The following is a 131,893-nucleotide window of genomic DNA, read 5'->3' on the forward strand; positions in this document are numbered from 1 at the left end:
CCATCTCTTGATCTGACTATGGACCCAGCTCCAGCTGCAAGGAGCATCAAGACCTTAACCATGAGTGACTCCCTACTGCCCAGTTAGGATTATTCCAAACCTGCATGCATGCCCCAAACAACCCAGTGGGATCAATATGTGGCCCTCCTGGGGCAGTAATAGTAAACCACCACACCATTTTGTATTGTGTTCAATCTGTTTTTTATTTTTGGTTATCCTGAATAACTTCAACAACTAAAAAAATCAAACAATAAAACTCCATTTTGAGGTGGTAGGAAAGCAGCTCAAAGAAGTTAATTGACTGGTCTGAACCTATGTACACTATGTAACAAAAGCAAAAAGAGACTCCCTGATTCACAACTTGGTGATGTGAAGACTTACAGAATAACAAAGCATTCTATTGAGTAACAAGGTACAAAGATAAAAAAGACTTGAGTTTATGGTATTTTTGACTACTGGGAAATGATAACGTAATACTGAAAATTTTCAATTCCAACGCTGTTCAACTGCTGTTTTCTTATCTCTCTCCTTTTTGTGGTAGCCTTGCCCTCACCCTACAGGGAAACACAAGCCAGCTTGGGTGTCAGTCAAACTGGAATTTAAATCCTGGGCTTTGCTGTGCACCAGTTGAATAAGTTGCATGGTCTCTCAGCCTCCATTTTCATATATACACATGTACATTTTTTAAAAGATTTATTTATTTTTATTGGAAAGGAGGAGAGACGGAGAGGAAGATCTTCCGTCCGATGATTCACCGGCCACAATGACTGGTACTGTGCCAATCCGAAGCCAGGAGTCAGGAACTTCTTTCTGGGTCTTCCATGCAGGTGTAGGGTCCCAAAGCTCTGGGCTGTCCTCGACTGATTTCCCAGGCCACAAGCAGGGAGCTGGATGGGAAGTGGAGCTGCCGGGATTAGACCCAGTGCCCATATGGGATCCCAGCGCATTCTTGGTGAGGACCTTAACCACTACATTATCGCTCCAGGCCCTTCATGTGTGAATTTTACATGGTATTATTGAACTTGGCAAGAGATTAACAGGGTAACATCCAGTCATTCTACCATTGTTTCATTTTCATTTTTCAGAGCAATGACCACTATTTATGATCATCACACTTGTGCAGGAGTATACTGACTATTTCTTCATGTATTCCTCTTTTGTCTTTAATCTGTAGCTGCTCTCCAAGTACCTACAATTACACAGTCTGGTACAGCAACCACCAGCCAGTTAAAGACCCGGAAATATATCTAATTCTGACCGAAATGTGCCAGGAGGCTTGCTCCAACATCTCAGACTCAGCATTAAGAATACATGAAATCTCTCACTGATAATTTTTATATTGTTCACATATCAGTCTGACATTTCAGTATATTGGCTAAATAAAACAATTCTTTAATTTCCCTCTTTTTAACTTTTAGATGTGGTTATTAGTAAATTTTGAATTTCTTTCATTGTTTTTATCATTCTTTTTATTGGACATTGCTTACGAAATGCACTGGTACACACCAGGTGCTCAATAAGTAGTTAAATGAATACATGCATTTTGTTGAGTGAATGGATATATGCCGCACAAGGTTAAGCAGCTGAATAATAGTTTGTCTCAGCTAGGTTAACAAACTAATTTTGAGGTGTTAATAGCTGATAAGAGCTTAAACTGTTGTGATATTCCTGTTGAGACTGACATTTTACTTGCAGCTTTCTGCACGTCAGACAAAAGTAGACTTATTTCACTGATTTTTTAAAAAAATACGTTTTTACTTATTTGAAAGGCAGAGAGACAGAGGTCTCCCACCTGCTGGTTCACTCCCTGAAGGCTGCAACAGCCGGGAACTCCATGCCGTCTCCCCAGGTGGGTGACCAGAACTCAGCGCACATTAGCTAGACTGTGGGATGTGGAGCTGAGCCAGTATTCATGTCAGGCATTCTTTCCCAGCTGCTGGAGTCTCTCAGGTGGAGAGTCTTCACCACTTCACCAAATAGCCTGCTCGCAAAGAGGCTTTTAAACTCTCAGTGGCACTTTCGGCGGGTGGGCGATGGTGGTGGTGGTGCACCAAGACTCCAGAGAAAATAAAGTGGGATGCGGAGGGGTGCAACAACAGACAGGAGAAAAGGCGTGTAGGAGGGCGGAGGGTGGAGGGCGGAGGGCGGAGGGGCAGAGGGTGTGAGCCAGCGGCAGGTACCTTGGCTTCTTTTCCCACGGGTCCCGCCTAAAATCTTTCTAAGCACAAGGCAGAGCTTGGTAAGCAATTGTAGAAAGATGGAATGAGAATGAAAAAGGAAAGAGATGAGGAGAAGGAAATAAAAGAACAGAGGCAGAGAAGAGAGAAAATCAGAGACAGTAGCTAACGTTCAGACACGGAGAAGAGTCCAGCCAGAGGCTGGGGAGGACACCAGGCAGGAATGCTGAAGCCAGAGGACCATGAGGCTCAGGCAGCAGAGCGGATCTGCCTACCTGGACAGCCCGCATGGTTCTCCGCCAGCCAGACCGGCTGCAGTGGGGCGTGCCAGGCAGAAGATCACAGCGCCCCGGAGACTTTCCTGGGATGGGGGTGGTAGCACTTGAGAGTCCTGCCCCTTCCGACTTCCCTGGTCCGTCAAGTCAAGCTTGAACTGGGACTGCCCCTGGTGGCTTTGACTCAGGGAACTAACCCGCCCTCGCCCTTGCCCTTGCGGGGACCAATCCACCCCCATGACCTTTTTAGTAGACCCTTGCCTGCAAAGGGCTAACAAAGTCTCTCCACCCTTGCACCTCACTGGCTTTTAAGCAGCAGCGATCTGGCTCATCCAGAGGCGTTGTTGTAATTGGGGCTAGCTCTGTCCTTGGGCTCTTGGGAATAGGTTGAGGTCTGAATTAAAGTACGCATAATGAGTTCCAGGTGAGGTCGGTATGTCTGAGCCAGGGACCATCCCTTGAGAGCCATGACCATGTAGGTAGTAATTTTTGCCATCACTCTCCTCCTTAACGCAGTAAGTACCTTGCTTAGCCTCCCACTGAGCCCGGACAGCTGGGAAAACAGGTGGAACTCAAGACCTGCATAGCAGCAAAACTAGGAGGGCACATGGCAACCCCCGCTCCAAGCTTGAGGGGATCTGCTGCTTCATAATGACCTTGGGAGGCCTTTGGGTGCGATCCGGAAGAATGAGAAAAACCTCAGCAGTTAGTGACGTCCAGCTGAGGTTACAGGGAAGAAAAGATCTTTTTGTCAGGAGGGGAGAAGGTGCCAAGGAGGCCTGCCCATCAACCACATCTACCCTGAGCACAGCTTGCATTTTTCTTTTATTCCCCCCAAAATGGTTAATTAAGCAGTATGTTGGATGCTGGGGACAATGCAGGGAGATATAACTGGGAATCTTGTTCTTGAAGAACAGGCTTTCTGGTAGAGACTAGCAATGAGCAAGCGAAACAACTTAAGGCAGGTGGCCATATGAGAGCTGGGGAAGAGTATTTCAGAAGGAATAGCCAGTGCAACGGTCCTGGGGCAGGAGCATGTCTGATGTGTGAGACACAACTAAGAAGCCAGTTTCACTGGAGTGGCCAGGGTGTGGAGGAAGAAGCTGATAGGGGATGAGGCCAGAAGTGCAGGGGAAAGGAAGGAAGAGGTCTGGGTCAGACATGACTCTAAGGTATTTCTCTTCCTCTCTTCCTCTCCTTTGCCTTCCCCTCTTCTGCTTTCTTGCTTTCATTTTTTTTCCTTGTCCTGGTAGTTATTGCATTTCCTATCTATAAAGCCTGAATCAGGTTTAGCTTCCCCTCATCTTCTGTCTTACTGCAAAAGCTTGTTATCTATGTAGCTACCTATCTGTCCATCTATCTATCTATATTTGAAAGGCAGAGTAACCCAGAAAGAGGGAGAGCCAGAGATAGAGATCTCTTATCTACCAGTTCCTTCCCACAATGTGTGCAACAGCCAGATCTGGGATAGGATTCTAGGTTCATCCTGGTTTCTGACGTGGACGGCAGTGGCAAAACTACTTTGGCTATCTTCTGCTGCTCCCTCAGGTGCATTAACAGGAAGCTTGATTGGAAACAGAGCAGCTGAGAGTTGAAACAGCCATGGGACCGCAGCATTGCAAGCAGCAGCTAAACCCAGCCCCTGGTTTGAGGAAGAGATGTGTTTTATTAAGTCAGTGCACCACAGAATGTCAGGTTTGGTGCTTCCAAAGTTTACAAACAGCCTTTCTAAACTGCACAATGGAAGGCCGGCAACTACAAGTTACCTTCAGCATCCTTGTCTCTTTTCCCTTCAGTCTCCAGCACTTTGGAGATCTAGTTCTCTTGATGTACTTGTTACTGGGGATTCTATTTTCTACCAGAAGAGCACTAGCTGGTCAAACTATGTTAAAATGTCCTAGTGCCACACAAATAATCAGGATTTCAACAATATATTTGATTTTACCCAATATATCCAAAACGTCACCATCTCCATATATAATCAATGCAACATCTTAATCAGATGTTTTATATCACTTCTTTTTTTCAGGACTAGCTCCTTGAAACTCAGTATTTTGCATTTCTAGCACACCTTAATCTAGATTCTACACATTCCAAAACTCAGTAGCTTCCTGTTTCTGGGGGCTGCTGAAACAGGACAGTCCTCAACTATACTTCTTGCCCATCCCCTCTTTAACATGCCCAAATCCTGTTTTCAGGATGAGCTGACACTTCCTTCAGGAAGCCCCCATTGATTCCACTACTTCCCTTTTAAGCTTGTGAAAATTAAATGAGTTAATTTATGTGGAGTACCTAGAATAACTCCTGGCACATATTAAACTCAACTGAAGTGTTAGCTATCATTTTAATACCACTTACTGCAATTATCATAAACAAATTGGCTGCATGACTAGCATCTCATGTTTTCCTCTTCCTGTTACACTTGGGAGTCGAGGGCTGCTCCTCCCTGCCTGTCTGCCTTTCTCAATGCTGTGTTCTCAGGAACTGTGCCTGGCGCAGAGCGATGGGCATGAAATATAAATGAATTGAAGAGCAAATAAACGGATAGAAAGTGTGCTTAGGGTTATGATTAAACATTTTCATTCTAAATTTGAAGTGGATTAAAATCATAATCTTGGAATTAAGAGGTTTAATTCATCTTGGTGCAGAGTTTGAAATTTATGCACAGTTTGCTTGTGATATGCATTTTCCACAGACTTTTTGAAAACTCCTTGACGATCATAAAGGAGACTGAAATCTCAAGCTACAAAACAAACAACACTACCACCAGCAACAGAACACCAGGCTGGTGAGATGGGAAGCATGCAGACTAGAATCCAAACAAACATGGTTTTTAAGTCCTATTACCTCACTTACCTTTTGTCTGACTTTGGAGAGAATTTTTGACTCATCTATAAAATGGAATGTGAACATCCTGTCACATTAGGTATCTCTATGCATAGTTCGCATGTAAATTATAATAAAAGGCTCTAACCTCAGCTCAGCCATGCTTTGGCTGGCTACTTAACTCTGTGTGTGTGTGTGTGTGTGTGTGTGTGTGTGTAGATGCATATGTGTTCTTTGTTGTTTAGTGGGATATGATATCATGCATGTAAATTTTTTAAAAATTTCATCCAGTGGCATGTGCTCTTAATTTTCTCTGTCTTTTCCTTCTCATATGAAGGAAAAAAGTGCTTTACTGTTTTGGAGAAATCAAGTCATCCTGCCCGACAGAGTGTAACAGGTTCAAATTTAAAAAAAACCCATCAATCAAGCTGTAAAACTCACCACCTTGGTCTCCTTGCCCCTTTGCCTCTATTAGCCTTCCCATCTTCTCCCTGAAGATCTGAGTGGTGCTATGTTAGTTGCTAGCATTTTCTTCTCCATCTACTTCTTATAGTGTAAAGCAGTTCTCATCTACTCTTTCTGAATTTTTCTGCTTGTTAAAGAATGCTTGGAAGAGTTGCCACTTGCTACTCAGCACTCTCAAAACTATTGTTCTGCTACAGCACTTTTCCCATTACTTCCTCAATGTCTGTTCATGAATTTTCCCCTGCCAGAGCCTTGAATGGTGTAGGCAGACATAGGCCCCATCTTTCTGGATCAGAGCTCTTAGGTATCAGCCAAGCACTCAGTGTGCACTGGATAAACAAACACGTGTGTGCTGAATGTGTCAGCGAATGCATGATATGTGATTCTGACTGCTTCCCCTCCAAAGCATGTACCAGACTGACAACAGACGTTTGCAACTAGGAGCTGTAAGGGGAGGAGTTTGACTGCTTGTTTAGAAATAAAACAGGATGCTCCAGAGAAGCTTACTGCCATGTCTGTTTCACTCCAGTGTCCTCTGGGAAGTGGAGGGAGGGGCCTGATCTAGGAGCCCAGGAGGGTTGACAAGGTGCCCTTATCAGCACTGAGTCAGCAACAGTGTACCCTGCGGACCCAGGAAGATCCTAGTTTCAGGGGCTGAATCACATGAATAACTGGAATAGTTGTTTAGATCATAATGACATCCCAGAACCTTTCCAAGCCAACTAGCAGGCACAGACTCTCTCGATGCTAATTGCTTTCCAAGCTTTGTGACTTAGCAAAAAAGAGGAGGCCAGGCTTGGGCTCCCAGAGGGATGATGTGCCCAGGAATCCTCCATCATTCCCGTCATTACCATTGTGGGTTTATCTTGATCCTTTCATATTTCCAGGAAGATGTGGAGAGATGCTAGATCCAGACTACGCAGCTTTTGCGTCAACTGAGAGAGGCGTACCAGGGGCTTTGGCACCTCATAGTGGATGGCTAAGTTGTCGGTGTATCCTAAGGGCCTTGCAAGCCCAGACATGTAATCCTCTGCTGAAATGTCATTAGAGGCCAGTATACCTTGGACAACACATGATATCTGAACTGCATCATCAGAAGAAATTGTACAGAAGAGGGAAGACTGACCTCTGAGTCACTGTGGGATTGCTGCTCAAGTCTGCAGCTTGTATGTTCTGAGCTGTAAAATCAGAGCTCAATATCTCACAACACCAATTCTGAGCTCCACAGGTACCCTCAGTGAACGCCTTTTCCAAAACATCAACACAGTTCCCAGAATTTCTTGAGAGTTTCCTGCCTTAGAATATCCAAAGATTCCAGTCTTCTCAGACTTTGTGGTCCTCTCCTTGATGTCACATCCCAGTGAATGTCAGGCCAGCAACAAATACTGATCTATCATTTATGCTTATGCATGGTTCTCAGGCTTGAATATAGATCAGAGTCATTTGAAAAGGCCTATTCATACAGATTTCTGAGCCCCGACTCCTAGAAGACCCAATTTCCTGGATCTGGAATGGGGCATGGAAGTATGTATTTCTAACAAGTACAAGGAAGAAAACTAGTTTAGGGGTCACACTTTGAGACCCACTGCTCTGGGGCAATGTTCTCTATGTTTTAGATAAAAATTTCATTTGAAAATGTCCAAAGGCTTTGCCACTATTTCTTAGGCAAGCAACACACACACACACACACACACACACACACACACACACACCAGAAGAAAAAGAAAGAAGCAGAAAAGTTTGTTTACAATTCTAGCATTTACAACAGAAACATACATGAATTCTGGGTTTCACAAAATTCTGTTGCCACTCCAAACTTAAATTTGTACATGGAATGAAGACTCATAAGAAAGATTCTATCACTAAAAGCAGACGAATTTCATAGAGAAGTGATTGCTTTCTAAAACTAGATGCTTGGTTTCAAATCTTGGCTCTGTGCTTCAGTTTTCGGCAACGAAAACTACTCACAAATTTTTGTAAAAGCCAAATACCTGGGACATAATATATACACAACATTTTTTCCAATTACTTTAGCTCAATTGTGTTCTAATTATTCAATTTCCTGATGTACTTCAAATGCTTTTCTCCCCATCCCAACATTCGTATTTCTAGTTTAGGTTTTAAGAATGCCTTACCTACTATATTTTGATATCCTTTCAATAGTTTTCTTTATTTTTATTTCTTCCCCTCCCAGTACATCTATAGACAGCATCCAGAGAAACCTTTTCAAACCCATCCCACTTGGTAACATCTCAGCAAAAACCTCCCCCTAACAGTACTTCAGTCACTTAGGAGAAAATCTGAAATTTTGATGGTAAAATATGAGGTCTGCCTTGATCAAGGACTTGTCCTATATTTTCTCACTGTATTCCTCTTTCTCCCTTCTTTGACAGAGAAAGTGTAAGCTGACTCTAAGTGCTCTATTCTTTTTTTCACACACCCTTGCATTAACACAAAGCTTAACTTCCCTCAACGCTCTCAGCTCCCTTTAGGCAGACCCAGTAAGAGTGCCTTCTCTGCACTTTTCCTAACCCTCCAGGTAGAACTGATCTCTCCTTCTTCATGCACTGCCATGTCCTGCACAGTGTTTCCTCTCACTTCTGACATGTGAGTGCGTGAAATGCATCCTCATGAGTCTGAGGCACACACTGCTCATCATCCCCCAGTAACCAGTCTCATCTGATCCATTTTCCAGGCTTCCTGCAGGTAAGTTTGGGGATGCGAATTAAGTTCCATCGATAGTTGCACATGACAGAATTTGAAAAAGCAGAATTAAAGCATAGGATGGCTTTTCGCTGTTTCCATTATTTTCTATTGGCAAACACAATTGTAGAGACAGGAAGTTTTTATACATCATATTCCAGGAACCAACCAGTCAATAGTTTTATGTTTGTCAGGAGTCTGTTTTAGCATCAGCAGAACAGCATCTTAATTTGGGGTTTTTGATTCCTAGATTTCAAATAAGTGGTATGTTAGAGAGTCTCAAATCAAAAACTCAACACTTCAGTACTTTTGGGGCTTTCGGATTTCCTGATGGGGCAGTAGTATTAGCAGTATTTCTCCCTCCCTCCCTCTTTCACTCCATCTCTTGTCTCTCTTGAAGTCATTGCTATAGAATACAGTCCACTCTTCCAATGCTTGGAATTATTTCACAAATATCTAATCCTAGTAAAAGTTTTCCTGCTTGAGGAAGTGTCTATCACACCTGTTTTTTAAACAGTAATTTACAATGCGCATCTCACTCACCCTGCTGTGAGTGAATAGCAAGTTCAGATCACAACTCACTCATCTTGGTATCCTAAGTGTCCAAAATTGTTCAATTGACATTCCTGGAGAATGAATCCCTTAATACACTGGATAGTCACTAACCTAGTTGGAGAAGGACTGACTGGAGTCAAGTCATTTGTCTTTATTCTCTGAATGAACTTTGAGTGCACAGTTACTCTCAGACAGCCAACAGAACAGACAGACATCATCAGCAAAACAACACGAAACAGGAAATGAATAAATGACCAGAGGGTTGGGCCCAGGTTGGAAACAATAACACAGACCTTGCTCCTGACAGTGGAAGCTTAGGTAAGATAGTGATCTTCTCCACAAAGACCATTGAACTTGGGAGACTGATTAAGAGTCCAGGAGAGAATGAGAGGGAAAACCATACTTGCTCCAAGCGTAGTTCCAGTCTCAGGGTCAAGGCACAATGTATCTGGAGATCAGAGGGATTGTTTATGTGTAGTAGAGGCAAATTGAATACAGACTATGGTTCATGTACAAAACAGAAGAGCATAGTGAGAAATCCATGAGCTTTGGAAATCAGACAGACTCAATGCTAAATCCAGGTCTATTAACAATAGTTGAGTGGTTATGGGCTAAGACACTCTTCCAGAATCTCAAACTTCTAACCCTTCACTCATGAACTGGGGGTTGTCATCCTGATTCCAAAGGGCTGTTGTGAGGGTGGAGGAGGAGGCTGTGTGAGCTGAAGCTACCCAGCATGGGGTAGACTTAGAGCATGGTCGACTATCTGCAAACTTTCTTTCCTCTCCTCACTCTCTGGATGAGGCGTGAACCCTGCCTGGCATTCTTTCTAGTGTTGATATTTTGCTCTGTAAAATAGTTGGTGTTTTGATTTGTTTTTCTATGGTTGTGCATGAAAGTAAGAGTGTGGATTCTGTAAAAGGGCAATTTCTCGATGCACATTTGTCTGAAAAGCTTATGTCAGGAAGGAAGATTCCCGGAAGTTTTTGAAGTGCCAAGAGAATGGACAGGAGGAGGAGGGAAGGAGCCATTCCAGGAAGGTTGCTCCTGCCAACTAGGATGGACAGAAAACTTGGCTTGCTGTCTCTCTATAATCAAGTTGTCCATGCTCATCAACAGGGCTATTAGCATCTGAGTCCAAGCCAGTCTTTCTGTGGCTTCCCACAGAATTCTGGGCTTGAAGCAATTTCTCCTTCAACAAGCCCGTTGTCATCTCGTGCAGGTTTATTGTTATGATTTTCTCCATGAAAGGGGCTAGGAAGTTTTCTATTTACAGAAGTATGTACATGACTGCCTCAGAGATCTCACCAGCGTTTTCAATAAGATGTTATCATCTTTCCTCAGGATAGTGAATTCTCAGGCTTTTTGAGAAAGTTCTGAGCGCCCAGATGCTGGAATTACAGTGTATCCTCCCCATCCTGTATTACAAGGCAGCTAATGTATTCAACCAGAACAGAGATGGACTAAGATAGAACTTCACATGGGTTGAAGACATGAAGAAATATTCCCCCAGAGAATGATAGTAATGGCGTCCACATTCAATTCCAGTGTCATCAGCCACATGGGGGCTTCAGTGGAAGAGGGACAGAAAGCTACCATGGATGGGCAGCCATAATGTGCTTGGATGGCTGAAGGAGCTTTGAAGCTCCTGTAACCTGGGCTGCAAACAGTTAAGCTGTCAAGGCGCAGACTTCTGCAACCAGCAGGGTTATTCAATGTAACTACACAGGAAGCATATCCTAGAGTGAATAATTCCTGCACAGCAGGGGAGCCTTTTTCCAGGTTGAACCCTGTCTGGAAGCTTCTCTTTTCTTGTCAAAAAGCCAGAGCAAAAGCTTTCCCCTTCCTCTCCCTATCCTCATCTGCCTCCCTTCCCCTCACCACAGCAAGAACAGATCATGGACAGCTCAACCTCATGAAAACTCAGAGCTCAGAGCAAAGATCCGAAGAGTTACTGCTGTGCTGTTCTCTTAATTGGCTGTCAGAGACTTTCCATATCACGAAGTCCCTGTAGACTTGGCATTCATTACCATTACTTCAAAATATAATGCATCTGGAAGTGATGATTGTTTTGTCCACCTGAGCAAGATGTAAGTTAGAAGGAACTCAGAAAGTAATAAGGGCATTGTAGAAACAGGATGACCAAGGAAAAGGACCTCTAATTAAGAGGTTTCCTTAATTCCCAGTGAGAGAGATAGGTAGTACAGCAGATGACATTGGGATGTGGTATTTTGTGTCAAATGTGCTTTTGTGTAAAAATTTTATTTTCAAACTGTGGACATTATGTGTACAGAAATAAGGAGTGAGAAATACAGAAGTAATAAGCAAGGTGCCATACCTGGCATTATTTTACATGAATATTGGGCATTGAGAACATTCTGATGATTCTTACAGTAAGGATGATCAAAATTAGCCACTTATTAAAACACAAACTTAGCATGATTTATTCTCATTGTCTCGTGACACTTATATCTTTATTTCTTCATAGAAACCTTATCACTAGGTCCATTTTACAGAAAAATGAAACAACACTTAGAGACGTTAACTGAGTTGCCCACAATGACACATTTATCAAACAGCACAGCTAGAGTTCAAATCCATCAGGATTTACAAAAGACTTCAGAAAATCAACAAAAACACTGTTTTGAAATGTGTGAGAAGAATGAGCAGGCATTTTTCCAAAGAACACATTCAAATGGATAATAGACATAAAAAATGCTCAGGATCCCTCGCTCTTAGGGAAATACAAATAAAAACCACATGGAATTTCCACCGAACTCTGTGAGACTGGTGTGCATTCAGAAATCTAATGACATCTGCTGACATGGATGTGGTGGAAAAATGTACCCTACTCTGATGTTGGTGACAGTGTGAGCTGTGCAGCCATTATGGAAGTCAGCACGAAGAGTGCAAGGCAACTGAGAATGGGCCTACCACATGACCCCACTATCCTACTCATGGGAATACAGCCAAAGGAAGTAAAATCTGTATATGGGAAAGTGACCTGCAAACCTATATTCACAGCAGCACAATCGACAATCGTAAAGACATGTAAACAGCACGGATGTCTGTTGAAAGTGGAATGGATAAAGAAATTGCTACATCTGCTCCACGGAATACTACTCAGCCATTAAACTGAGTGAAATTCTACCATTTGCAACAAAATGATCCCACCTGGAGACTATTTTGTTCAGAGAAATAAGCCATTTCCCAAAGCATAAATAACATATGTTCTCTCTGGTACAAGGCAACATTCATGTAAAATGCAAAATAAATAAATATATAGATAGGCATGTATAATATATTCTCATAGATGAATTGTATAATTGAGACTAGCATACCAGGAAATGAAAATATATTACAGTATGCATCTCTTCTTATGAATAAAAAGATGACTCCCAATGAAACTGTTAAATATACCTTGACAATATATTGCCAAGTTTTCTGTCTTTGCCTACACTTAACTGCAATAACATATTTAAATAACAAAATGTTGGGATTGTTACTGTTGCTGAAGGATTGTACTGTTATAATAATATAAGGAAAAACACTGGGGTCTGGGAGAATGGGGAAGGAGTGGTGGATGGGGGAATGCCTATACCTACAAAACGGTTGTCATGGAAAATACTAATAAAATTCTAAAATATATCTATATTGGCAGGCATTTCAGCTAAAATGATATGCAGATGACAAATAAGCACATAAAAACATGACCTACATCATAATTCTTTACAAATATGTAATACTCTGCTTAAAGACTTTTGTATCCCCAATAGAATGTCTAACATTAAAAATGCTAATCATCTAGGCCCAGTGCGGTAGCCTAACAGCTAAAATCCTCAACTTGCATGTGCTGGGATTCCATATAGGATCCAGGTCCCAGCTTGTAGCCTGGGGAAGCAGTCAAGGATGGCCCAAAACCTTGGAACCCTGCACCCACATGGGAGACTCAGAAGAGACTATGGGCTGCTGGCTTTGGATTGGCTCAGCTCCAGGCTTTGTGGCCGCTTGGGGAGTAAATCAATGGACAGAAAATCTTCCTCCCTGTCTCCCCTCCTCTCTGAATATCTGACTTTCCACTAAAAATGAATAAATTATTTTAAAAAAATACTACTCATCTACAGCACCCACTGGAAAAGCTCGAGGTGCGGTGGGCCATACCGGGTTAGGATGCAGCATCCAACTAGCACACGTGAGACCCAGGGGAGAGTGGGCGAACCCGGTAGGGAGGCTGCAGGGAGCTCCCCTGTTGAGACACTATTCCCACTAGTGAATGTGATTGCTGGGTTTGGAGGCCAACCAGGCTGAGCAGGGCTAAAACACCTGTTGGCCTGCATATAAGTTGGATTGGGGAAAAGCCAAGCTGGGTGGATTGTACCTACCGGTACATGCATAAACCAGAGGGGGTAAGGATTGGTTGGGCTTTGCCACAGCATCAGCTCGCAGATGCTGGCATGGAGGGAAAATTCTGTCAAGTTAAGCGGCAGAACCACCTGGAGAGTGCATGATCCGAGAGGGGGAGTGGGCCCTGTAGGAAAATAGTGGGCACTTTCTTCTTGTGTTGCCACTCTGATTGGTAAGAATGAGAACCAGGACTGGGACAGGCATGGCTAGACAGAGAGTGGCACCTACCAGCATATGTGTGGGCTGGATAGTGGGGCTGCTTGGGTTGAAGTAGGCTTCAATGCCCATTGACACATATGAAAGCTAAATGGGATATATGATAGACTTGCCCAGCCTGCTGTACATAATGGCAGACACAGGAACCAGAGCAGGGAGTGGGCCTAGTGAGGGTTATTGCAAGTTGCTCCAACTAGGCTACAACTCCCACTGGTTTGCTTGGGGGCCGAGTGTGCAGTGGGCAGGATCAGGCTGGACTCCAACACCCATTAGTTTGTGTAGAAGACAGGGCTGGAGGTAGAACTAACCCAGCAATTGTAACAAACTGTGAGCATAGGCTGATTGGGTGACGGACTGTGCCAGAGCCTATACTGGCATGCACACACAACAATAAAGTCAGGCATCACCTCAGATGAAGTTTCTTTAGTTGCAGGTTTCATGGTCTGACCGTGGATTGCATGTGTCAGGGCTGAGCCTCCTCAGTGGCTCTGATGGAGTAGTAGACAGTATATCCAGATGCACAGAGAGGATATGGCAGTGCTCTGGAGCCTGCAGAGATACCATAACAGAGGACGGAGGACAGAACAGTTTCATCAACTACCCCAGAAAAGAATTGGGAGTGAATACCTGGGCAAACAGAGACTCTAAGGTGAGCTATGTCAGCCAGTGGAGTTTGGAGAGATTTCATGATGATTTGAGTGGCAAGATCGGTAGCAATTCAGAACTGTCGAACTATCAACCCTCAGAGCATGTCCCATATCAGAGACCCTGGGTTGATTGGGAGACTGGGTGTGACTTCTCCCCTTATCCCTCTCCTCTCCCCACTTACAGGATGGAAAAAAAAGAGAATGTCAAAGGGTCTGAGGCAGTAGCCTAGTAGCTAAAAGTCCTTGCTTTGCAAGCACAGTGATCCCATATGGTTGCCAGTTCTAATCCCAGCTGCTCCATTTCCCATCCAGGTCCCTGCTTTGGCCTGGGAGAGCAGTCGAGGATGGCCCAAAGCTTTGAGATCCTGTATCCATGTGAGAGACCGGGAAGAGGCTCCTATCTCCTGGCTCCTGGCTTCGGATTGGCACAGCTCCACCTGTTGTGGTCACATGGGGAGTGAATCATCAGACAGAAGATCTTCCTTTCTGTCTCTCCTCCTCTCTGTATATCTGAGTTTGTAATAAAAGTCAATAAATTTTAAAAAGTGTATGCTCACGTATTAGCCTTACTTGCACTGGTGTGTCTACTTCTTACATAGGAGTACACATGAAAAAAATTAGTAGATGCAAAGGGGGCAAATAATTGATACTGTTAACACTGTGGTAGAATCTAAAAATAACTATGCTGAATAAAGGTACATAAAAGCATATACAACAAAAGCATAAATTGATTCAGAATATTACAATGAGATAATAAGAATCAGAGGGAAAAGGAATGGATTACAAAGAGAATTGAGGTGGGTTTCATTGTGGAGAACTATAGTAAGTTTTAGAAGCTCATTTCCATGTGTTTCATAAATGTGGACTAAGCATTAATTGAAGAGGTTAACAAATGCAGGTCTCCTCTGACCAGACTTGAGTCTTTCTTGCAGTACAGCTCATCTAAGTTCTTTGCTACAATTGCATGGGGTAAGCAGGGAGTATACATGTAGAAATAGTCTGTAGCTAACATAAGAAATCTTGTTGGGATTCCATTTTCCAATTTGGGCCTTTGTAACACCAAACTTAGGGACTCCATGTCACCCTAAACCTTGGCTTACTGCTCTCCATCTATGATTTTGGAGAGTGAAAGGTTGAAGAAATGAGGAAAGGCTTGTCTTTCCTGCAGTGTGGCTCCGCTGATTTCATGACTTCTCCAATGTGTATTTCCCACTTCTCTAGACAGGATTGCAACAGTGAAGTGGTTTGGAAGCTGTCAAGCATCCTGTTTCCCTGGTTCTTTTGAATACTCCAGGATATCCAGTAGCCTAGTAGACACTTGATTATCTAATTTAACAGATTCCAGCTTGCTATACCTCTTGGATGTATATTCTAGTTGATATATTTGTTTAATAAGAATAGTAATGCATTGCATTCTAATGATGCTTTAAGAATTAAATGGAATGATTCATGAAGATATTGATTAATAATTGATGTCTGATAATTGCCAATTCTCTTTCAGAAGCACAACGAAATGCTGGAAAAAGTGTTGAGGGTGGTGTAAGAAGCCTGCTCTTACCTGGCTTTGTGAACTCAGCTAAATACTTTAACCTATCCGGATGTTAATCTCATCCTTTATAAAACAAAAAATTTACACGATGCTTTTTGTTCAGATGAAATTCTGTACTCCTCAGAATTAGTCATTGGTCTTGATACAATGTGCAGAAGCAGAAGTGTTAGCCATGGTATGATTTAAATTTATGGTTAACATTCATCAATGTCTTAGCAGATGTAACTCTGTGTTAAGTCTCAAGGTTTTTTACATTAATCACACAACAGCTCTAGGAGACAGGTATGATTAGTTTCATTTTCTACATGGAAACTGACACTCAGAGAAGTTAATCTGGCCCCAGTCATCAAAGTAGTCAGAGATGAAAGTTGTATTGACATGCATGTCTGGCTCCAAACGCCACTCTCTTGGCCCTCCATTGCCATTGAGTAGATGCTCAGATTTTGTCCTGAGGCCAATTGAGCATACTTAGTTACTTCATAAATTAATCAGCACACTAAGTTAATACCTACTGCCTGGTTCATCTGATGGAAGACACAGACCATCAGCCTGACCCCTTCTGCTCCCTAGTTCTTATTCCCGGCCTTATCACAGTCGCCTCTGCCTGCCCGCATTTCTATGGATGGTTTCATGTGAGTGATGAGAAACCAAACATTATTGTTCAAAAATGATTTTTTTTTTCAAATTGGACATCTGCTACTTATTTGGCTGAGAGTTTGGCAAGTGTTTCAATTCGTCTTGGTGATCAGAGCTAGAGGAAATAATTAGGTGGTCATGGCAACCAGCATGTTAAGCACCCCACAGTGACACTAAGGAAGAAACATTGAATGGAGAACCCCAACATTTTGCTGTGAGCATCCTAGCCTCTGGCTCCACAGCACAGTCTCTGCTCCTTTAGGTGTAAAATTCTCTGAATTCCTATTGAAAATTAAAGAATGCAATCTTTAATACCCAACAGAAGCATGTATATCCTAAGATCCAAAAAGTATCTGAAAAGGTGTTAGACTGAGCAATACTTATAACCAACACTGAAGTGAAGAAGGGGAGCAAAAATTCAGGAGTAAAATGGTTTAAAGCCACGTGCTGTAAACCGTTGCCATCAGTTAATCTTTGGCATCTTCCTATGGGCAGGAAAAAAGCCGAGGCTTGGAAAGGTGAAGTGACTTGCCTAGGATTATATAGCCAGGGTAGAGGAGTTGGGTCAACCTGACCATGAGACTTTGTTTCAATACCTGGACTAAGCTGCCATCAGAACCGTCCCCAGACTAGGAAACTTTTTGCTGGAAGTAGAGGATGGGGCTAAGTGAAAGAGAGACACTAGTTTGAAGGGTGATGCCAATTGTTGGTGGTCCTTTGCCTATGACGCACACTGTGGGGGAAATCTACCTTCTGGTGGAGTTCCCATACAGTTTCAGCACAAGCTACACTTCTCTATCTTGTCTGTTACTTGAAACCCCTGTTTTTCTCTACAGTAGGCTTGGTGTGTCCTAGCTAGTACATTGCATTCAGATATGAGCCCAACTTTTTCTTTACATTGTTGAAAAGATGACAGATGCATGATGATCTCCAATTCCTGGGTTGTACAGTTTGCCTCTGACTCAGAAGCTAGATCGATTGTTACCTTAGAGATCTTTTGAAAATTACTGTTCCTTCATGTCAGGTTCAGAAAAAATCTTAATCTTCAGTGATTTTATTTTCCTCCTTCCAACATTCCATTTATTCATTTAAACTCTCATGAAATTATTATGTATCCTAAGCTTGGTGAAGGTGGGTTTTGGTACTTGATACCCTTCATAGCAGTTGACTATGGAAACCAAAAATTATAACGTTGCCTAAAACAGGAACCAGCAGACTTGCCATTGGTTCTCCTTTCTGCTGCTAATTAGCCCTGTTACTTTTGGAAAGTAACTCTGTGTGTGTGTGTGTGTGTGTGTGTGTGTGTGTGTGAGAGAGAGAGAGAGAGAGAGAGAGAGAGAGAGAGAGAGAGAGAGAGAGAGAGAGGAGAGAGAGAGAGAGAGAGAGAGGAGAGAGGAGAGAGAGGAGAGAGAGAGAGAAAGAGATTACCTACTAATGAAGGTACTTTCAATTCAAGACTTGGTTATTTAAGTTTTCCTTCAAATTCTATTTAAAAAGTAGGATTGTTCAACATGCTGCTCACTTTAGAATGGAAAATGTCATTTCTTGATTGATGTAAATTCAGACTCTGCCCCAGATGCTATTGGTTTGTTTTTTTTTTTTTTTTTGGTTTGTTTGTTTCTTTAATTTTTCTACTTTTCATTTTCTATGAGTTCTGAAATGCTATCTTATGTTTTTTAGACAGCTGTCTTTCTCTCTCCTGGTGAGCAGAATCCTGGATGAAGGACAAAGAGAGACAGTAATTATACCAGTGCAGAAGGTAAACAAGTGAAATGATACCTTTAAGAAATTGATGGCAAGTGCTGGCTGAGTCATGCTGCCTTGCAGTGACTGTACTTCGTTGCACTTTGGCTACAATGGAAAAGTGGATCAGGAAGGACACAGCCTTTGAACTTGGTCCTGTCACTTAAGTTCCTGTATGATCCTGGGCCAGTCACCAACCCAGCTTCTCCCCCACCCCTATGCTTCAGTATGTACTGAGACTTTTTACTGTTGTGAGTATCACTGCTGAGATACTTAAAACACCAGTGCATTGACTCTGTGTGTGTGTGTGTGTGTGTGTGTAAGCACATTGAAATGTCTATGGTTGGTTTCAACATAAGCTAGTAGGGATGGCCAATTATTTTCAGTGAGAGGGTCACACATTTCAATCATTTTTGGATATCTTTTTTAATAATTCATGTTGAGTCAACTAGAAGTTGCAAACTGAAGAATGAGATGGGATCCCCACCTCACATCACAGGCAAAATTTTATTCAAAATGCATCCAACATGTAAGGGCTAAAACTAAAAATCTTGGAATAAATTATAGGCATAAATAGTTATGATTTTGAATTAGATAACTCCTATTTAAACATGACTTCACAAATACAAGAAGTAAAAGAAAAACAGATGACTTGGACTTCATCAGAATTAAAAGCTTTTGTGGCTGAGAGACACCATGAAAAAAGGTGAAACAACCCACAGAATGAGAAATGATGACTCTGGTCACAGCTCAGTCCCAATTATTACAAACATGCAGAAAGTGGCTCAATGTATGAGACCTCTGTGTGTTTCTGTGCCTCTGAAATTATTTTTTTAGTGAGTAAATGATCTGAACAGATGTTTCTTCCAAAATTATTTGTAAATGGTTAATAAACGTGAAAAAATGATCAACATCCATAGCCATCATAGAAATACAAACACATACCACAAAAATATTTCCTTTTTTATTCACTATGATACTTATAATAAAATGAAATAAGATAAAAATAGGTACAGACATTTGGTTCAACAGTTATGATGCCACATTGGAGGCCCACATCATGCATCCTGGCTCTGTTCCTGATTCTACCTTCTTGTTAGTGTGCATCCTGGGAGGCAATAGGAGATGGTTCGTGTACTTGGGTTCACACCACTCATGTGGATAACTGAATTCCTGGCTCCTGTTCTAGTCGAAGCTGTGGAGGGATATTAGGGAGAGTGAGCTACTGGACGGAAAATCTCTGCTTGTCTGTCTTTCCCCTCTCTGTTTCTGTTTCTTTGCCTCTCAGAGGAAATGAAAATAACTAAGGATAAGTGAATATTTTTGAAAAGATGAATAACATCAAACAACAGGGAGAAATTGAACCATTGTAGACTGCTGATGGACATACAGAATAATACAATCACTATGAAAACCATTCTGGTTGGTGCTAAAAATTATCACATGATCAAGTAATTCTACTTCTAAGTATACACCCAAGAGAAATAAAAACAGAATCCTATTGTGCAGCAATGCTTTGATGCATTAATGCTCATGTCAGCCTCATGTTACAGACAATATTGGTAGCAACCTTAATATCTAACAAATGAACCAATATAAATTATGTTTACCCATACAATGCAATATTATTTGGCAATAAAAAGGAACGAAAGACTAGTATACAAAAACTTTTGGAAAGTTCATGATAGAACTTTGGTGAATTTCAAAATTTCTTTGCATTACAATAAACTAACCTTTAAAATTTCATTTTCCATGAATGTTTTGAAGTCTACCTCCAGGCTGTAATATGGATACAATTTGAAAGATATTATGATAAGTGAAGAGAAGCCAGTTTTAAAGGAGCACATAACATAGAATTTATTTTATACCAAATATTCACAATGGGCAAGCTGACCTGAACTCAGATTAGTGATTGCTTTGGACTGAAGGAGGGCACTGTCACAAGAATGGGGACTAGGGGCACAAGGTTTCTTTGGGGGGATGATTAAGTGTTCAAAGAACAATTTTTATGGTTGTACAGCTTTGTGATGTGCTAAAAATCACTGAGTTGTATATTTAAAATAGGCAAATTGCCTGTGGTATATGAATTATGTCTCTGGAGGAAACAAGATGGACTCACTGGGAATTAACAGTTCTGAACCTGGTTATTAGGTTCCTATGGGTTTCATGGCACTTGTCTCTACAATTTAGTATATGTTTGAAATTTACTGTAGTAAAAATAATGCTAAAGAAAACCATCATAATCATAAAAATAGGCTGTCAATAAGTAGCATTCTTATTACTGCTGTATCATGGAAATAAGCACCAAATTGAAAATTTTAAGCACACACCCCCATACAATCCACATAGCTCAGATGGTGTTGCTTTTTCTTGCTAAATGATTTCTGCTAGAACTGGTGCTTTTCTCTCCATCCTGGCACAGAGAGGCAGGAGAACAATTAGGTGTAAACATGAAGATGGCTCCTAATCCTTGGCTCACCTGCTTCTTTCTCATGGCCTATCAGTCACCCACTCTTGCCAATTTTCCAAGCAACAGCTTTTATCTTTATTCATACTTTATTTACTTAAACTAAGCCCTGGGCAACCATTCAAGGCAATAGCAACCACTGATACACTTCAGCTTCCTCAGGTCATGCAGGCCCTCTCTTCTTCACTGTGAGTGCTCAAAAGCATTCTCTTCCCTGCTGTGAAATTTACAACTCTGGTATTATTTATGGCAAACTCTTAATGTTTCAGTTCAGATCCCCACATCTTACGTCATCCAATGAACCCAAACATCTTTTACTATGTTATAATTTGTGCCTTTACCCTGACCAGTACTTCCATCCAAGGCATCATGTGCTGAACATCCCTGAATACCATCCCCATAAATTCTTATTTGGTAGTTACTGTAGTTTGAATGTGAGTTGGATGACTCCCCTAAAGGCTGGGTGTCAGAGGATTGGGCTCAAAGTCTTATGCTAATGGTTGATGGGTTAAAATTTGTGGTTAATAGTTGAAGAGTTGAGACAGTTCAGTTGCGGGCCTTTGGGAAGTGACTGATTGGATGAAGTTGCTGAGGTACAGTTCCTGATCAAATATGATTTTGTAGATGGAGAGGCCATGTGGACATGAGAATTGATTTGCTCCCTGTCTCTCTGCTTCCTAATTGACTATGTATGTTTTTGCATCGTACTCATTCTATCCTCCACTGCTTCCATTAGTCACCAAACCAATGGGTTATTGATTTTGGACTGCAAACTCCAAAATGGTGAGCAGAAATAAACTTCCTGCTTCATAAGTAGTTTTTTTCAGATATTTGTTATAATGATAAACTCAGTAGATCTGTGGAGAACCCAGAAAATTTACATTTTTAACAGATTTCCAGGCACTGTTGTTGGTTGGAGAACAATGCTTTGAGTAACATTGTCTAATGTTGCCCTCTGCCTGAATTTCTCCATCCACAAAATAGACATGGGAGTTTACTTTATGAGACTTAAACATGAAAACACAGAGTTAATACTTAGAACAATTTCTGTCACAGATTTATGGCTCGGAGTTGGTACCTATGATTATTATTATCCCAGAAGAATGTGAATTTTGCAGTTAAGGCCATATTTTGTGCAAATTCAAGGAATAGACTAATTCTTCATGAGTTCCGGCACTTATGTAGTAACCCATTCGAAGCAAAAGTATCCAAAACATCCAGTGACTAAGAATATATTGACTAGGTGGCTGTGGGATACAGTGACATGAATGATTTGCTGGATGATTGAAAATCATCAGAAATAGTGCTAGATTGGGCAGAAGAGCAGAGGAAATGCGGCCTTCACTTATCAGCCCTCCATTAAAACAGTTTGCAGTGTGTCTCAGCATTATCAAAATGATTAAGGAGGTGAGAGACCTTGAAAGAGGTGGGGGTTGGAAGGACACTAGCCAGCTTTAGAAGAGGGAAGGCAATCTTACATTAGTTATTAAATAAATGAAGTTCAGGAAATGGTCCAATCCCTTGGGAGTACTCAGTCACAACACATGGGAGCCTGCCAAACCTTGTGGAGTCAAAGAAAATTCAGAGAAGCATGTCAGACAGGGACAAATTTCTCCAGGCAGGAAGAAATTTAAAAGACAGAGAAATAGGGGCCTTAAAAATCTCTCACAAATTCTTTTCCAAAATTCCTTCTTGTATCTTATGTTTTAACCTCTCAACTGTGATGTTCCTATTGCAATTATTATCTCTCCTAAGCACAATCATTTATTGAGTCCTTATGTGTGCCAGAGGCTATGCTATGCAGGTACCTATGTTACTTCATTGAATCCCTTTAACAATTTTATGACATGGGTCCTATTTTATTACTTTTGCAAAGGAAGAAACAAGTTCAGCAATGGAAAGTGGTTTGGGTCATATAACTAGTACAACTGATTATGAACCCAAATTGTTTCATAGCTTTTTAAAACAATGAGTCTCTCTTTCTCTCTCTCTCTCTTTTCACTTTATTCTGTCCAGGGAATCAGGAAAATGTACATTGTTTTGCTGTACAAATAGAGAGCTAGAGATTCAGAGCATAGAGATACAAAGTTTATAACTCAGGATTCTCTTTCTACTTTATCATATTGCCTTCAGAAATCATGGAAAATTAGTGTTAAAGATTTGAATTATTACTTGGCAAATGTGAATTAACTTTTCATGCCACTTTCAGCATCTTTTTGAAATACCCTCACATTTAAAAGTCCTTTCACATCAGCAAATGAACACAAATGTGTTTCTAAAGTATCTTTTCCAAAACAGTTCTCACGTGCAAAATCCACCTCCTTTGTTTTCTTCCCTCATTTCCATGGCCATTTCCTCCCATTCCCATTCACTTTGCCTCACAGCTCATCTTCTGACTTCCCCACATATTTCCATACAACCCCAGAGTTCCTGAATGACTAAGTCATAGATCTTTCTTTTTTCTTGCTCTCATTTCCTTTCAATTAATCTTCACTGCCTGTGACTTGCAAAAGGTCAGGTATTATTATCTCCATATTAAAATGAGGAAATTGAGTCTGCAGAAAGGTCAGGAAATATGTACAAGTCCCTACAATTGGTCCCTGACTTTGTGATGTTAAAGCTTGCACGCTCCCTAAAGCTTTATGTTGGGTTGTCCAAAGTTCTGAGTTTGAGAATGGTTACATTGTGTCCAAGATCACAAAAATTTCTTATTTTCTCTGGTCACAGTTTCCTCTTGTGTACAATGAAATTTGTGCAAAGGTTAAATGAGTAACATGTATGAAGATAGTAGAAGACATCCACAGAAGTAGATGATATGTATATATTACATATGCAATTATGTGTAGAGTTGCATGTATTTGCATATGTACCTACACTGATACATCTATATTTTTGTTTATTTATAGAATCATTACACCTCTGTGTTTTATAAATGTCATTTGGCTTAGATTCAAAATTGAAGTATAATATACGTAAAGGTACGGCTTAATAAATTTTTATAAGTATGGCAAACCTTAGTAATGAGCACTCACAGGGAGAAGCAGACATTACTAGCTCTCCGGGAACCACACTGTGCTTTCTTATGTCCAATGCTTACCCTCAACAAAGCATTGTCTCACTTTTTAGCAGCACTGGCCAATTGTATCAACTCTTGTACTTTGTGTGTGGTCATGTAGTGTTATGCTCTTTAGTGTCTGGTTTGTTTCATCAACTTTATGCTTGTGAAATGTATCTACCGAATCACATGTAATTGTAGTCTATTGGTTCACATTGCTATATAGCAGTATAAATATACTTGAATTTATTCTACTACTTGTGATTTTCAAAATACCCAGTGAGCTATAAAGCAAGTACTATTTTTTTTTAAAGATTTATTTATCTTATTACAAAGTCAGATATACAGAGAGGAGAGACAGAGAGGAAGATCTTCCATCCGATGATTCACTCCCCAAGTGAGCCGCAACGGCCAGTGCTGCGCCAATCCGAAGCCGGGAACCTGGAACCTCTTCCGGGTCTCCCACGCGGGTGTAGGGTCCCAAAGGTTTGGGCCATCCTCAACTGCTTTCCCAGGCCACAAACAGGGAGCTGGATGGGAAGTGGAGCTGCCGGGATTAGAACCAGCTCCCATATGGGATCCCGGGGAGATCAAGGAGAGGACTTCAGCCGCTAGGCCACGCTGCCAGGCCCTAAAGCAAGTACTGTTGCATTCACTTGCTAAATTAAAAAAAAAAAAATCTTGAAGTTTGGACAGGCAACTTTATTCAACAAGGTTCTAGTTGAAAGTACATGGCCATACCCTGTGTCAAGGAGAAGGCAATGGGAAAGAGAAATTCACCTTTGGGGCCCTTATCCTTTTCTGGAATGAGGACAGCCAGGGTAAGTTAGCCATATTCCTGTGTTCAATGAGTTCAGCCTTAGCCCTTCAACGGAGACCCTTGCAATACATTGTGGTAACTGCTCTGGTGTCCTGCAGATGCCATGAGTGTGAGTGCTGAAGCCTGCCTCATGCATGATATCTGGAAAGATTTTTGTGTGGAAGAGATATCTGAGCTGATTTTTAAAGAACACACAAATTAGTTAAAGAGGCTCTGACAAGTACGGAATTATGGTGTAGAAGAGTAGATGCCCTGAGCACAACCAGCAATAGCAAAGACGTGGAAATAACCCATATGACTGCAGAAATAGGAATGGACAAAGAAACTGTGGTACATCTACTCCATTGAATACTACATGATCATTAAACAGAATGAAATTCTACCATTTGCAACAAAATGGTCCCAACTCTCCACTATACTCAGTGAAATAGACTAGTCCGAAAAGGACAATATCATATATTCTCTCTGATATGAAGCAACATTCATGCAAGACACAAAACTAGTAGATATTTAGGTGAACAAGTATAAACATATCTTCTCTTAAATGAATTTTATAATGGAGACTAGCATACCAGGCAGTGGAGATATGTTGCAGTACACATCACTATTCCCTTACAAAAGGAAGACTCCCAATGAAGCTGTTAAATATACCTTGACACTGTAATATTAGATTTTCTGCCATTGCCTATAACTGCAATGCCAGGAGGTACTTAACTAGCAGAATGTTAAACAAACTTATAATTGTTACTAAAGTTCTATACTACTGTAATAATATTGGGAAAAATGGTGGGAGGGAGAAATGGGAAGGGAAATGGGGAATCCCCATAGCTACAAAACTGTGTCATGGAAAATAATAACAATAAAGAACATTTTTTAAAAAATAGTGGCTGCCCACTGAAATATTCTGTTGAGTTTAAAATGTTTGTGGTTGGGCCCACCTCTGAAGAGATGTCTCATTTTAGTTAATTTTGAGGACTACCAAGGTACTAGTATTTCTTCCAGTTCCCAGTTGATTTTAAATCACAATTAAGGATGAGAACTCCAGAGGCAGGCAGAGGAAACGGTATATTCAGCTGGTTGAATTGCCTTCTTTTTTTTTGGAAACTGTAAGGATTTTTTTAGTATTGAAAGAAGACAGTTGTAAAACAGAAAAAGAGATGAAAAGGGGATATAGATACAATTTTAAAAGAGGACATCTATTTGTGAGCTAGAGAGGATAAGCTTTACTCCAAAGGCGATGGGACCATATTTAAGGGACTTCAGTAAGAGAATATCTCTAAATTTACTATTTATTTTATGGTAAAATATATTTAACAGTCCTCAAGAACATTTACATTACTATGCAACTGTCACCACCATCCACATCCAGAAATGTTCTTACATTATTTCCATTAGAAACCCTCTAGCTAGTACATGTTAATTTATCATCCTCTCCTTCATCCTGGCCCTGGCATGCACCATTACACTCCGTCTCCAGGAATTCATTTATTCCACATACTTCATGTAAGTGGCAGCAAATAGTACTTTTCCTTTTGTGATTGATTTATTTCCCTGAGTATAACATCCTTTTTACTAATCCAACTTGTAGTACATGTCAGAATTTCCTTGCTTGAGCTTGAGAAAGCTCCCTTTGTGTGTGTACCACAGTTGTACATACAGCACATTTTGCTTATCCGGTCATCCTTCTTTAGATACTGAAGCTGACCCCTCCTTTTTTTTTTCCACTATGATAATAGTGCTATAAACATTAGTGTGCAAAACGTATTTTTTGTAAAATTTGTTCAAGTATTGCTTCTGATTCACTTAACTATACAAACATGCTTTCAAAGTTTATTTTGGTTCATGAAATTTTTGAACTCATGCATTATTTTTTGAAATTCCAGAATATACAATTTTCATGAAAATTTTTGAAACCCTTTGTATAAACTTGCTGTATTATATGATAATTTTGTTTGGAAAAATCACTGTTTTCCATAGCTCCTTTTACTTTCCATTTTACTTTCTCATCAGGAATGCACAAGTATTCTGACTTTTTCACATTCTCACAAAACTTTGATGTTTGTGGGGCTTTTGTCTGCTTAGTTGATTGGTTGGTTAGTTTTTCTTATGGCTATGATAATTGGTATAAGTCATATCTCATTGTGTTTTTCACTTGCCTGTCCCTAAAACTTAATGATATTGAGTATCTTCATTTTATATCTCTGCTGAAGAAGAATGCATTTAAGTCTTTTGCTCTTTTTAAAACTAGCTTGTTTTGTATTATTTTCTGTTGAGCTGTGTAAGTTCTTAATGTTTTTTGAATATTAATCTCCTAAAATATGTATGTTTGGTATTTTCCCTATCCTGTATGTTTCTTTTCATTATTTTTATAGTGTCCTTTGATACACAACAGTTTCTCAATTTGATGAAATTCAACTGATTTATTTTCTATTTTGTTCCCTATATTCTCGATGTTACATGAAGAAACCTTTGTCAAATCTACTTTCATTAACATTTTCATTTATATTTATATCTAAAATTTTTATAGCTTTAGTTCTGATTAATGATAAATGTTGAGCTAATTTTGATCAAGTTTTAAGCTAGAGCCCAAATTTATTTTCCCTCATTTGAATACCCATTTGTCCCTGTATCATTGCTTGAATAGATTGAATAGACTGTCCTCTTGTCTACTGTCTTTTGTTAAAATTATTTGATTGTATTTGTAGTGATGCATTTCTGGGTTCTCTATTCTATGCCTTTTTCTTTCTTTCTTTTATTTTCATTGGAAAGTAGATGTACAGAGAAGGAGACAGAGAAGATGATCTTTTGTCTGTTGATTCACTCCCCAAGTGGCCACAATGGGTGAAGCTGAGCAGATCCAAAGCCAAGAGCCAGGACCTTTTTACAAGTCTCCTATTTGGGTACAGGGTCCCAAAATCTTGGGCCACCCTCAACTGCTTTCCCAGGCCACAAGCAGAGTGTTGGATGGGAGGTGGAGCAACCGGGACATTAACTAATGCCCATGTGTGATCTTGGGTGTGCAAGGCGAGGATTTAGTCACTAAGTTATCACACAGGTCCCAAAGAGTTTTCTATGTGTAAGGTCATGCCATCCACAAATAGATGAAATGTTACTTAATTTTATTTAGTTAATTTTTCTTTTTCAATCATTTTAGTCAGGAATGCCACTGCTGTTTTGAATAGAAGTGGTGAAAATAGACATTGTTTTCCTCTTGAACTTACAATGTACTATTAGTTGTGTTTTTCATGTGTTGCTTTATCATGTCTGGATAGTTTCATTCCAGATGCAAATTTACATTTTTAAAACAATATTTTGTCAAGTTAAATACAGAAAAGATTGGATTGAGACAACTGATAGCCTTCACGGTGATTAAAGTAAAAGACAGTATCAAAAGTTCTGAATTAGGGAAGTGTCTGAAAGAAGGGAGAGTAATGAACAGTGAAAAGAATTTTAGGAAGTCATATTAGTAGCTGTTCTGACTAATTAGATGTGCTAGAGGACAAAGTGTCAAGGATGACTTTCTGCCTTTTGACTGGGGAAACTGGATAAAGAAAATTCTGGAGAAGAATAGCTTTATGAGGAATTAGTAGTGTTAAGTTAGTTGAGGATGCAGCACTCATGGCCAACAATTAGAAGAATCATGTTTCAATGAAGGGCATGTACTGGAGCTGGAAACCCTGAAGTATTTCCACCCAGGTAGTGTTCAAAATCATATATACATCATTGAGCTGAGGAAAGGTTGCAAAACACAAGCATAGAAGGGCCAAGTAGTAAATATCAACAGTCAATGGGGCCTAATCCAACAGCCGGAGCCGTGGCCTGGAGACTGGAGCAATTGAGCAAGTGTGTGCTTCACCACTTTTGATTTCCCATTTGAATTTAAAGGAATAGATTCCATCATCATAATGGAATTTTAGGGAGTGTGTCAAACCAATAGGAAAGGAATTGGCATCAAAAAAGGCTCCCTAGCTCCAGTCCTATTGATATCATTTCACCAGGAATATGTGGCTCTGATTGCAATTGGCTCTATTCTTTGCTTGTGTTCCTTAGCAGCATTACGCAGAGCAGTGAACCTTGAAGTCTGGGGGCTCTAATATGGGAGAGCCAAGTAATTCCAAGACCAAGAAATGGCTGCTGTTTCAGGGTCAGGAAACACCGACCTTAAAATATCAACATATAAATGACTTGTTAATGTCTTGGCTTCTCATGCAAAAGTCATTTGGAAAGAAGAAGTTATATTTGTTTTTGTTTTTAATAATAAATAAGATTAACTGATTTTTTTTTTAGCACTCTAGATATGTCTAGGAAGCTAGATTAGGAAGACCCCACAGCAGGGTGAATTTCTCAAGCCAGTTCTTGCATAAGCCTGAAATTCCAGAGGGACGTAAGCCTAAGCAGCCAGAAGTCAGCATTTCTGTTGCTGTTTTTCCTAGCAAGGGCGGCCCAACGGAGGCAGGGAATTGCATCAACTGGTCTGGCTGGTTGGGGCTGCCATTTGACCTGTAGGATTGTGTAAATCCTCATTTTTCCCCCTTGATGGCTATGTGAATCAAGTAGAGGTTTCTTAGAAGCTGTTTCCAATAACATAAATAACCAGCTGCTTAAAGCAATAGGCATGCTAACACATCCATCACTCAAAACCTGGCCCAGATTTCACCTTTTGCATCCAAACTTTCATTTCTCACTTCTTTGGGACCTGATGATGTTCGCTTGTGGTATGTACCTGATTGGACCACACTTTGAGCTCTCAAAGGCAGGACAGGTCTGATGTACCAGCTCAAGCGTCAGATGGGATGCTCTGTACATTTGTATTTTGACAGGTTAATGCATACCTTCATTATTTCACTAATATAATGTTCCTTCTTCTCCACGGCCTATTTCCTTTGGCTCCTGAATAATATGTCTTTCCTACAGGCTCTGTATCTGTCAAAACAAAGCATCAAAAATGAAGCGGTTTCACCAGAAAGAATGTATTATCTGGCAGTCCTGTAAGACTAAGATCAAGATGCCCAAGGATTGGGTCCCTCCATATACATGAGGAAGAATGCAGCCCGGGACTGCCCCGTAGTTTCCAGTGGTTGGCCTGTCACCTTTTGTCTTCACTGGTTTATAGACGTATATCTTTCATCTCTGCCTTCAGATCTATGTGACATCCTCCTATAGCATATGTAAATTATTCCTTTTATTAGGTACTCTAGTTTTACAACCCAACGTTAAAATGTTTGTGGGAGGGCTTGGTACAGTAGCCTAGTGGCTGAACTCCTCCCCTTGCATGCACTGGATCCCATATGAGCACTAGTTTGTGTCCCAGCTGCTCCACTTCCCATCCAGCTCCCTGTGTGTGGCCTGGAAAAGCAGTCGAGGAGGATAGCCCAAGACCTTGGGACCCTGCACCCGTTTGGGAGACCCAGAAGAAGCTCCTGGCTCCTGACTTCGGATCTGCTGAGCTCCAGTCATTGTGGCCACTCAGGAGTGAATCAGCAGACAGAAAAGCTCAGTCTCTCTTTCTCTCTGACTTTCCAATAAAAATAAATATATATTTTTGTATAAGTTTGGCAGGGGCGGCGCGATGGCCTAATGGCTAAAGTCCTCTCCTTGAATGTGCCAGGATCCCATATGGTCACCAGTTCTAATCCCGGCAGCTCCACTTCCCATCCAGCTCCCTGCTTCTGGCCTGGGAAAGCAGTGGAGGATGGCGCAAAGTCTTGGGACCCTGCACCCGTGTGGGAAACCTGGAGGAGGTTCCTGGTTCCTGGCTTCGGATTGGCTCAGCACTGGCCGTTGCAGTCACTTGGGGAGTGAATCATCAGACGGATGATCTTCCTCTCTGTTTCTCCTCCTCTCTGTATATCTGACTTTGCAATGAAAATAAATAAATTGGTGAACTATTAAAATCACTTGAGCAAGTATCTCAGAGCATGCCCCACATCCAGGACTTGGGGTGGGTGGGAAACTGGGTGGGGATTCTCCTTCAATATCCCCCTTTACCTCAGATACATGAAGGAAACAATATGGATATCATAGTCTTACCCACTTCCCTGTACCCATGAACCTTTTTACCGTAATTAACTATGTAAAGATTGTCAAAATATAATTTAAAAAAGAAAGTAAATAAATCTTAAAAAAAGTTTGTGGAAATAGAATACAAAAAAGTTTATTTTAATGCAAAAATATTTGTATGAATTTGTAGTTGTTTTCTTTTTTTTTTCTAATTAAATTTATTCATTGATTACATTGTGTTGTAATTACATAGAATCTGGGATTCTCCCCCCACCCTCCCCCCATGGTGGGTTCCTCCGCCTTGTTGTAGTTGTTTTCATGATGCACATTTTTCAAAACATTTTTTTTACAAGCTCTCCAGGTGGATTTGGGGCTCACCCTATTCAAGCATGACCTCATATTAACTCACTATATCTGTACTGACTGTTTTCCCAAGCATATTAGAAGTTCAAACTATGGCTTTGGACAGGCACATGCCAACTGAACGTATCAGAAAGGTCTTCACCTGGTGATTTTCACAAGACTCTATATCCTCAGTCTCCTAGAGGTTAAGAATCGAGCCCTTTTCATTTGACAAAGATGAGGTGTAATCAGAGGAGCACCACTCCAGATGAAAAGAAGCCAATCCCTTCTGATTTCACTTTCGTTAGTAAAATTTCAGTTCAGAAATTAGAATAAATGATTTTAAAATTATAGTTAAATTACAACAAAATTAGAGTAAATGATTCTGCAAGACATAGCTAACTCTGAGACCCTTGAGTTACTCCTAGGACTCAGTAACCCCAAACCTTGCTGTCATTTCCAGGATCTATTTTACAGTGATGATAATGGTAATGATGATTCTCCCTTTTAAGGCCTGTTTTCTTTATCTTAAACCAGGGGGCAGAGGGCAGAGTGAGAGAGCGAGAGAGGAGAATGAAAAAAAAATATCCCATCTGTTGCTTCACTCCCCAAATAGTTACAACATTTGGACCTAGGCCAGGCCAAAGCCAGAAGCCTGGAACTCTGCCCAGGTGTCCCACCCTGGAGACAAATTACATGCCCCATCTTCGTAAGCACAGTAGCAGGGAGAGACACTGGAAGTAGAGGGGCTAGACTCGATCTGGTGTTCATATGGAATACCGGTGTTGCTAGCAACTTAACTTGCTATGCCACAATGCTAATCCCTACTCTTCTCCCTAGATCACCTAGTAACAAATCTGACCATTTGGCTCTGCCATCTCTTACTAAACTGTCTTATGCCTGACACTGTGGTCCCTCCCCTTTCTTGGCAGCCCTACTCTGGGGAACCCGTTGCTCAGAATACATTGACAGATATTGCCATTACTACCAGTACATAAAATATCTGATTTTTATTCTACAATTTGGATAATGTTATACAGCTCGTCAATTTACATTTTTTGATGTATGTGAAGATAAACTTGCAGTTCAATTTTGAATGATTTGAAGGTGTTATCCAAACAGACTGAAAGGAGTTTGCACTCAGTTGTAAAAGGACGATCTAGCTTTCTCCAACTCTGTTTCTTTAAAGAACTAAGTCTGGTATTGCCTGCTATTGATGTGACCAAGCACATTAGTCTGCCTCTATAAACTGTGTCTTTCCTTTAGGCACGTTTCTCTACTCCTGAGTATATTCCTGAGTGTCTCTGTGCATGCCATTATTCATCTGCCTTCTCCCCTTCTGATATGGCCGGTTCCTGCAATCTCTCACACATCTGCCAAGACTCAGCTGAAATACTTTGCTCCCCATAAATCCTGTTTGTGTTTCCCCAAGCAAAATTTTGTTTGTCTTCTGAACTACCATTGTCCTAGTGGGTACTTTGGTCTGTTGTTTAGTCACTCTTTATGATGCAACAGAGTACTCGTTTCATCGTTTTTCAAATCCAGTTGAGTAAGTTAAATTCTTAAGTTTCAGTGTATTCATCTTTACTGTAAGAATCAAAATACCAACATCTTCAGAAATGTAACAATAAATGTGAATGCACTAGAATACACTACATGCATAATAATCATTGTTTCTAGTTCTCTATTTCCCATCTCAGAATTTGTGTATTTATTGATTTATGCTCTACCATTATCCTATAGGACAGCACCTGGCACTTAGCTGGATGTAAATGCATGGATGGATGGTGAATTCATGACTTACAAGAAAAACAGAATACTCAGGTTATTGCTTGTGTCCAAACAATAACAGAAATGATGCTTTGTTGACCAAAAAAACACAACCCAATTAATTAACACTCTGGTAGTTTGGTTGCTATCATAACTGCAACGGTAATGATTAGCATGGGTTATAAATGTTGATTAATAATCACAGGGAAAGAAGAAAGAATATGAAGAACCTTAAAGGTAGATTCCCTCAACCCCAGTCATGCCCTTAAATGACGTAGTACATGCCAACATTTGATACAATCTCCTTGGCAACTTTAAGTTTGATTCACTAGCCAGGTCACTCCTAAATCTCTGGTATACAAAAGTTGTTACAATAATACATAGACGTTTTGGGGTTAGGCTACACTGTGAGGAAGAAATTTGTTGCAAAGCCATGGATGACTAATGTATTAGGTTACTTGGGAGCTACTGATTTCAACAAGAAGGATTCCAAGAAGCATACGTCCAATAAGAAATGTCAGGGATAGATGAAATCAGCTAAGTCTCTCACATTTCTGCCAATTAAAATTATGAAATTCTTCCTGCCATCTTGTAAAACTGCATGGCTGTATCTAAAAGAAATAAATATGTGTGAATGCTGACACCAATGCAAATAAATTTACCAAAGACACAAGCAGTAATGTTTGCAACAACATCATTATGATATCCAAAACCAGGAACAACCCAGATGCCCATCAATGGTAGAGAAGGTAAACAAATGTAAGTATATTACTAAGATCCTTTACAGCAGTGAGAAGGCATAAACAAGCTACAACTACAAACAGTAAGGATTAACATAGTGTTTTAAAAGAGCCAGACATAGGAACACCTTTTTGTGATTCTGCTGCATGAAATCTAAGAAAAGGCAAAGTCAGCCTGTACTATAAGTTAGTGATTCCTTTTAGAGGGAGGAATGAGAGGATCTTGTAGATGTTGGTCATGCTTTAGTTCTTCATTTGAGTGTTGATAACATGGTTAAGTTCCCCTTGGAGTTATTAGTAAACTGTACACTTAGGACTTGTGCACTTTTCTGTATGTTTGTTATGTTATAACATACAGTTTATCTTAAAATGTCTTGCAGATTTTTAAAGAGGTGTACCTTGGATCTTGTTTTATATTAAAGAGGAAGGAAGAATGGGAAAAAATTCTACTTTGTTATTTTTCTTGGGCTTAAAACCGGAAAATAACTGTTAATACATATTATGTTACCACCTGCACCTAACAAATTACTTAAGACACATAAGTATGATTTTGGTATATATTCTTTCCTTACCCTCCTGGACGTCATTATAATTGAGTCAGCTTGGTAAGCTACCCATCCTGTGTAGCCTTCCCAAACACATTACCAAGGAGCTTGATCAGAAGTGAAACAGCTGGGACATGAACCCATGCCCATATGGGATGCTGGCACTGCAGGCAACAGCCCAGTGTGCTATTCACACATACACACACACACACACACACACACACACACCCTTTATTAACTTACTTCTTTGACTTCTAAACAAAGATGAACTGGAGCACAATAGTAGAATCAGATAGGCTTGATAGAGTCATTGGAATTAAAGGGAGTACGCATCACAGGGGTCGGGTAGTGGTTCAGCAGAAGTGTCAGAAAGAACTTACAGGATATAATCTTAGAGAAAATTCAACAAAGGAAGGCTTTATTCCATATTGAATGCCATCAGGAATAGGGAATAATTTTTTTTAAAGATTTTATTGTTATTGGAAAGCCGGGTATACAGAGAGGAGGAGAGACAGAAAGGAAGATCTTCCATCCGATGTTTCACTCCCCAAGTGAGCCGCAACGGGCCGGTGCGCGCCAATCCGATACTGGGAACCAGGAACCTCTTCCAGGTCTCCCACGCAGGTGCAGGGTCCCAAAGCTTTGGGCTGTCCTCGACTGCTTTCCCAGGCCACAAAAAGGGAGCTGGATGGGATGTGGAGCTGCCGGGACTAGAACCAGCCCCCATATGAGATCCCGAGGCTTTCAAGGAAAGGACTTTAGCCGCTAGGCCATCGCGCCGCCGGGCCCGAATAGGGAATAATTTTATGATTTAATATCAGAATGAATCCTTTCTGGAAGGAGGGAAGAAGAGGCAGATGAAGACATAATGAGGAAAGCAGCAGCGATCATTCCTAGCACATGGGGGAGGGAAATACTGGTATTTTTGTGGTTTGCATGGTGACCCTATTTTTTGTCTGTGCTTAGAAAAAATATAAAAATTATGAAAAATTCTGTGGTTTGTTTTTATCATCTTTATGAGGTTACTTATGTCCAATGGGAGAGCACCACACCCCAACTGGTAGCATTATCATCTCACATCAGCAAGCCCTAACTTACAGCACTGGCCTAGTTCATAGAGCTAGACATTAGCAATCATTGGCTACTTGTTTCTTTTTTCCTCCCTGATTTTATGATTCAAAACAAAATTATAGGTTACATTATATTAATATCCCTGTGAATAGATGACAGACATAAGAAATAGATGATTAAAGCAACTTGCAAAGATCACACAGCTAACAGACAAGTTAAAGCCCAGGCATGTGTTCTCAGAAATGTTCCCTGCTAACCAATATAGCACTTCACCTTTCCAGTCATTTTGAGAGGAATCCTTGCTTGATTCTCCTGGAGCCTAGTCTACCTTGAAATCCATGTGGGACACATCTCCCCATTTCTGGGCTATACACTATTGATGGTCCAGTGTGTTTGGATACATACTTGTAGATACCACAAACTTACAAGTAACCAGACTTGCTCTCTTGGAAAGAGCATAAAGTTTTGACTCTGATTGCCTGCCCAGCTGTACCATAGTCTCATTCCATCCCAGTCTCTGGAACCTGCTCCACCTTCTTTGCTGGACACCACTATCGTCACCCCCACCCCCAAGTCTCCCCAGTGACCTCCCCACCCTGGTGGATAAGCTTGTTTCTGGAGTGGCTGGGCCTATGGTCTGCCCAGTCTCAAGTGCCTATTGTGACATCCTCAAAGAATTTGATGCAGGCCCCCTGGGGTATTTGATGAACCTTGCTTGCCTGCCAGCTTGGAGGCAATGCAGTCTAGAGAAACAAGCTAGCCAAGTCTCTAATTCATACCTAAATGTTCTTTTAGCAAGTTATTGAGACGCCCGAGGCTTACAAGCTACAAAACCTGGGGAAATAGGGCCCCTCTCATGGAATTTCTGGTAGGGTTGGTGACATCATATATATTACATGTAAGATGCACACAAAAGTGGGTTCATTTGGGAAAACACACACAAAGACTCTGTGTGTGATGTGCTTTGTTATTGCTGTTGTTGAGAAATGAGGGAGGAATTAAGCCTCACATCTGGGTTGATAAGGAGCAGTCAGAGTGAGCAAAAGATACAGAAACAAGCTATAAAATGTTCCATTAAGGTGCAGCTACCTGTTACTAATCATCTCCCCCTTCTCTTACAAGATTCAAGTAAGCACCTGACTGTGGTTGTGAGCACTAGACAGTGGTTGTGAGCATTGAAACTGCAGTCAGATTTCCATGGTTCAAATAACTGTTTCACTCAGTGCTAGTTGTGTGACCTCAGGAAGGAGCTCAGCCTCTCTGTTCTTTTTTCATATGTGGCAAAGAATAGCTCTATGCTTTGCATAGATGTTGCAAGCTTGCAGAGAGTTGGCATTTATAGAGGGGTTGGATCATGACACACTTTTAGCCAATTTTGATTCCCTTTTATTACCCTGCCTCCAAGCTAGGGTGTTTGCAATTTAAAAGAGATGCAAGGAAAAGGGGCAGTGGTATGAAGTGTTAGCCTAGCGATCTCAGGCTTCAGGCAACAAGAAAGAGGGAATGAGGGAGGATAAAGAGTGAATACCTCCTGTGAACAATGAGGTGTGGGGCCAGAGCCTGCCAGGATGCAGGTCACTGGGCACTTTTAGTCTCTGTAATATGTTGAATGCAACCAAAAGAGTATTGGATTTAGCACCAGAATATCTGAGTTCTAGGTTTGGTGCCACAAATTTTTGACTTTGAACAAGTCACTTCACAGCCATCTTTTTCTTCTCTTCCTCCACAATAACAAGGAGAGAAGCATCTTTAAACCAAAGGTTAAGCATTTTGATTTACTTTAGTTTGATCTCACAACAACCCTCTCCAGTACACAATGCCATTATTCTCACTTTACAGATAAAGCAACCCAGCCTTAGAGGGGATAGATGGTTTGTCCAAGACATGCAGATAACGAGTATCTGGGCTTTGAAGCCAGGTGTTCAGACTGTTAGAGCCAGGGATCTTCCCAATGCCATGTCAATTGGTGCCATAATGTTGTAAATGGTTGTAAATGTTATGTTGGGTTTTTTGCCTGATTGGGATGGTACTCTGCTGGTTCTGCCTTCGGACCAGAAATGGTCTCACCAAGAAGCCATTGAACTTGCCGGGACGGTAAGATGCTGGACTTTATGATTGGTCAAAACCTCTGGTGGGGGGATCTCAACTGAATTTGAACTGTGGGGATGTGGCGGGGTGGGGCAATCCACCGTGGTGGGGGGAGGGTTTGGGGAGGGGCGGGGGAAATCCCAGTGCATAGAAAAATGTGTCACATAATGCAATGAAATTAATAATAAAAAAAAAAGAAGCATGTTAATGATTGCATTTCATTGTCAGGAACCTTACAGAATGATTGTCCTTGGCCTTCTTCCAAGCAGTTCTCACCTCAGATAGGCCAATAGGTGTGGCCAGTGATGTACTATGTTACCTGTGAAATGTGTCGCAGTGAGCGGTGTGATATCTTGTTTACTGTGCCTTTACAGGGTACCGTATTAGCCCAAAACCCCTTAGTCTGGATGAAAGACAGATTTCAACTCTAGGTGAGAACAGCTCTTCCACACTGAATGGTTTTGAGAGTTAGGTTGGTCACCAGCAAAAGAAAGCAGATAGGAAGTGCAGCTGGTAGCACCTGGAGTGCCTGGCACAGTGCTGGAGGCAGGATGGGTACTCCAGTTTTTTAAAGATTTATTTATTTTTACTGAAAGGCAAATATACAGGAAGGAGAGACAGAGAGGAAGATCTTCCATCAGATGGTTCACTCCCCAAATGACCGCAGTGGCTGGAGCTGAGCCAATCAGAACCCAGGAACCAGGAGCTCTTCCGGGTCTCCCAAACAGGTGCAGGGTCCCAAGGCTTTGGGCTATCCTCAACTGTTTTCCCAGGCCACAAGCAGGGAGCTGGATGGGAAGCAAGGCTGCCAGGATTAGAACTGGTGACCATATGGGATCCTGGCATGTGCAAGGCGAGGACTTTAACCACTATGCTATCGCACCAAGCCCCTGGGTACTCCGTTCTTTAGAGCTCACTTCCTTTTCCTTTCTTCTCACAGTAGATGCTCTGATGTTTCCACTTCAGATTCACTGGATTCTAAGGTTTCGGTGAGGTTACCAGAGCCCAACTTGACTTGCCTGTCATTAAGCCAACTTGATCACAGCCTCTGGGGGTGGGGTGGATATGTAGGGAAAACATTTTTCTTGAACTCTGGCTCAGACTCATTCAACATCTGTTGAAAACAAGGGAGTTTACCACAAGCCATCTCACAATCAAGTAGTCAATTAATGTTTGGCTCCCCCAGAATGACCTTTCTAAAGAAAAATACCATTTAAAAACATTTCTCTGTTTCTATCTATCATCCTAAGAGAGGGAATTCTGAGGCCAACCATGGGGAAAATGTCTCTGGTTCCACCCCCCCACCACCCACCACAGATTGTTGCTCTAATACCCTGGGCCAAAGCATGCAGAATGGACCACTCAGTGTACTCCGGGGTGACCTCCACGCTGCCTGGGTGGGGATAGAGAGGAATTAAAGCAAAGAATGAAGAAGAACGCAAAGGCTTCTAGGGTGTTCTTTGCCAAGCCTCCCTCTGCGAGGATAGGAGAGCCCTGTTTTCTCAGGAACACTATGTGAGTTTTGGGCAGGGTGGTAGGAGCAGGAGGTGATATGATGCCAATGGGAATTTTCCACCACTTCAAGGTCTAGAGCCCCACAGTCAAAGCATGCCCTTCAGGTCAACACCATCACCATCACCTGTGAGATAGTAATTGCTGGAAATGCAGAATCCCTGGCCAGATAACCAAGTCAAGATCTGCTGCCAGTTAAGATCATCAGGCAGTTCTTTGGCACGGATCTTGATAAATCAATTCTAAGTATCATAGAAATCCAGATTCCTGCCCAGAGTGTGTTTGAACTCGCAGAACTCATGGTCACCTCAGGCAAGCAGAAAACAAGTTTTTAGGGTTTTTACTTTCCTTGGTCAATCATTCCGTTCTACATGAAACTCACAGGGATACTTAACCCCTTATTCAGTTTCCAACACCAAAAACCAAACACAGGGCATTTGAATGTAGATCTTTCCTGTATGTGCTGAGTGGGAGATATGCAGTGAAACAATCACTTTATCCACTTTAAGTTCAACACCAGTTCTGTGACTGTATTTTGGCCACAATACAGTATGGTCCTGGCTGCCCTGCTTCTGATCCTCCTTCACAATGATGCACAACCTGAGTAGTAGCAGATGTTGACTTAAGTAGTTGGGCCCTGAGAAGATATGGGAAACAAGATGGAGTTCAAAGCACCTAGGTTCAAAGCCATTGCAGGCACTGGGGAGTTACCCAGCATAGGGAAGATCTCTCTTTCTTCTCCCTTTCTGTCTGCCTTTCAAGTAGAAAGTGCATTGTTTTGTTTTCTCTCCATCCATCCCCAAGGATGCCTGGTGACTATCAGGGAGGAAGCATCATCTTAATAAGGTGAATAGAAGCTATGAACTTTGAGTCTGGCATAGAGGGTGGGTAGGGAATGGGATTTTAACTTAGGCCTGTGAAGCACTGCTCTTCTTTCACTCCATTATGGTGCCAGAATTCTATGTGCTAAGTTGGAGTACCAGCAGACTTCTGTTGAGCACACAGCTGGCTCTGGGTATTCCTCAGTTCTCTCAATTGACAAAAGAGGCCTATGGGACTGAGAGTGAATCCCTTCTCCCTATGACTATAGGAGATCTGCACACTATGACTATAGGAATTCTGTTACTGTACAATACAGCATAGAATGTTTCTGGGTCTCTGGGCAATCCTTGCATCTGGCTCCAAAAGCTGTATTCCCTACCTGCCTGGGATGGGTTATCCTAGAGGGTCTCATGCTCACACTGATAAGAGCGTGAATCTTTTTTTATGGTTCATGTGCCTACATGAGTGGGTGTGTGGTCACTATGGGCTTACCTTGAGCAGTGGGTTCACCTTGACAGAGAGGGCTTCAGGCTGAGATCACAGCAGCCAATATGATTATAACATCCACCTGCTAACAAGGAGGAGATCTACGTCACTCTGGACTTTTGCCCCACCCTCAAGCACTGGCCTGAGTTCCCTGGCTCCACTCAGCACATACATCTAGATAACCGACAGAGAAGCAGACACTCCATGGAGCCATTAAGGCATATTTCAAAGATAAAAGCCATCAGAGGAGAAAACCAACCAGTGTTTCCACAAATACCTGAAAACAGAAGTAAAAATGTGAGAAACATGAACAAGAAAAGCAATGTGAGATAAAACAAATTGATATATTGAATGCATTTGATAATATGATAAAGCAGAATATCATTTCAGGATAATATGTTAAGAAAATCGTGTATAAGGAGAGCATACATTGATGCAATCAAGGCATTATTTGACAAACCCCCTTCAGCCATGTTAAATAGGGAAAAGTGGACTAAGATCTTTAACCAGACAAGGATGCTCACTCTCACTAACACCATTCAATATAATTGTGGAAATTTTAATTAGAAACATTAGGCAAGAAAAAAATAAATAAAAAAGATGAAGATAGAAGAGCATGAAGTTAAATGAGCCCTATTTGCAGATGACATGATCCTATACATAAGGGAACCGTAAAACTCAAGTAATAGATTATTGGAACTAATAAGAGAATTTGGAAAAAGTTGAATTCTAACTCACTGCTGCATCTTGTAGCAAATTTCTGTGTTTTCCTTAAACCAGTTTTAGCTGCTTGCCACGAAAGGAACGTTGAACAATATTCACCTTTCTGAGCCTCAGTTTGTTTAGCTGAAAACTCAAGATACTGATGTTGAATCATAAAACTGTTTAAAGGATGAAATGTATGTAAAAAATGCTAAAAACAAAAGGGAAGGAATACTACTGCTGCAGAAAAATACCATGGATGGAGAAAATATGCTTAGAGAAGAGTTTTGTTCTGAATTTTGATACATTGGTTACATTTTTTAAATGTCCAAACTAACCAGTAATATATCAAATTATGTCAGACACTGTTTTAAGTATTTCATAAATGTTAATTTCTTGAATCCTTCTAGTAGCCTTATGAGGTATAAGTTTTGTTCTCATCTGTCATTCTGTAGTCTGGGAAATCACGATATATGAGGGAGTTAGTAACTGACATCTCAGAGGGGTGAAGAGCCAAGGTCACATGCTACTGGGTGGTAAACTGATATTCTTGGCATTTATATTTGTTTTCTCATCTTCAAAATGACAAATGACAAATACCCCAGGATGATGTTTTGAGAATTAACTGAACTAATCTCTTTATGGTACAGAGTAGAAGCTAGTTGAAAATTTCCTTCACAAAATGCTCATAAATCTATTTTCTTGTTATATTGCAAATGAAAAAATAATATATGAAATTATATAGAGATACATTTTAAATAATAAAACACAATTAGGTTTACACAATAGGGGGTGGGCTCATAAGGCTCATTAGCCCAAGTGAAAAGTTAGCTTGAAAACCTGGTGTATATATAATGAGCCTTGGCCAAAAGCATCCTGGGATACACAGCATTCCAGTCTTCTCTAGGCAATCTGTATGGCTCCACTCTGTAGACAGTGCTGTCTCTACAACCAGGTTTTCCCTTTGGCCTGGAAAATGGCCTGCTGCAGTAGAGCATGGTATAGGGGATGGCAAAGAAACCAGTGGTTACTGTGGACTCCACCTTGGGGCTTCGGGAAGCACAATCTGATCTTATAGGTAGAAGCTCAAAGAGACCAAGAAACTTGCCCTCAGATCAGCACTGGGTTTCAAACCCAAGTCTTACCATCCCCAAAGACCCTGCTTTCCTTCCTCTGTTCCCTATGATGTCTCTTATAAGCTTTGGTAGAATTTGGAGCTTGACCTCAGTTACCTAGCCTCTGCTTTAAATGACTCTGAGGCTGCTAGTATTTTCCAAGTTAAAGGTCAAAACCAGCAGCATTGCCAACAAGGAGAGAAATAAGCATGCTTCACAACCGGTTTGCCTCCAACCTGAAACTAAGTCTTTCCTCATCTTGTATCACACTCTGGAACTGCTCTTATTGCCTTTACAATGCCCTGTAGGTCTCAGTGGCAATGTTCCAAGGGTACCCTGATGTCCTCCTCTAAACTCCACTTGCAGGGTTAACCTTTGTCCATCCTCATATCTGATACAGACATCAGCTTGTCATCAAACTTCACCTAACCACATAGGCTAGATCAGATCATGCCAGGAGATTTTATAAATCCTTGGGTTTCTTTTTCAAAATTTATGTATTTTATTATTTTATGATATAGTTATATAGACTCTGGGATTTCCCTTTCCCCCTCACCAAGTCCCCTCCCCTCCTACTGATTTCCCCATCTTCATTTGAAGATCTGTACGGGTGTGTTCATAGGAGTAGTTTGCAAAATACTGAGCACATAATGTGTACTCATTCAGCTAAAAGCAAGTTGAATTAATACCCAGATAGTGGTCTTCCCCAAGCTGGAGATGTAGACGCAGGTGGAACCACCTCTTTATAAACGTGTTTCAGGGTGGATTCAATTCACCAGATCAGAGCTGACTTCATGGTTTTGGGGCCCCTGTATTTTGGAGAATCTTTGAGTTTCTGGTCTCCATTCATAGGAAACTTGGGTGACTTGCCTGTACTCCCTTCTGGGCTTCCTAGGACTTGCCTTCTGTGGATGGGAGGAGGAGGAATGGGCACCTTATCTTTGACTAACCAGCCTCTTGATACTGCTGTGGAGCACAGGCAAAGGCTGTGAGGGAACCTCTGGGAACAGCTGCCTTGAGCTCTAAAGGAGCCCTGTGGTTGGGCCTTCTGTGGCTCCTTTAAGAAGCTTTACAAGGTTAAAGTTTGCTCTGAAAATAAGCCAACTATACTTTTTTCAAAGCTCCTAAAACCATATGTCCACAACGGCCATTTTTGAAGGGCCAATGAGCCTTTAAAAGCTTCAAAAACCACTACTTGGCAGGCCTCCCATAGTGGAGAAAGTTCAATATGTGGTGTGTTTAAAAACAGACCTGCTTTTAAGTTTTCTAGAATCTGCACCTGAAAAACCCCACTTCTGTCAGAGGGATTCAAGATGGAGATCAGAACACATGCGGTTGGATATCCCAAAGGCCCCATTCTTCCCACAGTGAACAACAGCCTCCAGAGAGAGCGGGAGGGCCGCAATGAGTTAGTTGTTTACAAGATTAGTCCAAGGTTTGCTTGTCTGTTCACTCTCCCGTAAATCTCTTCACACCATATTTTGTTGTGGATTATTCTGTTTTGTGATATGTGCGCACACACACATACACAGGAAAAGTACACATCTATGGAAAACATTCAACAAGGCAGACTCCTTATCAGATGGCAAGCAGCAATGAGGTGGAGCATTCATGAATTAAATTGATCTCTCCCTTCCTGCGTTTTTTCTTCCTTTTGCATTCCTTCTTTCTTTCTGCTTTATTCGCTTTTTCTTTACATTTCATTTTTTTTTTACCAAATACTAGGAAAATCAAAAAGTTTATGGAAAATGAAATTAAAAGATAAATTTCTCTGGTACAAAATTTCTTTGTAATTCCTTTGTAGTTTTTTCATCATATGCATCTTCTACAAATATTTTTTGAGTATGTACGGATTTTACAAATGGCAATACTGTAGCAAGCTACTCACTGTCAAGCCACAGTCTGTTCTCCTGTATAGTATAGCATGCATTTAGCGTAATCCCATTATTATGGTAGTGCCATTATGCATAGAAACACCTACACAAGTTGCTGATGCTTCTCTTCATTAAGTCAAACACCCCTCATTCTTCACCTTAGTATAGACAGATGTATGACAAGGTGGAAATGCACTGATTCTAGACAGAGGCTAATGAGATTTGAATTCTGGCTTCACCATTGAGGGGCTGTAGGTCTTTGGACAAGTTGCCTCATCTCATTGAGCTCCTGTTTTTCTACCTGCAGCACAAAGGAAGCAATCCATAGCTATTCTAGAAATGCATTGCAATCGTCCATGCGATGTTAATAGAGAGCCTGGGTCATAGTAGGCGTTTAGAAACTTACCTAGTGTAAGAGGGAGATCCTGAGTAACAAAATCTTTCTGCTTTATCTGCGTGTAGAGAGAAATTTTCTGAGAGCTCATTTTGAAGCTCGTAGTACTAAAAAAGTTCCTAGGATCCTTGATACAATTGTATACCAACTGAACTGTCTCCAGGGCAATCTGAATGACAACCTAAAACAGAATTCTCAAACTTTGCCTTTCACCAAAATTCTGTAAAGTATGTTATTTTTTAAAATCAAAATGTGCTGCCCCAGCCCAAGTTTCTGATTCTGTAGGCCTGGAGTGGGACTTAAAATTTGTATTTGGGGATGGTGCTGTGGTGTAGTGGGTAGAACTGTTACCCGAGACACCAGGATGCCAAATGGGCACTGGCTGGTGTCCACTTCTGATTCAACTTCCTGTTATTGTCCTGGAAGGGGCAGTGGAAGATTGCTCAAGTGTTGGGATCCTACCATGTACATGGGCTCCTGACTTTGACCTGGCACCAGCTTTGGTCATTACTGCCATCTGGAAGGTGAGCCAGTGGATGAAAGCTATCTCTTACTCTCTCACTCTCAATCTAACTGTCTTTCAAATATATAAAACATAGAGATTTTGAATTTCCTAGAAGTGCCTGGGTGAGGTTGATACTGCTGGGAACTGTCCCAGAGATTGAGTAGCAACATGTAATAAGTTTATAACAACCTTTCCCACATGCACAAGCATTTCATAGCTTGTTTCAACCTGTCCTCTGTTAACTCTTCCAAGGTAACCATGTAATCAGGCTAGCCTTAGAGATGAGGAAACTGGCATGGGAGGTTCATTAACTCTCCTTTTTTTGACACTGTATCAGAGTAAGTGTTGAAAATCAAGTCTGATTGCCCCAAAGTCTTTGTTCTTAATCTCCATTTATCAAAACAGTAAACTTAAGCACAAAGAGGCCCAATTGTACTTTGGTCACATATATAATCTTCATGGGGAGTTGAATTAGCTTGCAAGTTAACCTCTTTTTAACCCCAAACTCACGTCCTTAACTACAGTTTCCATACTATACTGAGTATATTTAAGGCCATATCCATTGCATCTTGGAGGATGGGACCTTATCCCCTCTTCTCCTGCCTCAGTGCATCATTTCCATTCTGTCCATGCCTGCCTTTTCTAATTGCCTCCTTTCTTCAGGCAGTTGATGGAGCAGACCAGGTCTTCCTGGGGATCAAATGAGCACAGAAGGAGAATAATTTAGAACAGGCTGTTCTAAGTTCTTCCTCCTCAGCTGGTGTTTTTCCTTCTGAGCCTGGAAAGAAATGTGGCCTACACACACTTTAAATTGGACCATCAATTACATGTGTCTTGAATATGCAGAGCTCATTAGGGCTCTGCTGGCTACAGTAGAGCACCTGGGCTGGGAAAAGTAAACTTGCCCTGGATTTTTTAATCCACATGGCCAATCCAGAGGGTAGCCCAGACTGGTGTTGCCAGGTACTAATGCAACCAATTATTTCTGTCCTCAGTTACTAGGTCATAAATCCTGCCTTAGCACAGACTCCATGGTTTCTTATGGAATAAAATTTGGTTTTAGAAGGAACTCTGCCTTCCTGCTGTTGGGTTGGTGTGAGGCTGTGGTTAGGATTCCTGGACTTCAAATCAGAGTGTTGCTGGGACCTCATTTAGTCCCTGTCAGTGATCAGCTGTGTGTGACCACCGTATTACTACTAAGCTGTAAAAGTGAACTGGTACTTCTGAAGGCTTGCTCAAGTGACACTGTGGTTGAACAAAGAGGTTAGGCATCGCCAAGAGAATCTCTGGATTTCTCTGAAGTCTCTGGTTTGATTTGTTAAAGTGCATAGTGTGTGTAGTCAACTTGTTCACAATTTCTTCCCTTAGCTCTTCACGTACCTGGAGCATTATGTATTCTTCAGTTAATCGTTCAAATATCGCTTCTTCAAAGAGACCTTCAAGAGCTTATCTAAGGCTTGCTTCTCTTTGCTGTCTATGTCCTAGAACCTCTCTGAAACATCAGTATCTCTCTATCCTCTTCAGCATAAAGCACAACCCATCCTTAGCGTGTTTATTCCTTCAATTGAAGGATTGTTGTTCAATGACTTTATGCGCTGATAGATTAGGCTGTCTGTGCAGTCTCCCAAGGGAGCATTGGGCTGCATTCCACTGAGATTGTAAGTCTCAGTCATGAATAGATTGTCTTCAAAGGGGTTGACGTGGCACCATGGGATAAGCTGCAACCAAATGAGCACTGATTCACATTCCAGATGCTCCACTTTCGATCCAGTTCCCTGCTAATGCATCTAGGAGAGCAGTGAAAAATGACCCAAACACTTGGACCCTACAACCAAGCTGAGGTGACAGATGGAGTTTCAGACTTTTGAATTCTGTTTAACCTGTCTTTAAGCACTGTAGCCATCTGAGAATTGAACTGGTGAATAGAAGATATCTCTCTCATTCTGTGTGCATGGATATGGGGGTGTGTGTGTGTGTGTGTGTGTGTGTGTGTGTGTGTGTGTGTTTCTGCTTCTGTAAGTCCACCTCTCAAATAGATAAATAATTAAATAAATGTTAAAAATGATGTCTTCAGGATGATTGTTTTGTCTAGTAGGTAAGACACTCATATGACACATCAGAGTACCTAAATTTAACACCCAGCTTTGACTCCTGATGCCAACTTCCTGCCAGTTCAGATCCTGGAAAGCAGCAGTGATTGGCTCAAACAATTGGGCTCCTGCCACTCATCCCACAGCTATTGTGGGGATTTGGGGATTGACCCAGCATATGGGGCCTTTTTCTCTTCCTCTCTATCACTTCCAATATCTATCAAATAAATGATGCTATGCCTTGGCATGATACGATACGCCCTTACAAGTACTTATCTTGGGAATTGAGGTTTGTCAAACTCAATGGCAAAATACAGTATAGAAACACATTGAGGGCTGAGGATGATACCTTATCAATGTATTTGTATTCATTATCTTAGCTTTATTCTTTTTATTGATGGTCACTGTATGTTATAATTTTTTTCTAAAAACTAGGAAAAATGGAACAAATAAAATAATTCCTATTTTGAGGCAAGTCAGTCTGAAGGGAGAGATACACATAGTAGCTGGTAATTACCCAGCAGTTTCATAGGTTTGCTGATAGAGATAATAACACTTGCAGAAGTTTGTAAGATGAAGATGCAGAGAACGTAAAGGCACCATCAAACGCACAGGTAAAACAACAAAAGGCCTGCATATTGGGAAACATGCAAGTAGCTGCTGGGTGCAGGCTGAGGGTAGTGGAGGAGAAAATAGAGGAGCATTTCTCAACAGACTGTTAGGAGCCAATTCAAAAATACCTATCATGCCTCCTCATCTCCAACTTGGCTCTTTGTACAAATGCTCGCTTGACTATCTGATTATTTGTGATCTGGATTACACTTTCTGAGTCCTAATACCAAACGTAATGCCTGCCAAGAATCTATACTTGGTTATCATTAAGGACTAATTTATAGGGTTCAGGGCACAGGACCAATTGAGGTGGTAGCTACAAAACTGGAAACAAACACAACTAACTAGGGAGAGACTAGGGGAGCCTGGGTATTACTCAATCATCGTATGTATGTTTCAGAGGATGATGATGACTGAGCAAATTGGCCAAATAACATTAAAACGTACCATGCCATACCCAAATATCATTGAAGTTTGGTAGCTAATACCCAGTAAAGTTAGATTTATGATTATTATTAGATCATTTTACCCAATTTATTTTTTAATTTTTAAAGATGTATTTATTTGAAATGCAGAGTTACAGAGAGAGAAGGAGAAACAGGGTGAGATTTTCTACCTGCTGGTTCACTCCCCAAAAAGCTGCAATGGTCAGAGCTGGCCTGATCCCTAGCTGGGAGTAAGGAGCTTCTGGGCATCTCATGTTGGGTCAGGGGCCCAGGCACTTGCATCATCCACTGCTGGCTTCCCAAGTACATTATCAAGGAGATTAATTGGAAGTATAGCAGGCAGGTCTTGTACCAGTGCCCATAAATTTTTATTTTTATATACTCAAGTAGCACTCTCTAGGTTCAGTTACCTACCTCACCTTAGCGGTTTTGCCATTAAATATAACAGATTAAAATGCAGAATTCGAAATCAAATAGATTCAGGTTCTGAATATAACTTTGTCACTTTCTGTGTGACTTCAATTAAGTTAACATCTATTAGATTTATGTATCTTTTGCATATTATGCAATTAAAAAGGCAAGTATTATTTTAGTCATTGTTTTGTTATTATTTTATTATTGCCTTATCTACCTACTGATGTCTATGTAACCAATTCTATATTTACTAACTGAAAAAAAAACACTTAACAATTACCACACTTACAGTTCTGTGGGTTTCTTGGGCTCAGCCAGGCAATGCCTGCTTAGAGTGCCTTGTGTAGTTGCTGTCAACATTGGCAGACCCTGGCATCATCCAAAGGTTTCACATGAATATTCAAGATGGTTCACTCTTGTGGCTACCAACTGATGGGAGTTCACCGGTGAGCTCAGCTCAGCATGTTGATAGGAGTGATTACACATGGTCTTTCCTTGTGATGTGGACCTTTCATAGCACTATGGCTAGGTTTTAAAAAGAATATCTCCATAGAATCATCCCTTGGTGCTCGCAAAGGATCAGTTTAAGGAGCCCTCATGGATATCAAAATCTACATACACTCAAGTCCCTTATATAAAATGGCGTAGTATTCATGTACAACCTACCTACACCCTACATACACAATAAAGCCTCTGCAGACTACTTATACTACCTGATACAATGTAGATGCCATGTGAATAGTTATTATAATCTGTTGTCTAGGGAGTAATGTTCTTCAAGTATGTCCAGCCAGCAGATAAGGAAGATTGGTTATATTACAAAAGACTCAGAAATGAACTGAAAAGCTTCTTGTGACCTTGCCCTGCCAGCTGCGTATCATTTCTACTCTGTCTGTAGGTCAAGTAAGTCACTGAACTGAATCAAGTGGAAAGTCAAATGAACTTGAACTCTTGATGAGAGGACCCGTATAGACACATAGCGGGAGAAGGAACTGGGGGAAGTCATCCGTGAAGACTATGAGCTACAAAGTACACAGTATATCACAGGTATGCACATAATGACTGTTAGCTCACTCTTCCTCAGGTTCACCTTAACTCATGGCTTTACAAAACCATGCAGTCAGAATTGTACAAAATGGGATTTTAAAGTGATCTAAGAGAGTCTTCTCACTGCTGAGAAAACTGAGACCAAATCCATGATTACTGTCTTTACACTTCATCCCAGGGTCTCAGTGTCAAGAGTCCTTAGTGTTTGTTCATTCGTGAAACAAACAGTTCTCCATGTCTCCTTGCTGGTTAGAGTATTTCCACATACACAATTGAAAAGCAAAGTGAGGCAGTGGAAAGTTCCCACAGGTTGGAATGAATAGATCTATGTTAGAATTCCAGCTCTTCTACTTTATGAGTTCAGGCAAGTTGGTTAACTTCTCTGAGGCTTGATTCCCTGAACTCTAAAAAAAGGTGTAATAAAGCACAGGTTTCCAGGACAGAGTAAGTTCTAAGGTCATTAACATTGAGTAGCTGACCCAAACCAGATGCTCAGCATTTAGCTGCTAGTTTTATGTCTTAGGAAGTTTCATAAAAGTCCTGTGAGGTAAGTACTGGCGTTCCACTTTGCAGACTGGGCAACTGAGGCTCAGAAACAATGAGTGATTTGCTTGCGAGAGCACAGCTGGAAAATGCTAACTCTGCAGCTGACACATAAGATTTGGTCTGACAAAGGAAGCTCCTTCTGACCTAGCACACTCACACTGCACTGCCTCCACTTCCATCCTTCAATATCTGCTCTCCAAAGCAGGGTGGGGGCGCTGGGTAGCAACAATGTTGTAAACAAATGACTGTTGTGGATTTGTTTTTCCATGGGTGGAGGGAAATCTCCTAATGTCATAGTCTTCCCCATAGTCCAACCCTTATTCTGGTACTTCAGATTTTGTTTAGGCTTTCTGTATTTCTTTGATTTCAATAGAATTGCAATATGAAAGGCAAAAATACTCATAACTAGATGAGAATTTCAAGGCAAAATAACCATGCCTTCCACTCATACTCTAAGGAGAGTCTACTGATTGTACTGCTTGACATTAGATAAATAGAAAAGGAATAACTGGATGGAGTCCAGGAGCTTCTGAGCATAGTCCTTTAGTTCTCATTAAACTCGCGTCATAACCACCTTCATAAAGCCAATCACAAACCTTGTCATCCTGGAAGGGCATAATAAGCAGCAGATAATTAGAACAAGAATGAGCCAGACAGCAAGGAGAAGCACAGCTTTGGATAGACAGACTGCTGATCACACTGCAGATGACGATGGAGAGGCAGGAGAATGGATTGCATCCAGCCTCCTGCCCACCTGCTCAGTCACTGTTTCTCTTGGTGATCCCATTCTCCAGAAAGATGCTGTCAAGCATTAGAAGAGCTCTCTCCCACCTGTTCATGGCCCAGGTTTCAGAAAGGTTATTTGGAGAATATATTTTTTGTTGTTTTTGGCTTTTGGGTGGGTCTTTTCCCTAAAATATCACTTGATTCCCAACAACTGAGAAGATGTAATTGGGAGTCTTCGTTCCCATTTTCCTTTCCTCAAAACAAGGTCGTGATTATCAGATATTTTCCAACAGGTAAAAATGCTGAACCAAGTTGACCAGGCAGGTGACTCTAGCTTTTTTCCTGTCACCTGGCAGTCAGGAAACTTGGATTCAAGCGCCGTTTCCCAGAAGTGTTCCTGGACCAGATTATTGATTGGGAACTCCACATAGCTGAAAATGAAGATACTCCCCTGTGGTTGTGAAGTGAAAATATGCCATTGTCACAATTTTAAAAAGAAAAAGAAACAAGGAGGGAGGAAAAAGTATTACTGTATACTGTGAAGTACATGAATTTTTTTCACTTCATATTAATAAAAACCATGAAAAATATTTCAAGCTTGAGTATGTCACCCCACCAAAAAATGGAAAGGCATCATGAGATGATTCCGCTAGACAGCATTCATAGAGTGTTCCCATAGAATTATTCCAAGGATTGTGGGAAGCACACTCAATTTGGGGCTTTATCTTTTCTGTATCATCTTACACCTACATATATCCATGAATGAGGTATAATTGTCCCCAGAACAATGTTTCTAAAGCAGGGTTCAACAGGATGAACTAAGGAGAGAACAGACCTCTAAAGTTATAGCAACAGGGCAACATTGTTTTCTTTCTAAATCCCAGATGACATTGAGAGAGAACATTGTCCTGGAATTCTGGAAACCTGCCAAGAACTGACATCGGTGCAAACTCTGACACTCACTTTTTTAGGGGATTGGGCCAGGAGTTCCTAAAGAAGAGTGTTGTGAAAGAAAATGCTCTCGACCCAGGCAGATCTGGTTTCATAGCTCATTTCTTGTGGCTTACTAGCGCTGGAATGGTCTCTAAGTCTCAGTTTCCTAAACTTTGAGCAGGATTCATTAAAACTTCTATCTAAAGGTTGTACTGAGAATTAAGTGAAACTAACTACATGTGAGAATTATTACTCTACTTAGCTTCCAGAAAGAATTTAATAACCGTAAGTTGCTATAATATTAAGGCTATCATCATCATTGCTGTTATTATCCCATTAAAACTGTTTGAATCTTGAGAAGGAAAGCTGTGTCCTGGAGCTCTTCACACACTTTTAAGTTGAGGTCACTCGCAGTGGCAAGGTGTTTTGCAGGGGTCACGCAGTACTCCGGAGACAGGGTGCCCATCCCCTCTGGTTCACAAGTTGGGAGTAGAAACCATGCCCTGCTATTCTCTTTCTTGAGAGCCTGGTTTTCCTCCTTGCCTGCGCCAGGTCTGAGAGTCTGCCTGCGCTCCAGGCTCACCCGGGCCAGGCAGCCAGTAGGGAGAGGAAACCAGAATAAACATGTTTTGCAAGAACAGCACTGATTCAAGTGAGAGCAACTCTAAATAAGGACAATGCAGTCTTCGGGAGCCAGCGCCTTGGCTGGCTGCCTGTCGGCAGCTTCATCCACAAAGGGGTTTACCATGGAAAACCAAAGGTCAAACTGATAAGCTGGGAGTGCCTGCAGCCAGACTGGCAGGAAGCTCACCACAGGGCCTCTTCGTACACAATTTCACACCACATAAACCATCAGTTCAGCCTTACGGGAATAGAGAATCTGGTGACTAAAAGCATCAGCTTATCTATCTATCAAAACCAGCAAAATATGAGAAAGACTTTTCTGGATGCCATGAAAATAAAAATGACATACATCAGGGTGGTTATGAACTATTCAGTGATCTACAAATGTCAAGAATTAGAGCCAGATTTCAACTTCAGCTCCACTCCATGATAATTCTCTCTACATGGGCAATTCTATTTAGTTTCTTGAAATTCAATTTTTCTAATTTGTGAAATTTGTACTTGTATTGGATTCAAATGATACCAGGGACCTAAAAGCTTGGCATTAGCTTGCTATGCCCATCCTAATAAATGACCAAAAAGTAGAAGAGCTCTAAACAATAGAAAGATTTTTCCTTTAAATTCTGGAGGCAAGATCTCTAATATTCATTTTCAGGGTCCGAAGTCTTGAGTCTTTCCAGAGACCTTCATGGACAATTTACTTATTTCCTCATCCGTCCCAGTTTCTGGAGGCTGTTACCTCCCAGGTCCACTTTCATCACCATACTCTTCTCACATCTGTGTTGTGTAGCCAAATTTCCCCTGTATCCTTATAATAAAGATACTTGTACATACGTTTAGAGATGCTGTGGGTAATCCAAATCTCCTCATATCAAGATACTGATTTCAATTGCATCTTAACTCTTATTTCTAAGGTAACTTTGAAAGGTGCTGCAATTAGGACTTTGCAACTTGGATTGCCATTACTCAGCCTACCGCACTCAATATCTTCTTCTTGGTTATTAAAAAGATAAAGAACCTCATAAGAATCTCACCGTTAAGCATATTTTGTGTTGAAACTAAGAATTAAGACAAAGTGTGGCATGCCAGAAACAACAGTGGTGAAATACTTTACATTATTATAGCAGTCTTTATGGAACCCCATCTTATTTATCTTTTTAATCCAAACAAGTGGTCCAAAAGAAACACTCAATATAAATTTTCTAAGTGGCTGAATGAGTATATGGAAATACTTTTATAAATTTGTACCTCATTTTGAATATAATAGTGTGGTAATGTGTGCAATCAGATGATCACATGGAAATCCTCACTAGCTATAAAACTTTGGTGATGCCTATTTGAGATACTTCAGTTTTTTTCATTTATAAAATGGGAATAATTATACGATCTTCTACATAGGGCTCAGCAAGTAGTAAATGACACAATCCACGTAAAGGAATTTACATAGTGTCTGGCATATGAGGAGTACTTACATTACATATGCATTAGCTATTAACTTTAGAATTTTCAAGTTTAATTCGTTCAGCATACCTTTTGTGTGCACCAAGAGCTGACTACGTTGCTGTGGGGAAAGCTGTAGATTGCCAGTTTAGGGGAAATTAGGAGGACTAGAAACATATCTCCAGACTTACAGTAAAAAATGTTCTCTCCATCTTCAACCCAAATTCCCATCAGGAACAAATTTGGTCTCTTAAATTGTATTATCTGGCAAACAAAATAAAACAAACAAATGTTAATGAACTGAGGTCTTTCTTTTATTTATTTATTCTTTTTTTTTTTAAAGATTCATTTATTTTTATTACAAAGTCAGATATACAGAGAGAGGAGGAGAGACAGAGAGGAAGATCTTTCATCCAATGAATCACTCCCCAAGTGAGCCGCAACGGGCCGGTGCGCACCAATCCGATGCCGGGAACCTGGAACCTCTTCCGGTCTCCCACGCGGGTGCAGGGTCCCAATGCATTGGGCCGTCCTCGACTGCTCTCCCAGGCCACAAGCAGGGAGCTGGATGGGAAGTGGAGCTGCCGGGACTAGAACTTGCACCCATATGGGATTCCGGTGCGTTCAAGGCGAGGACTTTAGCCGCTAGGCCATGCCACCGTGCCCATTTATTTCTTTATTTTTAAAGATTTATTTATTTTTATTAGAAAGGCAGATGTACAGAGAGGAGGAGAGATGGAGAGGAAGATCTTCCATCCGATGATTCACTCCCCAAGTGAACGCAGTGGTTGGAGCTGTGCGATCCAGAGCCAGGAGCCAGGAACTTCCTCCAGGTCTCCCACACAGGTGTATGATCCCAAAGCTTTGGGCCATCCTCAACTGCTTTCCCAGGCCACAAACAGGGAGCTGGATGGGAAGTGGAGCTGCCGGAATTAGAACCGGCACCCATATGGAATCTCTGTGCGTTCAAGGCAAGGACTTTAGCTACTAGGCCACACCACTGGGCCCGAGGTCTTTCTTTTATAAAGGAATTCCAACCTTTCTGCACTCCCTTTCTCTGTTAGTGTGAGAGTGAGGCAGGACTGGACGAGCTATTTAGTTTCTGGGTCAAAGGCATGGGCATAGCTGTAGCTCAAGAAATTGGATGGGGTTAGAGATAGACAAGACTGGTGATTAAAAAAAAAAAAGTAATATCTGCATCAAGGAGAAATAAAACAAATACCAAAACCTGGACACCAAAGCCCTAGGGATCAGAAGACCTTGGGAATGAACACGAATCAGATGAGAGAAAACATCTGGAACCTATGCTGTTGTTATGATTGCTTTATGTGCTTAAATTGAGAGCGGGCTACATTTAAAGGGCTTATTTTCAAGGATGTATGCTGTATCAAGAATACAGATATGTGCATAATAAATTAAAAGGGATGATGAAAAACACAATCTTAGAGATGCTGCAGGGCAGAGAGAAAGCAAAACGATCCATTTCAACAAAGGAAGTGGCTGAGTTCCGGAAAGTATCTAAAGAAAAATGACATATTTCAATAAGATTCACATTTTTCTTGCAGTCCCTCACTATTTCAAAACACACTTTGAAGAATTAAATGTAAGAGACCTCAAGGGTTTATCTGGCTTAGACTTCTGCATTCAGGGTCCTGGTTATCCCCATTTCATTGATAAGATTTCAAAGGCCCAAAGAAGCAGTAAGCAGTCCTGGACGAAGAACGATAAAGCAGCTTTTTAGTACTCTGTACTTACAGACAAAATAGATAAGGGGAAAATACAAATTTTGATTTGTAATTACTAGATCCCTTCTACTAAGTAAACCTATAGTCATTTGAGAGAAACGAAGTCCAGATAACAATGATAAAATATATATCCCTATGTTATATAGAAATAACCTTAGATATCCTTGCACACAATGTTGAAAATAAATCTATTCACAATAGCTAAAATGTGGAAACAACCAAAATGTCCATGAACAGCTGAATGGAAAAATAGAATGTGGTATAATTATACCCTAAAATTTTATTCAGCTACAGATAAAACAGAGTGCTTACACATAATGCAATGTAGCAGAACTTTAAAATGTACTAAGCAAAACAAATGAAGCAAAAATGGTCCCATATGATGAGATTCCATTTATGTTATGTCCATAATGGTCAGATCCATAGTGAGAGAAAGGGGACTGGTTTTTCCCAGACTGAAGGAGGAGGAAGAAGGGTGATCCATGATAGGTATGGCGCTTGTTTTGGGACAACGAAGATGTCACAGAATTGCATGAAGCTGATGACTACACAAGCTGTGCATGCACTAAATGGCTCTAAACTGTACAGTTCAAAATGGTTCATGCTTTATTTCATGTAATATGGATTTTCCCCCATTTCAAAGAAATGAGGAAAGCAGAAGTACAAATTTGGAGCTGATAGGCAACTGTGTGAAAATTGTGGACACCCTGTTGCTTGTATGTTCTGCTTCTGCCCTGTACCAATTTCAGTATCTACCTCATGATCCAAAACAGTGGCTCATGCTCCAGTGACAACAGCTGCATTCTGACCATCAGGAAGCAGAAAAGAACAGGGGATGAAGGGCAGACCCAGGAGAGCGACGTGCAAATGGAGATATGAAGAATGTGCCAAAATCAGACAGGGAAGCCGGACTGGGAACAGTGCTCCAGAAGGAGATGCAGAAGGGGCAGGTCTTGGGTCTGAGAGTTGGGAGCCATCCAAGCTGTCTGGTGCCTGGCCAGTTAAAGAAGCTCAGGGGAGAGGTGAGCAGCAATTAAATCACCAAGGACACCTGAGGACCTGCCTGGCTATGCTATCTTTTCTTTCATCAACCTATTCTTACTCATTTTACCACATTACACTCCTGAGCTTTGAAGAAATCAATTCAGCAGGATAACCCAGTGAGAGAAGAGACCAGAGATGGCCTTTGCTACACATAAAAGCACACATTTCATCTTCTAGGCGAGGACTTTTTGAAGTTATTTACTTCTCAGAGACAGCTGCCAAGGACCCCATGACTTAAGGGTCCTCTCCTGCCTCCTGACAGCGTATTTTACTGCTGCCCTTCCAAGGGTCTCCTCTACTGTCTCCCTCCTTCAATGACCTCATTCTCAGTGTCAGTGAGAGCCAAGGTAAATTGTGCAGACTTATGGCCAAAGCCAGCTGCTGAGATATGAACTGATTATTTGTCTCTGCAGGCCTCAGGAAACAGCTTTTGGGAGAATGAAGAAGAGGCTGCTGCCTTGGGTCACCCATGCTCACTTTTTTGTTCTTGACAGGGACTGGAGTTTTATGTATCAAGGAGCACGTCGGGCCAATGTGCCCGGGCTGTGCCTCACATGCCTGAAGAGAGAATGCATTGCTGAGCTTAGGGAGAACTCTAAGCCACTTTGGCCATGCTCTGAAGGTATCTCAGTTGCTGTGACGGCCCAGAATGGCAGATCTGGGGTCCTACATAGGTAAAATGCCTGACGCAAGCTCTGACATAGAAGTGTGAGGTGCCTAAGGTTACAGGTGACACCAGCAAATGTCTTCTGACACAAGAACTGAGAGCAGCCTCCAAGCTGATGGATTTTGATCAGAAAATCTGGACATAGAAGATTAGAGAGGACACTAGCATACGAAGACCAATAGAAAATGAAGATGTAGACCTTGCTGTGCATGTAAACGGGTTCCCTGTAGGCCTGCATCTGGACATAAAACTGTTGCCAATTACTCACCATGAGCTCAACACTGAATGCATTTTTTGTTTAAACTCACTCCAGTTGTCATTGCCCCCATGCTTTAAGGTCACAGCATCATCTACTTTCTTGCTCAAACTGGCCGTGCTGTGAAGAGACAGAGGCAATGAGAAAACCTATTTGTATACACAGTCTTCATTACATTCTAAATCAATGTCCCTTACTGTTTCCCTTTAAACTCTACTAAGCCTCAATCCCCTGTCCCAGCAGATGTGGGATCATTTTTCACAGTGCTGGAAGAGATTTGAAGACTTCCCAAGCTTTCATTTGATTACAAACAGAAACCGGTTAGCTGGAGAAATGAAATGCCAGTATGAAGGCTGGTGATTGACAGAGGGTGAGGGGGAAGCAGGGCCTTGAAGTGAGCTGCACAGCTCCTAATAGAAGCTGGGTAGTTTCCATTCACCCCTGGAAGTGCATCCCTTCCTTGCAGTTTCTCTCTGGAAAGCCCAACTTAGAGAGCCCATTGCTTGTCTGACTTCAGGCAAGTTTGACCAATGGGAAGCATCCTCAGGAAATCTGATGGCAAGGAGAGAACCAGCGTGTATATTCACTGGTTCTCTCCCATGGGATCACAGGCTGGCAGTGGCTGTGGTCCGCTGTTCAAGTCCTTGGCACCTATCATGTAGCCCCCTTCTGAGGCCATAGTACAATTCTGCAGACTCTATAGGGTCTGTTACCAGCCACAGTACTTCAATATCCAGTATTTACTTTCCTTAAAGACACTCACATTCTTGCTTCACTGAAGTCTTTTCAATAACTAATCTGAGTGCCTTCTGTTTCCTGATAGGACCCAGGGCAACTCAGACAGAACTTTAGAGCTGGAAGGGATGTCAGTTTTCTCCTGTGCTTTTCTAACATTTTTATTATACCTGAAAAAAATGTAGTAAGAACTCCAATTATAAAACCTATACAGTTCTGAAAGGCTGTGGAACCTCACCTGCTTAGCATCACACGCCAAAACATGCCTTTTTCCTGAACCCTTTTTCCCCCTCCTCCATGCAATCCAAGGATCTCAGGGCACATATTCTCAAGCCAGCTGACCTCATCCAAAACCCTCCATCCCACTACAGGCAATGGGAGAAGGCAGTTGGCAAAAGCTCTAAAGTGTCTTTTGTTGGCCTGAGTGGGTCCAATTTATGCCCTTGGCCTTCATCAACAGTTTGCCTCAATATCTTTCAAAGTGTAAAGTCCCGTAAATCTTTCCTGGGAGCAAGGACTCGACCGCCAGGCTGTGTTAGACAAACATTGAGAAATGTCATTAAGGCAACAAACAGCCTCACTGGCCCGACATAGGCCTTTTCTGCCAGGCTCAAGTTACCTAAAATCAATATTTGAACAAGGACAAAACCACATGTTTTGGAAACCAAACTAGAGGGGTCTAATACCAGGCCTGGAATTGTGGTTAAAACAGGCATGTTCCAGCCAGCTCCAGTGCTCTGCTATTGGTCATGATGAGCTGCCCAGGCTCCCACTCTCTCCTGCCCCCCAGTCACTAGACTTGCTTGTCCTGAGTGACCTCACCCAGGCAGGTGACACTAAGAGACAGGATAAGCAAGAAACAGGACTTCTGCTGAGCCAAGAATGGAACCTGAGCTTACAAAGCAAAGGAAGTTGGAGAGGATCCTTCATGCTACCTCTAGCATTTGCTCAAGAACTATACCAGTCTTCACTAAGATCTGACAGTTCAAAAGTGAGCAAAACATACGATTCTGTGCCCAGGGAACTCACAGCATGGTCAGGAAGGCAGAGGGGACACCACACCACGTCAGCATATTAGGACAATTTACTGGTATGTCAAGGGGCTCTGGACACATATGGCAGGCAGTTATCCCAGGGAGTGATTTAGGGTTAATCAGAGAAGGTTTCCAACATCAGATCCGTAGAACAACACTCTCCATTCCTGTTTTTAACCTCAGTGTGGGTCAGGCTTTATGAAGGGAAGGGTTAGAAGGGAGAAATGAAAGTGTATGGGACAGAGTTCCAACTTCACTTGGGAAGTCCACTTGATCTTGTTGGTGACTAGGAAGGTAAAGATGAATTGTGCCCAGTTGAGCATTGGTGGACCCTCTCTTCTCAGAACTAGCCTGGCTATGGAACCCATACAACCCACCTTCTGACTATTGGTGGTCATGTCACTAACAACAGTCCATTCTCAAATGATAATCTCATTAAGCACGTCAGCTCCCCAGTGTTCTTTGCTCTGTGGGCACCAGGACCATCATCTTCCATAGAATGATATTTGCAGTCCTCCATAGGTCTATAACCTGTCTGTTCAGTGTTGTTATTTCTTGTGTGACATATCCCTTAAATTCCTTGAACTCCTGTATGGAAGATTTGTAACAGGTTTTTAAAGTCTCTGTTCCTCCTATCCACAGTGTCTTTCTCAGTTAACTCAGAGGTTTACAAAGGCTTTGTTCATTTGCAAGGTAGGCATCAATAATATTCACTGTCTCTGTATCTTCATTGTACTTCTGGTTAGCAGATTCCTATCCTTAGGACAGGTGTTTAAGCTATGTTACCCACAAGTCTACAGGTTGATTTTACTTACTGCATTCGGCACCCGGTTCTTTATTTGCAGTCACTTGTGACACACCCTCCAGCGAGTTTCATCCCCAGTCTCTTTGGCTAGGTTTCCACCACGGTCTCCACAGCCCAAGCTCCTGGATCAGCATTTTCCATCCTCTGTGATCCTGTGCTGTGGATACACCATTGGCTGGACAGCTTTTCTCCCACTCTCGACTCAAGCAATGCCTGGTATTAAGCAGATGCCAGCTTTCCTAAATTACTGATCACTGGGTTGTCAATGGTGCTGATCTTGCCAGACCTGCTGGCTGTTAGGTCTGAAGGCCACCTGGATCTTTTTTGATTTGAGCCTGTAGGATGCCAAGTAGTTGGTAATATTTTCTCTGTGAGACCAGTGTAATGCATTGAACCAGAAGTGAATTCTCTCCTATCTCAGTGCCCGTGCAGCTTCCTATTGTTCCTTCATCCCCACAGCTTTCTGCTCAGCATGCAAAATGGCACCTAATGTGGCACTAATGAAGGTCCTAAGGGTCAGCAGGCCACTCAGACATATTTTGAGTTGAACCTTTAGAATGCCAAATTGGTGCTCTCTTCCCTATGGGAGCAGTGCAACACTTCGAGTTGGAAATGAGCTGCTCCTGGCTTAGCACTTACACAGCTCACTGTTGTCCCTCCAGCCCCACAGCCTTTTCCTCAGTACACAAAATGGCACCCAATGTAGCACTGGTGTGGTTCTGAGCCATGAAATTCACCCTGTTCCTGCTTCTGCCCGCTTAGACTCTGCCACTCTAGTTCCGTTCATGATCAAACCAAGCGCATCAGCAGGATGGGCAGTTCTATGCCTGGGTTCACCTCCTAAGATCCTGGTGAACTCTGCTTCCCACATAGCTCCTGATGGAACTCTGATCACTGACCACTGACCTTTCCTGGGGTATCTGGTCACTCAAAACCACTCTGCTGTCACCAATGCTTGCTGTGTCCACGGGTCTCCAGGTGTCTCTCTGCCATCATCCTGTTCTCTTCTGTTTCCTGGTGTTGCAGCCTCTCTGCTTCATCCTGGCCAATGAATCTCCATCTGTTTAAACATGTCCTTTTCCTATTCTTCCATTTTGTTTCATCAATAGTGTCTTAGTTTGTATTGTGTTGCTGTAACAAAATACCTGAGGTTGAAAAAATTATAAAAGATATTTATTTTTTTCTCTGGTTTGAAGATCCAGCAATATAGTTTCAGTACTGCTTCTGGTAGAGGCATTATACAGACAGCATCACCTAGCAGGGTTATGTGTAAGAGCTAATGTGCATGTGGTAAGAGAGGAAGAAAGAGACTGAGATGGATCTGACTCATTATTTTATACAACTATTTTCATAGGAGTAAATCCCATCCCTAGAGACTCAATCCATTCCCACGAGCCAAACCATACTCCATTCTTACAGCAGTGTCCCAAGACTTGATTATCATCATCAACATGAGTTATGGAAAAGAGAAACTACATTCAGGCTATAGTAAATAGTTGAAATACAGCTTCGCCTTTTTGAATTTCTATTATTATAGGCAAGCAGAAAAGCTTGCCTTTCTTATCACTATCGCCTGCACATGAAACTCACTTCTGCCAGAATTACCTAAGCGTTCTCCCATGAATTTTTCAACCTGGCCAATCCAGATATAATATACAATATTCTTAGGACAATGCAACAGGCTAGGGAGACAAAGAATAAGTTTTTAGGTAGACTCTTTCTGGACATACAGGTGTAAGGAATATGGCACTTAAAAGCACTGCATGAAGGTGGGGACGATGTGATAGCCTAGTGACTAAATCCTCACCTTGCAACCTCTGGGATCCCATATGGTTGTCACTTCATGTCCCAGCTATTCCACGTTTCATCCAGCTCCCTGCTTGTGGCCTGGGAAGGCAGTAGATGATGGCTCAAAACCTTAGGACATTGTACCCATGTGGTTCTTGGCTTCAAATCAGCTCAGCTCAGTTCAGGTCATTGCAACCATTTGGGAAGTGAACCAGCAGATGAAAGATCTTTCTCTCTGTTACTCTGCCCTCCCAATAGAAATAAATAAATATCTAAAACAATTTTAAGTACTAGGAGGAGGTTCAATCTGTTGCAGAGGCATATTGGACTATGAGGAAAGCAGGGTATAGTCTATAAAAGGCTCATAAGGAAGGCCTGGCACATAGGAGATAATTAGTAATTAGTTATCAATGAAATTATTTTGTGAATTTTTTATTATAGGTGATAGTACTGGCAGAAAATGATCAATAATATATTAAATCTTAAAATGTTTAGCACAGGTTCATGGAGCTCAAACGAGATTGTGCCTAGGGAATATATAGAAGCTTGATTAATATTGATTAGAACTACAATATTAGTATCAATGGTAACGTTAGACCCCGATAATTATCATATATTTATTATTGCACACATTGTGCCAGTTATATTTTTATTTACCCAACCACCCATTCATTCTTTTGAACATTAAAAAATGTGTCTAAACAATAGCGTTTTCCATGTTCCAAATGTTTATGTATCTCTGAAATGCTCTCAATTTCCAGGATGATTGTGTCTGAACTTGATTGAACATTAGGTCAAAAGCATAGAGCTCCCATGAATGGGATTAGTGCCTTTACGAAAGAGGCGTAGGAGAAACCCTCATTCCTTCTATCATGTGATGATACAAGATGTCAGCTGCTTATAACGTAAGAGACAACTGTCACCGTGTACTGAATCTATGGCACCTTAGCCTTGGACTCCATAGCTTCCACAACAACAGAAAAACACCTGTATTATGTGGAAACTAGCCAGGATTTTTTTTTTGACATTTTGGCACAGTAGTCCAAACAGAACAAGGTGGTGGTTTTATTTTCTTCCATCTTTTTCTTTCAGTACACATCCTTTACATGGAAGAGATTACTAGAAAAAAAAAAGTTTAAAAAAGTTTAAAAGTTAAAAAAAGTTTAAAAAAGATTTTCAGTAACTTAAAAGTACACTGAAAGCTTAAAAAGACAGTTGGTCAGTATTGGAAGGAGAAGCACTAAGCACTCGTTTGTTTGCTGATTCTTCATTTATTATTTTTTTTTAAATTTTCATGATATAGTTTCATAGGCTCAGAAATTTCCCCTTCCACCCTCCCACCCTTCCCCCCACCATGACCATTTTTCCCTATATTGCAACAAAAGTATAGTCCTCCAATAATAAACACAATTCCATCATTCTGTGATTTGTGTATGATAACATCATAGTAGACCATGGTAGAACGTTCAACATTCTATTGTCAAGATATATTAGCAGTTTCATTAGGAGTGCATCTTTTATTCAGAGTAGAGATACATACTGCAATGTGTCTTCACTTCGTGTTATACTACAGTTCTTCTAGATAAATATATGGATATATATGTTTACCTATATATCTATTGGGCTTGTATTTTACATGAATGTTGCCTTCTATCAGAGAGAACATATGATATTTGTCCCTTTGGGATTGGGTTATTTCACTGAGCATAATGGCCGCTACTTGGGACTATTTGGTTGCATATAGTAGAATTTTATTCTTCTAATGTCTGAGTATAATTCCATGAGTGGATATACCACAGGGTTTTTGTTTGTTTGTTTGTTTTTGTTTTGTTTTTAGCCATTTCTCTTTTGATGGACATTAGGGTTTTTCCATGTCTTCACTATTGTCTATTGTACTGACATAAATATAAGATTACAAGTCACTTTCTCATATTACATCTCACTTTCATTTCCTTTGGCTATATTCTTAGGAGTGAGATAGCTGGGTTATATGGTAGATGAATTTTCAGCAGTCTGAGCACTCTCCATACCGACTTTCATACTGATTGTAGTAGATTATATTCCTACAGACAGTGAAGTAGGTACCTTTCTCCCTATATCCCCACCAATCTCACTGGAGTTTGGTAGAACTTCAATGTGGTTTTCATTTGTATTTCCCTGAGAGCTAGAGAATTGAGCATGTTTTTCACATGTCTAGTAGCCATTCAAATGTGTTCCTTTGAAAAACATTCCTTTCCTTCACCCATTTCTTCACAGAGTTTTTGTTTTGCTATTGTTGAGTTTTTGGAGCTCTTTGCAAATTCTGGGTATCAGTTCCCTATTGGTTGTGTATATGCTATTGGGAACCATTGATAATATTTCACAGAAGTGTAACAAAATCACTGAGATCAAATGACTGCAATTTCTGGGATGGCTCTTGCAGCTCACCTCTGGGCCCCAGAGGTACTGAGCTCTGACTTGAAACTCAGACAGCCTTTGGTTTCCTTGTCTGTATTGATCGACTCCTGTGATGCAGTGTATGAGTTTAATTCCATGGTGCTAGGCCACAGGGTAGCTTCTACTTGTGGAATGTTCCAGAAACAAGCAGCACCCATATGCTGTAAGAGGAGTACAGCACAGAGATTGGAGTGAGGTATAACGGCTGTGTTCACACTTCCTTCTCTTCCCTCCTGAGGACATACAAAATACTGCCCTGCAGTCTAAACGCTAGAATATTCACTTCTGGAGAAGTTCAGATTTTCTAAAATCCCAAGTATTCCTAGGGACTTCAGTATTGTAAAAAGATCACAAGCTTTAAGTTCTGGCTGATCCTGCTTTGGGTTGGGAGACCCTAAGTTAGTGGCTTTCTCTCAGTCTCAACCCCCTTAGTTTTAAGACAGAGATAACAGCTTTTTCACAGGGTTATGAGAAGCATCACAGATGAAAACATTTCTAAATCCTTGGCACTATAGGTTAGTTTTTTTTCCTCTAGAGAGTTTTCTTATTTTGAAGTCTCGCTCTCTTCTTGGACATCCAGGGATCACTCATTCAGTTTTTCTTTCTCACTAATAGAAGTGAGAAAGTGCTATGTGCAAACTTTAGTGCCATTGGCCAAACCATAATTTTGGCTCATTTCCTCATACAGTAAAACAGTCAGACACTGTGGATTTATGAATCTGGAAGGCAAAAAGTCCAGGATTCAAAGTAGCAAGACCTGTTCTTCCATCTCTGTGCTTTTAGCCACATCACATTTTAAAAAGTCAGATCCTTTTCAGTATTAACAGTGTCCCAAACAAACAAATAAACCATTAGATTGCTGCAACCTCAGGTCCACTAAGGAAACAGGAGATTAAGCACCTAGGAGTATCTTTTCATCTGTTTGTATGTGTTCTACAAATTTCCATGAGGACCTGCAACTAAAGCAGAAGAAATTATTCCACAGGAAAAGAGTTAAAAAGTTCATGCTTCAAGAATGAAACAAAATATTTCAAGAATGTTAGAAAGAAATATGATGTACCCAGGGGACTCTAAAGCAAAATGAGAAAAGGGAACAGCTGCACTTGCCACATGCTGCGCCCTGTCTACTCTCTAGCCCAGGTTTGGGAGCTGGGAATTTTGAAATGACAAGGTAAGCCTTCTTTTCTCTTGTTTCTCTCCAGGATTCCTTGATAAGGAATATCTAATGACTCTATATATAACTTCTTATTAGATATGAGCTAAACAGATCTGGATTTAGAAAACCCATTTCTGCTACTTAATACATGATTTTGGTAAGTTAATTCATCACTTTGTGTTTCCATTTTTTCACCTCCAAATTGAGATGCAAATATCTATTCCTCAAGATATTTGACAAGACTCAATGTCATATAAGGCCTTTAATAGCATTCTCAGAGGAATTCACAAAGCACAGCTGATCTTTCGAGAGAGAAATTTGGGATGAGGAGTGGCTTTGTCTTGCATGAATTGCTCAGCCCTCTCCAAATCATTCCCAGTCCCAGATGATAGATCCATTTTATGAGGCTAGCTCTTGACTTCAAGCACAAATCTAGAGGTATATGAGGAGATGAGAACAGAGCCATGGTCTTCTCCCAAAAATAAAGGGGAAAATGGGAATTTTCTACCTTTTTTAAAGGTTTATTTATTATATGAAAAAGTTACAGAATGATATCTCTGAGAGAGAATCATCCAACTGTTGGTTTACTCCCCAAATGGTTTAATTCTCAGGAGTGTGCCAGACCAAACCCAGGATCTAGGGGCATCAATGAGATCTCCATGTAGGTAGCATGAGCCCAACACTTGGACCATGTTCCATTGCTTTGCCATCTATATTAGCAGGAAGTTTGATGGGAAGTGAAACAACAGGGAATTAAAATGGCAATCAGATGGGATGCTGGTATCACATGCAGCAAGTTGATCCATTTTGCTATAACACCGCTCCCATGCAAATAAATGGAGCTTTCAAAGGCTAAGTAGCCAGCTGGACAAAAATGGTGAGGAAAGTCTATTGCATAGAGCTCTGTGGGATTTTTTCAGTAACCATTCACTAGCTTTCTCTATTTATCTAGTGTGTACCATTAACTGCTTCTCAAACCTGGATATACTGTAAAAACAAGTAATTGCTCTTGCTTGCTTGGAGCTAACTTTCTAGTGGAAGAATGAAAATTAAAAATTAATCACTGGCATATGCAGGAAATATTTACTTGCTTGAATTAAATAAATTTGCATAAGAATTCTAGAGGAAAAGATCGGGGGAGAAGAATAGTAGTGGGTTACAGATCAGTGACAGCCTCTAGGAAGTCTATACCTGAGTGGATATTGGAGATGGCAGCAGAAACAATCTGCTGTTGCTGGAGCTGAAGGCCTAGGGTCTGATATCAGACAGCAAAAAATGTAAAACCTTGATCCACTAGTTTGGAGCTTTTGTCTTCTTTGATTAAATACATTAGTACACAATTTACTTCTGGTGTTACTATGAAGATTACATAATATAATAGACACCAACACTTAGCAAAGCACCTAGCTCAGAATAAAAATTCAGTAGAGGTTATGCATTAATTGCACTGCATTTTTGTTGTCCCATTAATTAAACATGGGCAGAATATGTATGTCTGAGTGACAGTTGCAAATCAAGGACTCCATGCCCAGAGCAGAGGCCCAGATGTGGACCCATACAAGATGGAAGAGGGCAAATACTCACTGGAATGTGTGGGACTCCAGTAGCCAATGTCAGTTATACAAACCAGGCACATTTGTCAACAAGGCAAATGTAAAGAAAAGTTAATAGTCACTGATAGAGAGAATGAAAAGGTGAAAGTTTAAGCCAAAGAGTCACTAGTAACAATTCATCTTGATTGATTATTTTCTGCCAAATCCTATGCATATACTTTACATGAAAGCTGGCAGTTAATAATAGGTAGGCCTATCTTCACTTCACAATCAAAAAGACTCAAAGACGGGAGCCAGCACTGTGGCCAGCAGCAGATTTAGTTGCCACCTGTGAAGCCAGCATCCTACATGGGCACCAAAATTGGATGCCCAATTTTTAACTTAGCTCCATGATAATGTGCTTGGAAAAGCAGAACAAGATGACCAAATAATTGGACCTCTGTGACTCACATGGAGAATGTAAAGGATCCAGGGTCCTGTCTTCAACTTACTGCAGCTGCAGTTATGAGGCCATTTGGGAAGTGAACCAGTAGATGATTCTCTCTCTCTCTCTCTCTCTTTATTGCCTTCCCCACCCTCAATTCCTCTCCCTCTCTATCTCTCTCTCTCTGTAATTCTACCTTTTAAGTAAATAAGCAAATCTTTAAAAATAAAATGACTGGGATGATACTCTGCTAGCTCTGTCTTCAGATCAGAGAGGGTATACCTAAGAAGCTGTTGAACTTGACTGGACAATAAGATGCTGGACTCTATGTTTGGTATACGCTTGCAATGGGGGAATCTCAACTGAACTTGAGCTGTGGTTATGCAACAAGGTGGAGGAATCCACCATGGTGGGAGGGTTTGGGGAGGGGTAGGAGAACCCAAGTATCTATGTAACTGTGTCACATAATACAATGTAATTAATGAAGTTAAATAATAAAAAAAAAAGAAATGCAAAAAAAATTAAAATAAAATAAAATAAAATGACTCAAGGACATATTGACTTACTTAAAATCAACAAGCCAGCAAATAATTTTGAACCTGTTCTTATTATTCTTATTCTTATTTTATATTGCTGTTATTTACATAGTTGATTAGGGAGCAAAGGGTCAAGGGCTACAGAGAAGTGGGTAACACCATTGTTTCCACATTTTTCTTTCTCCTTCCTGTATCTGGGAGAAGCCACACCCAGCCTCCCAATCATCTCAGAGTCCCCAATATGAGATATGCTCCAAGGGCACTGCTCAGGTGGTTTAAATAGTTCAACAGTTCTGAATTGCTGCCAATCTTCACCACTCCGAGCATGATGGAATTGACACAGTCTACCTTAGAGTCTCAGTTTCCCCAGATTTTCACTGCCAACTGGTGGGCGTATTTGATCAATTTGTTATGTCCTCTGCTGTAGTACCAATGTCCTAACAAATCCTCCATATGCACATGGATATGTTGTCCACTGCTCCTTCTGAGCCACTGAGGAGGCTCAGCCCTGACACATGCAATCCACGGTCAGATCATGAAACCTGCAACTTCCTCCATGGTTGGAGTCCTGAGTCCATCAGTTCAGTTGGAGGGATTCCCAAAGAAACTTCATCTTAGGTGATCCCTGACCTTATTCTTGTGTGTGCACGCCAGTATAGGTTCTGGCACAGTCCGTCACCCAAATCGGCCTATGTGCACACTGTTTGTTACAATTGCTGGGTCAGTTCTACCTCCAGCCCTGTCTTCTATATAAAGCAATGGGTGTTGGAGTCCAGCCTGACCCTGCCCACCACACACTCAGTCCTCACGTAGATCAGTGGGAGCTTCAGCCTATTTGGAGTGACCTGCAATAACCCTCAGCCCCTGCCTTGGTTTCCACACATGTCAGTATGTACAGAAAACCAGTCAAGTATGTCACACACCCCATTCAGCTCTCATACATATCAATGAGCATTGAAGCCTACTTCAACCCAACTAGCCCCACTATCTAGCCCATACATGGGCTGGCGGATGCCACTCTCTGTCTAACCATGCCTGTCCCAGTCCTGGTTCTCATGCTCAGCAGTCAGAGTGGCAACCCAACAGGGAAGTGCCCACTGTTTTCCTACTGGGCCCACTCCCACTCCAGGATCATGCACTCTCCAGGTGGTTCTGTTGTTTAGCTTGACAATTTTCCCACTGTGCCAGCACCTGCCAGTTGATGCTGTGGTAAAGCCCAACCAATCCACACCCATTCTGACTTATGCTTGCACCGGTAGCAGGAACAGTCAACCCAGCCTGTCGTTTCCTTTATCCAGCTCACATGAGGCAAACAGATGTTGTAGCCTTGCCCTGTCTGGTCTGCCTCCATCGCAACTCATGCTCTCCAGTGGGAGTGGTGGTCCAACAGGGGAACCCATGCAGCCTCCCCTACTGACTTTGCCCCATCCCCTTTTGGTTCTCATGTGTGCTGGTTGGATGCTGCACCCCAGTCTGGCATGGCCTGCCTCACCTCAGCATTTGGCATTGGGTACTATAGCCTAGCCAGTCAACTCCCAATTCCAGCTTACAATGGTGGGAGCTACAGCCTAGCCAGCACCCAGTCTAAGCCCTTATATGTGCTGGCATGTGTTGCAACCGCTCCCGGCCTGACCCACACTGTTCTGGTGCTCAGAAATGCCAGCAAGTGATGTGAACTGGTCTACCCCTGACCTGCACCAAATGCATAAGAGTGGGTAATAGTCTCTGGCCTGGTCTGGGCTGGTCCCCATTGCAGTTGTTGCACTGTCCTGCAGGAACTGTGCCCTGACAGAGGAGTTTTCCAAGCTCCTCCATCAGAACCTCACCCGATACCAGATCTCGTGCACACTAGCGGGTCCATGGGCAGCCCTACTCAGTCTACCTCCTGTCCTAGTAGGAACAGTGGCCTTTCCTGACTGGCCTTCAACCCATTCTTGTTTTTATAGTTGGGTGTTACAGCTCAGTCTAGCCTGGTCCAAACACAGAGCTCAGACCCAGCTCAGCAGGGGCAGACACCTAGCCCAGCCCGTATTATATCTACCCTGGTCCTCATGAGCAACAGTGGGTTCTGGAGTCTAACCCAGTCCAGCATGCCCAGCCCTTGTCCACACTTGTGCTGAGAGACATTGTAGTTGTATCCAGACCAGAACACAGCTTCCACTCTGGCCTCCACACTCATGAGTGGGAACCACAACCCAGCCAGTGTGTTCCCTTAAGTCTCCAAACAGGCTTGTTCCCAGCCATAGATCTTGCACATGCCAGTGGTTGCTCTCACCCAACTTGGTATAGTCCCTCACCTGTCATCATCTTTGCCTTTGGATATTGTAGCCTGGTCTGACCTGCCCTGCCACCAGTCCCGGCTCTTACTAGTGGGTGCTGGAACCTGGCCCTGCTCAATCTGCTCCCAGTACTGGCTCATGCAAACCAGTAGGTGTGACAGCCCAGCTTGGCAGAGTTATTGAATTTTGAGCAAAACTTGCAGTTTCCTTGGTAAAGCCAGACCAAATGACTTCATGGGCCTTATATAGCCAGCAAGGTGAAGAAGTCATTAGACCACTCTTCTACCCCAAATCCACTTGACCTCTTTTCTTTAGGTTGATGTCTTTCATTAAAGTGAGAAGCATTTATTAAGTAATTGTTTACCATGACCTGAATTATATAGCACTCCCCAGTTACTCTTTTTTCGTTTTTATATAATTTATTTCTTTTCATTGGAAAGACAGATATACAGAGAGAAGGAGAGACAGAGAACAAGATTTTCCATCCGTGGTTCACTACTAAAGTGGCCACAATGGCCAGAGCTGAGCTGATCTGAAGCCAGGAACCAGGAACTTCTTCCAGGTCTCCCATGTGGGTGCATTGGGCCATCCTCAACTTCTTTCCCAGGTCACAGGCAGAGAGTGGACGGGTAGTGTAGCAGCTGGGACATCAACTGGTACATGCAACGTGAGGACTTTAGCCACTAGGCTATCGCACCGGGCCAGTCACTCTTAATGTAGAGAAGGTGGCATAACTGCAAGAATCCTGCCTTGGAGTCAAACATGTTTAAATGAGTATGGATATGACAATGGGAAGGTTTTGGTTCTGTTTCTTCAAAAAGAGACCTAGCTAGTATATGCTTGAAAATGTTAAATTGCAGTGCAAATGGCACTGAGGAATGACTCTGGATCTCTGAGTCAGAAGACTCAGAGTCTATGCGTCTTATACAAGTTGTCCAGATTGTTAGCTTCCTCTACTACAATAAAACCAGAGTCAAGACTTGGAAACCCAAAAAGGACATTCTGTGATTTAAAAAAATGATATTGATTGGCCTTGAATTAAAATATATGAACTAAAATCCGACTTTTATCGTAAACTCTGAAGTTGGTTTACAATAAATAAATCACTTTTGGTGATTCAGTCATTACCCGTACAACATGCATTGATTCATCCAGCCTTCACGCATAACTTAGATGGTGGCTATTTTCTCAACCACATCCTTTGAGTCACTAGCACTAGAGATCAACTAGATACCCTCCAGTTGCATCCAGCCCATTTTCTTCCCCAACCTCAAAACTTATCCAGATTGAGTTGGCCTCTTAACTTTTCCCCTCCTTGCCAATTATCTAGCATTTCTGTTCATCTGGGTGGCTTACATGAGAGGTCAGGGAAATGCAGTCACTCATCCAAAGGGTGTGAACTCCTGGTAATCATATACATTAGTGTCAAACAGCCAGGAAGTACCAAAAGATAGCCAAGTGATGTCTCTGGCATGTCAGATATTCCCCTTTCTATCCAAAGTATGCAACAGTCAATGAATCCTGACTAAATTATTGACTTCTTCCTTGCCTGGTAGTCTTTAACATAAGAAACTCAAGGTAGCTAAGAGGTAACAATAGCATAAAATTTAATGGGGAAGCTGGGAGGAAATTCACTGAGCTCAGTGCATTGCACTGATCCCACATCAAAAATAATACTAAATTATAGCATCTTACAACTCAAAATAGATCGTGTAGCTCTCAGACCTAACAGCCAGCACTGCCAACAACCTAGCTATTCAGGTCACCTGGTATTAACCTAATCCTGGGAACTGCTTGAACCAGAAGTGCGACAAAGGTTGCACAGACAACAGTGCAACAGTGCAACAACAGCATGGGATCACAGGAGGTAAAGTGCTGAGCCAGGAATTTGGGTTATGAGACCACGTTAGTAGTATAACACAGGAGCCCAAATTTAAAACTTGCTGGAGCAAGTGGCAGAAGTGACTGCAAATAAAAAACCATGTACCAACCACAATAAGTAAAATCAAATTATAGACCTATGGGTGACATAGCTTAGCAACCTGCCTTAAGGAGAAGAATCTGCTAACCAGAAGTACAATAACCAAGAGTAAAAGAAGAGATATAGGCACAATGAATATTACTGAAGACTCCCCTGCAAAGAAGCAAAAGCCTTTGCCAACTTCAGAGTTAACTGAGGATACATTGAGAAAATGGTGGATACAGAATTTAGAAAACTCATTATAAAACTTCTTATCATCAATGAGAAGCACATACAGGAGTTCAAGTAGTTTAAGGAATATGTCACACTAGAAAGAACAACATTGAAACAAAATCAAGCCAAATTATTGGAAATGAAGGAAGCAATAAGGCAAATTAAAAATTCAGTGGAGGTTCACGAGGAAGACAGGGCTGGAAACAGAACGAACCCAGCAATCCCAACGACCAGCATGAGCATAAGCTGATTGGTGTGATGGATGGTGTCGGACTCTGTATTAGCAAACTCGCACAAGAATCAGGCCTGGGATCATCTCAGATGAAGTTTCTTTGGAGATCTCTCCAACTGAACTGCTGATCTGAGGACCCCAACCATGAAGAGACTGTCAGCCAGTGGATTCTGAATAGGATTCATTGCGATTGGAACTGAGAGATTGGCAGCAATCCAGAACTGATGAACTATCAAAACTGTATGAGCAGGACCCTCAGAGCGCGTCTCCCGTTGGGGATCTGGGATGGATGGGAGGTTGGGTGGGGCTTTTCCCTTTGTTTTTTTCCCTGATCCCAGATACAGGGTAAAATGATATTGATGTGAAAACAATGGTATTACCCACTTTCACCCTGTAGCCCTTGACACTTTGTTCCCTAATCAACTAAGTAAGATTATTAAAAAATAATAAAAAAATATGTATCAAAAAAAAAATTCAGTGGAGGGCCCAGCAGTGTGGACTAGCGGCTAACGTCCTTGCCTTGAACGCCCTGGGATCCCATATGGGTGCCAGTTCTAGTCCCGGCAGCTCCACTTCCCATCCAGCTCCCTGCTTGTGGCCTGGGAAAGCAGTTGAGGACGGCCCAATGCATTGGGACCCTGCACCCGCATGGGAGACCTGGAAGAGGTTCCTGGCTCCCAGCTTCGGATCAGCACGCACCGGCCGTTGCGGTCACTTGGGGAGTAAATCATCGGACAGAAGATTTTCCTCTCTGTCTCTCCTCCTCTCTGTATATCTGACTCTGTAGTAAAAATAAATAAATCTTTAAAACAAACAAAAAAATTCAGTGGAAATCATCAATAATAGAATGAAGGAGAGAGAAGAATCTCAAAATTGTAAGAAATTTTATGTCACAATGGAAAAGCAATCAAAAAACTGGAAACAGAGCTGGGTCAGGTTAAAAAATTATTCAAGAATTAAGAGACACTCTCAAAGGCCAAATAGAAGAGTGATGGGAGTTTCAGAAGGAGCAGAAAGAGAAACTGAGTTTTAAAATGTATTCAATGAAATAGCAAAGGAAAATTTCACTGATCTGGAGAAAGAAATGGGAAACAGAACACAGTAGGGGCACAGAATTCCCAACAGGGTTAACCAAAAGCAATCTTCATCAATAATTAAGCTATCTTCAATACAACATAAGGAAGAGTCCAGCACCATGGCTTAATGGCTAAAGCTCTTGCCTTGAATGTACCAAGATCCCATATGGGTGCCAGTTTTAATCCAGGCAGCACTGTTTCCCATCCAGCTTCCTCCTTGTGGCCTGAGAAAACATTTAAGGACAGCCCAGAACCTTGGGATCCTGCATCTGTGTGGGAGATCTGGAGGAAATTCCTGGCTCCTGGCTTTGGATAGGCACAGCACCGGCCATTGCGGTCAATTTGGGAATGAATCAGCGAATGGAAGATCTTCCTCTCTTTCTCTTCTCCTCTCTGTATATCTGACTTTGCAATACAAATAAATAAATCTGTTCAAAAACAGGAACATAAGAAAAAGATCTTAAATGTGCACATGAAAAAATCAATTGACATGTAGAGCAATGGCGTTCAGACTTACAGTGACCTCTCAGAGAAATCTCTACAGGCCAGAAGGGAACAGAGTGTCATAGTCCAAATTCTAAAACCAAAAAAAATTGTCAGCCCAGAATAATGTACCCAGCTAAGCTATCCTTTGTCTTCGAAAATGAAATGAAATTTTTCCACAATAAAGCACAAAGAATATGCCTCTTCCAAACCTGCCCTAAAAATGATACTTAAAGATGTTCTCTTGACAGAGAAAAGGAATAGCACCCACCCAAACCAAAGTTAAATGTGAAAAATCATCCCAGTAAAATAACAAAAGAAGACCAAATCAATGAATAGCCCATTGCTGAATGATAGGAACAAATTACCACCTATTTGTCTTAAGCCTGAATGTGCATGGCATGAACTCATCAGTCAACTGTCATAGATAAGTAGACTGTATTAAAAACATAAAGCCCATCTTCTTTATGACTATAGGAGTTACATCTCAACAACAAACATCAGTGGAAACCACATCTCATGATTTTTGATGTTCTTGTTTTATTTTCATTTCTTCAAAACACATTTTTCCTCATTAAATTTTTTAATGACTCATAAATCATACAGTAGCATCATTTTCTTCGAGAAGGTTTTTGATTTTTTTTATTTCTTCTGTGACACATTAGTTATTCAGTATCATGTTTAACTTCATGACATTGTAAGTTTCTGTTTTTCTTCCTGTTGTTAATTTTGTTTTGTGGCTTCTCATTTGAGGGGATGTATAGCAACTGTGTAATAGAGACTATCATATCCAGTGACATGTTGTTTAATTTTATGGTACTGTAAATTTATTTTTTTTCTTCCTGTTGTTGATTTTGTCCGGTGACTTTTCACTTGGGGGGATGTATAGTGACTGTTTAGTGGAGACTGACATGTCTAGACGTGAGGCTATGGCTCAGAGTGTGTCTCTACTTCGGGATCAACGATAGAGTCCCAATGAAACTGTTGGATGTGTCTTGATAATTGGATGTTGGACTCTGCCATTGTCTATGCCCTCAATGATGGACTTATGACTGTTTATGAGGAATTATGCTGTTGTAATGATTTGGGTGAACTTGGAAGGGGGTGACTAGGAAAGAGGGTGTGGGAAATCCCAGGACCTACAGAATTGTATCATAAAGTGATGATGATAATAATAAATGAAAGAAAATAATGGGGTTCTTGGAGGGTACTCTGGTGAAAGCCTCCTCCTTGGGGCACAGGACCTCAAAATCTGGAGAGTTCAACATAGTAGGGATCAAAAGCACAAGTAGATCATTAGGAGAAATGTTAAGTAATATATCACTCTGTAAATCCTTGGCTTTGGAACCCTTGGTTTCTACCTACTGAGGACAAAGGACCATAAGTAATACTCAATGATTTAACATTATTCCCTACATCTTTGAAAATGAGCTCATGTTTTCTGTGTTGCAATTCAAGTGTGATTCTTCACATAGTTCTTCAAAAGAACTTCACTCTGTCAGAACTGTTTCTTTTATATCAGACAATATACACAATACACAATCAACCTCATTGTGTGCCCCTGCCTCACCTCATTTGTTATAGAATTCCTTGTTATAATTTGATATTGTGCAGAGTATGATTTTGATGAATAAAAGTGCCATAAATCTTTGAATAGTACTTCTCCAAAGGCCTGTAGCAAAAGCAAACCTGTCTCTGCAATACGTGTTGTCTCTAGTAAAAATGAATTGCTTCCACATTTTTAAGGTATAGCAGTATATAAAGAAATCAGGATTGGTCTCTGTTGTTCCCTGGTTGGACATTCGGCAGCAGCAACAGCTAGACCAAACTTTGGAAATGGAATTCAATGCTGTTGAACCACTTATGAATTAAAAGCGTGCACAAGAGAAGTTACCATCCAGAGTCCTTTAGGTCTTTATTTATTCTATCATGCACCATTTTTTGGAATGAACTCTTGCCTTAAAAATACTATCCAGGTGAGTAGGAGCTTAATTTCAGAGGCTGTCATCTAGCATTTTATGTTTTGATAGCTTATTCCAAAAGCCAATGCATTAATGCAGAAACGATGCCAATCATATCCATTCCAATTCGACATTTAGGGACCAGGGAAATGTGCACCAGATGGGTCTATAGACCCAGTGGACACACTTTGAACTGCACATTGTCCTGGATTCCATTTGCTTGGTGGTCCTCACATGCCCTATTTTGGCAGGGAGGTCTTAATTATGCTTCTTATTCCGGGTAAAAATGTCAACCCAGAACCTGCCATCAGCAGTCCCTGAAATATCTGCATAGGCCCTTTTTTCTAGTATGGAGACACTCAAGTAAAAGGCTATGGGTCCTTTTGGAGAGATGTTTGGGAGATGATTATCAAATGCATTTTTGGCCTTTTCTGGTCTTTTATTCAACTGATTATAACTTGAATACCAACATAATCCCAGAAACTGCAGTCCGATAACTGCTCCTTGATCATTTGATCCAGATTGAATGTTATAAATATTGCCTAATGTGCCCAGCTTACTCTTATAAAACCTATGCTCTAATAACCATCCACAAAGGCTTCCTGGCCTTGCCACACTGACCTTGTTTCTGATAATTAAGGGCCACCTGGTAGTTCCCATTACATTGGCATTTAACTGTCTTCATTGCTATCAGAAAGCTCTGTTCTGTGGCACCAACTTCTGTCCATACCTCAGTCAGACAGACAATCCAGCTTTCAATGATACTTGCTTTCTACCCTGTGATTTCTATTTGTTTGGGAAGCAGTGTTTTGGCTGCAGAATCTCCTACAAAGTGTAAGTTTCTAGAAGGTTTTCTTATAACATCTTTCAGAACTATACTACCAATTCTTCTTCACCTATTTTTTGCTGAACCTTTTTGGACGCCTACAGTATTGTCTCCTGGGGTCCTTTCCAAGATGTTAAATCCTACAGCATAGCTTAGCATTCTTATACAAATCAATTGTTATTTATCTCACTCTATGTCCTATTCTCTTTGATCTCTGTTTTTGTTTTTGCTTTAAAGATTCATTATATGAAAGGCAGTGTGACAGAAGGAGAGAGAAAATGAGAGAGAAAGAGACTTTTGATCTCTTAGCTTATCCCCCTAAATAGCTTCAATAGTCAAGGCTGGTCTATGCTGAAGCCAGGAGTCTGGAACTCCTTCTGTAGCTCATACGTGGATAGCAAAGGCCCAAGCACTGAAGCCATCGTCTGCTTTTTTCCCCTAGATGCATTAGCAGGGAATTGGACTAGAAGCTGAGCAGTTTGGATGGGACTGGTATTCTTATACAGGGTGGTGGCATCAGAGGAAGCAGCTTAACCTAGCCCCAGTACTGCCTCAGCCTGGTTATATCATGACTTGACCTAATTACTAACCTAGCAGCCACAAGAAACAAAACATTACATTTTGTGCATAGTGAAGTGGTAGATGATGGTGGGAATTTTATCTTCCAATAAAAAGCGTTCTGCATTATCTCCAAGAGACGATAGAGCAGTAACTTCTAACACTGTAGCACACTGCATTCCAATAGGCCAAAAAGTATACAAAACATCTAGGGGTTCAAAGTTTTCACCTGGAACTGATCAATATATTCCTATCCCAAATTACAGGAGCCTACTCCTTTCAAAATGACCGTCTGAACTTGACACAGCCAGTTTACTGTGATATAGAATTCAGTGTTATCTAGATCTCTGTTACCCGTTGGTTAATAGACCCAAGCCTCAATTTTTCTAATCTTTGGCTGCAGTAAAAATTAAAGCCTACTTATATGCTACTAAGGAGGATTTTTGAATTCAGTGTTAATCACCCCCTCAGTCTGCAGTGTTCTAATTGCACATAATCATCTATTTCTATTATCTTTATGATCACTCTTCCAAGCTGTTGAATGCCTGAGATACTGCAACAGGCTGCGCATTTCTATTCACTGGTCTCCCATCACATTCACCACCAATCGAATTGTAGAGAAATATGTTGCTATAACATGATTATGCTACTGGTCCTTCACACACCATCAGGGATAGGGTCTTCACTGGCAGCCAAGATGCCTGCATAGAGTTAGCGTATATTAAGACAATTAGGTCAGATCTCTGAGTCCGGTATCAACCTATCATTAACTATGAGTTGCTTTGAGGAAATGGACCATACCTGATTAGGGTAGTTCCATCAACTAAGGGCAGATCCATGGAATGGATGCAGTTTTCATAGATTTGGGAATGCGTTTCTAGGTCATGATCTGGGCCACATGACAACACTCACTGCCACATTATACCTTAACATTAGAAGACAGATCTCCCTAACCCCACTGCAAACATTTGTCCAAATGTCATCTACCAGTAAAGTCTCTCCTTGGAAAAATCTCCTTCTCTCATTTTGATTCATCTTTCTTCCCAGCACTTAGTTCCATTTGAAATTCTCATTATTATTTATCTCCTGCCATCAGATAGGACACACCAGACTTACAGTACCCCAGCACCTAGAAGAAGATCTGGTACACAAAAAATATTCAAAAGCCAGTTCAGCAGTGGGGTTGGGGCAAAAGGAATCCCCTGCAGCATGGCAGCTGTGGCAGGTCCCCGAGCCAGGCAGGACCCAATGCTGGGGACTCAGGCCATGGTCACTGCCACCGTGCAGTGAATGAGTCCTAGACATCCCCAGGAGCAAGAGATTTATTCCCTCAGTATAAGTACACCATGAGGGAATCTCAGGAACTGAATTAGGCCCATGGCTCTGCCCTGCTGCCACTGTCATGCGGCAGGAAGAGTCTAGGTAGTGTTTGGCCATGGGTTGGGGTGAAAGGAGCCCCCTGCAGCTTGGCGGTTGTGCGGGTTGCCCGAGCCAACTGAATCCAATGCTGGGGACTCAGGCCATGGCCACTGCTGCCACACGGCGAGCAAGTCCTAGGCTTTGGACTCTGCCTGCTAGCCACCTGGCGGTGAGCTCTATGGTTTTTAGGGTATGTAATTACTGCCTAGGGACATCCATGGATAAGGCCAGTGTGAGTGCATGTGAGGAATGAATCTTGTTTGACTCCCTCAACAGGGTCACAAAACTTGCTGGCAAGTGTGGGGACTGAGACCTGTGGCTTGAAGGGGAAAGTCCATAAGATGTATTTGGGCCAGACTGATTCACCAGTCCACATGGGAGTCTGAGATCGGCTGCTAGCTTAGAGCATCGCTGACTGCCACATGCCAGTCCACACAAAAGCTATGGCTAAGGGCCCGTCTGGCAGGGCTAGGTGCCAGTACCTGACTGGGTGGAGGAACAGGGGATGGGTCACACTTGGCAGGGTCAAGACACTAACCAGCACGCAAGAGAACCAGGTCCAGGGCTAGCTTCTGTGGGGGATGTGCGGGCCAAACCCTGTGGAAATACAAGTCCTGCTGGTTAGCTCAAGAGTTGAGGTGGTGATGGTCTGAGCTATGTGTGACCATGGAACCTGCCATCACTCATGGGTAAAGGAACTGACAGTAGTCTGGATGGGTCAAGGCAGCAGCACCCAAATGTGCATCCTAAAACAGGGTGTGGGGTGGGGTGGGCTGGGCTGTGTGTTCACCAGCTCATACAAGGCCAAAATGTAAGGGCAGACTATGCTAGACACTGGCCTAATATCCACTGGTATGTATGAGATCTGGGTCTGGGAGTGGGTCAACTGGGGGAACTTGGGAAACTCCCCTAGCGGGTCTCAACTGTCACTGATGATCACATGGTCCAGGCCTGGGGGTCGGGCAAGCTGAGCAAACTAGCTCTAATGGTTGGCTAATGTGTGGATTGGTTATGGAAGGGGGTGGACTGGGCAGGATCAAGCAAATCTTAGCTCACAAGCAAGAACAGAAATCAGGCTGGAGTACAGGTCATGCCAAGCTAGGCTCTTATGCCAACTGGTTTGCATGAGCCAGGGATGCTAGGCCACAGCACCAAAGGCAAATGCCAGGAGAGGTGAGGGACTATGCCAAGCTGGGTCAGAGCAAACCATTGGCAGGCACACAATCTATGACTGGGAACAGGCCCGGTTGGGGAGCTAAAAAGACACTGTGGCTGGGTTGGGGTTCCCACTGGTGAGTGTGGACGCCAGAGTGGGGGCTGCATTCTGGTCTGGATATGGCTACAACGTCCCTTGGCGCAAGTGTGGTCTGGGGCTGGGCGAACCAAGCTGGAATTGACTCCAGCACTATCTGGAGCTCCAGAGGACCAGGGTAGATGTAGGACAGAGTAGGCTAGGTCTCTGCCCCTTGAGCCATGTGTGAGCTGTGTCTGGGTATGGACGAGCCTTGGCTGGGCTAAAACATCCAACAGTAAAAACCAGAATGAGTTGAAGGCTGGTCAGTAAAGGTCTCTGTTACTGCCAGGACAGGAGGTAGACTAAGTAGGGCTGGTCCATGGACCCACCAGTATGCACAAGATCTGGCATAGGAAGAGGTTCTAATGGAGGACTTTGGGAAACTCCTCTGTCAGGACACAGTCCCTGTAGGTGAGCGCAAGAACCATGAAACGGACCAGACCAGACCATGCTAGGGAAAGGTACCCACCAGCATACGTTTCGCATAGGTTGGGAGTAGACCAGACTGTACAAGTTCACATCACCTGGTGGTGAATCCGAGCAGCAGAACAGAGTGCAGGCCGGGCCAGGTTCAGTCACAGAACATATCAGTACACATTATGGCTGGGACAGGGAGGTGGGGGCGGTGGCAGGGCTGGGCTAGGATGTAAACCCACCAGTGGGAGCTGGAATTGGGAGTGGGCTGGGCCAAGCTACAGCACCCACTGGCAATTGTGGAGGCAAGGTAGGCCATCCCAGACTGGGCCGCAGCACACAGCCAGCACACATGAAAATCAGCGAGGGAGGGGGCAAAGCTGGTAAGGGGAATGTGGAAGGCTCTGCTGTCTGACCACCACTCCCACTGGAAAGCGTGAGTTGGGATAGTGGCGACCAGACCAGACAGGTCTATAACACCTGTGGGTTTCATATGAGCTACATCAGGGAAAAGCCAGGCTGGGCTGACTGTTCCTACTGGTGCGAGCACAAATCAGAGTGGGTGTGGATTGGTTGGGCTTTGCAGCAGCATCAGCTGACAGAGGCTGGACTGGGGACTAATTCTGTCAAGTTAAATGGCAGAACCACCTGGAGAGTGCATGATCCCGGAGTGGGAGTGGCCCAGTTGGGAAATAGTGGGCACCTCCCTCTTGGGTTACCTCTTCCACTGGAAAACATGAGAACCAGGACTGGGGCAGGGATGGCTGGACAGAATGGCACGTAGTGGCATGTGTGTGGGCTGGAAAGTAGAGCTGGTTGGGTTTAACTAGGTTTCAATGCCCATTGACATATATAAGAGGTGAATGGGATGTGGGACAGACTGGACAAGTCTGCTGTACATACTGTCAAAGCTCAGGAACCAGGATAGGGGACAGTTCTGGTGGGGGTTATTGTGGGTCACTGTGACTATGCTGCAACTCCCAGTGGTTTGCATGAGAGCTTAGTGTGAGGGGGGAAGAATCAGGCTTGACTGCAATACCTGTTGGTTCATGTGGAAGACAGGGCTGGAGGTAGAACTGACCCAGAAATTGCAACCACCAGCACAAGCATAAGTCGCTTGGGGTGATAGACTGTACTGGACCCTGTGCTGGTATTCATGCACAAGAAAAACAGGTCTGGGATAACCTCAAAAGAAGTTTCTTTGGGGAACCCTCCAACTGAACTGCTGATGCTAGAACCCCAGTCATAAAGAGAACTGCAGATTCTATGGCCTGACCATGCAGTGCATGTGTCAAAGCTGAGCCTCCTCAGTGGTTCAGACAGAACAGTAGATAGTATAACCAAGTGCACAAGGAAGAAATAGTGGTCCATTGGAGCCTGCAGAGGACAGCTGGTACCACAACAGAGGATGGAGGACAGAACAAATGGATTATCTGCCCCAGTCATGTGTTGTTAGTGAAGATCTGGACAAATGGAGACCCTAAGGTGCACTATGTCAGCCAGTGAATTCTGGAGAGATATCATCTTGCTTAGAATGGCGAGACTGGCAACAATTCAGAACTGTTGAACTATTGAAATCATGCGAGCAGTGCCCTCAGAGCATACCCCACATTGGGGACCGGACCCTGGGATGGAGTGGGAGGTTCAGTGGGACTTCTGCCTTTATCTCCCTCCTTACTCCAGATACACACACAAAAGATGTGGAAACAATTGTCTTACTTTCCTGTAACCCTTGGCCCTTTGTGCCCTAATCAACTATGTAAAAATTATCAAAATAAAAGAAATGAAAAGATACTCAAAAGCCAATGAATACTATGCCAAATATTTGCTAGGTGCTTACCACATCATCTTCACTGGAATTCTGTTATATTACATTGTCATATGTACATACGCATACATTAACGTGTATGTGTTCCTGCTAGTTTGTATAGATTAAAATAAATCTGTTATGAGAAGGCTTCATAAAATCAATATGAAAAATATAAAGTGTAAATAGAAATAAAGAGGTATTTCAGCATATTCATCTATGAGTAATATTGGAATAAGGAAAATATATATATATATATATATATTTTTTTTTGCAGAAAGAAGCTGGAATGTGGGTAATTTGGCACCAGAGAATAGAGTTTAAGGACAGGTCTTAGACTCTCAGGAAGGTAGGAAGATTTAGGGCTTGTTTTTATTTCTTCCAGAACTGGCATTTAATTGCAGACTTAACAGGGGCTTGGTCCTTTAAAAGATGCATCTTGTTTCTCTGAATGTATGCATTATTTACCATACAGGTTATAAACTATTTACCCATTTCTCAGCCGGCTGCACTGTGGCCAGTCTTAACTACCTCACTGCTGCTGAAAACAGATTGAGTAGGCAGCTGGCAACTCTCCAGAAATGCACTGAGCAAGTAGCGCTGGAAGAGGGCTATGTTCCATGCATTTGTCAGAGCACATAGCAATCTGGGTTGTTGAAAGGTTTTTGGAAAGCACAGGGGAGTACCGGGGGGGGGGGGGGTCTATAGCCCTTTCCCACCTCTACCCACCATTTTACAGTGTGACAGCCTCTTCCAGGTACATTTCACCAAACCATGCATTTACAGAGCACCTGTTGTGTTCTAAATGTCTTGCATAGATGAGTGGAACTAATACAAGTTCCTAAATTCTTATAGGTGAGAAGAAACCAATGTAGACTCATAATGAGAGCATCATGAGAGTGAGTATTGAGATATCTATCCATGCAAATAGGGAAATGCATAGTTTATGAAATAGATTTGGGGGTTGAGATTCTGTTTTACTCCATTGTATTAGCATGGAGGTTCCACAGAGATAAGACACCGGATTACAGAAAGGTACCCTAAGGTTAGAGGTGTGGCAGAAGAGAAGAAAAAGCTCCAGGATAGCTTTATTTTGCATATACATTGTGATCCTGCTTACATATAAGAAACTGAGGTTTAGGGGATTAAGTGTGTGGTCACAGTAAGTGCAAAAGCCAGGACTCAAGCTCTTATCTGCTGAATTCAAAAACCTAGACTTGTATAAACTGTCCACAAAAACACACACATTAATATGTACAAACACACATTAATACATGTACAAATGAAAATGTAGCATAATCATCATGTATGCCATGATTGAAGTGAAGCTTTCAACCTCCAAAACATTAAATCTCCTTATAGGAATTGCTTCATTGCAGTCATAAAATTAATAGCTTATTAACTTGAATATTACGTCTCTCTGAGTCTTTCCATAAACTGCACGTGAAACTAGAACTGTGTGCATCATGTATTCCCAGTACCCAGATTGATGTTTTTACAAGTATTTCCATTTACTCTTTCCAACAAAGCTCAGAAGTAAGGAATATTTTTCATCCCATTTCATTGATAACAAAACCAAGACTCAAATAAATTGAAGAATTCATCCAAGAATACACAACTGAAAAAAATCAAAGGACCATCTTCACTCAAGTCAGTCTATTTCCAAAGCTCATGTCCTTTCTGTTGGCTCACTTAATCTCCCTAAAAACGAAATAAAACCCCCTTGCTGAGCCCGGGGGTTTTGAGTGTCCCACCCAATTTGATTCAACAACCCAAGGTGGATGATACAAGCACAGCAACCATGAAGAAAGCTACAACAACCATCAGTGCCAAACCACAAATCACTGATCACAAGGCAAAATTTCCACTATTTGTTCCCACCACACTGAGAGTATGCTGGGAGCATAAAGGGGTTTCGGCTCCCCAAAGAATGTCAGAGGATGGAAAGCAGTCGAGGACGGCCCAAAGCTTTGGGACCCTGCACCCGCATGGGAGACCCGGAAGAGGTTCCAGGTTCCCGGCATCGGATCGGCGTGCACCGGCCCGTTGCGGCTCACTTGGGGGGTGAATCATCGGATGGAAGATCTTCCTCTCTGTCTCTCCTCCTCTCTGCATATCTGGCTTTCCAATAATAATAAAATCTTAAAAAAAAAAAAAAGAATGTCAGAGGATGAATGTGCTGTGCCTGCCAAAGCAGTCCCCAAGTCTGATCCTGCTGCTCCTGTGACCATATAAACTAAGGATGTTGTTTATGAGGCTTCCATGAAAGAGATGGAAGGTCTACTGTGACAGGGGAATCTTAGTTATTTGTTCTGACTCTTGTGTGCTGTGGGCACCAGAGTATAGACTCCCAGAAAATCAGTGTATCTCATCTTGCCTTTTGTGTTAGTTATTTTTAAATATTCCTGTAAATATTTTGTAATATTTTATCTGAGGTAAAATGGATGACAATGTCATTTCCTAACAGAAATCAAGATATGTGGGAAGAACATGTACAATTCTTTGATTAAAATTATCTCCCACTGACCTAAAAAAAGGGGGGGAATAAGGCAAAGAACAAGAACAGAAGAACAAATTCATGTTTTTTGGTCAGGCATTTATGTAGAGATTCTTTGCCTATGCTGTGCTTGCTACTCCTCAACACAAATCTCCTCAACACAAAATGATTTTGTTAATTTTTTTTTCAAACTGACATGTAAACCCTTCTAGAACGAGCTGGCAATGAGTAAGATGACATTGGAATTGGGTGTGAAGTATGTAGAGGAAACTGAGAAGGATGAAAGTCACTTTAATGTGGCCCTGCTCTCCAGTTTTCCCCAGGGAAAAAGAATAAGGGCATCTCAGGTGAGCCTGGGTGAATGCCAGTCAAGGACCAAGTTCAAGGTAAAGGTGATTAAAGAAGGATGAGCATGGCTTGGACCCACCATTTAGATTCTAAGTTAAATTACAATTTCCTGACTATATGAACTCTGTTTCAAAAAAGTACATAGGTACTATTGATCCCTTCTGCTTTTCACATTCCAGAATTGCTCTTAGTGAATGTAATTGGTAGAAATATTAAATATAAAATAACATTGATAGTGAAAAAATACACATAGTGCAATGTGTAATTAAATACTAAAATAGCAGAAATATCAACTTGTCCTAAACAAGAAAATGTTTTGAAACTTATTTTAACTGAATTTTAGAACTTTAATTTGCATAAATTTGAAGTGGCAGAAGCTCAACTTGACATGGAAAATGAACATTTCGCAGTTCAATTAAATGAGAATGGAAAAAATCAGAAATAGTAAGTTTCACTTTATACAAATTTAATCAAAATATAAATTGGTGGGGCAGAGTAGTGGCAAGTTTGGTTAGGCTGTCACCTACAACTCCAGCATTCCATGAGTCCTGGTTCAAGACCCAGCCACTCCACTTCCCATCTAGCTTCTAACTAATGTTCCTGAGAAAGCAAAGGAAGATGGCCCAGGTTCTTGGACCCCTAATACCTACATGGGAGACTCAATGGAGTTACCTGGGACTTCTTCCTAGAGTTCAGGATTTTTGCAAGGATTTAGGGGAGCATATGTTTATTTATTTATGTTGACTTATCCAGAAAGGTGTTAAGGTAGTCAGGACTTAGCTTTGTTTCTTGGTGGAAGCATTAGGCCACCAGGAGATCAATGAACTAGCCTAAAGTTTCCAGCTCTGTGAAAGACCAAAATGTGTGAAAGCTTTTCCTGATGCCTAGTCCATCATCCTCTTCTCTTGAGGAGATGGCTAAGTCATCAGTTTTCTAAAAGAAAAACACACAGACAAGAGCACAAGATACACGTCAAGTCTCTGAGGGAAAAAACCGAACACTTTCCAGCACAATTTCCATTTGTTTTAGTCCAAATCAGTGAAGCTCAGACTTCATTCTCCGATCTGGCATGACAAATATTCATTCTCCATTTTGGGAACCATATCAAAGTTGAACAACTTCCCTCTTTTTCACATGATGGAAGAGTTTTCTAGGATGATGGACTTTGGGTTTTAAATGCAGCAGTCTCAAGCAAACCCTTTTGGTTGCTGAACAGACTAGTTCACCCTTGTGGTAATGGCACCCAGACCCATACTATTACAGGAACTGACCACCACAGTCTCCACAAGCATTTGTAAAAAAAAAAAAAAAAAAAAAAAGTAGCCTTTATTATCCAGAGTACGCCTAGCTTGGATAGTTCCAGAAGTACCGAGAGCCCCAATCATCTTCTTATCTCCATATATATATATGTATTTAATTTTTATTTTCCACAACATATTGTTGCAGATATAGGGATTCATTTGCCCCTCCCTCTCCATTTTCCCCTCCTGCCATTTTCTCCCTTACTATCATGATAATATAACAACTTAATACAAATTTCAAGTTTAACTTTCTGACATTTCATATTATGACATGATAAGTTCAGGCAAAGATAGAATACCTAATACTGTATTTTAGAGGTATATTAAAGCACAGACACATACTGCATAGTACTTTTACTTTCCAATATGCCAATCTTCCTTATACAATTCATATATATTGGGCCCGGCGGCGTGGCCTAGCAGCTAAAGTCCTCGCCTTGAATGCCCCGGGATCCCATATGGGCGCCGGTTCTAGTCCCGGCAGCTCCACTTCCCATCCAGCTCCCTGCTTGTGGCCTGGGAAAGCAGTCGAGGACGGCCCAATGCATTGGGACCCTGCACCTGCGTGGGAGACCCGGAAGAGGTTCCAGGTTCCCGGCATCGGATCGGCGTGCACCGGCCCGTTGCGGCTCACTTGGGGAGTGAATCATTGGACGGAAGATCTTCCTCTCTATCTCTCCTCCTCTGTGTATATCTGGCTGTAACAAAAAGGAATAAATCTTTTAAAAAAAAAATTCATATATATTACAATATATAATATATACAGTAATTATAGAGTAGCTGTGTGAGCTATTTTTAGCACTGTTGGGGGAAAGCAAGCAGGGATACAGAGGCAAATCCACAGTGTTTAGCTTTCGAGCTATTAAAATCCAGGGAATTTCCTGAATTGCCACAGCCTTCATTTTCTTATCAACTTTCTTATCCTGACATTCTTGTCTTTACCTTTGCTGATCCTGAAAAACTTGATTTCTTGCTATGTGTCCACCATGTCCTACATGTAAGTTTGATTTTTGTCCATATGCAAGCTGGTTCCACTTCAGTACCTCACATATGAGGAAGCTTTTGCTACTCCCTACTCTACTTCCTACTTTCTAGAAGGGAAACAAAGGGTACATGTACTATTTCATCCACAGGATTATTATGCTATATGATTTACTGAGGGAAATTTGGCTTATTACTGCTAAGACTACTACTACTACTATTAGTGTAGTCAATATTAAATGAAAAGCAAAATAACTTTCCAAAAATGCAATCCGGAGTATCATCTTTTTTACATTTCACTATAACTCAGAACACAGCAGAACACATAGCAGGAAAAACAGGTTCAAATGTGGGCAAATGAATGGAAAGAAGGTAAACATATAATCAGGTGAGTAACTGAATGAACTTAAAGTGATTAGCAATTTTTAGGTTCATTTTCAATGTCAGAAGTAAATTTAATTCAATTATTTTAAAAACTCGTTTTAAAATTTTTGTTAAGTTTATCTGAAAGTCAGAAACAGAGACAAATGCAAGAAAGACAGTGGGAGACAGATCTTCCGTTATTTGGTTTACTCTCCAAATGTACCTAGGATGGGATAAGGTTGAAACTATGAGCCTGGAGCTCAATATGGATCCCCCATGTGGATGGGAGGGATTCAAGATCTTGAGCCATTAACTACTGTTTTCTAAGGCATGCATTAGCAGGAAACCGGATTAGAAGCAGGAGTTCCAGGGCTAAAACCAGGGACTCAGATATCAGTTTAGGATGACCCAAGCAGAGATTTAATCATCCCCACTCTTAAATTTTTCAAAGCCTGTATTAAATAATAAGTTCTGGGCAGCATTAAGACTAAACCTGCATGATTTTTATTTATTAAAAATGATAAAAATGTGGGCTAATGTTATATTTCCCTCAAGTCTTCCAGTAGCTTAGAGGGCTTCTCTAAGACACAGTAGCTTGGTTTGAATCTCCATCAGTTATTGGACATTCAGTGGTTTCAGGAAACAGCTGAGAAAGAAGCATGGCTCTTTCAATAGCCTGGGTGTGTAACAGACATTGCCGTAAGCACCAGGAAAGTGCAAGTTTATTGTGCCAGAAAGCAGAGTAAAGCAAATTAGAGCTCCCAACTTATCCTTCTATACCTTTGTTTTTTCTTCCCCTAGGTCCCAATTATCCTCCTGTCATCATGATTCTTTGGCTTCTGTCATAGCTGTGATTCCTAGACAATGGCTAACTTGCACATAATTGCCTACATAATCATCTCCACAGGTTAGCACTTCACAACCTATCAGGTGTGATATAGGAGTGCAGCATCTTTCTGCCCCTAATGTTTTCATTATCTAACACACCAATATTTCACTCATAGTATTCACTCAGTTTTCCTAACAAAAAATATATTTCCATGATGGCCAAACTATCTGGCCTTTTTGTATACTGTGCTTCCTTTGCATGGAGCTAAGTGCCATGTTTTAAATAGATGTTTAGTAAACATTTATGACATTAAAATTGTTGCCTCTATCATGCTAAGAAAAAAAAAATCTGATCTTAGGGCTTTTTGAAAACTCTTGAGTCTGCAATCTCCCATACTTGTGCTGAAAACTGGTGACCTCATTGAGAGGTAGATATTACTATTCTACAAAGTTGGACGCTGAGACCTAAGAATGTGGAATCACCAGCTCAAAGTCACAAGCTCATCTAAGAGAGGACTGAATCATATTTCAAACCTGGGTAGTACAGTTTTTTTAAAAATCTTGCTTTCCTTGTGACCTCTGTCCTCCTTGTAATGAGAAAAAAGACTTGTCACCGAATCAGAATATTCATGAAGATGTTATTGCACACTTGTGAAAAATATAGGAGAGCCATTAACAATTCAAGTCAACTTAGAAAGACTCCATTGAACAAAGAGCACCCCTTTAACATTAACAGTGTAATAAATGCTGAATGCAGGAGATTAAAACAATGTTATTAAGAGGGGAAAGACATGCCAATGACTCGAGTTCTTAATGAGATGTCTACCATATCTAGGAGTAAGCAATTTCCCAGAGTACTATTTGATGTGAAAGGAATTGTAAGGAGCTCTTTAGTGGCACACAGACATGTACTTTCCCATACACACCTGCTCTAGACTCAGCAGAAGACCATGTGTAAATGTCTGGAATATTACATAAAAGCTGTCTGCCCAACCAGTCAAGGCTATTAAAATACATCTCGCTGAAATGAACTCTGAGAGCAGGTCAAACAAATCTAATTTTTAGTGTTCCTTAAGGAGATGGTTGTGTTGAAGACAAAGGAGAGAGGCAGAAGGCCAGTTAGAAAGAAAAAAAAAAAACAACCCTAAGAGGCCTTAAAAAATTAAATGTTCAAAAGAGCTATGGCAGGCAAGATAAATGATATATTACAGTGCTGGTTTAAACCTAATTGATGACTAATGTTGTAATGTAGCTGAACCTGCACTGATCTATTATCCTTCTGATCCAGGCTTGAAGGGACACTGCAAGGAGAAAAATTGCTAAATGTTTTATCCCGATAGAACTTTTTAAAAAATAACCAGTCCAGTTAGTTTAAAAGATAAATGGCTGGGTGGTGCCCTCCTAATGTATATCAGGGTTCTGCAATGCAAATCAAATGTTAATTAAATAGAATCCTGCACAAGAACCATGCAGAAAGAACATGTTTTAGAGTTTACAGGCCAGTGGGAATTGCGTTGTTTGGATTTCTGTTAAGTATTTCAAGGAAACTACCATGGGAAAACCAGTGATGCAGACCACAAAGCAGTTAATGAAAAATCAAATATGTATACAAACACCATCTGGAAAACAGTTACATATAGGTTTGATGCAGTCTGAGCATGTGGGTACAGCTAAATCATTGTTGGTGAAGGGCAGGATCACCAGAATTACTGAAGTTCAATAGCATGATCACTTTTCCCTTGATCTGCAACAACTTCAGTGCAGCCTTTGGAAGGAAAAATAAGCAAACCATGTAAGAACATGTAGCAAGGATTCAGGAGTCAACTTGAAAAGGCTTCCATTTGCCAAGTCTAGGATAACGTGATCCATAAAATAGTGAAAGAATAACTTGGAACAAGGCTAAGAGACAATGAGTTTATAGTGATACAGGTGAATGAATGCATTAAGGAGATCAGAATATCACTTCTGTGATAGTATTGCTAAAAATGCATAATCTAAATGTAGTCACCAGGAAATATCCAACCAACAGGAAAACTGCAAAATAATTTACTAAGAAATTATTTAGAAATAATCGAAGTCATATGTCAATTATCAAGTAGCTATAACTTGAAAAATATTATATACTGAAGAGGAAGAGTAAGATATGATTATGAAATACAATCTGTAATGTTGGTTTGGATGATGAGCCAGGGACAAAAAGCCATTTTTAGGAAAATTGGAAAAAATATAGTATGGGGCCAACCTTGTAGGATAGCAGTTTTAGTCGCCACCAGTGGTACCAATATCCTATATGGATACCAGTTTGACACACAGGTGCCCCATATCTGATCGAGCTCCCTGCTGACATGACTGGGACAACAGTAGAAGATGGACCAAGCACTTGGGCCCCTGTGCCTATGTGTAAGACCTGGAAGAATCACTGGGCTCCTGTCTTTATCCTCATCCATCTCAACAGTTGCTGCCATTAGGGAAGTAAACCAACGGAGGAACTATCGCTTTCTCTCTGCAATGCCTACTTTGAAATAAATAAATAAACAAACAACAAATAAATAAATTGTTTAGAAATTGTATCAGAGTTATAGACCATTGATATTATGCTAAACTTTCACAAATTCAGTAACTATCAAATGATTGTATGTAAAATATTAACATTTGGGGCCCGGCGGCGTGGCCTAGCTGCTAAGGTCCTCGCCTTGAACACCCCGGGATCCCATATGGGCGCCGGTTCTAGTCCCGGCAGCTCCACTTCCCATCCAGCTCCCTGCTTGTGGCCTGGGAAAGCAGTCGAGGACAGCCCAAAGCTTTGGGACCCTGCACCTGCGTGGGAGAGACCCAGAAGAGGTTCCTGGTCCTGGCGTCGGATTGGCGCGTACCGGCCCGTTGCGACTCACTTGGGGAGTGAAACATCAGATGGAGGATCTTCCTCTCTGTCTCTCCTCCTCTCTGTGTGTCCGGCTTTCCAATAATAATAATAAAATCTTTAAAAAATATATTAACATTTGAGGAAACTGGCTAATGTTAGGTATTCTAGTTTAAAACGATGACATTATTTCAAAGTTTTTTTTTTAATTAACACTTAAAATATCACTTTTGTGCTTTTTTTGAAAATCCATACCTAGCTTCATTCATTTAGAAACTGTTCTCTTCAGAGGCAGTTAAAAGCCAGAATGTCTCCATTAAATTGGAAAAGGGAAGGAACTAGAGCAGAGAGACGTAATCTGTTTAATCATGTTCATCAGAGAAGGTCAGACGCCACATGAGATGTGAGCAGTTGCTGAGCAGCCTTGCCTGAACTGCCCTGAAGGCTACTGAGTTAAGTATAGGACTACTGAGAATGCCTCTTTTCTGACAGCACCACAGAGTGGGGTTTGTCATTAACTACTCTAGCCGTAATCAGTATCTCTTTTTTCCTTACTCTGAGTTAATATTATTGTTAATTCATTTTAATGTATTATCTCAATAATTACAAAAGCCTGTAAAGCTGATATTACATATAAAAACATATATATATTACATATGTGTATACAGACAAATATATGCCAAGATATGAAAATGAAATACTTTTTATCTAAAATAGACTGGTTTTGCTAAATGAGACACTTGACAACGGGCTTACATAGTGACTCCAGGGCATAAGCTCATTCATAAGCTCATTATTCTTAGCCCTGGTGCAGTGCAACATACAACCTCAACAAGAATGCAGAGTTCACCTGCAAGTGGCTTTCAAAAATTTCATCTAAATCTGAGCTATAGCTTAACATGAAAGGAGGAAAAAGAGAGAGGTTTTTTTTTTGAGTCAAGCATACAAGCATATATGTGTGATTTTCCAGCACCAGATGCTAGCATAACTAACCGTTAATGTGCCAATTATCAGTCTCATGTGCTCCTTTGAGTATGAACTGATTTCATGAACATCCTTGGACAAAAAACAATACAGGACCTCTGAAGGATAAAAAGGGGCAAGAAGACAAATGTCACCCACTTGGACCTACTGGAAGCCATCTTATGCTGAGACTCATGCTAGGAGTATTCCTCTTAACACCTCTTCTCAGGTTTCTTTTCCTGCCTGCTGCTGCTTCTTTTTTCCATTCTCTTCCTCTTCATAGTCCTCTCCCACCTCTCCTCTTTCTCTCTTTTCCTACCCAACTTCCCTCCTCCTCCTTCTATGTTTTTTTTCCTTCCAAAGTACAGGAACTAAGAATAAAGAAGAATTAACTGTACCTGAACATTTTACAATGAGAATGAATAGCCCCTGCTCAGAAGCCTGAACAAGGAGTAAGCCTTTGATATGCGGAGATCACAGGAAAGGCTACTTAAGAAAACAAGGCACTGCAGCAGAACTGTTCTGTGTGAAATAGTGACAATATGCATACATGGGAGGGCACAGGTTAGTAAGAAACAAGGTGGAGCTAGCCATGGCAGTGAGCGAATGAACGAAGAGCTGCTGAAATAGATTAGGGCTTATTCTGGAGAGCCCATTTATTCCCTCAGGAGAAGTCTGCACTTGACCTTCTGGGGAAAAAAAAAAGTCACTTGTGGAGGTGGTATGTGTCAAATGGGCAACTTCCTTGTCATTATCCAAGATGGAATCAATCCGGTTACCAAATATCACATTCAAGGATCTATGTTTAACTCTCAAGGAGTGTTTCACAAACACTAACATGACCAGATGAAATCTTATTGGCACAAGTTGATATTATTGCATTCTTTTGAAAGAACAAATTCTATGTGCTGTCTTTTCAGATCCCCTTTAATCCAAGCCTTTTGCAATATAAACTGTCTCTCAGCGTTGTGAGACTCATCAGGGTTTGCTCACTACAACTTATTTTCCATGGCATGTTTTGATGAAAGTGGAAGATAGGAGTGCCCAAAGGTAGCAAAATAAGAACAAAAACTGTGCAGAGGCTGACAGATGCACAGAGGTGCAGGCCACTTCCCAGGCTGGCTGTGGTCACTCAAGCTCCTAGACCACTGGCTGGAAAGGTCAAAGTCATATTTTATGAAGCTGAGCTAGTTTAATGAAAACATCTTGTTGAAAAACCCTCAAGTACTCTGTAAATAGATTTCTAGGGTTTCCTTGAAAGGTTTATGAGAACACCACGGGTTAGCAGTAAGTTATATGAGTAAAAGGACCAGAATGCACCCTTGGAAGTGCCGTGTGCATGTCTCCTTGTAAATCTGAGCTTAGCCAAATGAGTAAGAACACAAGGTATGAGGTCAGGAAGACCTGTGTCCAAATCACAGTTCTTCCATTTACTGGCTGCGTATGAAAGCAAGTTGTTTAGCTTCTTTGAACCTCAGCTTCTTTGTGGTTAGAATATTTAGTTTTCTATCTTATTTTAAGAGCTAGATCTTACGTGGCTATATATAGTGCTCACAGCCATGTCTCTGCTCTTCACGCAATTGTCCATCTTAATGAGGACTTCTCATGATCTATACTTAACACGGAGCACATTTCTCTACACTGAGGACAACGCTATTTAAGATCCAGTCACAATCTATGGTTTTAGGGGATAAACCTTAAATTATCATGTGGGTTGGATATGAGGGTATTCCAGCATAGCTTAGTGCTAACGACGAATAAGAGAAACAAAGACACTCTCAGAGTTACAAAACACTAGACCATTTATTAACTCTGGTGATTTACTTCTGTTTTTAAAAGCATCAAATACTCTTTACTCATAAAGAGAAAAAGTCCCCAAAATAAAATAACAGAAATACAGCCTAAATACAGTAATGAAATTAATGTAAATAAGTTATCACACCAGATACTCAAATACTGCACTGGATTTTTTAAGACATCCAACTTCGTATTTAGGATCAAGAAATATCTGCAGTACATATATATTTTTTTTAATAAATTTATATATAAATATATAAATATATATAAAATAAATATACATAAAATAAATATATGAAAATATATATAATAAATATATAAAATAAATGTATAAAATATATTTTAATATTATTAATATTAATATATATTAAAAGTAAATATATTTTAGCCAGAGCCCGGAACCATGGCCTAACAGCTTAAGTTCTCACGTTGAACGCACTGGGATCCCATATGGGCACTGGTTCTGATCTGGGCAGCCCCACTTCCCATCCAGCTCCCTGCTTGTGGCCTGGGAAAGCAGTTGAGGGCGATTCAAGGCCTTGGGACCCTGTATCCATGTGGGATACTCAGAAGAGGCTCCGGGCTCCTAGCTTCAGATTGGTGCAGCTCCAGTCATTGTGGCCAATTGGGGAGTGAGTCATGAAACAGATCTTCCTCTCTGTCTCTCCTCTTCTCTGTCTTTCCAACAAAAATAAATCTTAAAAAAATTTTGGAGTCAAAGAATAAACTAAATTGATGAGATTCTGGTGCAATAGCCTAGTGGCTAAAGTCCTTGCTTTGCACATGCTGGGATCCCATGTGGGCCCAGTTTGTGTCCTGGCAGCCTGCCTTCCCACCCAGCTCCCTGCTTGTGGCTTGGGAAAGCAGTTGGGGACAACTGCTCTCTGTATATCTGACTTTCCAATAAAAATAAAATAATTTTTTTTAAAAAAACAAAACAACTAAATCGATGAAACAAATTTTATTCTGAAAATCAGATATATCTGGGATTGACATAATGGCTCAGTAGCTAAATCATTGCCTTGCATGTACCAAGATCCCATATGGATGTCAGTTCATGTCCTGGTTACTCCATTTCCAATCTCGCTCCCTATTTGCAGCCTGTGAAAGCATTAAAGGATGGCACAAAGCTTTGGAATCCTGAATCTATGTGGGAGACCCAAAGAAGCTTCTGGCTCCTGGCTCCTGGCTCCTGGCTCCTGGCTATGGATGTACTCAACTCCGGCCATTGCAGCCATTTTGAAATGAAACATTGGATGTAAGATCTTTCTAAAATTATTTTTAAAATTAAAAAAAAATTTTTATTGGAAAGGCAGATGTACAGAGAGGAGGAGAGACAGAGAGGAAGATCTTCCATCCAATGGTTCACTCCCCAAGCGGCCGCAATGGCTGGAGCTGAGCCAATTCAAAACCAGGAGCCAGGAGCTTCTTCTGGGGCTCCCACGCGAGTACAGGGTCCCAAAGCTTTGGGCCATCCTCACCTGCTTTACAGGCCACAAGCAGGGAGCTGGATGGGAAACGGGGCCACTGGGATTAGAACCAGCACCCATATAGGATCCGGGCATGTTCAAGGTGAGGACTTTAACTACTAGGTTATTGCACTAGGCCCGAATGGAAGATCTTTCTCTCTGTAAATCTTCCTTTCCAAGAAAAATAAATAAATCTTTCTAAAAAATCAAGTGAATCTAGTAAAAATAATATTAAGATAAACACATTTTTAAAATAAAGTAGATAGAAATAAAGAATACTAGTTAGTAGTTAATAGAATCTCCAAGAAGATGGAACAATGATAAACCTAAATTTATCTGATGTTGTCTAAAAAAGGCAGAAGAAATACTGACAGATAAGCAATTATGATAGCAAGAATAAGATACTTTCTTTCAGATATGAGTTAGCAATATTGATATACATGTATTTCATCATATGTATTATACACACATATATGCTCTGTATGTATATGTATATATTTTGTGGGCACAATGTATATATATAATTAATTAAATAATACATAACTAATGTTTCTATAACTAATGTTTCTATATTTTGTTTATGTATTACACACATAAATATGTATAGACATGATACATATAGGTATATGAAGGAATTTTAATAAAGTTCATAGAAAATTCGTGTCATGTAAACATTATGTATAAATTTCAAAAGTCCTTAGAACCAAAATGATCTTATCTTTTAATACCATTCTCCCACAAAGTATTTTAATTACTCTGATGTTTGCGTGTCTAATACAGAAATTATATCCACTTTCCTTGAAACCTCTCCTTACCTTGTTAATCTGGCAAATGAATACTTCTTAGGTTTGTTGAGCAGAATTAAGCATTACAGTTTGAACTCCATTATTATCAACCATGCATTTCATATAGATATTTAGAAATGTACCTAATTGTCTCCACAGTACTTCACCATGGATACCATTGTGCTAACCACCTCAACTCCAATGCCTGGTGGGTGGTACATGTTTGAAACTGCATGCTGAATGAATGAATATATAGTCCTTGACATTAGGAAGGTCATGAGGTACAATAATAAAAAGCTAACATGAATTGAAGAGGATAGCCTCTTAAGGCTTTACAACTGTATCCTGTAAGTAATCATGGCATCCCCAGGCAGGTGTTAATTTTATCTTTCTTTGCAGAGGACAAAAGTTTAGACTGATGAGTTCTTGTAATGTCTAAAATTCCAGAAATGATAAATAGCCAGGCCAAGATTTAAGCTTCAGTGTCTTTAATCTCAGCATCTGAGCCAGTTGCCATCATACTGTACTACTCATATTCTGTATGTGAAAACACAATCACTAATCTAAAGCAGTAAATGACAACTGTCGATTGAACTGGATACACAATAAATCCAATGTTATGCTAAAAACATAAGGTGCACAAGATGTTACCTCGACAAGCTACAAATGACTCATACCTTTCCCCTTATGCCTCTGCCATTTCTCTGGAAGGGTGTGTTAGATGGGAGCTAAAGGAAGAAATCAAGTGATCACATTCTTCATCTCCTCTCGAATTTGGGGAATTTTTCCAGAACCCTACTTTCCACCCCACAATTCTGCAGTCCTAGCCACTGCTTCTGCATGGTGCTCTATGACTGTCCAACCTTAGACATACTGCTTGTCAGAGTCCTGAGTAGTACCAGAGCAAGGAATGGCGATAACAGCCCTGAAGACAACTGCGTGGCTGCTTCACTCCTATAATCCAGAAAGTGCAGCTGTAGGCCCATAGATGTGTTCTGAGTAAAACCCAGGGAATGAGGGCAGCGATAGTCCTTCTCAAAACTATCAACAAATAATCAGGAGATATTTTGTTTGGTGTCTGTATCACTTGAGTTTGAATACATCCGTGCATACATATGTACATACATACATAGAGATAACCAATGGACAGCTTATTCCCTTTGAAGAAAAATCCAAAACACTACTTTATTTGAGCATGTCTGTATCAGCTTCTCTGAGGCCTGAGAGAACTTCCTTCCCAATTCCAGGGTCACTGAGAAAATAGTACACAGCTTTTATTAGCCTATGTGTTTGTTTGATGGTACGCTCAACCACAGTTTATGAGACAATTCATTACTTGAATGATTTTCATCCAAACATAGAAGCTGGAGATAGTTTAATCTGCGCCAAACTTCAAAGCTGAAGTGATTGAGAACTACAGTTGAGTAATCAAGCAGTTGGCAGGGGAAACATTGTGCAGATTGATTGCAAAATTTACAGTTTGAATTTCTGGTCAGTAATTGAACATCAATGATGCCTTTAGGAAATTATCTAAAAAACGCTCTTCTGTTTTTCAAGGTAGACATTATTATTTATAATGCAGCTTCATAGGCTTTGGGATATCCCCCTCTATTCTTCCCAAGTCTCTTCCCCCCACTAATTTCACCCACATCATTACAGAATTAGAGTCCTTCATAGACAGTCACATGTCCATCATTCTGCTATTGAAGAGCATCCATACATGGACAATGGCAAAGAATCCAGCATCAAATTGTCAAGACATGCTTAACAGTTTCTTGGGGAGTTCATCTTTGATTTATAAGTAGAGATGTATACCGCATTGCATCATCACAATGGTTATGATAGTTTCTATTACACAGTTACAATGCATCGCTTAAATAAAAAGCCACAAAACAAAATCAACAACAGGAACAAAAATAGAAAATTTGCAACAACATGAAGTTAAACAACATACTACTGAATGACCAATATGTCGCTGAAGAAATGAAAAAGGAAATCAAAAACCTTCTTGAAGAAACCGATGCTACTTTATGACTCATGCCTTTTATGATTAAAAATCAAATATTTTCCTAAGACATTATTTTCCTGAAGCTACAAATGAGAAAAAGAATCCCAGAAAAGAAAGAATTTATCAGAACCAAATTATATAGTTGCTAGGAAGCAGTAGGGACTAGTCTTAAACTCAGAGATTTTTCTAGCCTATCACAACATCCTTTCCACTATACTAAATTATCTCTGTCTTTGCCTCTCCATAATGTTTCACCAAAAAAATATGTCAACTCTAAACTCCTGAGATTGTATTTATTTATTCACTCTATATTTGCCCATCAGTGTTATGGACTAATCCAAGATTTACTCACTGAGAAAACAAAGATGTACAGTACAGGAACTCTTAGTTCTTGAGAGATGATGATATACAAACAATTCTACTAAGTTGGAGGTTTACACAGATGAAATGGATTAGCAGAGAAAGGGCAATTAATTAGGGCTGGGATATAGGGAATGACTTCACCCCAAATGTGAGAGTTTACTGGCTGATATTAGAGAAAGAGGCTTTGCATGAAGGGCTTTATTTGTTGAGAGGAATTGAGGTTGTGAGAAAGCACTGAGGAAACCCTGTGCATCTTCTGGTAGAGCTAGATTACAGCATTGCCACAGGGGAGTGATGGAAGAGTGGAAAGCAAAGGGTGAGATGCAGGCACTGTGTGACATGCTAAGGGTTTAATCTCACAAGATCAGGGACTAGCAGGACACGAAAGGTCACAGGTGCCCTTCACAGATGGAGACTGTCAGATGAGTTATTATTATACCCAACATCAGATGTGGAAACTATGAAACTCAGAATAAATGGCATGCTCAGGTCACTCAGCCATTGTGTCGGAATGAGTCTGGACCAAGGTTTGTATCTGGAATCCAAATTCTCCTATGTTATTAAGCTATCAGAGCAATCACTTTTGAAATCCAGAAAGTGAGTTCTGAGGTCACTGCTAAGACCCCTAAGAGCAGGAGTGCAGAGGCCTCAGCGGACTTGTGAATATAAGGATAAGGCTGGCCATTACCTACATTCCAGAACCTTTCTCGTCTATTGATTTTGGTAGTTCAACCTACCCATGCCTGGTTTCTGAAAACAAAGAAATCAATCATACTTTCCTCAGCCCAAATTCTTTGTGGGGCTTATGCTGACAGAGAGGAAAATAAAATGCAGCAGGAAGAGGGGCTGATTTAAAGAATAGCTCACCCAATGATGGAAACACTCAGATTCTAGAAATAAGGTGAAGGTACAACCACCCTGGAAATGCTGTTCAACAAACAGAGAAGATGGAGAAATATCTGTTTTCCTTCCTCCTCCCTTCTACCAATCTGTGTCCCAGTGAAGGGAGAGACAGCCATATTGTATGACAAAAACAGTTTGCAGTTGTACCCCTAAAACACAAAGAAGATCATGGCTATGTGGTAACTGGGTCTGAGATCAATCAAACATGACAGAAACAGATATTTTAACTTTACTTTGAAAAGAGAGCCACAGTTGACATGCTGGCATATTTACTTTTCATCTTCCTTTTGTATGCTTTTCATTTGCATGATTGAGGGCATGTAGTTTTGGGAAGTTGATGTCCTCTGTTCACTCTGCATTGTTTCTTGCGTTTCCCCACATCATTCAAAATTCTATAAACTTGATTTTTACGAATGCATACTATTGTTCTTTTATGAATATAAACTATAATTTATTTGACCATTTCTTTTTAATTGACACAAAAATGTAACTTTTAAGCAACTTTTTAAAAGAGAATAAAGTTGGAAACCTGAACAAATTTCCAGACCAACTGTAAAGCAGTGGTAATTACGAAAGTAATGTTTGGGCATTAAATTGGAAAAATACAACAGTAAAGCAAAACAGACAAAAATAGCATCCAACAAGTAAAATCACTATATTTACAACTCAGAGATTTAATACAAAACAGAGACTTATCAATAACTGCAGGATAAGTGGAGTATTGGCTTAGCAAGAAAAAATCTTGGTTTTCCACCTTACAATGCATAAAAGCAATTAAGTTCCAGTGGACTAAATGTAATGTCTGTAATACTGAAATTTCTAGCAAAATATGGAATACCTTTCTGATTTTGATATGGGGAACAATGTATTAAATAGAACAAAATGAACTTATTTTTTTTTGAAACTGATAAAATTGACTTCATTAATTGTCTTGTTTTATTAAAATCAAATTAAGTAAGTCATACACTGGCAGGCATTATTAACAATACACTTATCATGCATATAATTCATTTAGAATATAGGCCTAACAGTATCTGTATGGGTACACAGAGAAATGTAAGTGTATTACCCAGTTGAAGACCCTCTGTAATTAAGGGTGTATTGAATGGGATGATCTTCACACTGAGGCGTCTCTCAGCTGTGTCACACTTCATCCCTACCCGACTCATTCACTCATTTTCTATATTCCAACCAATAGAATATACCAAATATTCCTGTATCCTGTCCTACTTTCTTTGTCTTGAATCTTTGCATTTGCTCTTCCCTCTGCCTAGCCGGCCATCTTCAGTTTCATCTGTGCGTAACAGGAGCCTTAGTATTCATCTTGGGCATATATGAATCAAGTTTTTATCTCCTGAATTTCTGATGATTGAGGGTCTGATACTCAGCATATTTTTTCAAACCTGAAGAAATCCTAATCAAAACTTTTGGGAGGCTTCTTGTTGACCTCAAAAACACCGTCTAGGTACATGTGAGTCAACACAAATAGCTCTGGACTCATCTTTCAATTTTTCCTTATTTCTAATTCCAAGTATGCTGGACTCTAAGACCCTTGAACTTCACCCACTGGTACCCCTGAGTGTCTGCATCTGTGTTTTTTATCATTAGGGATACTCCTTTGATAATCACTCCTCCTGCTGACTGAACTCTTCACCTGCATGTCTCAAATATCATTTCAGGGGAGTACTTTGTGGACCCTAGATTTTAATAGCTACTTCTCCTCTCCAATATGCTTCTATAACCCTCTGGCCTTTCCTTAACTTACTACTCACTATGTTTTATACATTCATTTAATTCACTTTTTATTGCTAGACTGGAAGGCTCATGAGGGTAAAAATTGTATTTGCTTTGTTCAGTTATTACCTCCAAAGGCAAATCCACTGCCTCAAAATGGATTTTATATCTGTCATTCAGAGGGAAGGCACCTAATGAGTATATATTAAACCAAAGAATGGTGTGTGTGTGTGTGTGTGTGTGTGTGTGTGTGTGTGTGTGTGTGTGACGATTTGTATGCTGAGAGACACCATGAAGAACTACAGATGTCAGATGTGCAGCTGAAATCTGTGTTCCTTCTTTCACATATGTTTTTTTGTCCTTCTTTGCCATCAGGCAACAACTCATTTGCAATCTTGTTCCAATGGAAAGCATAAGTGGAAAACTGGAAATCCAGAGACAGAGAGGGAGGGAAGGAGTACGAGGGGGAGGGAGGGCTTGGGCTTGGAGAGGAGACGGGGTGGGGGAAGAGAGAGAGAGAGAGAGAGAGAGAGAGGTGATGGGGCATTCCTTCCTGCTCGCCCTGTGCTCTGGTGCTTCCTTCCTGGCAGCAGTTGTGATCATTTTTTGTGATTCTCTTCAGCTCTTGATGAGAGCCTGCTTCTTAAGGGTTCTAGTTCTTATCAGAGTTTATTATGTAATTCTTTTCTTGCCCCTCTGACTCTAGGAGAAATAATGATTCCTTGCCATTTATTTTTCTCAGGGTGCTTCAAAACCCATAATTTGCTCTAACCCTGCCAACACTCTATTCCCTTTGTTTCATTTAAACCATGAAATGATTTCTGGCTCTTCAAAAAACCTGTCAATGCACTCAATCGATATAAATTGTTTGCTGCCCCTCTTGCCCCAGCTGCCATCTGTAGTTTAGGGTCTCTCCCTCAGTTTTCTAGCACTTAATGCTCTGCTTACAGATTTCATTCCCTCACCAGGCAAAACTTCTTGAACATTTCAGAATCAGATAACATCTTATTTGTCTCTATAAGTCTGGGTTCTAAGATGGTGCCCGGCACACAGTAAATATTCAACAATGGTTGGTTCCCTACCTCACTTGTAGCATGAAAGCACTGAGACTGTTCTGTGTTTAAAATAATTTGTAAGTCTTGCTAAGCAAACAAAGCAATAGCAATAAGCTTTTTTTAGATTCCCTCTTTCTCTAATTGTAGCCCAGCAAGTTGCAAGTCTTTTCAGTCACCTTTTCCAAGTTGATGTTGAAGTTGTCTCCAGGAAAGTAGTTGTCTTAGGAAGCCCATATTGAGCAATTTATGTTGGAGAAAAGATTTACCACAAAATATCACAGTTCAGATAAGATTTAATAGACCAATAAATGGTGGCTTAACGAGGGCATTTGGTTACTGTTACATTACATTTCCTAAGGGACTTTGTTCTATTCTACCAAAAGGCTGCAAAGGGCTATAAAGAACCAGCTTTCCAAATTTGATAAAAAGAAACTTCAGTCCTTTTGAAAAGTATTCTTGTTAAGTGACAGTATGAAAACAAGCCCCAAACGTTGTTCTTTTCTGGGCAGTTCCTTCATGTATTTCAGAGAAAGTTTGGCCTTACTTACAAGGAAACTCCTTAATTGTCCCTTTAAAGTAGAATTACGTCATTGTGGATAAGACATGGTGTTCAAATAGCTCCCTGGGGGCTTGACTCTTGGAAACTCAGCAGGATTTTAATTGTAAGCAGACAATTTGTTTTGGACTGTATGCAGAGCATGAAAATATAACTGCTATAGGATATAGCAACATATAAGGGGATTAACTTCTAATGTTTCTCCAGTGCTTTATTTCTTGGCTCCTGTCACTTTTGCAAACAAACAAACAAAAAAAACACAATCTAAGATTCTTAGGCTTCCTTCTGGAAATCTGAATTGTATTTATCATCAGATATAACTGTAATCATTATTAGATCCTTAAGTACCTTAAGGGGCAAGTTAGGATTTGTTCACTGTTATCTCACTACTGCTTCATTATTGTCCAGATCGTTGGTACCCAATAAAGTACACTCTATTTCATAAATTCTAAGGCATTTTTTTCTTCTGGAAGTTTAACAGTTATGAACTCAGGATGTCTCATAGAATCAATGACATGTCATAGATAAACTGGCCTTTCCTTTCATGATGCATTTTGCAATCAATGTTATCTTTTATCCAGTAAAATGTGAAGTGCTGGGGACCTATGGTGAACCAGATTCTGTGTCAAGTCCCTTCATGCATTATTCATCATACCACATGACAGTAACTCTCTGAGGTAGGGACTTTATCTCCATGTGACAGATAAGGTTTAGAGTTGTACAGCCTATTGCTCAGCTTCACAATTTCTGTTTAGAAAAATGGAGTTGGCCTCAAACCCAAGTCTAATTTCAATACCCATAATCTTACCATTAGGTATGTGCTGTCTTCCAGCAGTAACTACAGATAAATGTCTGTTAGATTCATTGTAGTTTTAACTTTATCCACCATTGTGATCAATTCAAGGAGTAAATACTACCTTGAAAGGCTATCAAAAACAGTCAATGCATATCAACTAATGTCTCCTTTGTGATATAGTGACAGAAAGCCACCTCAAATCAAATAAAGCAAATATGGAATGGACTTGTAGTATCCATGAAGATCTCACAGCTCCAAAACTGGCTGAATTTTAGATATAGTCAGGACTCAGGAGCCATTGGCACTCCATCTCTAACCAGTTAATGATGTTGATAAGACTCTGTCTTTTCTGTATAGCTTGGCACTCCTCTTTCAATGTGAGCCCAGGACTTCTAAAGCAAAACAACAAAAAAAATCATGAATGTTATAAACTCCAGAATGCAACATCATAAAGCTGCAGCTGTATGAGATAAAATGGTATAGCTCTAACTAACCTGCTTGAAAATTCCAAGGAATAGCTTAATTTGCTCAGGGTTCAGGTATCCACCACCCTAGACCAAGCAACTGTGGTCTCAACTGGAGTCACTGTGTTGAAACAGCCAGTCCCACAGTAACTACACAAATGAAGCAGGACAGAAAAATGGCAAGTGTCAGAAAACAACAGAGGAAGGCAAAAATCCCTAAATGCCTGCTGCATAATGCCGCCAAAAGTGTCTAATCTAGATGGTCAGATAAGAGGTGCAAACCTATTTCCAGCTACTAATTGATAGATAACCGGACTGAAGATGGACCTTGAAGCAACTGAACATGTGGATGGGGGAGGAGGGCTTCAAAAATGTGGAAACAATGTGACATATCATGTAATACAAATACATAACTTCAAAAGAAAAGTGACATCAATGAGCAAAATGCAGATAAAGATGTGAAAAAAGGAGACCCAACACTGTTTAGGGGATGAAGGACAGGTGCTTGAAAGGGAGTATGCAAACTGTGATCCAAGTGATAAGTAGGCAATAACAAAGTGATGGCCTGAGAAAAGAGCAACTCCAGGTAGAATGAAAACCTGTGCCAAAGTTCCTGCAGCAGGGCTCATGACAAGATTGTAGGACTGAAAGGACAACTGCTTCTGATCTCTTTCTGGTCATGGGTAGATCCCAGAAGAGCCCTTTACATCAACCTAATCAAACCACTGGTCTTCTGGATGTTCTTCTCTTGCCCCATCACCCATGGCAGCACTTCCTAGCAGGACCATGGTATCTTTTGTGCCACAAATAACTTGCCACTTCCTTAAGACGCTGATTTCCCCAGTCCCTTGACCACATGCCTCCATTTACTCCAGTGCACCCCACAAAAATGACAATGCAGTATTTTACACATATGAACCGTGGTGGTTCATCTTATGAGTTCAAAAGATACTTAGAGTGCTGTTAATGCATGGTTTTTTGTCTATTGATGAGAGCAATTGCTAGAAAGTTGTTTTTGAAGCAATAATGAGTAAGTCTCTGTCCTCACCGGTGTGGATGGGCACAGTACCATCTGCTGAGGGCCAGAATAGAACGAAAAGGCAAACGAATGACAGTTTCTCTCTCTTTTCACTATCAGGGTCATCCAACTTCCTCTGCTGTCTGACACTGGAGCTCCTGATTCTCCGTCAGCTGATTGTGAGACCAGTTGGGGCACCCCTCACCACTGACACCCTAGACCTTTGTACTGGATGGTTTTACTGGATGGCACAATTGACTTTCCTCGGCAGCTAAAATTTAGGCAACCTACTTGAAACTTGTAGGCTCTATAATAATGTGAGTCAATCCCATGACCAGTCTCCTCACATGGGCCAGCATTAAGACACAGCAAACTAAATTACTGCTTGAGGCAGCCAAATTCCATTATACAGTGCTGATACCTTGGTTTGCTTTCTCTTTTCAAGATTAAAAAGTAAAATTTGCTGTTGACAAAATCCCACCTTCCCTTCCCCAGAAAGTAAAATCAAATCTTCCTCTGTAAATCCTGTCATGTTACTCCAGGCATATTCTTTTCCCATATACTATTTTGTGGACAAGAAATACACAATGCAGTGACTGGGTTTTGTGGCACAAATAGGGTAAGCTGCACCTTTGATGCAGACACCCCATGTTAGCATTGGTTCAAATCCAAGGTGCTTTGTTTTCTCTGCTATTAATACAGCTGGGAAAGTAACAGATGATGACCCAGGTACTTGCTGCCCATGTGGGAGACCTGAATTTTGTACTTTTGTTTTTGATCTAGCCAAGAACTGGTTGCTGCGTTGTTTTGGCGGGGGTTCGGGGTTGGGGTGAACCAAAGAATGGAAGATCTCTCTCTCTCCTCTCTCGTTGTCTTGCCCTCTATCACTTTAACTTCCAAAATAAAGCTTTTTAAAAAGAAAAATAAAGAAATGTGCACTCATGCACACACACACGGGTCTTTCAGAGAGTTTGTGGAAAATGGAATAAACAGTTTATACATTCATGCGGGTTTTTTAACAATATATATATTTTTATGAGCCTTTTGAAAAACTATCAACTATTTATATGTAAACATGTTTTTCTTCTATTGATTTTCTCTGGAGAACCCTGATCCATATGTGTACCATAATGTGTCAAAAGGTAAGAAGCATTGAAAACAAAATTCAACTATCCAGTTTAAAACTCAGGTTTCCACTTTGTTGTACCTGAGACTCATCTGCCACTTCCAGGGCACTCTCTCTACCTAGCAGAAGGACCCGAGGCTTACCAGTGTCCTGGGGCAGTGTGACTGGCTTTCACCCTTCCTACTACTTTTTTCAGTCTGGTGTGTTCAGATGCCTTCAGGAACAGATTATTGACATTTCTCATACTTCTCTACAAGCTCCTCTTCTCTGCGTACCCAGTCATAACATATTTCTTTGATGTATTTCCACCAGCACTACCCTTAATACTCTCTCAAACAAGACTCTTGTGTACACTGATACCTTTACAGTTCTTTCCTCTTCTTGAGATGCCCGTATCCTTGGCATCCTTATGCTGAAGGATATTAATAAACATTAAGAAAAGATAACTAAATGTGCTTGCAGTTTCGAGCAAGGAACATTAGGAAGCTCTGGGTTGAACAATTGTGTGGCACATAGGAGTCACACTGAATTTCTAGGAAAGATATTTGGTATCTTGACTTTTCCCAAACTACCAAACTACAACAGCATTGTGTGAGGGGCAGCTGTGGGACTGGGCAATGCTCCAAAGGTCACATATTGGAAATGTGGGATTTCAGTTTAGGACAGCGAGAGGTAAAGAAGGAGAAGACAAAGGGCAGGTATTTGATCTAGTGGTTTAAACTCCCACAGTTCATATTGGAATACTCTGATTCAATTCCCAACCCCACTCAGAATTCTAGCATTCATGCCAATGCACATCCTGGGAACTTGCAAGTGATGGCTCAGGTGATTGGGTTCCTGCTCACACATGGGACATCTGGATTGAGTTTCTAGTTCCAGGCTTTGGTCTGGTGCATACCTGCCTGTGGAGTGAACTAATGACAGAAAACAAGTGTGTGTGTGTGTGTGTGTGTGTCTGACTCTCTCTTTGCCTATGAAGTAAACAAACCAAATAAAATAAGAAGAAGGAAAAGAAGGAAACGGAGGAGTCACAGGAATAAAAGAAGGAAGAGGAAAACATGCCGACACCTCAAATCCGGAGGTTTGTATTTCCCCTACTCAGAAACAATTGTTTCATTGTTTTTCTTTCTTTTTTTTTTTCCTCTTGGCAGTGTAGTCTAGGGTTGGGTTGTGCAGGAGGTGTAAAAATAAGCAAAGCAAACTCTTGTTGCTAATGAAGAATGGGTTAGTAGCCACGCTAGTTTGAGGATCCAGCCTCTCCTCTTCCATGGAGATCCCAGCTGCAGAAAGTATTTTGTCAGTACTCAGCACAGGGCTGCGATGATGCCTTTTGCAGCAACCTTTCCTTCCTCATCTCAAACAATAGCTCTTCTCTGCAAGCTGCCCAGAGTTCACTGAAGAAATAGATTTAAAAAAGCAGGTGACTGTTGACACTGTTACCTAATTATTCCACTGGGATTGTGTTAGCCTTAGTTAAAGCTGGTATTTGAAGCCCTAGAATCAACAATGTATTAATATTAATAAAAAAACTGTTATCATCATTTATATTCAGCATCTTCTATGCATCAGGAAATGTGTAAAACAATATGCATAACTAGTATTCAAGCAATGTTTTGAGATTATTTTAAGGATGTCTTTTTTTGTCTGTTTCCTAAATCTATACCTACTTTGGCAACTCCAGATGTAGTCAAGGTCACATTTTTATTATTTAACATTAAGGTTAGCCCGGATCCAATTCCTCTCTCTTTGTTTCCTCCCTTTGAATTGTTTCCTTAATCCAAAAGCCCAGTACTATTTCTAACACTTCTCCAAGGGAGAATAGGAGAGTCTGGTCCTGTGGATGAGTGGATCTATTTTCAGTAACTCTAGTTGCTGACAGCACTGCATGGGGTCACCCTCACAGCCAGAGCCTTTGTATTTATTGCTCATCTTCTCCTCCTGTTTCAGAGATATCCTTGCTGTTTTAGACTCCCTAAAAGCTTCAAAGAATGTTTAAACAGACCCACACACATGCACACACTCACATATAAAATTTAATATTTGGGAAACAGAGAGGGAAATACAGCGAGAGATCCCCACCTTCTGGTTCACATTTCAAATGCCTACAATAGTTAGGGGTTGCTCAGTTCAAAACCAAGAACTGGGAACTAAATCTAAGGCATCCACACTAGTAAGAGTAACCCAACAAATAGAGTAATCACTGATGCCACTCAGGATCTGCTTTAGCTCGAACCTGGAGTCAGGAGTTAGAGCTGGTAGTTGAACTCAAGTACTCCAATGTGGAGTTTGGGCATTTTAACCACTAGGTCAAATGCCTGCTTCTACACTGGATGTTTTTAAGAAAGAAAATGCAACTAACCCAGTAACGTTCTTGGTCAAGTGGGTGCTATACAAGGGCTCCCCAATGTGTTTGTAACATACCCACACTTCAAGCATAATCTGAAGCCACACACTTGACTAAAATGATGTTTTTGTGATCATATTACAGTTGTTACTGAACCTGAATCTTCAATCTATAAATACCTTATCGGAAACTGTTCGACAATCCTTATTGCCAGTCTATTCAGTCATGAGTATTTGTTGGAAATGGAGTAATCTAGTTTGCAACTCAAACGCAAATCCCGTCACCAAAGCCTTCACACTCACAGACTATTCCTTTCCTATGCATTTATGCCTCTTTCCAATCAAGTGATCCACATTGCACACTAAGAGAAGCAGACAGTCTAAGCCAAGAAAGATTTGCTTGTGAAATTACTTCTGCAGGGATCAGTACACTGCCTCAAGTGGACAAACTCTTCTCAGATCAGAGGTGACTCCACTTGCTTCCAGGTGTTATGGTAGACAATTTTTAAGTGGCAGCTTATTAAAGGAATTTCAAAATGGCAGATTATTTTTAAAATTTAAATTAATTCAACGGCATTTAGCATACTGTTCTTTCTGGTTCTCAAGTTTCTACTCTCTTGTATTGGCTTTAGGAGACTTCAGAACCTTTGCTTTTCTCCCTTTCTCCTGGCATCTGAATCCTAGCTTCTAAGAGCATCAGCACGGTTGGTGACTCTCCAAGTCTCATTCCTTTATGTGAGATGTGTTGGTACCATTAACCTAGAATCTGGCATCTAGGTAATACCCAATAAACTTAAAAAAAATCTTTTTAAGCAGAGGAAGAGACAGAGATACACAGAGAAAGATCTTGCATACACTGTTCCATTCTTCAAATGCCTGCAATAACCAAGGCTAGGCCTGGTTGAAACCAGGAGCCAAGAATTATTTCAGGTCTCCCATATTGGTGTCAAGCATGCTTCAATCAATGGGTTCTACCAGTCGATCAATCAAGTTTCAAGTCTGGAGGATTATTTTGGAAAATCCCTGCATTGCACATGCTGATCAACTCTGCCCAATTTCTTGTCTGTAAAATGGGGATAGTAATAGCACCCATCTTTTAGGACTCTTGTGAAACCTAGATAGGAAATGAGATAAAAAGTGAACAGAGCCTAAAATATATAAGGCAATAAATGCCAACTATCTTAATTTTGGAATTCAGAAACCATAAATTATCACATAGAATAGACTTGGTACTTGTGGTCACTCTGAAGATGTAAAATGCACCCTTCAGCCAAAAACATGGTTTGTAATTCATGAAAGGTAACACCACACACGCATGCACACACACACACACACACACACACACACACACACATACTCACATATACCAAGAGAGTAGCATAAAGATCTATTGCGGGCCCAGCACAGTGGCCTAGTGGCTAAAGTCCTTTCCTTGAACATGCCAGGATCCCATATGGGTGCTGATTCTAATCCCAGTGGCCGCACTTCCCATCCAGTTCCCTGCTTGTGGCCTAGGAAAACAGTCAAGGATGGCGCAAAGCCTTGGGACCCTGCATCCGCATGGGAGACCTGGAAAAGCTCCTGACTCCTGGCTCCTGGCTTTGGATTGGCGCACCTCCGACCATTGCAGTCACTTGGGGAGTGAATCATTGGGCAGAAGCTCTTCCTCTCTGTCTCTCCTCTCTCTCTCTCTCTCTCTCTCTCTCTCTCTCTCTCTCTCTCTCTCTGTGTGTGTGTGTGTATATATATATATATATATATATATATATATATGATTTTGCAATAAAAATAAATAAATCTTTAAAACAAAAAGGATCTATTGCATTCTAGGAAGAGTAAAGTGGTTTGCAAGCAGGGCAAGAGATTTAGATTCATTTGTCCACCAGTTCATTTTCTTTTTTTTAAAAGAAAATTATTTTTTATTGGAAGGTCAGATTTATAGAGAGACAGAGAGAGACAGAGAGATCTTCCATCCACTGTTGATTCACTCCCCAGGTGGCAGTCCATGCTGGACTCCAGTTCACTTTCTAAAGGACCACAATGATTGGGATATGCCAGGATGAATCCACAAGCTCAAAGCTTCTACTTTTTGCACATTGATGCAGGATCCCAAGCACTTGTGCCATTGTTTTCTGCTTTCCCAGGTACATCAGCAGAAACTGGAATGGAAGTAGAACAGCCTGTTCTTACTGGAGACTATATGGGATGCCAACACTGTGGTGGCAGCTTAATCTGATCTGCTACAATGTCACAACTCTGGGGAGTTACTGGATGTGAGGATGAAGGATCAGAGAGTGAGCAATTTCAAAGCTGTCAGTAATGCTGAAGAAACTTGATAGGAGGTCATTGTTTTGAACTGGTATCCTGCACTAGGCTAAGCAGACCAGATCAAACCAGAATAGAGTCACTCAGGTTCAATGTAATCAAGACAAAATTTTTGGATTCCTTTTTTTTTTTTTTTTGAGGCGTGATGTAACTTCATCACTGCATGCAAATATTCAAAGCAGTCTTTAGTCTACATTTTTAGTATTAAAAATCCACAAGGTGTGCACTACAATGTACAAAGAGACATACACTGTTAAGCTTCCTTAAGTCAATATTACAATCAAACATCACATGTGCAGAACACAAAATTTAGATAAACTGAATTCATAAAATCCAAATTCATCTTCAGAGTATAAAAATAAGAATACAAAGGATCACCAAAATATCCTTAAACCTAATGAAAGTTCATGGGACTCAAGACATTTTACAATGAGGCATTCAAAATGTGAGTCTATGAACCTGGTTTAGGAATTCTTGGGAGCCACGATTGCCTGCATCAGAATATCTGACAAGCAGTAGTTAAGATTTATGTTCTGAAAACTCCCCGTCGTTTGGCTTTATTAACATCAGTTGGGCTTTTGAAGTGCATCCTGCTTGCCAGTGATATCTTAAATGATGTTGTTTACAGGACAGTTTGCACCCATAAACTTTTGCTCAGAAGGAGTTTCTCTGGCATCAAAGCAAATTCAAGTTGCAGCTGTATCTGCAGAGATCATCTCTAAGGAGCCCAAAAGGACACAGAAGATACATCTAGCCAGTTTTCAAAAAACAAAACAAACAAATGTAAAAACCTCAGAAGAGTCCCAAAGTCCCTATTTATCAAAAATGATCCAATATTGACTCTCATTTTTAAAATTTTTAATATTATTTATACAGGTGATGGGGAATTGTATATACGGATGGGAAGACTAGGTGTGGAGGAAGGAGGGTGGGATGAATGCTTAAATTTTTTTCTCCTATGTCTGCAGGGAAGGAAGGGGAGGAGGCACTCCTAGTTATCAAACTATACTGGCACCTTGCCATGGGAAACAGTTATTTGGTTCTGCCTTAAAGACCCCAAAGTGAAGAAAAGTGTTCCAAAGATGTTACTTGAGTGGTTTTTATAGTTGGACTAATTGGGATAGTTTGAGAAGTTGTTGGTTTTGTTGCTCCAGGTTTGAGAAAATCTTTCTAAGGTTTACTGCCTGACCAAGTCCACCTTAGCACTTCCACAGACCCAGAAGCATGTTGCAAAGATTGGCCAGGAGAGTGGTCCAACCTGTTCTGCTTTCCATCCTCTAACCAGACACTCAACATTCTCTACTGGCCTGTATGATCTGGCTGTCATGTCCCCTGTGTGCATCTGAGAATGCTGTCCACTACACAAGCATCAGGTACGAAAGAGGCCCAGTCTTGATTCATGCACTCCAAGGTCAGACCATATGTGTTTTGATTTTCTCTGTGGCTGAGGTTTCAACCCAGGGGTCTAACTGAGGATTCCTCCAAGAATTCTCACCTTGGGTGATCTCAGACCTAAATCTTGTGTGTGCCAGCAAATTCAGGGTCAGGTTTGATCCATCAACTGAATAAGCCAACACACATAACTGGTGGTCGCAGCTTACTGGTCAGTTCTACTCCAGCCCTCTCTCATGTGAACTGACAAGGTGCTACAATCTAGTCCAACCCAGCCTACCACAGGCCCAGTCTCCACGCACATACCAGTGAGTATCACAGCATAGGAGGATCAACCCTAAATAACCTCTACTAGGCCTGCCTTCAATCCCAGCTTTTGAATTGATGGCATGTGCTGTGGCCTAGCCCAGTCCATCCCACATACATATAGCTCTTGTGTACACTCATGGGTGCTTCAGCTTAGCCGCCAGACCTGGCCCACATGTATGCTGTTTGGTGTTGCTGCCCTGACCAGCCTGGCATGCTCCCAACCTTGGTTTTCATGATGACCAACAGGAGTTGCAGCCAAGCAGAGGGAGGCCCACAGTTTTCCTAGTGAGCCCACTCCCAGCCCCAGATCTTGCACCCACAAGGGGGTGCTTTGGTCCAGACTGACATAACTTGCACCCATTCCCAGCACTTGCCAGTGGGTGCTATGATAAAGCTCGGATGGCCTGCACCCATTCTGACTCTTGTGCATGAGAGTGGGTATAGAAGTCTAGTGAGCCTGGCCACCCCAAAAACCAGCCAACCCTGAGTTCCAGCTTTCATGCTCATCAGCAAGAGCAGTAGCAAGAAAGAGTGTCCCTGAAATTATCCTACCAGGCTTGCTCCCAGTCCTGGGTCCTGCATGCACCAGCGGGTACTGCAGTCTAATCTGAGATGGTCTGCCTCTAATCTTGGCATTTGCCAACAGGTACTGCAGCCTGGCTCAGGCCTGCCTGCCTTTAATTCCAACTCATGCTGGTAGGTACAGCAGCCTAGCCAATCCCGGCTGATCCCCAACATCCATGTGAACTGATTGGTGTTTTGGCCTGTACCCCATTGTAACTCTCACTCATGCCAGTATGTACTATGGATTGGCCCAGTCCAGCCCACCCTGAAACCTGGCTCACATGTATGCCAGCAGGTGCAGCAACCCAATCTGGTCTGGCCTGTGCCCAGCCCAACTCCTGAGCTCAGCAATAGGAGCTGCAGCCTAACAGGGGAGTCCCCTAATCAGGCCAGCTCCCAGTCCCAGATCTCGCATGTGCTATTGGGTGCTATTGCCCAGCCTGACATGGTCAGCCTCAGTCCTGGCACTCACCACCAAGTACTGAGGGGTTTGGTCCAACTGGCCCACACCCAGCAAGCCCAGCCTGGCCCTTACCCGGACCCAGCTCTCATGTGAACCAGCAGGTACTATGGCCTAGCATGGCCTGTCCCAAACACATTCCAGCTCTCATGAGCACTAGTGGGTGCCAGAGCCTAGCCAATCTGATCTGCCCCCAAAACTAGCCCAAATTCATGCTACAGGCCAAGGAGTGTTATAGCCTGCCCACATTTCCAGCTAGTGTGTTCCCCAGCAGTGGCTGCAGCCTAGCAGGCTAATTTCCCAGTTCCCTACCAGACCTGCTCTCACGCATGCCAGCAGTGCTGCAACCCTCCTTGGCATGATCTGCCCTCAGTCCTGGCCTTTGCATGTGCCAGTGGGTGCTACAGTCTGGACCAATCAAGCCTCCTTCCAACCATGGCTCCTGCAAGTATCAGGTGAGTTCTGCATTCTACCCTAATTCAACCTGTTATCATCCCTAGTTCTCCACTCAAACCAGCCAGCTCTGCAGTCCCACAGAGGCAAGCCCCCAAATCTCCTACAGAATCTGCTCCCAAATCTAATTTGTTTATGTTCTGGTGGGTCCTGTGGCCCAGCATGACCTGGTCCACCCCCTGCTCTGACACGCATGGGTGGAGACTGTGCCCTAGCCCACCATGCATTCTCCCAAGGCCAAACTTTTGTATGTGCCAACAGGTTGCAGACAATGCTGTTTAGTCCAGTCCAGGTCTCCCATACTGGTGGGTGTGAAGAAGGAAGGAAGGAAGGAAGGAAGGAAAGAAAGAAAGAAAGAAAGAAAGAAAGAAAGAAAGAAAGAGAAAAAAAGAAAGAACAAGGAAGGAATGAAGGAAGAAAGAAAAAAGAGAAAGGTGACTATGCTGGCATACTGATGTAGTTAACACAAATTTGTCATTAACCAGGCTCAGAATCCCCACATGCTATTGGCTGTTTTTCTTCCAGCAGTGTTATGCTTGCCTAGTTAAAAGGCCACTAGGGAAATTGTCTATAGTTGAGACGTTTTTAAAGGGTAGACAGAAAGATCTTAAATGGCAATAATAGCCTGACCTGAGTTGATCCAAAACAGGAGGTTTTCTGGGACTCCAACATTGGTGCACAGTCCTAAAGACTTGAGTCATTCTTTGCTGATTTTTCAGGCCATAACAGGGAGCTGAATCAGAAGTAGAGTTGCTGGGACATGAACCCCGCAATCCTACAGGATGCTGGTATTTACATGTAGATTCGTTTGTTGACTGGTCCCAAAAGGGGTCTTACTTCAGTAAATGTAAATATGCCCTCTATTTTACACTTCAATGGAATGTAATCAAAAGAATCCATTCTGTCAAGTTAAGCTGCAGAACCACCTGGAGAGTACAAAATCTGGGAGTGAGAGTGGGCCCAGTAGGAAAATAGTGGGCACCTCCCTCTTGGGTTGCCACTCTGACTTAGGTAAGCATGAGAATCAGGACTGGGGCAGGCATGGCTAGACAGAGAGTGGCACCCGCCGACAGGCGTGTGGACTTGATAGTGGGGCTAGTTGGGTTGAACTAGGTTTCAATGCCCATTGACATGTACAGGAGCTGAATGGGATGTGGGACAGACTGGACCCGTATGCTGTACATATTGGCAAACATGGGGACCAGAGCAGAGGTGGGTCTAGTGGGAGCTACTGGGAGTCATCCCAACTAGGCTGCACCTCCCACTGGTTTATGTGGCCAAGCATGGTGTGTAGGACCGGGCTGGGCTGCAATACCCATTTGTTTATGTAGAGGACAGGCCTGGAGAGAGAACTGACCCAACAATCACAATCACCAAGTGTGTATGTAAGCTGATTTGGGCGACAGACTGTGTCAGACACTGTATTGGCAAACACACACAAGAATCAGGTCTGGGATCGCCTCTGATGAGGTTTCTTTGGAGATCTCCCAACTGAACCACTGGACTCAGAACTACATGGAACTCAGAAAATTGCAGGTTCCATGGTCTGACCATGGAATGCTTGTGTCAGAGCTGGGCCTCTACAGTGGCTTAGATGAAACAGTGGACAGTATGGCCAATTGCACATGGAGGATACAATTGTACATTAGAACCTGCAGAGGATACCTGGTACCAGAACAGAGGATGGAGGACAGATCAACTAGCCCAGCCAAGTGTTGGCAGTGAAAATCTAGGCAAATGGAGACTCTAAAATGGACTATTTTAGCCAGCGGATTCTGGAGAGATTTCATTGTGCCAATTGTGGTGAGATCAGCAGCAATTCAGAACTGTTGAAATATAAACCACTGGAGCAGAGCCGTCGGAGCAGGCCCTGCAACAGGGACCCTGGGATGGATGGGAGGCTGGATGTGGCTTTTCCCCTTATCTCTGCCTTTCCCCCAGATACAAACAGAAAAAAAAAAAAAAGAATGTGGTAACAATAGTCTTATCCACGTTCCTCTTTAGCCCTTTGAGCCCTAGCCAACTATCTAAAGATTATCAACAAAATAAAAATGTAGAGGAAAAAAAAGAATATATTCTTTTCACTTTGTTTACTCAGTCCTTTTCCTTCTGTAAAACGAACACTCTCAGCACATTGGAAAACTCAATTTTATAGAATAATTTGTAACCCAATTCTAGAATTGCAAATGAAATACAATTATATTTATCAACCAAATTTATTGCGATCTTGGTTTTTTTATGGTACTTTTTTAAATTAATGGAATTAAATATTTACAGAGCTAACAAGGCAAATCACAGTTAACTGTGATGCCTTAATTTTTTTTTCCTTTTTCCCTTCCCTTCTTTTCTGTGATCCTGAAAGAAGACCCTCCTCAAACATGAAGCTACACAACATCACCTTCCTCTCCTCTCAAACCTGATGTCCTTCCTCTTTGGCATTTCTTCCCCCGACCATTGTTTACAAATAATGTAGCTTAGATGTGAGTTTCATCTCATTTTGAGGTTTCAAGTGGTTTCCCCTGAAATATTTTTTAAAACATAGCCTAAAACTTCTTTGATGAAGTCTGCAAAGATATATGATTACTCCCCTTGACTGTTTTAATTGACGAGACCACAGCAGTGATACATGTGACTTCCTAAGCTAGATCAGTAAAGATCAAACAGTTCTTTCTGATATTCTTGGGTTGAATAACCTACAAGAAGTCAGCCACTATCCCAGGAGTTTTTCTTCTTACTTGAGCATGTCATGGAAGCTACACATAGTTGTTTCTGGAGTAGACACTATTGAGCTCCCTTTGGGCAGCCAGCAGCAACAATTGCCTTGTGAATGAACCAACTTGGATACTGAGCCCAGTTAAGCCTTCATAGGACTGTAGCCTCAGCAGATATCTGTAACCAAAGGAGAAACGCGAAGCAAGAATTTCAGAGTAACCCTTCTCAAAGCTTGAGCCATAACATTGTAAACAAGCTAGGTATCTGTTGTTTTACACCACTGATTTTAGGATGATTTGTTATACAACTAAATTGCTAAATACTCTCATTTAAGCATTAAAAAGGTTAAAAATCCCACCAAAGTATAATTTTAAAGAAACATATATGAATAAACAGTGAGCACACGCCCATCTTGATCTATCTCATCAGTAAAGGGACCAGCAGGTAAATATAGATCATTTGAAAAAAAAACTTTGTGATGCAGCAGTGCTAAAAGGCACTGGAGGGGACTAATTCTGTTAAGTCAAATCGCGGAACCACCCGAAAAGTGCATAAACCGGGACAGTGAGCGACCAAGGAGGGAAACAATGGGTTCCCCCCTCTTGGGTCACTGCTCCCGCGGGAGGACATGATAACTTGGAAGGGGGCTGGGGTGACTAGACAGAGAGGAACTCAACAACATCTGTGGGGGCTGGATGGCTGAGCTAGTTAGTTAGAATTAAGCTTTAAAACCCAGGGACAAATACAAGAGCTAAATGGGATGTGGGACAGACAGACTGGACTAGTCTGCTATACACACAGGCAAACCAGGATAGGGGGCGGGCCTGGTGGGGGTTATTGTGGGTCGCCCCGACTAGGCTGCAGCCCCCACTGGTTGACACAAGTGCCGAGTACGTGCTAGGCAGAACCAACCTAGTCTGCAACACCCACTGGTTCCAGAGCAACTCCAGTCCAAAAACAAACCAGCCCAGGAATTGCACCTACAAGCTGATTGTGGCGATGACCAGCTGGACTCAGAACCCTAGCCAAGAAAAGACAGAGGACAGAACGGGTCAATCAACCATCTCAGATATATGTTGGCAGCGAAAACTGGGCGAATGAAGACTCTATGATAGACAGTGTCAACCAGTGAACTCTGCAACGACCTCATCGAGCTGGGAGTGGCAAGACTGGCAGTGATTCATAACTAGAGAAATATTAAAACCACTAGGGGTTGATCGCAGCTAAATAGTCTTCCCAAGAAGCTGTTCAATCCATCTGGACAATGAGCAGCTGGACTATGTGCTTGGCATCTGTTTGCAAGGGAAGAATCTTGATTGAATTTGAACTATAATGCTGCAACAGGGTGGGGGGGTCCACTGTGGGGGAGAGGCATGGGGAGGGGCGGGGGGAAATCCCAGAGCCTATGAAACTGTCACATAATGCAAAATAATTAATAAAAAATAAATAAATAAAAAGGCACTGGAGAAAAAATATTGATATTAGACTACTGGTTTAAGCACAAATTGGTTAATGGCTTACGGGACAATGATACCTAAATATTTTGGGTTGTTCTTCTTCTAGGCAAAAAAAAATCTGCATCTGTTCTAGAAAATAATTCATATTCTTTTGTTTCTTCACAAAACACAGGCCTTACATTACAGTAATGTTTTCGTTAAACAATTGGGTAGGTCAGTTAGATAGTATATACTCTGTTGTGATAATGAAAGAATACACAATAATTTGTCTAAGTTTTCAGTAATTTTTCTTGTTAGGATCTACACTAGACCTAATATTCCCAAAAAGTTATTTTTAAGGCAGAAAACAGCCCAGGAACAAATGGAGGATTAGTGTAATTTCAGTATCTGTGACAGATAGTGGGGTTTAAGAGATAGTTCTAGTTCTCAGCTGCTTTCTTCCCGGTTGACAGTGCTGTGAAGATCCTTGAAGCCATGGCTCCCCCAAACATCCAACTTCACTCCAGTCTCAAACAAAGAAGCCAAGACTGGCTCCAGGACCCAAGCCAGTGGATCCAGAAACCTTTCAGGATCTGCCCAAAGGAGAAAAAAACAAGAAGAAGCAATTGGACATATCGATGAAGTACAGAATGAAATAGATCTAATGAATAAGCCAGCAGAAATATTTTGAAAGCAGAACAGAAATATAACACACTCCACCAACCATTTTTTCAGAAAAGGTCAAATTGATCGCCAAATCCCAGAGTTTTGGATAACAACATTCATCAACCATCCGCAAGTGTCTGGACTGCAAGAGGAGGATGAGGAGACAGTGCATTATCTCACCAGATTCGAAGTGCTAGAGTTTGAAGATATTAAATCAGGTTACAGAATAGATTTTTATTTTGACAAAAACCCTTACTTTAAAAACAAATTTCTCTCTAAAGAATTCCATTTGAACGAGAGTGGAGATCCTTCCTCAAAGGCCACTGAGATCAAATGGAAATCAGGAAAGGACCCGCCGAAGTGGTCAAGTCAAACAGAACAAAGCCAGCAGGAGGCAACAGCATGAGCAGCTTCTTGGCCTGGTTCACTGACCGCTCACCCGGACGCCAGCGCGGATGAGCTGGGCGACGTCATCAAGGACGACATCCGGCTAGACCCGCTGCAGTACTCCTTGGTTCCAGACATGGATGATGAGAAAGGGAAAGAAGAAGAAGATGATGATGATGAATTGGAAGACATTGATGAGGAGGGGGATGAGGATGAAGGTGAAGGAGAGGAGAATGAGGAAGATGACTAATAGAAAACACTGACAGACTCCAACCTTTTTTTTTTTTTTTTTTTTAATTTTCTCCAGTCCCTGGGAGCAAGTTGCTGTCTTATTTTTTTCCCCCTCTTGTGCTTGCTCAGTCTCCCTGTTTTTGAGGTCTCTTTTTTACTCCATGGTTATCACCTTATTGTGGGTAAATAGCTTACCCATAATACAATGGGAAAAACTCTCTTACTCCTTTCTGTTTCAAATTTCACTTTCACCTCTGCTTGTCTCCACAAACTGTTTTGAATCAACACCACTATGCTCTGTGGGGAAACCAAACCTCCTGGTCCCCTGTTTTGGCTGGGAGCTGGCGGCTGCTAGTCCCCTGTGTAGTTGTGCATAGAGTTCTAGCTTTTCCTTCCTTTTTCTGTATATTGGACTCAGAGATTACACTGAGTCTCTATGTGAATACAAACAGTTAACATTTACCAACATGTATCTTCTTTCTCTTGTTTAAAAAAAAAAAAGAAAAGAAAACCTTAAAAAAATGGGGTTCTAGATCAGCCAAGGGTGGCCTTGAGATGTTTAGGTGGGTTCCATGGGCCTTCTGACAGCATGGCTTCTCCTTTGACATGTTTAATTGTGATGTTAAAGTGACATCCTTGCAGTCTAAGATGACACTTTAAAAAAAAATAAGCTTGTCTCCTAATGATGGCTTGAGTCCTGCCACTCAATGGGAGAATCATTAGAAACTGTAGGATCTTATTTGGAATTGACATTCTCTATTGTAATTTCGTTCCTCTGTATTTTTTAATTTTCTTTTTGTTTCACTGGAAAAGAAAAGATGCTCAGTTTTAAACATTAAAAAGTGTACAGGTTGCTTTGTTACAATAAAACTAAATGTATACATGTGCAAAAAGACAGTTCTGACTTAGTACTACTAAACTTTATAATATTATTGCTTATCTTTCTGGTATAATGACTATCACCAAATTCTGTTGTTTCAAATATTATATGGGTTTGAGAGCCAACTAGGTATTTTTCCATTAGAAATAACGGGACTCAATGAAAAGAAGATTATTTAGAAGACTCTTATGAATATTATGAGACTCAAAGTCTCTGTTATAGAGTAATATATTTAATTTGTTAGGCATATTTGTATGAAAAAAAAGTAGAACATTCCCTGGGACTAGCAGTCCTCTCTACCAGCTACCAATTACTTATCAGGTCAATCAGTTCATGATACCTGGTTTCCTAATCTGCAAAAAATGGAGGTAATAACACTTTCCTAACTCAGAAAGAGTTTTGGGAATAACACAGTTTTGTTCACAAGGATTAGTGAGGACACAGATGGTGGAAAAGGAGAAAATCCATCCAAATAAATTGCCCTGTCAATGCTGCTCCACCTCCTTGTTAGAGGCCAGTGTTTTAGTGCTGCTGACTGTATGCCGTGGAATGGTGCGAGCGAGCAAGTTGTCTTGACATCCACTAACTTGGGTAACTAAGGCAACCCAGTCTTCATCCCAGGAGTGATTCACAAAAAGGACTCAGAAAAAAAATGGGCTGGGGAAATTTCCTGAGACTTGAATACATGGATAACAAAGTAAGCCTGCAAACAGGGAGAGAGTTCCAATGCAGATTTTATATTTGCAACACACTGAATGGAGACCCAGACTTGGACATATGCTGGCAGACAGATGCAACTCCTCTTTAAATAGCGGGATATGCATTTCAAGGCGTTGATAGAATTGGAAATATGAAAACATAGATTTCTTTATACAGTAGGTAGTGAAGGAAAAGCCCAAGTCCCCACTGATAACGGAATAGATAATAACATCATGGTATATTCACTTAATACAGCAGAATCAGCAGCGAAGGGAACAATGACACCTCTCTGCACCAGAGTGACTTCATCTTCATGATATCATAAATACAGGAATTTGCATGTATGCACACATATCCACAGAGGTACTATTAAAAATTTACAGAAACATAGAATTAAGAGAGGTTTATTTTGGTGCAAAAAATGAAATCCATGCATATTTTTGATAAAATGTGTTGTTCTGGAACTCTCTGGAGATCCCTCACATACATACAATGTCTGTATGTGTGTATGATTTGTTTATGAGCTTATATAAATAGTACAGTACAAGAGGAGAATAAATACTACAGGAGTTAAAGCAGTTAGGAAATTGGTTTACAATCAGGAAAAAAAAAAAGAAATGCACAGGTAGTGAAACAAGTGTCAATGTTGCAGTTTTAATGCTTGCAGGTTCAATTAATACAATCTTTATTATTTATACAACAAAGGATAAAAAAAGGAGACAAAAGGTACTACAGAATATAAGTAATTCAATTTTCTGCAGCACCAACACAGAACAGAAATTCTACACATACTTCATTTTCATTTACAGGGCTTTTATCCTCCCAGAAATGTAGGAAAAAAAGTGAAGCATTTTCTGCAACTCACTTCATCATCTTCACCTTGTATGTGCAGTCCCACACATCTTTAAGTAAAATCAGTCACTGAGTTGGGCATGCTGCATTTTTTAATGAAAAAAAATTACTTGTAGCAATTTGCTTCTCATGTCTACAGCCAGAACTTTCCAGCATCTTTTTCCCATTAATTATTGTAAAATATAAGGGAACATGCAGGAAGGCATTCAAATAATTAAGAAAATATTGCTGTAATGCCAAGAAGATAAAGACTTCAGGACTCACACATGAGGCCCTTTCCAACATCATACCCAGAGCTGTCGCTCAGCACAATTTCATCCCAATCCAGTCATCCTGAAAGTCTGGCTTTTCTCCACAGCATCACAACTGTCTATGCTTTCCCATTCTCTGTTTGGAATGCCTGTTCTTTTTTCCTCTCAGGAAATTCCTCTTCCTCTCTCAGAACCACACTCAGAAATCACTTCCTGTGTGAAGTTTTTCTGAACACCCCCACAGGAGTTGGCTGCTCCCTCCTCCAGATTACTCTGTTACGTGAAAAACATCACGTAGACCTTAACACACACAGTTGTGCCTTCACCTGTTGGTCTCTCTCAGAATCACGAGGAGACACTACCTCATGAGAAGACACTCTCTCTATTTCACTTCAAAAACCTTTCACACTGCACAGCTTATAAATAAAAACTTGCATAAGGGATCAGGTGACAGATTTTTATATTAAATATTGCATTGTCTTCTTCCCACCAGAAACCCTCTGATTGTTGCATAGTGCTCACTATGGTTACTAAAGAGATCAAAGGTCCATTCAGGGAGGGTTCTGGCAGAAGTGGGTTTGATGTGGAGCCTTGGAAGATTAGATGTGTATGAAAGGGAATAATCCTGTCTACTGGCCTCCATAGTTTCTGGTTATCAGTTCCTTTGATCTCCACCCCAAAGACTGTCCAACTGCTAGCTGACTCTTTGGAATGCCAGTGAGGCAGAAGATCATGCTCTCTTATGAAAAACTTTCACAGGAAACACAGAAACACATTTTCTGAGACACAACTTTGGATGACCTGGGAAAAATTTCTGGGTAGAGAAAATCGTAAGGTATTTTTATGTACCTTCTATTTGGTGAAATACAACCCCTCCTGGAAACGTATGCTAATGGAAAGGAAGGGATGTCAGTACTGTGAACTTCACTCTAAGTGACGTCAGCTGGACAGCGAATGCTGTTGGAGACTTTGTTGAATGACAAACTCCACTTGTTAGAAATTTTCACCATTAACCCAAGATGTCAAATGCAGTGAGTCACTCAATCCCAGCTTTCATGCAATTGTACAACTTGGACATCCTTGGACAACTTATATTTTTGTTCATTTAATTTGCCATTGGTTCAAAGGGAAAGCAGTAACATGTGCCTCATAGAATTATTATAAGATTAAAATGTAAAAACAATCAGTTCATCAAAAATGTTCAATGAATGGTAGTAATTGCTACTACACAAACTCCCTTAGTCTGTTTTTTTTTTTTTGACAGAAAATAAAATTACAAGGGGCCAGCAATGTATTCACTTCACAGATGAAAGGATGAAATCAATACATCTAGAATAGCATTGATCATGGGCTCAATGTTCAGTGAACACTGCCTCAAGAAGAAACCTCTAAAGCTAATACGCTGAGCCTGTATTTATCATACTTTCTGCAGGGATATAATGCTAGTTATAACTCATTTCACATATACACACATACAGCTTAAATGTTGAATAACACTTTTTAGTTGCTCTCTGAATTCTATTAAAAATGAGTTCTTTGGATTTTTCAGTTTTAAATCCCTGCTTGAAGTAAAGACATAAGGAAATGTAGAAGAAATGGAAATACAGTAAGGGTGATTTTTTTTCTTTTTAAATTTTTTTTTCTCAGTGAATGAGTTTCTTATTCATTTTAAAATTCAGTTAACTGGGGCAGGAACACCTGTAAGTATAAGCCAACAAACTCCTTTGGTGAAGAAAAAGGAATCAATGGCACATATTTAATGTTTCTTCTTTAAATGGGAACTGGTTTATTTTCTGCTCTTTTTGAACATGCTACAGATTGTAGTTCCCTTTTGCCTTTTCATTCGATTAGAGCTAATGGAATAGACCTTCTGATGTTCTCATTTTTAATACTTCAACCTGCCCGGACTTCTGCCTGCAAAGGTTACCATTGCTATGAAGTAATGTAATCCATCATTACTATCGAGACAGATTTATTCAGAGCCCTCCCTCCACTGATGTCTGTAAGATATCTGTGAATCTGACACCCAGGACCACCTAATGCACTTAGACTTTATATTCATAGTCCCCAAACCCAGTGGTAAAAGCCAAGAAAACTCTCCAGAGCCCTAAAGCCCTAAAATTTTAAATTTTTAGACGTGAATGATAAGATGTTTCAAATAAATGTATCCATTAGGGTAGCAAAGTTCCTCTTAGGGAAGGAGGAAATAAGAATTGTAAAAGTATTGGCTACACACAAGGATGAACCATAGTGGTTCATCAATTGACCTGCCTTACTTTTGAGTACTGAGATTACCTTTTCACATTTTTGCACTAAAGCAAATGTGCAGATTCATGGAATAACAAACGCTAAGGTTTTATGTGTGACCATGCTGTCATAACATGTTCAGGTCATGTTCTGGTAGATTCTGAACTTGGGTTAATGCTCTACTATTACTTGATAGTCTCAATAATTTTCAACAAGAGGCATTGTGATTCACAAATTATGTACCTGGTCCTACAAGCAAGTTATTTAATATCTCTGAGCTTTAATATCTCAGAAACAAGGGTGATGATGTTAGCTACTGTAGTGATACATGTATATTATCTTTAGATAGTCTTTAGATATGTATATTATCTTTATATAATCTTTACATATGTGTGTGTATATCTTTAGATAAAGCAATTGTGCCACGTCTGACATAGTAAGCCTTGCTATCAATATAATCCATGGCTGCTTACTTAGACTATCTGAGATGAGTAATTTTGAATTTAGTACTCATGCTACCTAAGTGGGAACTTTTAAATACCAAGTCCCATTAATTAAATTTATTGTATTCTGTCATTACAATATTTCTTATTTTATTATTTTTAAAGGCAGAGAAAGTGCTTCCATGTGCTGGTTCACTTGTCAAAAGGCTAAAACAGCTGGGTTGGGCTAGAGTCATAGCTGAGAGCTACCAGGAATACAATCCAGATCTTTCAAACAGGTGGCAGAAACCCAGTTGCTTTAGGCATCTTAGGATCTATACTGGCAGAAAACTGGAGTCAGGAACCAGAGCAAGAAATCTAACCCAGACTCCAGTGTGTAACTCAGTCATCCCATTAGTAGACAAAGTGCCTCTTCCTATACCTTGCTATTTTCTTTACCAGATAATACGTGTCTGAGAAAGGAGAGCTAATTTTAAAAGCAAACAAATAGAAACACAGAAATCTGGTTTCTTTGACTGCACATGACAAACATATGCAAAAGGAAACTTTTGGAATGACAACATGATCTTATAATAAACACAAATGATAATAAGGCTAAGAATCAGGATTGGAAGTGAACAGAAATAATCCAAGGCAGAAGGTTGAGCAAGGGAGGAATGCATGTGATGCTGTCCTTCAGTCTCTTTGCTGAAGATTAAATTCCAGAGAGTACCTTAAGACTTGGTTTGGTTCATATGCCCATCCCTAGGTCAGGTCAGGGCAGAGAGTCTGATATCAGCAATTCCATAGACTGAGGTACAGGGAGTTGACAAAAAGAAAAATAAGGGGCTGGGATAAGGGGAAATGGATCCAGAAAATCAGAAACAAAAGGACAAATTCCCTTGGTGTCTGCTTTGAATCTGGAAGCATGCTAACAGCTTTTGCGTGGTATCGTTGACATTATAAATAGTGATTAACATGAGCTGTGCATTCAACACACGCTTGTTACATAGCTGAATGATTGAATGAATCATTGAACCCTCACACAATCTCTGAAGATAGATGATATTCATTCTAGGTTACAAAAGGAGCTGAAATGTAGAGAATGTAAATGTTTTACTCAAAATGGCATACTTTGTATTTCAAAGCTTATCCTTTTTATTTTGCTGTGTGCTCCTGGTCTTTCCTGGGTTTAGGCAAGGGACTGTTATAAGTTTCTCACTTTGCATATTGCTACCCCAAGTCGGTGTATGCCTGATGGATGAGTTCTAGAGAGTTTACCTGGACTGAGTAAAGTTCATTTGGTAATCTTAAATAATTTTTTTAAAAAGTGATGCAATCTGTACAACACTAAGAAAAACATTTCAGTTTGTAGACATAAAATGTGCATAATAATAGCATTCTCTTGTAAATTTACTGTGAGATCACTGGAGAGGCTGTCCGTAAGAGTTAATAAAAACCTTGTACAGAGGAAGAATACCCTAATCTTTAGTCTCAAAAAGATCAAGAAATAGAAAGTGTTAGTTGAAGTTCAGATTTCAGTGCCACATTTTATCCAAATTAAGATGCTACTGGATGAATTTTTAAGATATTTATTTAGTTAGAAAATCAGAGTTAAAGAACAGAATGAGAGAGATCTTCCATTTACTGGTTCACTTCCAGTGCTGAGCCAGGCCAAAGCAAGGAACCAAGAGCTTCTTCCAGGTCTCCCCAGTGAGTGATAGCTGTATGCACTTGGGCCATCTTCAGCAGGGAGTTAGATACATCTGGATAGATACCAGTGCCCACATAGGATACGATACGAGCAGTGGCTTTTCCCATGACTAAACAACACCAACCTCTACCAGATGAGTTTTCACTATTCTTGTCTTTAAGAAATGAAAAAGCTAGGCCCGGCATGGTAGCCTAGCAGCTAAAGTCATCCCCTTGCACACACTGGAATCCCATATGGGCACCAGTTCTAATCCCAGTGGCTCCACTTCCCATCCAGCTCCCTCCTTGTGACCTGGGAAAGCAGTCAAGGATGGCCCAAAGCCTTGGGAGTCCTGCATCTGTGTGGGAAACCTGGAAGAGGCTCCAGGCTCCTGGCTTCGAATTGGCTCAGCTCTGGCTGTTGTGGCCACTTGAGGAGTGAATCAATAGATGGAAGATCTTCCCCTCCCTCTATATCTGCCTTTCCAATAAAATAAATAAATCTTTAAACAAAAAAGAAATAAAAAGGCAGTTTAACTGTGACATGATGCCTTCCTTAATACTTCAAGTTTTCATTTTATTTTATTAATATTGAAAATATTTCTTTTAAACTCTAGTCTTTTAAAAATGGAAATCTCTTAGAATTATTCTGATACACATTTTAAATCATATGTTAGTCTTGTGTACATGTAATAAATAAGCAGAATATATCTGTCAACACTTGGCTATGGCTTCTCATTCTGACTTACTCGCCTCTTCTGAAGCAATTTTCTTTTTATTATTATTGCTATTTTTGTTTAATAGTTTAATAGGCATTGGGATTTCCTGTCTCCCTTCCAAAAGTCCCTCTCCTACCCATTGGTTTCCCCTCTGGTTTTACAATGAGTGTGTTTCATAAATACTCATAAGTCCATCATGCTGCCATTGAAGTATCTCCTGACAATGCAGACATGGACCATGTTGGAGGGTTCAGTATCCTGCTGCTAGGGCGTCTTGAGCCAATTCACTGGGAGTCTATCCTTGTTCTGTATGCATACATACTGCTGTTTGTCACCACCACTGAAAATACCAGCTTTCTAAATAAGTTTTCAACCCAATTATTTAAGTTTTTTTCCACACAATATTATCAATTGAGCCATCAAGAATATTAGGGAATGAAGCACTTCCTGAAAGTGTACTACTTATACAATTAGCATGGAAATTTTCTGCCAAGCTGTTGATATTAATTTGTGAATTTTTATGCTGGTGTTATCTTTTTGAATTTGCTAAAATGTACCAGTGGACGTTTCACACACCTGGCACTTGTATTTGTTCCTCCCAAGGTCATAGGTGCTTTAACAATCAAAGCATCAATGAGAGCAGTGGTCTAGCCATTTTGCCCAGGAAGTATAACACAGTGCTTATATCCTGGCAATGTAACTATGACATTATTGCAACCTGATCATCTGTTGTCATTTGTGGTAGGGCATTTTGTGATTTCAGTGATGCTAATGTGGATATCTGGGGAGTGAATCAGTGGATATGGGCATTTTTCTCTGCCACTCAAATAAATAAATTAGTAATCTAAAAAAAGGAGGGGGCGGCACAATGGTTCATTTAGCGAAGCCTCTACTTTATTTTTTTTAAAGATTTATTCATTTTATTACAGCCAGATATACAGAGAGGAGAAGAGACAGAGAGGAAGATCTTCCGTCCGATGATTCACTCCCCAAGTGAGCCGCAACGGGCCGGTGCGCGCCAATCTCTAGCCGGGAACCTGGAACCTCCTCCAGGTCTCCCACGCGGGTGCAGTGTCCCAATGCACTGGGCCGTCCTCAACTGCTTTCCCAGGCCACAAGCAGGGAGCTGAATGGGAAGTGGAGCTGCCGGGATTAGAACCGGCGCCCATATGGGATCCCAGGGCTTTCAAGGAGAGGACTTAAACCGCTAGGCCACGCCGCACTGGGCCCCTAATCCTCTACTTTATAAGCACTGTCATATCACATGCACACCAGTTCATGTCGCAGCTGCTCCACTTTCCATTCAGCTCCCTGCTTTTTGGCCCAAAGCCTTGGGATCATGCATCCAAGTGGAAGTCCTGGAAGAAGCTTTTGGTTCCTGGCTTCAGATCAATTCAGTTCCAGCCATGGCAGTCATCTAGGGAATGAACAGACGATGAAAGATCTTTCTCCCTCTCCTCCTCTTTATAAATCTGCCTTTCTAACAAAAATAAATAAATATTTTTTTAAAAAAGAACCTAAATAAAGAAACCATTCTATGTTGTTTTGTGCTACCTTAACCAAATGACAACTTCTGCATAGTGTTCACTAATTTTGATGGATGCAAAATCCAAACACTAGAATGTCTGCCATTTGATGAGAGTCCACTAGCTGTGTCACAACTAGGTAGAGATGCAGAAAGGGAACTGACCATGAGCGGAAGAAGAGCAAAATGCATGAGTGGCCCACCCTACAATAACCCGATCTTGTATCAATGGTCACAGGAAAATTGCAGTAATCCCATCAAAGATCAGTATACTATGATCTGGTCATACAAATGAAATGGAAATAAATCAGTCTTTCTTATCAATTTTTAAATTATTAATATTTTATCATACAATTCCATAGGCTCTGGGATTTCCCTTACTCCCTCCCTCAATGCCATCCCACTCCCCCGCCACCCACTAATTTCGCCTATATTATCACAATTGTATAGTCCTTCATAAACAGTCAAAAGTGCACCATTGTGGGCCTGGACAATGGCAGGGAGTCTAGCATCCTACTGTGAAGATATATTTAAGTTTCATTGGAAGTACATCTTTGATCTGGAAATAGATATGCATACTGCATTGCATCCTCACATCTGGATATGATAGTCTTCACAACACAGTTACTATACGTCCCCTTAAATGAAAAGCCACAAAAATCAACAACAGGAAGAAAAATAGAAATTTACAATAACACAAAGTTAGAAACATTCTACTGAATGACTAATGTGCTACTGAAGAAATAAAAATCAAGAACCTTCTTGAAGAAAATGATGCTACTGTATGAGTATGAGTCAGTGAAGAATTTAATATGAGAAAAAAGTTTTGAAGAAATGAAACTAAAAACAAAAGTATCAAAGCCCAAGAGATAGAGCTTCCACTGATCTTGCTGGTGAGATGTGTCTCTTATAGGTAACAGAGAGATGAGTTTACTAAGCTACATTTGATTTATGAGTTTAAGCCATTTACACTCAGGGTTAATATAAATAGGTGGTAATTTGGTCCTGTCATTTAGCAATGGGTTGTCCTTTGATCTAGTCTTCTGTTATTTTACTGGGATGGTCTTCACATTTGCCTTTGGTTTTGGTGGGTGTTATTTCTTTTCTCTGTCAAGAGAATATCTTTTATCATTTGTAGGACTGGTCTGGAAGAGGCATATTCTTTAAGTTTTTCTTTGCTGTGGAAGAATTTTATTTCATTTTCAAAGACAAAGGAAAGCTTTGCTGGATACATTATTCTGAGTTGATAATTTTTTCCTTTTGGAATTTTGAATATGTTGCTCCATCCTTTTTTGGCCTGTAGAGTTGCCTCTGAGAGGTCTCCTGTGAGCTTTATTACCATTCCTCCATATGTCACTTGATTTTTTTTCATGTGCATATTTAAGGATCTTTTCCTTATTTTTAACTGAAGAGAATTTGATTATCAGATGTTGTGGTAAGGGTTGCTTTTTGTCAACCCTGTTGGGGTCCGTGCTCATTGTTTTTTTAAGATTTATTTATTGGAAAGTCAGATATACATAGAGGAGAGACAGAGAGGAAGATCTTCTGTTTGCTGATTCACTCCCCAAGTGGCTGCAACAACCAGAGCTGTGCATTTTGAAGCCAGGAGCCTGGAACCTCTTCCAGGTGTCCCACATGCATGCAGGGTCCCCAGTCCTTGGGCCATCCTCTACTGCTTTTACAGGCCATGAGCAGGGAGCTGGGTGGGAAGCTGTGCTTTTGGAATTAGAACCTGTGCTCATATGGGATCCCAGTACATCCAAGGTTGGACACTAACCACTAGGCTATGGCGAAGGGCCCTGTGTGCCCCTCTGTATGTTGTTTCCCAATTCTTTCTTCAGAATAGGGAAATTTTCCTTTATTATTTAATTGAATACATTTTAAAATCTGACTTCTCTTTCTGCACCTTCTGGTACTCCCATAACTCTTACATTTGACCTTTTAATAGTGTCTCTTAATTCTTTAATTTTTTTTTAATCTTAACCCAGCTCTGCTTCTAAGTTTGTAGCAAGAAATATTTTCTAATTCTGAGATTCTTTCTTCTGCTTCAGTCTATTATTGAGACTTTCCACTGAGTTTTTTTTAATTTGCTCCACTGTGTCTTTCACATCTAGTAAGTCTGCTTGATCTTGTCTCATTGTTGCTATTTCCTGTGTGATATAGTCCATACATTCCTGTATATTCTTTTCATTGTTGATGAGAAGTTTTATAATGAGTTTTTTTGAGTTCTTCATCTCTCAATTCCTTGATTGAATCCTCAGTTAACTCTGAGGTTGGCAAAGGCTTTTGCTCCTTTGCAGGAGAGTCTTCAGTAACATTCACTGTGCCTATGCTTCTTCTTTTGCTGTTGGTCATCGTATTTCTGGTTAGCAGATTTTTCTCCTTATGGAAGATTTCCAAGCCGTGTCACCCACAGACGTACAGTTTGATTTTGTTTATTGTGCTTGGTACATGGTGACACTTCTTCCAGCTAGTTTCAGGTCTGGACTCTTGTATAAAACTTCCACTATGGTCTCTATAGCCCCAACTCTTGGCTCACCACTATCCACTAGCTGTGATCCCTGCTGTAGCTGCATTGTTGTCTGTACAACCTTGGTATCTTATGGGTCAAAATAGTTCTGTGTGGTCCTCAGACCTAATGGCCAGCAGGTTTCAGCAAGATCAGCACTACCAACAGCCTAGTTATTTAGGACACCTGGTATCTCCCTAATCCTGGGAAGTGCTCAAATTGTAAGTGGGAAAATAAGTTTTAAAGCGTTTAAATGCTACTTGGAAGGCCTGCATCTTGCATCAGAATACCTGGGTTAGGGTTCTAATTCTGCTCCCTTTTCCAGCTTTCTGATAAAGTACCCCTTTGGAGGCAACAAGTGAAGGCTGGGTTCTTGTCACCCCTGTAAAAACCATGAATCATGTTATCAACTCCTGGCTATGACCTTTTGAAACTTTGGCTGTTTTAAGCATTTGGAGAAAGAACCAACAGATTTAAGATCTCTCTGTTTCTCTGTGTGT

General features: G+C 41.1%; 1 pseudogene; it reads left to right on the forward strand.

Moving 5' to 3' along the window:
- The first annotated feature begins 55,962 nt into the window (after positions 1 to 55,962).
- On the forward strand, positions 55,963 to 119,616 carry LOC131483241 (protein SET-like; annotated as a pseudogene).
- The last annotated feature ends 12,277 nt before the right edge of the window (positions 119,617 to 131,893 follow it).

Source organism: Ochotona princeps, chromosome 2 (genome assembly GCF_030435755.1).
Source record: "Ochotona princeps isolate mOchPri1 chromosome 2, mOchPri1.hap1, whole genome shotgun sequence".
NCBI classification, from domain to species: Eukaryota; Metazoa; Chordata; class Mammalia; order Lagomorpha; family Ochotonidae; genus Ochotona; species Ochotona princeps.